This window comes from Perognathus longimembris, chromosome 20 (genome assembly GCF_023159225.1).
Source record: "Perognathus longimembris pacificus isolate PPM17 chromosome 20, ASM2315922v1, whole genome shotgun sequence".
NCBI classification, from domain to species: Eukaryota; Metazoa; Chordata; class Mammalia; order Rodentia; family Heteromyidae; genus Perognathus; species Perognathus longimembris.
The window spans coordinates 22156322-22300500 of NC_063180.1; the positions used below are offsets into that span (position 1 = coordinate 22156322).

The window sequence follows — 144179 nt, forward strand, 5'->3', positions numbered from 1 at the left end:
GAGTTCAAACCCGGTCCCCTGCACACTCATTGTCAGTGACGCTGAGAGGCCCCGAGCACAATTCCAGCACAGCTTTTATAGACAAGTACAAGGAGCATGAGGAAGACCCCTGGTTACAAGTACATGATTGGTTGACATTTGCCCTAGTTTACTGGTCGCCTCAGGATTGGCCTGGGTCTTCCCGCTGAAGCATGGGTCAGATGGCCGTAACCCTGAGGGTGGGCCTCCAGGAGTGGTCACATAGCCATATTCCTGGAGCTGGCCGGTTCCTACCTCCTGGTCTGGGCTGGGGTCTGAGAGCTGACACTTAGTTATGTCCAACCTTGAGTGGGCTCCAGGCGCGGACAATTAATCACGTCCCGGTGCGAGATAGTGCCCAGATTCGTTTGGGGGTGGGGGGGCGTGTGGTTACAGAGAAGCTATAGGAAGACTGCTCGTATTTTTCCACTTCCCCATGGGTTAGCAAGCAAAGGTACAGAGACAAAATAGCTATTGGGGTATAATGGTCACAATTTTATTCTCTACGCTCTTCAGAACATGTTCACATTCACACATGCATACACACATACATATTCAAAAGATCTTAAAGAGCGCAAGATAAACATCGGCCGTACACTTTCCAGTGGCAAGAGGTATTTTTGCCAATCTTACTCCTGCAACACCTGAATTTTATGACAAAACTTTTAACTAATGATTTTAGCATTCTCCAGCCTCATTTTCTAGGGCTTGATAGTTTTAGAAAAACATTTTAGCACACCAAATAATTTTCTGCTGAAGAAGGCTGGGTGGGAGTCCCCCAGAGTTCTTTTTGTGGACACTCACACTCTGATTGTGAGCTGTCACCTGTACATCTTTCCTATGATCTAAACATAAATCCAGGGGGGTAGAGGGAGTCCGTCCCATTTCGTCCGTCACAGTCAGGAGATACAGAAAACAGAGAAGGACAGTCCAGACTAGTCCTATAACATTACAGGCAATTTTTCCTTTTCTGCAACACAATCTTTTCTAGTATCTGACTGGATTTGATTTGCATAACAACCAAAATCAGTTTTTACAGTATCCACTCAATCCTTTTCCACTTTCTGCTTCCAATCCCAACTCCTCACCCTTCTCTTCACTTTCCCCTCACATTCAAGCCAATATTCAATATTCCTTTCTATCAGTCTAGAGAACGTTTACCAGATCAGATTGGTTTAAAATATGCAACTCACAGTACTTATACTTAAAACAAAAGCAACACCATAAAATAAACAATAAACACCTAGGCCTTCTGCCATCGGGCTCTCCCAGTGGTTTGGGACCTGCTTGAGTTCTGAGGGGACCACTTCCCCCTCAGCCAGAGACAAGCAAATAACAAAACAAACACAAACACAAACCCAAATGTTACAAAAGAACTCGCTGCAAGGCGTGGATTGCTAACCGGAGACCAAAGGCAGTTGTGGACGAAGAATCCGTCAATCACAAATATGGGTGCCTTTAGAATGAGGCAATCCACTCAGAACCGGAGGGGAAGGGGATGTCTCCCACAGACCCCGTCGGCGGCCGTATAGTGCAGCTACCAGGACCCTTGGCCGACTTGAAAAAACCAGGCAACCAGAGTACTTGCTGCGCGGCATGGATTGCTAAGCGGAGACCAAAGGCAGTTGCGGACGGAAAATCTGTCAATCACAAATATGGGTGCCTTTAGAATGGGGCAATCCACTCAGAACCAGAGTACAGAATCTCACAGATTGGCAATGCCTTCCATTCACTTACCGGCAGGATTTTCACTGCCTCTTGATCAAGTGTCTGGGTGGGCTTGGGGGGTATCCCGGAGGAGCCCTCAATATTTTGCTCAAGTTCAGGACCCCAAGAAAAGACCACCAGAGACCAAGACTGATGTAAACAGCAAAGAGGCATTTATTGCAAGCTAGCTTGGTCCTCCGCACACACAGCAGCAACTGGTGACAAGAGGCCCCAAGTCAAAATCTAGCAGTCTTTTTATATCATGAAACAAACAACTCTTAAGCAATCTGGGGAAACTTCCACACAGTCAGACATATGTTTGATTAACAATACATCACACTAAGCAAGCAGAGGGAAATAGGCTAATCTTATCTATAGTTAACTTTGTTAGCAGAGGGCTATAGTTAACTCTGTTAGCAGAGGGCTATAGTTAAACTTTGTTAGCAGAGGGCTAAACTGCATTCCTAAAGTTAAGCTTCAATCTCTGTTATATCTAACACATACATCCTCTGTTTGAGACACTCAGCAGTTTTTCTCAAAAAGTGTTGTGTGCAGGCTTTCTGTGTAACCTCCTGATTTAGGGGAGAGCAAGCTTAGATTTTTAAGATGGAGTCACTTATGTCTTTTCACTTCCAGAACTTATCTTTCCTTTTATTTATTCATTCATTTTTGGCGCCCATGCTGAGGCTGGACATTGTTCTCCTACCATCCTCAGATCTCTGCCTCCTGAGTAGCTAGCAGGACAGGCCTGAGCCACCGGCAAACTGAAAGATCATTTTAAAAAACCTAAATAGGCCAAGCACTGGTGCTCATACCTGTATTCCTAGCTACTGAGGAGGCTGAGATCTGAGGATCACAGTTCAGAGCCAGCCTGAGCAGGAAAGTCCGTGAGCCTCTTCTGTCCAATGAATCACCAGAAAACCAGAAGTAGCACTGTGGGCTCAAGTGGCAGAGCACTAGCCTTGAGCTGAAGAGCTCAGGGACAGTGCCCAGGCCCAGAGTTCAAGCCGCAATGCTGACAAAAACAAAACCAAAAACAACCCAACCCTAAATAAATAAATTACATTAACACACCATTTTATGTGCAAAAGGAAAAATCTGGATGTGATTCTCCTATGAGCTCTGCGGCAGTCATCACAGGACATCACAAACACCTAATTCTGCCATAGACCCAACCCTACTGCGTTTCCCCAGTCCCTTCTCCTGTCCACTGGGCACACAGGAATCCCCGTGAACAGGCTGGCAAGAGCCTTGTCTCTGAAGGGAAGGAAAGGGATGAGCTCCTACACCATCCACAGATGGGAGGTTGGAAGGGGTGGAGGCACTGGCCAGGCCTTTGCCACACAGCTGTGTCCCATCCATTCACCTCATTTGGGGTAGGTCACGCATTCTTCACCATGAGCTGCACCTGGGCTGACTTTGTGACTTCAGGGCTGTAACCCATGAGAGGAAGGTCATGGCGGGCCTCTATGTGCTCCTGGCCCCAGGCCACTGTCACTGCCCCTGGGAAGGGTGGTACTAGAGTCTGAAGGGTCATCCTGCCTGGTGGAGCCAATCATTAACCTATTATTTTATTGCAAAACTAAGCTGATGATAAAGAAAAGTACAGTGTGATTGTCATCATGGTATTTTTATTAAGCAACTAGGAAATGGTTCCAGGGCCTTCTCTGCTCATCTGATTTTCAGTTCTGTTAGGTCCTCTCCCTGAGGGCTACATGCAGATGCCCCCACCTCATTAAGTCTCCAACCAGTTACCTGGGTAACCTGCAGACCTGGAGGCAGTTACCTCCCCTTTCCCTGAGGTGACATCCTAATCCACCTGGCCACACCCCTTGCCCCTGCCCTAGATATAAGGCGGGGCTGGGTGGGGGTCTCTCTCTCTCTCTCTCTCTCTCTCCCTTCTCTCCGGCCATGGATCATCTCGGCCACAGGCCAGCAGTTCGGTAATAAACGTTCTCTCCTGCCTGAATACCGCGTGGCGTTCTCCTTTACCGGCTACCTACTTTAAAAACCTAACAAGTTCATGGCAGGGAACCAAACTACAAGAGGAAATAGAAGGATGCAGGCTTGAGGGAAAGTTTTGTTTTTGTCTTTAATTTAGAAATCCTTTGTTTTGAGGATAGGTGTAGATCTCACAACACTTGCTAAAAGAAAGGGCTTGATTTCTGGCTCAACACCTTCAGTCCAATTCACTAATATCCCCCCAAAATCACTGCCAAGTTTCCTCAACTCATTTGTCTTTTGTTTTTTGCCAGGCCAGGGGTTTGAACTCGGAGCCTTGGTGTTATTTCTGAGCTTCATTTGTATCATAACACCACTTCTGGCTTTTCTGTGTATGTGATACTGAGGCACTGAACCCAGGGCTTCATGCATGCTAGATGAGCACTCTACCGAAAAGCCACATTCCCAGCCCCTCATCCATTTTAATTTTGGCTTCCTTTTTCCCTCAGGCTCTCTCTTTTCCAGGATCTCAGCCCTGATCCTCCAGGTCAGGAATCTCCATGGTTCCTCGGGCTCATGGGGCAGGGAGAGTTTCTCAGACTTCCTTTATCCTGACCTTGCAAGTTTGAACACCACCAAATATTTTTGGAACATCACTGAGATGGGGTGTGTGAGAGTGTGTGTGTACATGTGAATTGAGTGTGTGAGTTTGTGTTATGCCTAGACTTCTGGTCCCCAAAGACCAGCAAGGAACCGCTATTGATGCAGATGCACGAGGGAGTCTTTTTTTTTTTTTTTTGGCCAGTCCTGGGGCTTGGACTCAGGGCCTGAGCACTGTCCCTGGCTTCTTTTTGCTCAAGGCTAGCACTCTGCCACTTGAGCCACAGCGCCACTTCTGGCCATTTTCTGTATATGTGGTGCTGGGGAATCGAACCCAGAGCCTCATGTATATGAGGCAGGCACTCTTGCCACTAGGCCATATCCCCAGCCCTCGAGGGAGTCTTTATTGCAAGCTCGAGCCTGGACTCCCAACCATCACCAACCCAGCGGATCTGGATTGAGAGCCCTGACCCTCAGATAGGCAGGGTTTTTACTGTGACTACAACAGGGGCAGGGTATTTCCAACTTGGCAGATACTTGATTGGATGGCATTTAGCAAGCAAGTCTTGTCCTATTTCTATTGACTACCCTTTCAGTTATCTATTTTGGCTTTGATATCAGGAACTGGCCTCGATATCAGGAATTGACAACAGGTGGTCACATAGCACTGATGCAGGGGGTTAGTGCAGGGGGTAGAGAAAGTCACAAATGGATTAAGCAAGCCATTTACAGAAGCAGAATATTTTGGTCAGGCTGACCTAGTACCAACTTTATTTTAACAATTGTGACCATGTTTTCCCATTACCACTAAGCAAGCTTGAGTGGGCTAAAACAATCCAGTACTTAATCATAAGTATACCAACCCAACAGTTACCATGGCATTTCTACTACTATTATGGTTATTTCTATAGTCTATGACTATGATCATTTTTTACTGTCCATTACCATGGTTGTTACCCAGGTATAGAGGTGAACAAGTGCTCCCTACATTTTTAAATGTCAAACTATAACAAAGTAGTCTCACGGGTGGGGGTGCAGCCCTCTATCATGGAGTCATCACCAGAGTTTAACACTAAGACTTATATTTAGTTACTCCAGTTTTCAGGTCAGCCCTAACATATGTACCTGCCCCTGTGTGGCTGTTCACATCACATGAGCCCATTTCTATGAGGTTCAGGAGAAAACAAATCTAAGTAGCATGGCAGGGGGGAATTGTGTGCATTGGGCCTGGTGGAACAGGCGGGGGAGGACTGGACTTCTCTCTAGAGGAGAAAGTCTCCCGGTCTGACCTGACCATGAGCACCCAGATGTTAATTCACTGCAACAGCATTGAGGAAGGGCACAGGTGCCGGGTCGCATGACACGGAAACAACACAATCTCATGTTGCTTTATTATTATTTTTTTCCAGTCCTTGAGCTCAAACTCAGGGCCTGAGAGCCATCCTTGTGTTTCTGTGCTTAAGGTGAGCAGTCTACTGCATTAGCCATGGCTCCACTTCTGGCATTTTTGTTAGTTCATTTGGGATAAGAGTCTTCCAGGGCTGGGAATACAGCCTAGTGGTAGAGTGCTTGCCTAGCATACATGAAGCCCTGGGTTCGAGTCTTCAGCACCACATATATAGAAAAAGGCAGAAGTGGTGGTCTAGCTCAAGTGGTAGTGTGCTAGCCTTGAGCAAAAAGAAGACAGGGACATTGCGCAGGCCCTGAGTTCAAGCCCCAGGACTGGCAAAAAGGAAAAAAGAAAGACAGTTTCTGCATTCCTCCTTACCCTTAATATTATGTCCTTAAAAGGACTGCTCTTGTTGTCTCACAAGTTTTGCAAGTTCTGTTTTGGTTTAAATTAAGTTTCCAATATTTCATTGGCAAAGTAGGTTTGAAAAAAAAAGAAAAGCCCTCAAGCCTATTTCCTTCTCTTTTTTTTTTTTGTGCCAGTCCTGGGGCTTGGACTCAGGGCCTGAGCACTGTCCCTGGCTTCTTTTTGGTTAAGGCTAGCACTCTGCCATTTCACTTGCAGCTTTTTCTGTGTGTGGTGCTGAGGAATCAAACCCATGGCTTCGTGCATGCAAGGCAAGCACTCTACCATGAAGCTGCATTCCCAGCCCCAAGCCTATATTCTTCTATTTCCTCTTGTTCAGATTCCCTGCCATGAACCTAATATCAGATGAGGACAGATCACCCTTGAGTAATTTCACAGTTGCCCAATATAAATGACCCTGTGTTTTTCTTTATCATCAAATTAGTTTCATAATGAAATGGGAAAAGTTAATGATTGGCTTCCCCACCCAGGATGACAACCTGCACTTGGCCACCACCTCCCCAGTGGTAGTGCCAGTGGCCTGGGACCAACATCCAGGCACTCAGGGCTCTGCCATGACACAGGACTATGTATGGCATGACGGCCTTCCTTTCCCTGCTGTGGGTTACAATCCGAAGTCACAAAAGCAGCACATGGGAAGCTGGTGCTGAAGGATGAGGATGTCATCATGGTGACCTACTCCAAATCAGGTGAACAGTCAGGGTACTTACTGCATGGGCCAGGCCAGGCCTGTGTCCCAACTCCTTCCTGCTTTCCACTTGGGGATGGTGTAGTAGCTCAGTATTGGAAAACTGGGGCCCAAATGGTAGAGTGCCAGCCTACAGCACCAAAGCCCTGACTTCAAGCCCCAGGACTGGCACACAAACAGACAGATAGATAGATCTTTTTGAGGAGACTCCATCCTATATTAAAATGAAAAGAATGACTTCGAGGTTACTTTGAGAAAAAAGATGATTTGAAATTGAAGAATCATTGCAGTTGGCAACTGGAAAGCTTCTAATAAATAGAAGGAACTGACAGGCCAATCCTGGAATACAAGAAAAACATTGAAGGGATTTCAAGAAAAACTGAGAGGTAGATTAAAACCAAATATCCACAGAGAAATGACTGTGCAATCCAAAACAGTTTAAGAGAACAAAATTGAATAAAACTTAGTGTTGAAAATGCGGACAGCTCAGACCCATGCTCCACCGCTTTCAGGACATGAGACAAGGCTGTAGTGAGAAAAAAAAATTCTGATTGCTCTCACATACAAGACCCAGAACTGCCAAAGTCCTAGAGGAGATAAGAGGATTGTGTGGGCCAAGTCAGGTGGCAAGCAAATCAATATTCAGTTGTTGTGGACAGTACCTTTATAAGATGTCAAAATACTAGCATTGGGTGAGATACGATTGAAATAAACTTAACACTACTTATCCCCACCAGATGGTATGCTTGACAAAATTTGTATCATTAAGGTTTATGGTATGTAGATTGTACCATTATAATATATATGTATACATACATATATATGTTTGTATGGATGGATATATTCAGATAGAAATGGGTGGTCTTTGCTTTTCTCTCGGTCCCCAGGAACCCACTGGTTGATTGAGGTTTTCTGTCTGATTCACACCAAGGGGGATCCCAAGTGGATCCAATCTGGGACCTCATTTGTCTGGCTCCTCATGGATTGAGACTGTAAATGGATACAAATTATTAGTAGACAGAAAGGAACCCCCTCCCCCATCTCCTCCCACTTCCTGATCCAACTTGGGTGGGGGAGAGGAGCCTGGGAGCTGCTCCTGTGTTTCTGTGGTCGAGGCAGGCAACCCCATCACTTGAGCAGCAGCTTCACTTCTGGCCGTTGTGTTGGTTGATTGGAGATAAAGGTCTTCTGTCCTTCCCTCTGGGCTGGGATCAGATCACCATCCTCAGATCTCACCCTCCAGAGTAGCTGGGATTACAGTGTGAGACACTGGTGCCTGGATTCAAATACAGTTTTTACTCTTAAATTTTTAAGAAAAGCCAGCTCTCACACCTTTCACCTTCTATTTCCTCTTATAGTTCAAATTCCCTACCATGAACCCAATACCAGATGAGCACAGGTCAGCCCCCACAGTTGCCCAATAGAAATCACACTGTGTTTTTCTTTATCATCAAATTCGTGTCACAACAAAATGAACGAAGTTAATGATTGGCTTCACCATCCAGGACGACAACCCAGACTCTGCCACCACCTCGCCAGTGGCGGTGCCAGTGATCTGGGAACAGCAGCCAGGCACGCAGGGACTCTGCCATGGCACAGGACTACGTGTGGTATGCAGGCCTTCCTTTCCCTGCCGTGGGTTACAACTCTGAAGTCATAAAAGCAGCTCATGAGACGTTGGTGCTGAAGGATGAGGACATCCTCACGGTGACCTACCCCAAATCAGGTGAGCACACAGGGCGCCTACTGCATGGGACAGGACAGGCCTGTGCCCCCCTCTTCCTCCCACTTTCCAGGAAGGATAGTGCAGTCACTCATTGCTGAAGGACTGGCGCCCATATGGTAGACTGTTAACCGTGAGACCCAAAGCTCAGTGACTGTGCCCAAACCCCTGGACTGGAACCAAAAAATTAAATAAATAAAAGATTTAAGGAGCCTCCATCGTATATTACAACGTAAAGGGTGGCGTGGAGGTTACTTGCAGTAGAGACATGATTTCAAATTCATGGGCAGTGGCTGGCAACTGGAAAGTTTCCAGTAAATAGAAGGAACTTGCCGGCCAGTCCCAGAATGCAGGGAGTCCTGTGTGAGTGCCCACTGGGAGTGGAGGCAAGCACAGAGGATACACTACAACTGAAATGTTCTGGAAATTCAGAGGCAGGGATACACAGAAGTGATTTCAAGGACGGCTGAGAGGTGGATTAAACCCAAATGTCCACAGAGAAATGGACACATAATTCAAAATACATTAAGAGATCAAAATGGAATATTACTCAGTGTTGAGAATGCAGACAACTCTGACCCATGCACCACCATTTTCAGGACATTTTGCCATTTGAAGTACATGAGACAAGACCATAGTAAAAAAAAATAATAATAATTGTGTGCACTAACATACAAAGCCCAGAACTTCCCCAAGTCCTAGAGGAGATAAAAAGACTGTGGAGGTCAATCCAGGTGGCAAGCAAATCAATATTCATTTGTTGTGAACAGTATAGAATTATGAGATGGCAAGATACTTGCTTTGAGTGAGCTATGATTGATATGAACATAAGACTACTTATCCCCACCAGATTGTATGGTACTGACACCGTTTCTATCATTACAATGTATGGTGTGTATATTTAATTATGGTGTGTGTGTGTGTGTGTGTACTGTATATTCAGATAGAAATGGGGGCCTTTGCTTTTCTCTCTGTCCCCAGGAACCCACTGGATGATTGAGGTTCTCTGTCTGATTCACACTAAGGGGGATCCCAAGTGGATCCGATCTGAGGTCTTATTTGACCGCGCCCCTTGGATCGAGACTGAACGTGGATACCAATTAACCATAGACAGGAAGGAGGGCCCCCGCCTCCTCACCTCTCACCTTCCCATCCACCTCTTCCCCAAATCTTTCTTTTCCTCCAAGGCCAAGGTCAGTACACAGTGCTCAATAACTATTCCAGGCTGGGAATGTGGCCTAGCATGCATGAAGCACAAAAACAGAAAAAGCCAAAAGTGGCACTGGGGCTTAAGTGGTAGAGTGCTAGCCTTGAGCAAAAGGAAAGCTCAGGGACAGGGCCTACGCCAGGATTTCCAGTCCTGGGGACTGGAATAAATAAATATTCCATCAATGCCTTTTAATCTTAAAACTTTATATAGCCATTCTCATTCTGTAGTCACAGTGGGGCTTGAAACTCTCCTTCATGAGGTGAGAGGGTCCTCAGACCAAACCAGAGTGCGTGCTGTGGATCATGCCGGATAATCCCTGTCAGATGAACTGAATGCACTAAAACATGAACAAAACTTATTTTAAGCCAATACCCATGGCTCATGCCTGTCATCCCAGCTAAACAGGAGGCTGAGATCTGAGGATGCAGGTGGGAAGCCAGCCCACGCAGGAAAGGCCGGCCAGCTCTCATCTCCAGTGAACCACCAAAATAGCTAGAAGTGGAGCTATGGCTCAACTGGTAGAGTGGCAGACTTGGGCACAAAAACTCATGTCAACACCCAGGCCCTGAGTTCAAGCACCAGGACTGGAAGAGAAAGACAGAGAGAGAGAGAGAGAAATTAGACTGTGTTTTTTTAGTGTCATGTGACCTGGTGCTTGTACCCTGACTCTGAATGCAGGTTCCGTGAATAAACACCCGGGTCTTCCCAGCCAGATTAGACCCAGAGCATTTGTCCTCCAGAGAGAGGTCCAGCTTCCCCTGCCCAGCCCGCACTAGCCCTGTGCAATCCCTACCTACATTTGCTTGCTCCCAAGGAATGGACTCCTGTCCATAGGAATGGGCTCCTGTGGTATGAATTCTTTGTTGCTGTATTATTTCATCCTCCCATCTCCCACCTTCAATGACCTTTTGGGTTTTGTTCTTATGCCACTCCTGGGGCTTGAATTAAGGGCCTGGGTGCTGTCCCTGGGCTTTTGTTCTCAAAACTGTCCTGACCACTTTCAGCCACAGGTCCCCTTGTGGTTTTCAGGTAATTGAAGAGTCTCCTGATCTCTTCTGCCTATGCTGACCTGGTGGATCCTCTGACCTCAGCCTCCTGAATTACAGGCATGAGCCACCACTGCTCAGCCCCTTCAATGATTATTCCACAACAACTTATAAGCAACTGCTCTCCTGTGCTGTGTAGATGATTAATATCCCGGATGCATTTAGGCAATACATTGTCTTTCCATCATTTTATTCCTGGCAAGGTAATTCATTTAGAGGAACTCAGAAATGTATTTGAGGAACAGATGCACAACCAGGAGACCCATCGACACTTTGATGTTTGAGGGAAATGTTATAGAATTGATCTGAGCAGAGATCAACATCAGGAATGTGAGAAATGTGAGAAATGTGTTTTGATTTTTGTTTGTTTGATTCTTTCCTTTCTCCCTCTCAGGTGATCTATGTCATCAGAAATCCTAATGATGTTCTCATATCTGGTTATTATTTCTGGGGTTTAACAAAGCTGGCTAAGGAAACAGAGTCACTGGAGCAATATTTTGAGTGGTTCATGCAAGGACATGGTGAGTGGGCTGTGAAGTGAGCAGACAAGAATGTCAACATCTTCTAACGCCTTGTGCAACCGTCTGCCCACCCCACCCCAGGGTTTATCTTTAAATTTCACCATCTGTGAGTTCAATGTGCTTCATCTTAGAATTCATATTTGCTCAGCACAACACAAAAAACATACCCTTCACTCAGTCTTGCCTCATGACAGAAGTTTCCTGGGGTGATTGAGCCCCTGGAGCTTGCAGGCTGGGAAAGAGTAAGCTGCTCACTGGCTTCCCAGACAACGAAATTCCACATGACCACTACTTTTAAAAATTCTGTTTTGCTGTCCATTTCAGAGTTTCTCACTTAAAGTTGAGACCTCCATGTTTCTAGTGAGGCAGAACTCCTGTAATTCTGTCATTTCTCCATGGTTCTGTCAGGGTTCCATGGCCTGACTTGGGAATGAAAGGGGGGGGGGGTGGGCACAGGGCTGCACATCTGTGCTTTATTTACCTGATTCTTGCGTGGTCCCGGCCCTGTGATGTTAGCTTCAGTAGAGGTGCTTGAATGGTTTCTCCCCTAACCCAACATCTCTTACTAATCAAGACTATAGCCTGGTGCAGGTGGCTGGCTCTTGCCTGTGATCTCAGCTACTCAGGAGGCTGAGATCTAAGGATCACATTTGGAAGCCAACCCAGGCAAGGAAACCCGTGAGTTTCTCATCTCCAAGTAACCAAGGTGCCAGAAGTGTAGGTGTGGCCCAAGTTGCAGATCTCCAGCCTTGAGCATAAGAATTCAGTGAGAATGCCCAGGGCTTGCCTTCAAGCCCAGAAGTCACACACACACACACACACACACACACACACACACTCACACTCATCAGTTTGACTCTTATCTACAAAGAGTGAACTGCCAAAATCAGATATCGAATAGAATTTAACAAAGTCTTACAGTGTTTTCAAGTAGAATAAACCAAGCCAGTGCCCCCTGCAGACTGACCTGTTTGGTGTCTTGGGCAGGGTTGGGGAGGTGCCTCGTGTGCCAAGTGTCAATGCTTTGACCTTGCACTTGGACTTACGCTCAGTTGTGGAAATTGTGGATTTGGGGCAACTTGGCATGGAAGGCACTAGGCTTGAGTTATGTGAGGGCCTGCTGGGCTCCTTGTCCCAGTCAGGGGAGTTGGTGTTGCTTTGGGGGAGGGTGTCACTCACCTCAGATGGGGCCAAAATTGCTACAAAAACAAGACAAAAGTGTTGCTTGGGAAGCCACATCTGGGTACCACAGTCCTCTCTCTGGTTCCCATCGCCATGATGCCTTCCACCTCACCTCTCCTCACTGCAGAAATCCACCTTACCAGCTGGCAAGGAGGAAATGGTGTGATAGAAGGGCCTAGGGAATAATTACACTGATTTTCCATAGCAAACTTGGCAGCTATTTCAACAAGTCATAAATTTGAGATTATAAATAGGACCAGGATTTATTCCTCAGTTACACTCTAGTAAAGTTGACAGAGACGAATGTGATCAGTGCCATGACCCCAGGGCAGATGGGTAATGGTGGGGTCTATTCATTCTGCTCTGCTGTTCCCCCTGCAGTGCCATACGGATCGTGGTTTGATCACGTCCGAGGCTGGGTGTCCCTGCGGGAAAAGGAGAACGTGCTGATCCTCAGTTATGAGGAGATGAAAAAGGTAATGAATGATGTTACACACAAGACCCCTCATTGTGGCCCCCTCACCCCTCCTTCCATCTCTCCTTCTCACCACCCCTCTTCCACTACCCTCCCCCAGTCTCTAGCCCACCTCCTCTTTCAACTTCCTATGTCATTCCTTCTTGCATTCCACTTATCTTCCTTTTCTTTTTCGTTTTTTGTTCTGAGATGGACTCTCTTTTCTGTTTGTTTGTGTGGGGTATTTTGTTTGTTTGTTTTTAACCCAGCTCTGGCAGGCTTTATTAATGGAAAATTACACACTGTTTCCTTTTCTCCTGTTGGCTCTGGCATGCTTCTAATGATATCAGGATCACTTGGATCCGTGGTAGGCAGTGTGCATACGCTGTAGTCCTTCCCACATGCTGTGTCCAGTTTAGTATCAGTGCCACTGTAGTGAGGGACAGCAGTTGGGGCCAACATAGCATAGTATTCTATTTCAGATTTCCTCAGGCTGGGCAGTTGTCAAGGATGACCAATTTCCCTTTGCCCTGTCTGATTATATTCAGCGTCTGCTTATACCCCAGCCTGTTCTTCCCACTTTTCATAACAAGCTGGAGTCTAGAGTTGATCGACTCCAGAGACTTTTTCCATCTTCTTGGTGGCCACCATCTTTCTGCCTTAGGTGCGGGAGGGCTCCCAAACCAAAGCAGCTGACAAGATGGCTGGGTGGAGAGAAAGGTGAGGTGGAATCTTGAACTTAATGCTTGATGCTTTGCTGTTTGGCTGGCTCTCTACCCTCTGAGCCAAGACTCCAACCCTGCACTCCACTCATCCTTTCTCCTGCCATTTCCTTCTGCTATCTTCCCTTTGCTTCTCTTTACCTGCTCCATGTTATCTCCTTTTCATACCCATGGCCCCCTGTTTTCCTCGCCTTAGGAACCGAGGAACACGATAGAGAAGATCTGCAGTTTTCTGGGGAAGGTACTGGAGCCGGCAGAGCTGGACTTGGTCCTAGAGAACAGTTCCTTCCAGGCGATGAAGGAGAACAAGATGTCCAATCTCAGCCATATGCCGGAGGAGCTTATTCCAGCTGACATCAAACTCATCAGGAAAGGTATGGGAGCACTGTGGGGAAGGAGGTGCCTGAGGCCAAGGAAGGCAATGGGTGCTATTCCTTGGGGTCCTGGCCTTGGATCAGCCAAGGGAAGGCTGGCTGCTCACTTCTGGCTTGTGGGTTGTTGTTTTTTTTTTTTTAAGTAGATTTCGTAAGTGGAGCTGTGGCTCAAGTGGTAGAGCACCAGCCTTGAGCAGAGGAAAGTCAGGGGCAGCGCCTAGGCACCGAGTTCAAGGCCCAGAACTGGAACCATGAATAAAATACTATATTTCTCTACAGAAGTGTTAAATAGGTCCCCAATAGCAGAAAGAGTCCACCCTGGAGTGTCTTGTTGTCTATCAGAGGGTGGCAGAGAGAATATATTTTCTGTGTGGTGGCCAAAAGCACAGAAAAGAGAGAAAAGGCCTCAAAATTAGCAACCTTGAATCTGTGCCAGGTACAGTTGATGGGATGCCATAGGACCTGCTGACCACAACTCTGAGAATCTGTTTTTCCCTCTTAGTGGGTCCTCAGCTCCCCCCAAATCCGTCCCAGCCTTGCCCCCTTCTGCACCCTCTGACGACCCCATGCGGCACACTGTGCCAGGCACCTGAGTGTGCACAGTGATCCAGGCAGCAGTGCTGGGTAATGGGGCTCGAGGTGCTCAATACTGATTGGACCTCGTCACCAGTTCATAGTTGGCTCTAACCCCGTGACACAGGGGATATTTTTTATCTCCGTACACAGCATCATCTTTGATGGTTTTGTTTTTGCTTCCTCAGACCACAGGTGGTCCCAGTCAATTTTTTTTTGTTTTTTCCCAGTCCTGGGGCTTGAACTCAGGGCCTGAGCACTGTCCCTGGCTTCTTTTTGCTCAAGGCTAGCACTCTACCACTTGAGCCACAGCACCACTTCTCTCTTTTTCTATATATGTGGTGCTGAGGAATCGAACCCAGGGCTTCAGATATACGAGGCGAACACTTTACCACTAGGCCATATTCCCAGCCCCTTCAATTTTTAAAAAGCGTAAGTTCAGGCAACCACGGCCCCACACATGTGGGGGAACACACACACACTCGCACACTCACACACATACACACTTAGTTCTCTATTACATAAGAATGCTACTGCACACAGGCAGACATTGAGGCACTGGAGTCATCTGAGACCCAGCTTGACCTTCCTAATCCCCACACATCTGTGGCAGGAAACAACGCCCCTGGTGGCAGAGGCAAGAACTTCAGAGGAGACCACTGGACGTGGAGCCAAGGTTGCTGTGGAGTCCATCTCCCAGGGGGAGACTGTGGCTTCACTCCCAGGGCAGGCAGAAGATAGAGGGAATGCCAGGGCATGGAGCCTTAGAGCCCTGGGCCCTTCTGATGTCAGCATTTCTTCCTGGCCTCCAGGTGTTCCGGGGGACTGGAAGAACCACTTCACCCCAGCCCAGACCCAAGCCTTCAAGAAAACCTTCCAGGAGAAGATGGCGGGACTTCCTGCAGAGCTCTTCCCATGGGACTAAGTCCAGACTTCTCCTGTACAGAGGGTTAGCAAGGACATGAGTCAGGTTATGAGTACATTTGCTATCCTGTATCTTGCCTTCCCTAGCTCTCTCCATCACTCCCTCTCATCTCCACCCACAAGTTGCATAGTTCATTTCATGCATGTCCAGTGATCTCCACTGCTTCACTTATTCACTTCCCCCTGTTTTGCCTAGATTTCTGGTCCCCAAAGACCACCAAAGAGCCTATTCTGATCCAAACGCACAAGAGTCTTTAGTACAAGCTGGAACCTGGACTCTCAACCATCACCAATGCAGCCGATCTGTATTGAAAGCCCTGACCCTCAATAGACAGGGTTTGTTTTTTTTATTGTGATTACAACAGGGGCAGGGTATTTCCAACTTGGCAAATACTTGATTGGATGGCATTTAGCAAGCAAGTCGTGTCCTATTTCTATTGGCTCTCTACCCTTTCAGTTATGTATTTTGGCTTTGATAACGAGAAGTGGCCTCCATATCAGGAACTGACAACAGGTAGTTATGTAGCACTGATGCAGGGGGTTAATGCAGGGGGTAGAGCAAGTCACAAATGGGTTAAGCAAACTGTTTACAGAAGCAGAATATTGCGGTCTGGCTGACTTAGTACCAACTTTACTTTAATAATTGCCACCATGTTTTCCCATTACCACTAAGCAAGCATGCGCAGGCTAAAACAATCCAGTACTCATTCATAAGTAAACCAACACAACATTTACCATGGCATTTTTCCTACTATTATGGTTATTTCTATAGTTTATGACTATGATCTTTTTTTTTTTTACTGTTTGTTACCATGGTTGCTACCTAGGTACAGAGGGGAACCAGGGCTTCCTATATTTTTAAATGTCAAACTACAAGAAAGTAGTCTCACGGGTCGGGGTGCATCCCTCTAGCATGGAGTCATCACGAGGGTTTAGGAGCTGTTATAATTTTAACACTAAAACTCATATTTAGTCACTCAGGTTCTCAGGTTAGCCCTTACTCCCCCACCCTCTTATACATACACACAAATACCCCAACCATAAGGTAAAGATGATAGAATAATCAGCAAATAAAATTTTAATATAAAAACATTGCAAGGGATCTCTTGTTTCCATGTATTAAAGTTTATTTCCATGGGTCTTTTATTCTATGTAAATGTAAAGAGCACATAGTCGTTGTGCCTTTGTGTTTCTCTCCTAAGAGTATACTCTTTTGGTCTCACTGTGTGAATCTAGAATCCTGTATATTTTATCATATTCTACGGTTTTTTAGATCTATTTTTTTTGCAGGTCCTGGGACTTGGGACTCTGGCCCTGAGCACTGCCTCTGGCTTCTTTTTGCTCAAGGTTATCACTTTACAGTTGAGCCACAGCATCCCTTTGGGCTTTTTCTGTGTATGTGGTGCTGAGGAATTGAACCCAGGGCTTTGTGCATGCTAGGCAAGCATTCTACCACTAAGCTACATTCCCAGCCTGTTTTTTAGATCAATATCCACATATGGGACAAACCATGAGCCCTTAGTGTCTCTTAGTGTGGTTTTCTTCAGTTAACAAGCTTTGTTCTACTTCCATCCTTTTCTCTGCAAATGACATAACTTTATTCTATCAAGAAGCTATGTAAAATTCCACTGTGTGTAGGTACCACATTTTTGGGATCCACTCATGTACTTTGGGCCACCTGGGCTATTTTCTTATCTTGGCTATTGTGAATAGTGCAGCAGTGAACACAGATGTGCAGGTGCCTTTATAATATCCATCGTAGTAATGTTTTGGGTAGATGCTCAGGAATGGTATGGCTTGGTCTTAGGTAAGATGTATGTTTAGTTTGTGAGGGTTTTAATGGCATGTTTTTATACTTACATGATACATTTTAATGTAATGGCTACATTGATCAAGCATAACAGAAACAATAAAAAAAACCCTAAGAACTAAAACATACATCATATACTTATAATTGCATAAATATACAAATCTGTATATATGTGTTTTATGTGTAAAAATCTTATAAAAATCAAAATAACAGAGGTTTGCTTGTTTTCAGTAAATAGGTAAAGCACGCTTTAAGCTTCAGTCTCTGAGTAGCTGGAGGTACAGACATGAGCCCCCAGTCCCCAGCTGGTTTTTCCTTCTCATAGGAATTAGAACTTCCCTTACCTATCAACCTGTAACCCCTGTATACATCACTTTGACAATCAATCAATCAATCAATCAATAAATAAATATATATATATATATATATATATATGAATTAGAACTGTCTGTATAGGCTGTAAAATCCAAGTTCAATTTTGTTAGGAATGAATGGTGGAAGATATCATTGCTGAGCCTTCTAGAAGGTCTGGAATCACTTTCCTCTCTCCCCTGTCAAAGACTCACCATCAGCAGGGCTTTGGAAAGTCAAGTCCAAACTTGCTATTATCCACCTTCCAGAATGAATCTGAAAGAAGAATACTGGCTCTAACTGCCACGAGCTTGGCAATACGGTGCATGATAGGCAATCGGGTGTAACTAGAGACATCTTGGCCTCCTGATGATGGAGGTGAAGTCCCACTCCCAGGCAGTGGGCATGTCTGAATCCCTAGAGGCATGAGGGAAGACGTAGACAATAGGTTACTGTATTTGCCAGGCCTATGCCCGGAATTTGCAATACTTCTTGAACTCTCAAGCTCCCTGTGACCCTGTCACAAGATCATGGCAATATTCTGGACCCAACTGTGGGAACCTGTAAATGCAGAGCCATGAGGTCTGCCAAAGAGAATTGGAATGCCATTCCCTCACTCTCAGGAAGCTGAGAGTGGCCCAAGAAAGATCAATGTCTCCTAGCATTACAGACTCCATGGCTTCCACCCTATGTGTGAGGTTATCTCCATCCAAATTTCCCCAGGCCTAGGAGCCAGGCCAGGACCTATTCAAATCCTGATTGTTGGCTGCTCAACTTTGCCTTTTGTTGGTAAGAAAGTCACTAATCGTACAATTCTTCACCCCCCTACCTCCCACTCTGGTGTTGGTAACTTCTAACAGGCTGCTATCTTGTATTCTGCACTTACTCATTCTGTTTTCTAAAGAATTGTTACCAGGATGTAATATGGATCCTTGTTGTCTGCATTATTATTCTTTATTCTTTAGACATCCCTATGGGGGAAGGAGCCAAAGTTCTACTTGTACCCTCCTCCAGTGTATATGGGATCATTTTAAATTGGGATTTTCAGATGCCCATGGGATAAAAGTTTCTAAAAGGATACTCACCTACCTTGTGGTTGGCTGGCCAAGCCAAGGCTCCTTTGACCCCCAAGTTAACCTTGGTAGTATGGAATTTGGTATGTAATGAGCTCTGCCTTTAAAGTGGGTGACACAGGTGGGCCATGTGATACCTTAGGGGTTTAGTTTCACGTGACCCCTCTCTCTTCCCCCAAGTCTACTCCTCCTCCATCCAGAAAGTATTCAGAGATCAATTCACATACGAATGCTCCTTGCTAGCAAATGTTATCTCTTCCCAGGCACTGGGGACTGAAGCCCATCTAAGAAGTAATTGACAGTCCATCAATATGCTCATGTGCTTTGCTAGCAATGTTTGCAAGGTCTTGGTTATCTGTAAGAGTAAGAGATTCTGTATGTTGGATGGCAATAGGATTAGTTTCTGAGGATCAGATTTTTTTACTTACACTGACCACATGGTTCTATAGTGCTATGAGCAAAAAGTATCTCTTGTTGCTGGAGTTCCAGAATACTCATTGTCAATATTCATTTTTAAAACTTAAGAGAAGTTTTTTTAAGACCTTTGTGCACAAGTGTGTGTGTGCATGCATGTTTGTTTGTGTATATATGTGTAAATTTGTTCAAAATAATCTGGTATTTCATACCAAAAAAATGATCAGCACAGTGCAAAAAAAGGTAAATATGTCGACTGAAACTATTTGAGTATTAACCATCTTTTCAAAGGATAATTACGCTGCATTAATATTAACTTTTCTAAAGATTTACCAATGGTCAGCTTAAATGCAAATTAAAGCAAAAGGAGGCTGAGAATATGGCTTAATGGCAGATTGCTTGTCTAGGTTGCTTGAAACCCTGATTTTGGGTCCTCAGTACCTAATAAACAGAAAAGGCTGGAAGTGGTGCTGTGGCTCACATGGTAGAGTGCTAGCCTTGAGCAAAAAGAAAATTAAGGACAGTGTCCAAACCCTGATTTCAAGACCCAGGACAGGCAAAAGAGTAAATAAATAAAAATAGCAACAGGAATGTAAAGCAAAGGAAGTTAGTAAAGAAAGACATTGGCAAGGAGATTAAAAATGGCTTCCTCTGGGGGGGAAAATGGGAAATACTAACTTTCCTAAATGGTTTCTTCAAAGTGGAGAAAGGGGGAAATTAAGACTACCAATATTCACTTAAGTATTTGTTTATGTTGAGGTCTTTCCAATGAATACCTTTTAACTTAACTCAAACACTATAGTTTTGCTCACTCTTTTTTTTTTTTTTTTTCCAGTCCTGGAGCTTGGACTCAGGGCCTGAACACTGTTCCTGGCTTCTTTTTGCTCAAGGCTAGCACTCTGCCACTTGAGCCACGGCGCCACTTCTGGCCATTTTCTGTATATGTGGTGCTGGGGAATCGAACCCAGGGCTTCATGTATACGAGGCAAGCATTCTTGCCACTAGGCTATACTCCCAGCTCCATAGTTTGGCTCTCTGAAGTGTCTGTTTCCCAGGGATGTAAGATGTCTTCAACCCAGCATCATTTTCCTGCATTCTTCCTTGTAATCACAAAGGTTCAACTTAGTTGCAGTAGTTTTGATCATAATTAGTATCCTGAAATGCTACACGAAGCCAAAAATGATCTCCATCATTTAATCCATTGCTGTTTCAACACTCCTTGTTGCTTCAAAGGAAAATAAAGGGGATTTTTTTTTGGCAAATACTCATTTGATTTGTTCTCCCCCCTCTAATGGGGGATGTGGCCAACTGGGAAACATCATCCTAGCAACAAGCAAAATGACAACCAGTCAGGCGCTGGTGGCTCATCTCTCTACTCCTACCTATTCAGAAGGCTGAGATTTGAAGATTGCGGTTCAAAACCGGGCAGGCAGAAAATCCCCGCGAGACCCTATCTCCGACTAACCACTCAAAAATAGGGAGTGGTGCTGTGGCTCAAGTGATAGAGTGCTACCGTTGAGGAACAGAGCTCAGGGCAGAACCTAGGGCCAAAGTTCAAGCCCAAGGACTACCCCTCCCCTCAACAAAAAGCCAGCTGGAGCATTATTTGAGTAAGTAGAAGACACTCCTAGTACAAAGCTGGTCCTGGCTGCAGGGGATCCTTCAGAGGCAGTTGGAAGAAACTGCTGATAAGAGAGCATGGGATAGGGTCCTGTATGGATCTGCTGGCTGGCGCTCTGCCTTTCAAAAGTAATTAGCACCCAGAGGTCATGGGAAAACAGTTTGTAAGCATGCCTATGTAATGGACATAATTGTCTACTTTGTAACTGGGCAGAAATGTATACCCTTGCCTACTAATCACTTGTTATCATGGATAGTAAAATGCTAGGGTTGTGAAATGGGGGATAATTAAAAATTAACAAAAATCCCAGCCCCCCTGTGTCTGCTCCAGGCCCAACTGATAGCAATTTTTTGGTCTGCCTCCAGACACATGAATTGATCTGGTCATGAAAGGAGGGTAAGGCTGGAGTGTTAGTAAATCAGAGCACTCTTGTGGACACCTGGCCCTTTGGCCTACTACTCCTCACACACTGACATAAAGAGGTCTTAATGAATATCTGCAGGTTCCGGGCATGCTTTCTTGGTGTTACATGCAGATATTTTTAAAAGGTTTGTCCCCAATAGGGCATGAGCCTTCACAGGCCACTGTGAGGCGTTGTGGAGTTACCGAAGATCAGGTTCCCCACTCAGACAGGAAAATGCTTTTGCACACAGGAGTGCTAAACTGACTGCCCTACTGTAGCCCAGGACAAATCTGTGCATTTGTAAAAAGTTAAATGCTGAACATCACTCTGCTCTTAGCTTCTTTCAGCTCTTTCCCTAACAGCTTATCTTTGTGGTAATTATCTGTGGGTGATATTGATTTTTTTGTTCCCTATATAAGTTCTGTGGCTTATTATTCTCCATAATTTCTCATGTGGCTTTCTTTCCAGTTTGGGGTAAAAAAAAAATTGGTCTTAAAGACATCTGATGCTGGCAATCCAATGACTCCATTTCCCATGTCACCCATTGGTAAGATAGGACAAGACATCAGGTCTCTGGCTGGACAGAGAAATACCTAACTTGAAGCAAACGCAAAAGATAGATCTTCCCATCAACTCTCCTTTGAGGAACCAAAGTCATTTGTTGGAAAAGTCAGGAAGTGTAGATTAAAATAGGCACAGGCAAACAGTGATGAGCAGTACAGACACTCTTGAGTTTGAAGACTGCACTCATGAGACATGGTCTCCAGCCAAAGCCTTCTAGGTCTGTCCAGGACACCCAAACCTCCTAGGAGGAGATCTGGTTACCAAGAGCTGCCGCCCTGGTACATTGGGCCTCAGAACAAGGATTCTTTGAAAGGAAATTGTGCAGATACTACCAGTGCCTGAGAAGCTGCCTCAACACCAGTGTAGCCTCTAAGTATTTGACTGTTCCAGGCCCAGCCTGCCATCCAAGCCAACTCCACTCAGAGGAAGCAACTAGAAGAGCCTGGGAGATGGCAGTGAGGGCAGGCCCCCATCTTAGGTGAACTTAATAATGCTTCTGTGTGTCAGTCTGCAGAACTTACAGGCAAATCAGCAGGAGGTGCAGAAATCAGCTGGGAGACACTGCCCCTGCCCAGTTTGGGTCCAGCCCATCCCTTCCAACCTGGAGAGCCCATTTGGGTTCAGAAGTTTATCAAAATGGCCACCCTGTCACCTGGAAGGGACCCTAGATCACCATCTTGATCATTCCCGCCTTGGTAAGAGCTGGCAGGATCCTTGCTTGGCTCCACCACATGGGGCTGAAACCTGCTGATGTGTGAGAGTTATGTGGCTTAGAGGTAGAGTGATTTCCTTGCATACCTGAATCCTGAGGTTCCATTCCTCACTACCACACAACCAGAAAAGGCTGGAAGTGGCGCTGTATTGATTTGCTTGCCACGTGCCTGGCCATCACAGTCCTCTTATCTCCTCCAGGACTTTGGCCATTCTGGGCATTGCCTGTGAGGGCAATCACACACATTTTTTTAAAAAGGGTTTTGTAGTTGTTGTTTCCTCACTGCATGGCCACTGCAAGACATGGCCACTGCACTTGGCTTTCCAATGCCCTGCAGATGGAGAGCCGTTGACAGCAGAGGGAGGAAAGCTGTCGAAGACCTTCAAGAAGGTTCAACAACATCATCTTCCACCATTCATTCCTAACTCAACTGAGCCTGGGGATGATGACATTTTCACAGCCTCTACAGTAAGACAGTTCTTCTAACTCCTCGAGAGAGAAAACAACCTATAGGCGCCAGTGGCTCACAACTGCCATCCCAACTACTCAGGAGGCTGAGATCTGAGGATTGTGGTTCAAAGACAGTCCAGGCAGGAATGGAACTGAAAATCTTATCTCCATTGACCCACCAGGAAACCGGAGTGGTGCTGTGGCTCCAAATGGGAGAGTGCTATCCTTGAGTGGAAAAGACCTCAGAGGCAGCACCCAGGCCCTGAGATCAAGCTCCGCCATTAAAAACCACCACAACAAAAAGAAGCAGGAACAAGATACTGGGACAAGCTCCTTTCTACATCCTGTGAGCATTGCAGGATTTACACCCTGGTCCGTACCCCACAAGACATTTTCACCCTACCTGCAGGTGAGCTTCAGAGAAGGAGGAGGGGGGAGAGGAGGAGAAAGAGGAGGGGGAGGACAAGGAGAGGAGTGGAGGAGGAGGAGTGGGAGGAAGAGGATGAGAGGGAGATGGAGGAGGGAATTGTGGTGCACGTCCACCCTTGGGAGGAGGTCCTAATGTTGTGACACAAGGAAACCAGCCACCCCTATGGAACAAGGACCTGGCCACTTCACAGGACAGGGACTCCTGTGTGCACGTTGCCTAGGGAGAAGTTCAAAAGTACAACGTCAACAATGGGTATCTGGACCCCTCTGCCTTTTGGAGGAACTTGCACTTGCCTGGTGAGCTGTATGGGGGCATCCACAGGTGCTCCCACAGTACCGCCATCCCTGAGGAGACTGCACAGACAACAGGAGGAGGCTTTCCTTGTCTTTCTTGGTCTCCTGTTTGTGCTGTCACCTGCCTCTTTGGGCCTGTCACCACCTCCCAGTCATATGCAGGTGCTAAGGCCACCTGACTCAGTTTCCCCACCTCCAGTCACATTCCCATTCCCTTCTCCCACCTCCAATCCTCAGCCTCCAGGGAACTTGTCATCTCTCACACACCCTCATCTTCTCCCTGGATCCATTCCACTCCCAAGGGCAAGCTGAGTCACTGAGGCCTCTGGGTCACCTGGTCTCCCTTGAGGCGCCATTACACCACCGCCAATGCCTGTGTGGGCCATGCAGCCCTCCACAGCTCACACAGTGGATTTTTTTGGGTTTTGTGCATTTTTTTATTTGTTTGTTGATTTGTTTGTTGACAGTCCTGGGGATTGGGACTCAGGGCCTGAGCCCTGTTCCTGATTTGCTTTTGTTTAACACTAGCATTCTATGCCCTGGAGCCACAGCACCACCTCAGGCTTTTTCTGTGTATGTGGTGCTGAAGAATTGAACTCACAGCTTCATGCATGCTAGGCAAGCACTCTACCGCTAAGCCACATTCCCAGACCTCACAAGGTGCTTTGACATGAAGAATAAAGAGATCCTCGTAATCAAGCAAACTTTTATTTTGCAGGTGTTTATTTCTTAACCCCATCGCCTGCTTCCACCGCTTCCAGTTCAAAGGAGTCCAAAGTGGGAAACACTGGAATTAAGTGAGGGTTTCTTCTGTAAGGGCTAACCTGAGAAACTGAGTGACTAAATATAAGTTTTAGTGTTAAAATTATAACAGCTTCTAAACCCTGATGATGACTCCATGATAGAAGGCTGCACCCCAACCCGTGAGACTAGTTTCTTGTAGTTTGACATTTAAAAAAATAAGGAGCCCTTTTCCCGCTCTGTACCTAGGTATTAACCATGGACAAAGACAGTAAAAAAAAAAATGATCACAATCATAGACTATATAAATACCCATAATAGTAGTAGAAATACCATGGTAACTGTCGGGTTGGTTTACTTCTGATTGAGTAATGGATTGTTTTAGCCTGCTCAAGATTGCCTAGTGGTAATGGGAACACATGGTGGCAATTGTTAAAATAAAGTTGGTACTAGGTTGGCCTGGGCTGGGGTAAAGTGGTTCCTCCAGTCCCCAGTAATGCCTGGAGGCCGTGGAGAAATGCTGACATCAGACAGGGCCAGGGCAACTGGCTCCATGCCCAATGCTCTCCTCGGAAATTCTGCCCTCTGCCACCATGGGTGATTTCTTTCCCCAGGTATGCAAGACACAGGAAGCTCAGACCTGGGGCCTCAGAAGTACCCAGTGCCCTCAATGTCTGTGAGCACACAATGCCTTTTCTCTATAATACAGGGTTAAAGGTGAGTATTTATGTGATAGTTATTATATAATAGAGTTAGATATGCATGCGTGCACAAGTGTGTGGATTTACATTGTGTCCATGTGTATTTTATAGAGTTTTTAGTTAATAGAGTTGAATGTGTCTTTCCATGTGTGCATGTGTGTGTGTTTTTGTGTGTGCAGGTGCCTCTGGTAGAGTACTACAAGAGTTAAATGTGTGTGCCTCTGGGAACATGTGTGCATGTGTGTGCAAGTGTGTGCCCATACCAGATCTTGAACTCAGGGGCTGGTTGTGAACAGGGAGTTATTTCTCCTCAAGCCTAGTGTTCTTCCTTGAGCCATGGCTCCATTTTCTGTGTGTTTTGGTGGTTAACTGAACAGGAATCTCATGGATTTTCCTGTCTGGACAGGCTTTGAAGTGGGATTCTCAGATCTCAGTTTCCTGGGTGGCTAGTTTACAGGCCTGAGCCATGGACACCCAGCTGGAATTAGTATTTTGTTTTGGTTTCACCTCTAATTACTATCACATTACTCATTTCCTTGTTTGTCCATTGATCTTTTAGTTGTGGGCCTTGGACTCAGGGCCTTGACTCTGAATTTCAGTTTCTTCTGCTGAAAATTGGCCCTATACCACTTGAGCCACAGCTCTGTTGCCAATCTATTTTTTGTTGACAAGCTGGGAGTGACCAGTCATGCTCTCCTTGGCCGATCCTTGGCCTGGAGCCTGTGGTTGGCACACTGGACTAGCCTATCCAGGCCTCTGGCACCTCCACATGGTGTATCCATACCTTTCCTGGTGATTTTGAAGTCGTTGAGAACAAGCTCCTTAGACACACTACTAAAATTGGACATCTTGTTCTCCTTCATCGCCTGGAAGGAACTATTTTCCAGGACCAAGTAGAACTCTCCCGGTTCTAGGGCCTTTCCCAGAAACCGGCAGATCTTCTCTACTGACTTTCTTGGGTCCTAATGGGAGAAAAACAGGTTCCCAGGTAGGAGAGGGAGACATCAGGGAGTGGGTTTCAGTTGGAGGGGGCAGGAGGGGAAGGGAAGACAGCAGAGGATATGGCAGGGGAAAGAATGAGTGGAATGTAGGGTTGGAGTTGTGACTCAGTGGGTAGAACGCCAGCCATAGAACAAAGCATCAGGAACTGAGTTCAAGATTCCATCTCCAAAAACAATTAAAAATGAAGAAAAGGAGGATGAGTAGAATACAGGAAGGAAAGACATGATGGAGACATTTGACCAAGAAGGTGGGACGGACATTTAGAGTGTGTGTGTGTGTTTGTGTACTAGGGGAGAGGGAGAAGATGGGGAGATGGAGGAAGGGGTCAGGGGGTCAGTGGTGGGTTGGGGATCATGGAAAATCATTCATTACCTTACTCATCTCCTCATAACAGAGCACCAGCACATTCTCCTTTTCCCTCAATGACAGCCAGCCTCGGACGTGATCAAACCACGACCTGTACGGCACTGCAGGGGACACCAGGGCAGCAAATAAAGTCTCTCCTTTCCCCATCTGCCCTGTGTCCTTAGCACTGATCACTTTGGTCCCTTTTAACTTCACCAAGGTGAACTGAGTAATGAATCCTGTCTCTCTATAGCCTGAAAGGGAGAGCCCTCTGGAGGCAGGACATGGTTTTCCAAACTCTATTTTTTCCTCTTGAGCAAGCTTTGCCCCACGTGGGGCAAGTCACCCAAAGGGAGCAGCAACTCCTCTGACCTGGGCAGTGAGTACTCAGGCTGAGTGCCCTCCATGCCAAGTTGGTCCATATCCATAATTTCCACAACTGAGCAGAACTCCATATACATGAATAACTGCCAGGGCATCATGGGGGCAGTGACTTCAAATCCCTCCAGGGCCTGGGCTATAAAGCCATCAGACCTGGGTGGTGACCCCATGACACCGGCTCAGTCCCCATGGAGTCACTGTGTCCTCCTTCTCTCCTCCCCTCTCTGGGCACTGAGGTACAGGACATGGCTTTCTGAACAATCTGGTTTTCTTTTCTCTTTTGGAGCAACCCGTGTAAGCAGGTCACCAAAGGCAGCAGCAACTCCTCTCCCCTGAGCAGCAAGTGCCTCAGGCCTTCACATAGCTCACGCTGAGGGCACTCCATGGGAAGTTGGCCCAAGTCCATAATATCCACAACTGAGCACAAGTGCAAGATCTCACCTTTCACAGTTGGCACACGAGGCGCCTCCCCATCCTTGCCCAGGACACCACGCAAGTCAGTCTGCAGGGGCACTGCTGTGGTTCCTTCTACATGAAAACACTGGCAGACATACTGTTCAAACATACTGTTCAAGATGGGCACAGCTGGCTCACGTCTGTCATTCTAGCTAATCAGGAGGCTGAGATCTGAAGATGGTGGTTCAAAGCCAGCCTAGGCAGGAAAGTTACTGAGACCTAATCTCCAACTAACCACCAGAAAACCGGAAGTGTTGCTGTGGCTCAAGTGGAAGAGACCTATGATTGAGTTCTAGAGGTTTAGGGCAGTGACCAGTCCCAGAGTTCAGGCCCATAACTGACCAAAAGAAAAAATAATACTACACAATGTCTAATTTTAAACAATCAACTTTGTAGATCACAGTCAAACTGAGGTATGCTACTTCTGGACTCAAACTCAGGACCTGGTCACTGTGCCTGAGAGTGCAGGCACTCTCCCACTTGAGCCACAAATTCACTTCCTGCCTTATGATGATTAAGTGGAGACCAGAGTCTCCTGGAACTTTCTGCCTGAGTTGGCTTCCACCAGTGATCTCAGCTCTCAGCCTCCTGAGTAGCTGAGCTGACAGCCATGAGCAGCAGCATGACACTGTAGTCCTGAGTGGGAGGAGATACTGGATTAGGGGAGAAACTTCATCAAACAGCTCTGCTGTTTGTGAAGCTAAAGCCAAGAGCCTGAACCTCCAGATGGTGAGGTAAATAAAGCACACTTGTGGGTCCCCATCCTCCATACCCAACTCAAGCCATGGAAACCTAACAGAACCACAGAGAAATGACAAAATTACAAGGACAATGAATGACCCACAAATTGTGCTTGATTGCAAACATAGCGATCCCAAACTCAAGTGAGAAAAACAGACAGCACAAGAAAACGGAAAGAATAAAAATACATAGGAAAGGTAGAATCTGGTCATTTGGGAAGCCAGTGATACGCTGTCAGTCAACAGCTGGGAGGAGAACTCACAAGAGGGGGCCGGGTCTTCCCCAGGTATGGAGCGCCAGGGGCTCAAAACCCCAGGGGAACTTCCATCATGGGCAAAGTGTGGTGTTGCCTTTAGCAAAGGTGAATTCTAGGGGGAGCAAAACTGGACTCACAGATGTGAGATTTAAAGAAAAAACCTGGAGCGAGGGGTCACAAAAGGCACTGAAAGATGCTACGCACTCACCGTGTCCTCGCAAGAACCATTCAAAATATTGTTCCAGCGACTCTGGCTTCTTAGCCAGATTTGTAGAACCCCAGAAATAATAACCAGATATAAGAACATCCTTAGGATTTCTGATGACAGAAATCAACTGAAAGAGAGAAAGGAGAAAATTAAACAAGCATCATTCCCCTAAATTCTCACATTCCTGTTGGTCAGAGAAGTTCTAGAAAATTTCTCCCAGACATCAGGTTACCTATGGGTCATTTGGTTGTGCATTAGTTTGTCAAATCCTTTTCAGGGTTTCTAAATAAAATCGCTTTGCCAGGAGTATAGCAATGGAAAGTCAATGCAAGGCCTAGAAGCATCTGGGAAATTAATCGTCAGAGCACAGGAGAGCAGATGCTAGTTAGCATTTGCGGGCCTCAGATTTATGACTCAGTGTAAAATTCACTGATGGTGCTGGGCGTGGTGGCTCATGCCTGTAATCCCAGCTCCTCTGGAGGTTGAGATCTGAGGACCCAAGTTTGAAGTTAGCCCAGGCAAAACAGACCATGAAATGCCTATCTCCAATTAACTACCTGAAAAGCAGAAGTGGAGTTCTGGCTCGAAGTGCAGGAGTGACAGCTTTGAGTACAGAAGCTCAGGGACAGCACCTAGGCCTGAGTTCAAACCCCAGGAATGGCAGAAAACAAAACAAGAAAAGAAAACAAAAAAAGACCACTGAGGGTGGGAGATGAAATAGCACTGCAACAGAGTTCACAGCAAAGGACCCCATTTCTGTGATGTCCAGGTGCATTCTAGGTAGGATGGCACTGGGTAAAGGTTTCCCATGGGCCTGCTGTGTTGGGCCAGGAACCAGGATGGCTCTCTGGAGGAGAAAGGCTCCAGCGCTGATCTGCCCTGAGCACCTGGGGTTTAATCACTGCACCAGGTGCCAGGTCCCATGACACTGAAACAATGCAATCTCATTTTATTCTTTTCACTTTATTTTCTTTGTTTGCCAGTCTGGGAGCTTGAACTCAGGGCCCAGGCTGTCCCCTGTTTCTGTGCTCAGGCTAGTCCTCTACCACTGGAGACACATATCACCTGTGGGTTGTTTGTTTTCTGGGGTTTATTGGAGATAAGAGTCTCTTGGCCTTTGCTGCCTGTGCTGGCCTCAAACCTTGATCCTCAGATCTCAGTCTCCTATTTAGTGGGGATGACAGGCACGAGCCATGGGTATTGGCTTAAGATACAATCAGGATTTTTTGGGAGTTCTGGGGCTTGAGCTCAAGTCTTGAGCTGTCCTTGGCTTCTTTTAGCTGAAGGCTAACATTCTACTCCTTGAGCCACAGCACCACTTCTGGCTTTTTCAGTATATGTGGCCCTGAGGAATGGAACCCAGGCCTTCATGCATGCTAGGCAAGCACTCTACCTCTATGCCACATTCCCAGCCCTAAAATACAGTTTTCTTCCTGGTTTAGTGCATCCAGTTCATCTGTCAGGGATTATGTGGCCATGAGCCCCATCCTTGACACTGGTTTGGTTGAGGACCCTCTCCTCATGAAGGAGAGCCTCAGGCCCCACCGTGACTACAGAAGGAGAATGCCAGCTCTCCTGCCTACATATATTTTCATAAGGCATTGATGGAGTATTTATTAAACACTGTGTACTGACCTTGGCCTTGGAGATGAAGAAAGACTTGGGAAAGAGTTGGATAGGGAGGTGGGAGGAGATGGGGGGGGCCTCCTTCCTGTTCACTATTGTTGTGTTTCCACTTTCAGTCTGTATCCACGGAGAGAGATTATATGTGATCACAGATCGCACCCACTTGGGATCCCCCGTGGTGAGAATCAGACAGAGAATCTCAATCAACCAATGGATTCCTAGGGACAGAGAGAAAAGCAAAGGTCACTGATTTCTATCTGAGTATATAATACAATATTATATATGTATCTAATCTCTCCACACACACACAAACACCCCATTATGGTAAAATATACATGCCTTACACCTTACTGATAGAAACTCTGTGGAGCACACAATCTGGTGGGGATAAGTAGTGTTGAGTTTATTTCAATCATAGCTCACCCGTGCCAGTGTTTTGACATCTGATAAATCTTCACTGTCCACAACACCTGAATATTGGATTGAGAGCCGCTTCCCCTGCCTCCCACCAGCCTCTTATCTCCTCTAGGACTTGGCAGTTCTGGGCCTTGCATGTGGGTGCCGTTGTACACAATGTCTTGTTGTCACTGCAGGCTTGTCTCAGGTGCTTCAAATAGCAAAATGCGGGGAAAATAACAAGAGCATAGCTCTCTGAGTTGTCTGCATTTTCAACACTGAGTAATATTCCATCTTGATTTCTCAGTCTGTTTTGGATTAGGCAGCCATTTCTCTGTGGATATTTGGGTGTAGTCCACCTGGTGGTAGTTCCTGACATCATTTCAGTGTGTCTCCTGGGGTCTGCAGTTCAGCACATTGCACTTCCAGTATGTCCTTGGTGCCTGCTCCCCCTCCCAGCGCCCCTTCACACTTGATCCCCTGAACTCCCCAAACTTCCACTTCCCAACCATGGCCCTAATGATATTGCTATTTGAAATCATTCCTCTTCTCCAAGTAACCTCGAGTCATCCTTCTCATTTTAGTATACCTTGGAGCACCTTTAAAACAAAAAATAATGTAGCCCCTAGTCCTGGAGCTTGACCAGGGCCTGGGCACCATCCCTGAGAGTTTGGGTTCAAGGCTGTGGCTCTGCCCCAGAGGCCATAGGTCCACAGTATGGAGCAGGTGGGAAGCAGTTGGGATTGGGGAACACAGGCCCTGCCATTGCTCCGGAGTCCCGGCCCCGAATGCTCACCTGATTTGGGGTAGGCCACCAACATGATGTCCTCATCCTTCACCACAAACTTCTCCTGGGATGCTTTTATGGTTTCAGATTTGTAATCTACAGCAGGAAAGGCAATTCCATCATACCACACATAGTCATGTGCCATGGTTGAGCCCTCCTTGTCCAGCACTTGTTTCCCAGCCACTGATGAGGTAGGGGCAGAGTCTGTGCTATCTCCTAGGTGGTGAAGGCAATCATAACTCTTTGATTTCAGGTAAAACTAATTTCAAAATAAAGAGAAACAACAACTGTGATTGTCCTTGGGGATTATTATTGAGCAATTGTGCAATCATTCAAAGTGCCATCTGTGCTCACCTGATTTTCAGTTCCTGGCATGGAAACTGAACTACAAGTTTGAGTACAGTGCCTGCCCTGGGGTGAAGCCACCATCACCCCTGGGAGATGGACTCCATAGGAGCATAGATCTAAAAGGCACTAGGATATGACAAATTACATAGGATTCTAGATACTCACAATCAGTGAGACCAAAAGAGGATAGCCTCGGGAGAGAATCACAAAGGTGCAATATCCAAGCACCTCTTCATATTTATGGAAAACAATGCATATGTTTATAAGTAAACAAAGTACTTTTTTCTTGATTTGATTTTTCTTTTTCTGATGACTCTGTTTTCTTTACTTTATATAAGGTATATTCATTTGCACATGAGTTGTAAGGTGGGAAGGGCACAGAATCAGAGGAAAGGAGATGAAAAGTGCAGCAGTGTAGGGCAGTGGGCATTGATTAAAGGGAGTAGGTAACTTGAGGGTGGACATGAGATGGAGGGAAGGGGAAGGGGTCAGGGAACAGAAGACACTATGGGAAAGGAAATGCACTTATTACCTAAGGTATGTTAATGAAACCCTGATCTATATCACCCTTAAAACATTAAATTACAAAACAATGAATCTGGATATGATTCTTCTATGATTCCTCAGCATTCACCATCTGTCACTCATCCCATGCCCCACAGGCAATCACAAACATGCAAACCTCACTTAGGCCCAATGCTATTGTGTGTCTCCAATGCCTTCACTACACAATGTGCACACGCGCACACACGGAAAGGGCTGGGAAGATCCTGTTCTCTGAAGGGAAAGAAAGAGACAATCTCCATGGGGGAGGCTGGAGTTAGTGGGAACACGGGTCTGGCCTTTCCCCCACAGCCGTGCCCCTGTCTGCTCACCTGACTTGGGGTAGGTCACCGTGATGATGTCCTCGTCCTTCACCACAAACTGCTCATTGGCTGCTCTGATGTTTTCAGGTTTGTAAAGCATTGGAGGGAAAGGAATGCCTGCATACCACAGATAGTCCTCTGCCATGGCGAAGCCCTGCATGTCTGGCTTTTGGTCCCAGATCACTGTCACTGTCACAGGGCAGGTGGGGGCAGAGACTGAGTTTTTTTATTGTGGGCAGTGAAGGCAATCATTAACTTTCTACATTTCAGTGTAAAACAAATTGCTTGACTAAAACAAAAAATACCCCAAAAACCCAATGTGATGGTCCTTGGCAATTGGGCATTTGTGAAATCATTCTAAGGTGTTCTCTGCTCATCTGGTTTTCAGTTCATGACAGGAATTAAGAATTACAAGAGGAAATACAAGGGAGTAGGCATGAGAGCAGGATTAATTTCTATTTGAAATTCACAAAATACTTAATTTGGAGACTAGGTGTAGCCATCACAAAATAGCTAAGAGTGCGGGTTGGACTTCTGGCTCAAAGGACTAAGTTCAAACCACTAGTAGCACCGAAAAATCATTGACACATATTCTCAATGCGTTTTTCTTCTGACTTCCTGTTTGCACCAGGGTCTGTCTTCACTCCAGGATCTGGGCCATGATCCTCTGTGTCATGGATCTGCAAGTCTCCTCAGCCTCCTGGGGGCAAGGAGAATTTCCAAGGCTTCCTTTGTTCTGACCTTGCAGATTTGGGAAAGAACAAATACTTCTCCAATATCAGTGGGATTGTGTGTGTGTGTGTGTGTGTGTGTGTGTGTGTGTGTGTGTGTGTGTGTGTTTGCCTCTCCTGGGGCTTGAACTCAGGCCCTGGCTGCTGTCTCTGAACTGTTTTGCTGAAGGTGAGGGCTCTACCACTTTGGGCCACAGCACTATTTCTGCTTTGCTGGTGGTGGTGAATTGTTCCTAAGTGTTCTGGACTTTCTTCCCTGGGTTAGCTTCAAACCTCGACCCTCAGATTTCAGACTTATGAGTAGCAAGGATGACATGCATGAGCCACTGACTCCTGGCTTTAAGAATTGTTAATAGCTTTATGGTGCAGTTGAAAAATTTCCTCTGTGGTGATTTGTATCAGGGAAGTGATCAAATGAGAATCATGAAAATTTGACCCATGGGACTGAAGTGACAGGTATATGTCCTGACCTCCAGGGCACAAGTCTTTGTTGCTATAGACACAGGGACACATTTGGACTTGGTCCCATGGACACAGGTCTGGAGGAAGTACTACCATCATCTTCCAGAATATTTTCTTGATAAGGTTGTTTGGGGATGGAGTGAAATGTTCTTCCATTTCCTAGTGATTCTTTTTATTTATTTATTTATTCAATTTTTATTTATTTATTTATTTTTCTTTCAAAATTTTCTTATCAAACTGATGTACAGAAAGGTTACAGTTTCATACGTTAGGCATTGGATACATTTCTTGTACTGTTTGTTACCTTGTCCCTCATGCCACCCTCCCTCCTTTCCTTCCCTTTTCCCTTCTTCCCCAACCCCGGAGGTGTTCAGTACACTTACATCAAACAGTTTTGCAAGTATTGCTTTTGTAGTTGTTTGTCTTTTTTACCCTGTGTCTGTCAAATTTGGTATTCCCGTTCAATTTCTTATTTCCAATACCAGTATACTCGGTTTCCAATATACTCAGATAAGATTACAGAGATAGTGTAGGTACAACCACAGGAAGGTGATACAAGAACATCATCAATAATAGAAGCTACAGATATACTTGGGACGTTGAAAGTAGTTACAACTGTGATATAACAATTGTCTCCATAACATGGAGTTCATTTCACTTATCATCATCTTATGTGTTCATAAGGGTATAGCTACTGGGCCTTGTGATGCTCTGCTATGACTTGCCTAAACCTGTGCTAATTATTCCCAATAAGGGAGACCATAGAGTCCATGTTTCTTTGGGTCTGGCTCAATTCACTTAGTATAATTTTTTCATAGTCCTTCCATTTCCTTACAAATGGGACAATGTCATTCTTTCTGATAGAGGCATAAAATTCCATTGTGTATATGTACCACATTTTCCTGATCCATTCATCTACTGAGGGGCATCTGGGTTGGTTCCAGATCCTCGCTATGACAAATTGTGCTGCGATGAACATTGTTGTGCTGGTGGCATTACTGTGTTTTGTTTGTGGTCTTTGGATAGATACCCAAAAGTGGGGCTGCTGGGTCATAGGGGAGTTCTATATTTAGCCTTCTGAGGAATCTCCATACTACTTACCAGAGTGGCTGAACCAGATTACATTCCCACCAACAATGAAGTAGGGTTCCTTTTTGGCCACATCCCCTCAACAATTGTTATTGTTAGTTTTCTTGATATATGACATTCTTACTGGGGTGAGATGGAATCTCAATGTTCTTTTGATTAGCATTTCTTTAAAGCCAGTGATGTAGAGCATTTTTTCATATGTCTCTTGGCCATTCTCATTTCCTCATCAGAGAAGTCTCTTTGTAAGTCTTTAGCCCACTTGATGAGGGGGCTATTGGTTCTTTGCGGTTTTGTTTTGGAAGAAGGTAATTTTTTTAGTTCTGCATATATTTTAGATATGAGGCCTTTGTCTGTTGAATGTCCAGTAAAGATCTTCTCCCAGTCTGTGGGCTTTCTGTTTATCTTGAGAGCTATGTCCTTTGCCGTGCAGAAGCTCTGCATTTTGATGCAGTCCCATTTGTCCAACCTTTCTTTGATTTGTAGCCTTTCTGGGTCATTGTTAAGGAAGTTCCGTCCAGTGCCAAGGAGCCGAAGTGTTTCTCCTACTCCTTCCTTTAGTGTTTTCAGGGTGTCTGTTTTGATTTCGAGGTCTTTAATCCATTTGGAATGGATTTTGGTGCAGGGTGATATATAAGGATCTAGTTTTAGTTTGTTGCATGTGTTGAGCCAGTTTTGCCAGCACCATTTGTTAAAGAGGATATCTTTCTTCCAAACTATTGTTTTAGCTCCTTTATCAAAGATTATGTAGGTGTAGTTCAGTGAGTTCATTTCTGGGTCTTCAATTCTGTTCCATTGGTCCTCAGGCCTGTTCCGGTGCCAATACCAAGCTGTTTTTATTACTATAGCTTTATAATACCGCTTGAAGTTGGGAATTGTAATTCCTCCAGCACTGTTCTTTCTGCTTAGGATTGTTTTTGCTATTCTAGGTCTTTTATTGTTCCATATGAATTTCTGGATTGCTTCCTCTAGTTCCTTAAAAAATGGTGTTGGGATATTAATGGGTATTGCATTGAATTTGTAGATAGCCTTTGGCAATATTGCCATTTTGATTATATTAATCCTCCCAATCCAGGAGCATTGGAGGTTTTTGCATTTCCTTAGTTCTGACATAATTTCATTTTTCAAGCTTTTAAAGTTCTCCTCAAAGAGGAGTTTCACTTCTTTAGTTAAGGTTAGTCCTAGGTATTTTATGCTTTTGAGGGCTATTGCAAAAGGAGTTGCTTTCCTTATTTCCGCCTCGGTCTTCGGGTCGTTAGCATAGAGAAAGGCCATTGATTTTTGAAGGTTTATTTTATATCCTGCAACTTTGCCAAAGTTTTGGATCAGCTCTAGTAGCTTGGGGGTAGAGTCTATGGGATTCTTTAGGTATAGGATCATGTCATCTGCGAAGAGAGAAAGTTTAACTTCATCTTTTCCTATTTGGATCCCCTTTATATTTTCTTCTTGCCTGATTGCTCTGGCTAGGAATTCTAGTACTATGTTGAAGAGCAGGGGAGAGAGTGGACATCCCTGCCTTGTTCCTGATTTTAAAGGGAATGGCTTTAGTTTTTCACCATTTAGAGTTATGCTTGCTGTTGGTTTGTCATAAACTGCCTTGATTATATTCAGGAATGTTCCCTGGAACCCCAGTTTTTCCAGGGCTTTTAGCATGAATGGGTGCTGGATTTTATCGAACGCTTTTTCCACATCCAGAGATAAAACCATGTGGTTCTTTACCTTGCTCCGGTTGATGTGGTGGATTACATTAATTGACTTGCGTATATTAAACCAACTTTGCATCCCTGGGATGAATCCAGTTTGATCGTGGTGTATGATTTTTTTGATGACCTGTTGAAGTCGATTGGCCAGAATTTTGTTGAGAATTTTTGCGTCTATGTTCATCAGGGAAATCGGTCTATAGTCCTGTTTCTGTGATGAGTAGCTGCCTAGTTTTGGGATGAGGGTTATACTGGCTTCATAGAATGAGTCTGGTAGTGAACGTTCTCTTTCAATTTCATTGAAGAGTTTGAGAAATATTGGTGTGAGTTCTGTTTTGAAGGCCTTGTAGAATTCTGCACTGAATCCGTCTGGACCTGGGCTTTTCTTGGATGGGAGATCATTTATTGCCGTTTCTATTTCAATACTGGATATGGGTCTGTTTAGAAGGTTTAAATCTTCATGTCTAAGTTTGGGGGATATGAATTTTTTCTAGGAAATCATCCATTTCTTCCAAGTTCTCGAATTTGTTGGCATAAAGGTTTGCAAAATAGTCCCTTATTATTTTCTGAATTTCGGTTATTTCTGTGGTGATGTTACCTGTTTCATCTCTTATCTTGTTTATTTGAGTGTGCTGCCTTCGTTTTTTGGTCAGGTTTTCCAGGGGTCTGTCTATCTTGTTGATTTTTTCAAAGAACCAACTCTTTGTTTTGTTGATTCTTTCGATGTTTTCTTTTGTCTCTAATTGATTTAATTCTGATTTGATTTTAATTATTTGCTTCTGTCTATTGACTTGGGGTTTGGCTTGTTGTTCTCTCTGAAGGAAATTAAGGTGCTTCCTTAAGTTATTGAGTTGCTGTTTCTCCAGTTTGTTGGTGCATGCACTCAGAGATATAAATTTTCCTCTGAGTACTGCCTTTGCTGTGTCCCAAAGGAGCTGGTACTTTGTGTCCTCAACTTGGTTGAATTCCATAAACATTTGAATTTCCGATTTAATTTCTTCAGTGACCCACTGTTGGTTCAGCAGTGTGTTGTTTAGTCTCCATGAATTGTAGGATTTTCTGTGGTGGCTGTTTGAGTTGAGCTCTAATTTTATTCCATTGTGGTCTGAGAGAATGCAGGGAATGGTTTTGATACTTCTGAATTTGTACAGATTTTCTTTGTGCCCTAAGATGTGATCTGTTTTGGAGAATGTTCCATGTGCTGCGGAGAAGAATGTGTATTCTGTTGTTGCTGGGTGGAATATTCTGTAGATATCGGTTAAGGCTAGTTGGTCTATGCAATTTTTAAGATCTGTGGTTTCTTTGTTCAGTTTTTGGCGTGTTGATCTGTCCAGAGGTGATAGTGGAGTGTTAAATCCCCACCGATCAATGTGTTTGGGTCTATGAGTGTTTTTAGAGTCAGTAGTGTTTGTTTGATGAAGTTGGGTGCTCCTGCATTTGGTGTGTAGATATTTAGAATGGTTATATCTTCCTGTAGGAGAGATCCCTTTACTAGTATGTAGTAACCTTCTTTGTCTCTTCTTACCTTTTTTAATTTGAAGTCAATTTTGTCTGATACTAGGATTGCAACTCCAGCCTGCTTATGGGGGGCCATTTGCTTGATAGATTTGATTCCAGCATTTCACTTTTAGAAGATGTTTACTTTTGCTGCATAGATGTGTCTCTTGGAGGCAGCAGAAAGTTGGGTCTTGGTTTTTGATCCAACTTATGAGCCCATGTCGTTTGATTGGAGAATTAAGTCCATTAATGTTGAGAGTTAGGATTGAGAGATGATCATTTGTTGCTTTCATTATCACTATCTTGTTTAAAGCTGTGTCTTCCCATTTCTTGATCTGATGTTTACTATTTAGGGTTCATTTCTCTGTCTGTATTGGGATCTTGTTTATTTTCCCTGTATAGTACATCTTTGAAGATTTTCTGTAAAGCTGGTTTGGTGGAGATATATTGTTTCAGTTTTTCCTTACTGTGGAAGACTTTTATTTGACCTTCGGCTATGAATGAGAGTTTGGCCGGGTATAGAATTCTTGGTTGGTAGTTATTTTTATTTAGTGTTTGGTATACTTCATTCCATGATCTCCTTGCTTTCATGCTCTCTGCTGAGAAGTCTGGGGTAATTCTGATTGCTTTTCCTTTATATGTGATTGTTTTCTTCTCCCTAACAGCTTTAAGGATTCTTTCCTTGCACTCTACTGATCTTGTTTTGATCACAATGTGTCGATGGGATGTCCTATTCTGGTCTGGTCGGTTTGGGGTTCTAAATGCTTCTTGTATCTGTATAGGCCTTTCCTTCTGGATATTTATGAAGTTCTCAGCTAATATTCTGTTAAATAGGTTGCCTATGCCATTAACCTCTTTCTCCAAGTTTTCCTCAATACCTATTATCCTTAAATTGGGCTTCCTGATTGTGTCTTGAATCACCTGTAGCGATCTGTCTTGTTGATTGCACTGTATTTGTATTGATTTTTTATCTTTTTCCATAGAATCTAAGGAATCTTCAGCTCCTGAAATTTGATCCTCTGCTTCAGTTAGTCTAGACTGTAGGCTAGCTACTTGATTTCGAATCTCTTTTCCTTCTGACTGGGCTTTCCTGATGATTTCCATGTCATTTCTTAGGTCTTGTATGGGCTTCTTTTACTTCATTAACTTAATTACTTTGGTTTTGAGTGTTGTCTCTCAAATCTTTAAGCTGGGTAGCTATCTTTTCATTTGACTCTTGAAGTTCATTTATCTTTCTATTTGTGGATGCCATGAAATTCTCCATTAATTTTTGTTTTGCCTCCTCACACTCTAGAATAATTGACTGAAGAGATTCAAACTTTTCATTTATCATGTTTATCAGTAGACTTTGTAGAGCATTTTGGGGGTTCTCTTCTATGTCTTTGATTGACTGCTCTGCTTCCTGGTTGGCTTGAGTGGGGGATAAGACTTCATTGTTTGCCATCATTCTTGTGTTCCTTCTGCCCATTTGAATTGGGAATGCCAGTCTACCAGCACCTGTGAGCACCGTTTAAGACCCAAAGCAGCCCTTACCAAGAACTGTTGTGTAAATCTTACAAGTTCACAATTATATACAGATACCCTGTATACCTGTCTATAAAATTAGATTTGGTGCTGGGGATATGGCCTAGTGGCAAGAGAGCTTGCCTCGTATACATGAGGCCCTGGGTTCGATTCCCCAGCACCACATACACAGAAAACGGCCAGAAGTGGCTCTGTGGCTCAAGTGGCAGAGTGCTAGCCTTGAGCAAAAAGAAGCCAGGGACAGTGCTCAGGCCCTGAGTCCAAGCCCCTGGACTGGCAAAGAAAAATAAATAAATAAAATAAAATAAAATTAGATTTGGTGTTCCTAAAGAATACAATTTCAATATAACAACCAATCCTGGGCCCTGTATTCAGTAGTTACTTATTTACTGTTACAGCCCTATAAGCAATTCTTGTTTTATATGAAGTTCTTTTAGGACTGGCTTTCTCTATGAACCCCTTTGATTCACTCGGATTAAGCTGGGATACCCTCTATCCAATAACCAGGAGTCAATGGAAACTGGAGGTCCAGGCAGTAAGTCAGGAGGGTAAGTTGGAGGTAGTAAAGAGAATAGAGTCAAATGTATTGGGGAGGGGGGGTGGTGATTTTGGTTTAGTTTCAGTGACATGGAAATGTGGAGAAGAGTAGAATCAGTAGAAAGAACAAGGTTAAAAGGATAGACAATGGAGAGTTAGCAGAAAAGAGTGGAGGTGTTATTCATAGGAAAGTAATTTTTAAAGAAAGAGAATGCAAAGAGAGAAATAAAGTAAAAATAGTGGAAGACAGATGCACAAAACAGAGAGAAATTATTTAAAAAATAAAAAACATAAAAAGGAAAAAACCCAGAAAAGGAACAACCCAAACAAACAGAAAAGAAAAAAACTTGATAAAACAAACAGGTAAAAATAAAAAAAAATGAAAAAAAAAAACCCATGACGTTTCAGAAGTGAAAAAAAATTTTTTTTTTAAAGTTTAAAAAATGTTTGAAGAGAAAAAAAAATGGAGTCCTCCTTGTTTGGGTGGTCTTTCCCCAGTCTCTGGTTTCCTTGCAATGGTCTGCAGTCTATTTTCCTGATTGGCTGGGTTTAAATTGATTTCAGTTTGCAGGTGGTGGTTCTGTTCTGACCCTTCTCCCCTGTTGGTGCAATCCTGGGTCTCTGTGGTTTGCACAGCTTGCAGATAGGCCTTGGGCGTCCTCTGTAGATGGGGACTTGAGCAGTCTCGGGGACTTGAGCAGTCTCGGGAACCATGGCTCCTCTGTCTGCTGTGGGGCCACTGCCTTTAACACCTGGCTTTGAATAGGCTGTGGACCCAGCAGGGCGGGGCGCCTCTGGCCTGTTTTACCCGGTTGAGAGTTGCTTGCCTGGGGGAGGCTCCTCCCTCCTGGGTGGGGCGGCCTCGTTGGCGGAGGTGGCTATGGAATGCAGCTCCGTTTCGGGCTGGGAATTGGGCTTCCTCTGTGACGGGACCGTTTAACTGTCTCAGGAACTGTTTGTTCCCCCGTCTGGTGTTTCCATGCCACGGGGAGCTGCTCGTCGCTTTTGCTTTAAATTTATAAATTCCGGTGAGCAGGACGGGGCACCTCTGTCTAAGCCGAGGCCCAGGACACGCCTCCCGCCTGGGCAGGGGGCGTTCTTCTGGGTGGAGCTGGCTCTCACTGGTCGGACCCTCTTGCCCTTTTCAAAGATGGCTCCTTTGACCTCGCTTTCCCCAGGCCCGCTTTAGTTCCAATCTGGTCTGACCCTATGCCAGTGGCAAAGATGGCGCTTTGCTCTGGTGGTGGGGGAAGGGCTGCCTTCCAGAAGCTGCTCTGTGGGCGCGAGTGAGAATATCTTTCGTGGGGTACTCACCCTTTCTCTGCGATTTCAGGTCGTCCGTGCTCAGCCGCCGTCTGGAGTATTTCTCCCTGGACTACACTGTGTGCTTTAGCTGCATGGAGTGTGGGTTGCTGTGCTGGGTGCTGTGCCGCTGCCGGCACTGGCCTGACAGAGGGACGCTGCCCAGAGCTCAAATCTGTGTTTTCAGATGAGCAAAGTCAATTTTTCCTTCCTGGCCAGAATCCCTGTACTGTTAGAACTTACTCTGGCTGTCTTTCTGGGAGTAAAAGTTTCTATGGGGTGAGAAAACTGTGATGTCAGAGGGAGCTCAGCTAGTGCTCTGCAGCTCCTCTGCTGTCTTCCCGGAAGTCCCATGGCTCTCCTATTGACAAGTAAAACAGCAGAAGTGGAGCTGTGCCTCAAGTGGCAGAGCACCATTCCAGTTCAACTCATTGCACACATACACATACATGCACAGGCACACACGTGCACACGCACTGCTAGATCATTCCTCCCTCTGAGCTCCAGTGTCCATGGCATGTGCATGGTTTGGCCAGCACAGGGAGAAGCTCCCTGAGCCTTCCTGCCCTGGCTGAACTCTCTGTTTCTCCATGACCTCCAGGCATGGTGGGGGACTGGAAGAACCACCTCACCATAGCCCATGCTGAAGCCTTCAACAAAATATTCCGGGAGAAGCTGGTAGGATTTCCTCCAGAGCTGCTTCCATGTGACTAAGGCGCAGACTTACTTCTATGTCTGTGGGGACAAAGACTGGTGCCCCCTGAGGTCAGGGCATATCTGTCACCTGATTGTGATTTGCAGAATTTTCATGGGGTACATTTATCCCTTCCCTGGTAAGAATCTCTGTTTCACCACTCTTCCATTTATAGAGTCCAAGATACTAATAAATCTTACAAAGCCAGGAGCCAATGACTCCTGCTTCGCATAGTAGCTACTCAGAATGCTGAGATCTAAGGGTCCAAGTTCACAGCCAAGAAAGCCAGGAGATTCCGTGAGTTTTTTATTTCCAAAAACTTGGCAAAACACCTGGAATTTGACCTGTGACTCAAGTAGTAGACTACCAGCTTTTGATAAATAAGCTAAGTATCGCACCTATTTCCTGAGATTAAGCCCCAGGACTCTCTCATACTCCCCCCGCCTCTCTCTCTCTCTTGCTCTCTCTCTCTGACACACACACACACACATTCACACACACACTCTCGATCCCACTGATGTGTGATATCACAGGACATATTTGGTGTTTCTCCACCATGCCCAGGTCAGGAAAAGAAAGGAAGTCTGACAAAGTCTTCCTTCCTTCAGGAACTGAGGAGACATGGAGATTCATAACATGGAAGATCATCCTGAGATCCTTCAGCAGAAAAAAATCCTGGGAGAAACAGGAAATCAGAAGAAAGATGCATTGAGGGCTCTTGGCAATGATTTTTGGGTGATATGAGTGGATTGAACATATAGTCTTGAACCAGAAGTCCAGCCTCTCTCTCTGGTATTTTTGTGGCATCAACACCTATTGTCAAAGTTAAGTACTTGTAAATTTTGAAAAAAATGGATGGAACTTGGCCTCCAGCTTATTTCCTCTTGTAGTTCAGGTTCCAGTCCATCAACAGAAAATCACATGAACACAGATCGCCTTTTGAATGATTTCACAGTTGCCAAATAAAAGTCCCTGTTGAAAATCACAGTCTTCTGTGTTTTTAATCATATTATTTCCACAAGATGATAAAACTTTTCAAACAGGCAGTACACTGATAATTCATTCCTTAGCACAGGGATTGCATTAGTTACAATTATAGTCAAAAAGTAAATTCACTACTTTTTGATACTTTTTAACCCCAATTTGGGGCTGTTTAAAATGTTTAATACACCCTAAGGGGCAGTTTCAGAAATACCAATTACATTACCCATTTCACCATCAGGTTGTCAGCGTCCTTCTGAAAGGAAAATGAGAGAAGACCAAGATGATCCACCTGACCCATCCTCCAGGATGAGCACATATACCCATCCCACTCCTTAGGGTTAGATGAACTGCCTTTGTGCCAGCTTACACTCTTCCACCTGGTGTGGGTCCCCTCCCCCCTCTGCCCTAAGCCTGTTTCTCCATGCATGGACCTGTTGAGCTGCACTTTTTTGACAGTTTTCCTCTCAGACCCACCACTCCATGCTAAAATAGGCTCACAGGCCCATTATAAAGTTCCTATGTCTTTTGTCCCTTTGTTTTTTCTGATTGAGGCAAAATCAAAAGCAATTCCATACAAACAAACAGGAAAATGTATTTAAAAATGATAAATAAACCATTATATCAAAAGTTTTTATACTTATCCTCAACTTTTTTTTTTCCAGTCCTGGGCCTTGGACTCAGGGCCCAAGCACTGTCCTTGGCTTCTTTTTGCTCAAGGCTAGCTCTCTGCCACTTGAGCCACAGCAGCACTTCTGGCCATTTTCCATATATGTGGTGCTGGGGAATTGAATCCAGGGCTTCATGTATATGAGGCAAGCACTCTTGCCAGTAGGCCATGTTTCTCGCTCCTCAAGCCACAACAAAAAGGAAAAAAAAACAGCTGAAAAAACTGGACAAACACTAACAAGAGCAATAATAGAACAAAGACCTGATAGCCACCATGTATTTACACACAAAGACTTGTCAAAAAAAGTCCGAAGATAGACTTGAGTCAATTACACAGGGCCAGTGAAGTCTACCAAGCCCTAGGACACTGGATGGATAGTCCCATCCTGTGCCCCACCATGTTCTCCACAGCAGGGTGTTCCAAACTTTCTTCCAGAGGTTTCCATGAACAGGTGACTTCTTATGATGGAAAAACCATATGGGTTGGGAGACTTGGGGCCTCAACAGCATCAGGGAAGATAGAAGTGCCCTTCCTAGGACCTTCTTGGAATGTTCTAGTATCTCCCCTAGGAATCAACTTGGTCTATCTCCTTGATGCCCAACCACCTGCCAAGACAAGACCTGAGGTCCAGTTCTGGTCTCCTGGGATCTTGCCAGAGCCTCCAAAATGTTTTGCCAAGGAGCATCAGGAGAGATCACATGGACAGAGTACAGCCATTAGGAAGTCGTTATTAGCTGGCTGGCAACTACACCTGGGTTTGGGGACATTCATCCCCCCCCCCCCACACACACACAACAAGTACAGTACCAAACCTGACCTCATGGCCCTTTCTGAACCAGAAAACTTACCTCCTTGACTGCTCAGGGGAGGAAGTCCCTAATGGTTCTTTTTGTGCAGGCACAAGCCAAGCATGAAGTTATAGAAGTTAAAACAAGGCTATAAGCAAGCATTGAGCAAGGGCAACATGACCCATTTTCATGACTGTCTCTATGGTGGCTACCAAGTGACCATAAATGACACAGTGGACAATAGATACATGTACTGTTCCATGTTAAAGCATAAGAAACTAGTTTCATGGGTCAAGGTGCAGTCTTTTCTTTAAGATGGAACCACAAAAGTCAAATGATGTTATAGAGGCACATGCCTGATCACAAAGCCAAGGTATTCTGTTTCAGCTTGATCTCCTCTATCAAAGGATATTCTTCAGTGATTTTAGGGCTAAACAACACCAACTCCATCATTGAGTTCACTCAGATTCTGGTAGAGACCTTGGATGACCAAGTGCCATGGGCTCACACCCACAATCCCAGCTACTCAGGAAGCTGAAATCTTTTTTTTTTTTTTTTTTGCCAGTCCTGGGCCTTGGACTCAGGGCCTGAGCACCGTCCCTGGCTTCTTTTTGCTCAAGGCTAGCACTCTGCCACTTGAGCCACAGCGCCACTTCTGGCCATTTTCTATATATGTGGTGCTGGGGAATCGAACCCAGGGCCTCATGTATATGAGGCAAGCACTCTTGCCACTAGGCCATATTCCCAGCCCAGGAAGCTGAGATCTTAAGACAAGTTCAAAGCCAGCACAGGCAGGAAAAGGAAGTGAGCTTCCTAATGTCTACTTCACATGCAATGGTAGACTGCCAGCTTGAGGCTAAAAGCTCAGTCCCAACATCCAAGCTCAGACCTGGCACATTCGCATGCATCCATGTGAGTGCGCCTGCACACACACACACACACACACACACACACACACACACACACACATGCCTATTTCTCAGCAATTCTTCCCTCTGAGCTCCAGTGGCCTTGGTGGGGAAAGGACAGCAAGCAGGGAGCTGAACCTCTTGTACACTGGGCCTGGTCCAGTCTCAGCATTTCTCTACAGCCTCCAAGCATCAGTGGGAAATGGAAGAAGACTTCACTCCATCCCAGAACAACACTATCAAGAAAATATTCCAGGAGAAGATGGCAGTACTTCTTCCAGAGATGTTCCAGTGGGACTAAGTCCAGACTTATCCCTGTGTCTAAGGGGATAAACACTTGCCCCCAACTCCCCACCCCCACTGCCCACCAAGGTCAGGACATAAATCTCTCACTTGTTTCCAATGCTTAACATTTTCACACTGCACATTTGATCACTTGCCTGATACAAGTCACCATGAAAGGAATCTTTCAATTATAGCATTCAGCTATGAACAACTCTTACATAATCTGAAGCCGGTGGCTCATGCATGTCATCCTAGGTGCTCACGACCCTGAGATCTGAAGACTGAGGTGTGAAGCCAACAGTGGCAGGAAACGCTATGAGATTTGTGACCAATTAACCCCCAGCTAAGTGGAAGTGGTAATGTGAATACAAATGGTAGAGACCTAGCCTTGAGCAAAAATGTGTAGAGACAGCACCCAGGACCAGAGTTCAAGCCCCAGGATTGGCATGCTTGCGCGTGCGCACACACACACACACACACACACACATTGATGTTACAAAGGTATTTGTTGTTTCTCCAATCTGCAAGCTCAGAACAAGCAAAGGAAGCCTGAGAAACTCTCCCTGCCCACGGGAGACTGAGGAGACATGGAGATTCACGACGCACAGGACTGTGGCCCAGATCCTGGAGTGAAGAGAAAAACCGGGACAAACAGAGGAAGTCAGAAGAAAAATGCACTGAGGACATGTGGCAATGATTTTTGGGTGATATTAGTGGATTGAACTTAGGATTTTAGCCAGAAGTCTAGCCCACACTCTTGGCCATATTTGTGATCTCTACATCTAGTCTCCAAATTAGGTATTTATGAATTTCAAATAAATATTAATCCTGCTCTCAAGCCTACTTCCTTGTATTTCCTCTTGTAGTCCTTGATTCCTGCCATGAACTGAAAATGGGATGAGCACCAAACATCCTTGAATAATTTCACAGTTGCCCAATACTCAGTGTTGATCACATTGCATTTTTCTTTATCATCAAATTTGTTTCGCAACAAAATGAAAAATATTAATGATTGCCTTCACTTCCCAGAATGAAAACCCCACACTCAGCTACCATCTCCCCTGTGACAGTGACAGTGGTGTGGGCTCCAGGACCACCAGGCATGCAAGGCTCTATGGCAGAGGACTATCTGTGGTATGCAGGCATTCCTTTCCCAGCCACGCTTTACAAAACTGAAGACATCAAAGCAGCCCATGAGCAGTTTGTGGTGAAGGACAAGGACATCATCACGGTGACCTACCCCAAGTCAGGTGAGCAGACGGGGCACAGCTGTGGGGGAAAGGCCAGGCCTGTGACCTACTCCCTCCAGCCTCCCCCATGGAGATTGTCATCGCTCCTGTCTTTCTTTCCCTTCAGAGAAGAAGATTTCCCCAGCCCTTTCCACATGGATTCTTATGTGCATTGTGTGGTGAAGGCATTGGAGACACACAGTAGCATTGGGCCTAAGGCAGAATTGGGTGTTTGTGATTGCCCAAGGGAAAGGGTGTGTGATGGATGGTGAATGTAGAGAGTTCAGGCATGAATCACAACCAATATTTTTCTTTTTTTTTTTTGCCAGTCCTGGGCCTTGGACTCAGGGCCTGAGCACTGTCCCTGGCTTCTTTTTTTTGCTCAAGGCTAGCACTCTGCCACATGAGCCACAGCGCCACTTCTGGCCATTTTCCATATATGTGGTGCTGGGGAATCAAACCCAGGGCTTCATGTATAGGAGGCAAGCACTCTTGCCACTAGGCCATATTCCCAGGCCTTGTTTTCTAATTTGCTTTACTGTTTGGAGGGTGATATATGTCATGGCTTCACTGGGGTTCCTTTCCCTGCAATTCTCTGCCAGTATTTGTGGTTGTTTGAATTAAAAAATGTTGGCCACTCTAAGTGGGGTAAGGTGGTATCTCAGGGTTTATTGTTGTTTTGTTTTTGCCAGTCCTAGGCCGTGAACTAAGGGTCTGAGTACTGTTCCTGGCTTCTTTTTGCTCAAGGCTAGCACTCTGCCACTTGAGCCACAGCGCCACTTCTGGCCATTTTCTGTATATGTGGTGCTGAGGAATCAAACCCAGGGCCTCATGTATACGAGGCGAGCACTCTTGCCACTAGGCCATATTCCCAGCCCCTCAAGGTTGTTTTGGTTTGCATTTCCTTTATTGCCAGAGATGAGAAGCATTTCCTCATGTGTTTCTTTGCCATTCTTACCTCTTCTTTTAAGAAGTATCCTCTACCTCCCTTGCCCATTAAGCAACCGGTATATTGCCTTAGGAGGGGTTAATTTCTTGGGCTCTTTCTATATACAGGATGTTAGGCTTTTAAAATACTGCTGGTAAAGATATTTTTCCAATTGGTTGGATATCTTTATACTTTAGGAACTATATCTTAGCTGTGGAGATACTGTTTGTTTCTATGTCAGTTTTTTTTCTGTTTAAATATAAATTTTGGTTTTCTTGTAGATGATTTACTGAAATTTTTAAAAATGATCTTTCAGTGCTGGGAATGTGGCTTAGTAGTTGAGTGCTTGCCTATCATGCATGAAGCCCTCGGTTAGATTCCTCAGTACCACATACACAGAAAAAGCTGGAAGTGGGTGCTGTGGCTCAAGTGGTAGATTGCAAGCCTTGAGCAAAAAAGAAGCACTGGACTGTGCTCAGGCCCTGACTCTAAGACCAGGGACTATAAAAAGCAAACAAGGTCTTTCAAATTGGGCTTGATAGCTCATGCCTGAAGGAGGCTAAGATATGAGGAAGGCAGTTTGAAGTCAGCCTGGGGAAGAAAGGCCATGAGACTCCTGTCTCCAATTAACTCCTAGAACACTGGAGGTAGAGCTGTGTCAAAAAGTGATAGAGATAGCCTTTAGCAAAAGAACTCAGGGACAGAGCCCAGGCCATGAGTTCAGCCTCCACAACCAACAGAATAAAAACATATTTTCAGCAGTTGTACCAATGGATTTCAATGCCACATTGCCCATTTACCAGGGTGAGGCGTCTTGATCAATGTCCGCACCGCCATATAAATTTAGGGAGAACTTTTACAGATTATCAGCACAAGTGTCTATCCCAACACAGTTGAGGTGTTTTTTTGTTTGGCCTGTATTTAATAATGGAGTTAAATTGGACGCCGGCATATGAAACCTCCTGGCTTTCACTATCCATGCATTTGGGGAAAGCTTTTTATTCTGGTATTTCAATTTTCTCAATATGTTTAAAATTCTCTTTCTAAAACTCATGGATATCTTTTGGATACATTCTTTTTATTTATTTCATGCTAAACATTTAGGAATATAATTTTTCAATTATATATTACTCTGGGAGGCATTTCTGGGATTTGAATTCAGAACCTTGTACCACTTGGATTACTTACTCAACTTGCTGTCAACCACTTAGGCCATATCATGAGCACTTTTCTGTTGATATAATTTGATTGTCATTAAGTTGTTGTACGGAAGGCTTACCGTTTCAAAAGTCAGGCAATACATTTGTTTAGAGGACGCTCCCAGGCCCTGAGTTCAGGATTTAGGATTGCCAATAAAAGAGAACAATGTTCTTTCTGGGTAGTTTTTGGGAACTGGAAGGCTCCAGTAAATACAAGGAACTGGCAGAATAGGCCTGTACTCCAGGGGTAGCATATGATGGAGCTCTGGGACCCGGTGGGGGGTGAGCACCGACCACATCCTGCTAGCGCATTGTGCTGAACATCAGGAGCCAGAGGGATTTCAGGAACAGTTAAGAGGTGGATTAAATCCACACATCCACCAGCAACCTGTGCATAATCTGAATAGTCCATAAGACGTAAATGGGATATTGCGCTGGTTCTCAGTGCAGAACACTCATTCCCATGCTAAAGGGCATTGTACCATTTGGAGCACAGGAGGTTGGGCTGTTGGGAAATCACACACGGTGTATGATTTGCACCATATTCAAAGCACACAGCTGCCACAGTCCCAGAAGGAGGTAAGAATATTGTGTTGGCATGGAAGCAGACAGGGGCAACTACGCACGTGAGAACAGAGAGATTTACAGATGTAAAAATATTGTGGTGGGCCAAGCACTGGTGGCTCATGCTTGACATCCTGACTACTCAGGAATCTGAGGCTGGAGGATTGCGGTTCAAGGACAGACTTGACAGAAAAGTGTGTGAGACTAATCTCCACAATCAAGAAGGGGTCAAAGGAAGTGGAGTGGTGTTGTGAGTCAAGTGGTAGACCACCAACCTGCAGCAGAAAATCTCAGGGACAGCTCCATGGCTTGAAGTTCAAGCACTAAGAGTCTCTCAATCTCTCTCTCTTTCTCTCTGTCTCTCTCTCTCTCACACACATGCACACACACACACAAACACAAACACATACACAAATACTGACCTTGCATGACCAAAGATTGTATAGTAGGCAAAGTAATGATAGAAGTGAGTGACCTTCTCCTTTCCTTCTGTCTCCAGGAACCAACTGGATGATTGAGATTCCTTGTCTCATTCTCAGCAAGGGGGATACGGAGTGGATCCACTCTGTGCCCATCTGGGAAAGATCCCCATGGATCGAATTGGAATGGGGATCCAAAATAATAAGAGACATGAAGGAGGGCCCCCGCCTGCTCACCTCCAACCTCCCCATCCAACTCTTCCCCAAGTCTTTCATCACTTACAAAGCCAAGGTAAGGGAGATCTGAATGTCAAAGTTCAAACCCAGCTCAGGCAAGAAAGTCCACAAGATTCTTATCCCCTAGCAACCACCAAAGAAATGGAATTGGAGTGTGGCTCGAAGTGGCAGAGTCCTAGCCATCAGCAAAATAAAACCAGGGACAGTGCTCACACCTGGAGTTCAATCCCAGTGACTGACAAAAAAAAAATGATATCAAAGGTGAGGAAAAAAGTCAGAAAACAGTGGCTCACACCTGTCACCCTAGTTACTTAAGAGGCTGCTGAGTCTAAAGAACAGAGTTCAAAGGGAACCTGTGGAGAAAAGTCTGAAAGACTCCACTGAGCAAATACCACATTGCAAGTGGAGCTTGGAATCAAGTGATACAGCACTACTTTGAGTGAAAAAAGCTCATGGATGCTCCCAGGCCGTGAGTTCAAGCCCTAGTCTGGTACCCACGCACACACACAAACATACACACAGAGACACACAATTCGTGTTCTAAATAAGACCGTGAGCAGATTGTTGATCTTTCCATATACTCCCCATTGTGTACAACTTGTCTGAAGAGGGGTCAAGGCCTCACATGGGGGAGAGATGGTAATAATGATTTTTGTTTTTGCTGTTTTGTCCCTTTAAGGTGATCTACATCATCAGAAATCCAAAGGATGTCCTTGTGTCTGGATATTATTTCTATCGTCAATCAAAGATCATGATTAACATAGTAGCTACTCAGAATGATGTGATTTGACGGTCCATGTTCACAGCCAAGTGAGACAGGAGAGTCAGTGAGTCATTTATCTCCAATAAATCAGCAAAACAACTGGAAGTTGAACTGTAGCTTACGTAGTAGACTGCCAGCTTTTTGCTAAAGAAGCTAAGTACAGCACCTAATTCCTGAGATTAAGCCTCAGAACACTCTCTCTCTCACACACACACACACGCGCGTGCACACACACACACACACACTCCATCCCAGTGATGAGTGATATCACAGGACATATTTGGTGTTTCTCCACCATGCCCAGGTCAGGATAAGAAAGAATGTCTCACAAAATCTTCCTGCCCCTAGGCGTCTGAGGAGACATGAGATCAATAACATGGAAGATCATCCTGAGATCCTTGAGCAGAGAGAAATCATGGGAAACACAGGAAATCAGAAGAAACATGCATTGAGGGCTCTTGGCAATGATTTTTGGGTGATATGAGTGGATTGAACATATTACCTTGAGGCAGAAGTCCAGCTTCTCTCTCTGGTATTTTAGTGACATCAACACCTATTGTCAAAGTTAAGTACCTGTAAATTTTGAAAAAAAAATTAATGGAACTTGGTATCCAGCTTATTTCCTCTTGTAGTTCAGGTTCCGGTCCATCAACAGAAAATCACATGAACACAGATCGCCTTTCGAATGATTTCACAGTTGCCAAATAAAAAGTCCCTGGTGAAAATCACACTCTATTGTGTTTTTAATCATATTATTTCCACAACAACATGATAAAGCTTTGTAAACAGGCAGCATACTTAGTAATTTATTCCTTAGCACAAGGATTACATTAGCTTCAATTTTAGTCAAAAAGTTAATTGACCGCTTTAAAAAATTTAACCCCATTTTAGAGGTTTTAAAAATGTTTAATATATCTAAGTGGCAGTTTCAGAAATACCAATTATATTACCCATTTCACCATCAGGTTGTCAGTGTCCTTCTGAAAGGAAAATGAGACAGGGCCAAGATGAAATGAGACAGGACCTGACCCATCCTACAGGATGAGCACATATACCCATCCGACTCCTTAGGGTTAGGTGAACTGCCTTTGTGCCAGCTTACTCTCTTCCACCTGGTGTGGGTCCCTCCCATTTCCCAGGCCTGTTTCTCCATGTATGGACTTTCTGAGCTGCACTTCTGGCAGATCACCCCTGAGCCTCACCCTGAAATTGGCCCACAGGCCCATCATACGTTTTCTATATCCTTTGTCGATTTTTTTCAGATTGAGGCAAAATCAAAAGCAATTCCAAACAAACTGGCAGGATAATGTGTTTAAAAGTGATAAATAAACCATTATACCTAACATTTTTGTACTTAGCTCCAAATTGATAAAGTGGAAGGAAATGCTCCCCAAGTTTTCAATAGTTCACATTTTTTGAGGTCATATAAACCTTTATTATCATGAAAAAGCTTCATGTATTAGAATGTCAGATTTTCGTATAGTATGCTGACCGTTTTTATCTTCAACATGTTTACAGACACTTAGATACATACATTTTGGTGCACAAAGTTCTTAAAGCATGCCAAAATGAATTGTCCATATATTTTCTGCAAATTATTGTGGGTGGAGTTTTTTTTTGCCTGTCTTACCTTTGCAGATGACCATGACTTAGGACAAAACTTTCCTAACAAATTAACAAATCACCTTAGCATTTCACAAGTGCCACTTACATTTACAGGGATTGCTTGTTAGCCAGGCACATTAGTGGAAGGCCAGAGAACCTTTTCAATGCCTTCTGTTGGAGGAAGGAATGGGGTTGTCTGAAGTTGACCTTTGCTCACTGAGCTGGCGCCCAATGTGGGGCACAGGAAAGCGCAGGTTTAGAAGTGAAGCAATCGGTGAGCCAAGTCAAGCGAGTTCCGAGAAGTAAGGGTATCCCCGGAGAGGACGTGGCAATCTCAAAGTCAGTGGGATGATCCGGCACTCTGGGTGCTGAGATTTATGCTCCAAAGCATCGAACTAGACATTTCAGACTTCCAGGCCACAAGGATTTGGGAGGCCCTGACACGCGCCGCCCCTTGGCTGGCAGATGCCAATCTCTTTAGCCAGGCTACTTGGGACCGCATAGAGCAGGAAGTGGAAAGGAGGGAATTCAACTTGGGAGAGGAGCGCCCTCTCGTAGTCTTCCCAATCCTCTCAGCCCTTAAGGCTTGCTTTGCCGCAGGCCCCCTAAGGGGGAGCATGTGGGCCCAGGAAGGATCTGCAGGGGAACATCTTGGATGGCGGGGAAACAGCCCTCCCGCTGCCCAGGAGGAGGGAGGCTCAAGGCCTCACTTTGATGAGCCCATAGATGAGCCTTGGCCCGATCCCCCGGGTCCTGAGCCAAGCACCTCGGCCCCGGCCCCGGGACACGTGGCGGACAAGCAAGGTGGGGGGCGACGTCCACCGTCTTGTCACCCCTCCCCCACCGGAGGCTCCCCTCCATCTTGTGCAGACCTGAGAAGGCCTGCTGAGCCACCCATTCGCAGCTGCGGCTCATGCTCACCATGCATGGGCTTCCCAATAAATGTTAACTCGGGACACATTAGGCCAGCCCGGTGGTACCCCTGGGAAACCCAGGATCTTAAAGAAATTAGAAAGGCAGTTCCCGAGGATGGACCTAATTCTCCCTGGGCCGAGACCCTCCTCCATGGCCTGGCTTATTGACTTTGCATCACACAATATTGGAGGAGTTTAGCTAAGGCTGTACTTCCTAGCCCACTGTACCTAAAGTGGTGTGCTTTTTTTAGCGACCAGTGACATGCTCAGGCTGAGAGAAATCAAGCTGATCCCCCAGTCCCCATAACTTTTGAAATGTTGTCAGGGTCCAGTAATCAGTACTCTACAAGCCTCCAGCAGGCTGCTCTTCCTGCCCCCTATCAAGAGCAGTTGTGAGCCCTGGGATTGGCGGCATGGAAAAAGTTAAGGGAGGGCCTCTTGGAGCCCCCGATACCAGGAATTACTCAAAGGACTATGGAGGACCTTGCCACCTTTATCGACAGGGTGGAACGGAGCCTCCAGGGGAAGTTCCCTCCTGGGCCACTGCAGGACCAGCTTGCTAAGATCTTGGTGTGGGAGAGAATGACCACAGACCACAAACTAGCCTGTGCAGGAATGAAGGATAGATCTATGGAAAGGTGGATAGTTGCCAGCAAGGATGTCAGTACTCAGGCCCACCAGACACAGTCTCTGACAGCTTCACTTACCGAGGCATCCACCCTTGCCTCTACCAGAGGGGCAAACAAAGGGGTCTGTTATGGGTGTGGCTGCCAGGGCCACTTTAGGAGGGAGTGTCCTACAGGCCGCGTAAGACCTGGTGCCTCACAAGGACAACCCTCAGGCCAGGCCAATGGGCTACCTAGAACACCTTACCCCCAGTGCAAGAAGGGATTTCATTGACGAAAGGATTGCAGGTCCAGATTTGATGTTGAGGGAAAGCCTTTAAGCTGGTAGTGGGGTGCTCTCCAGCCCCGTCACCCAAAGAAGGTGACCAGCCTAGGGCCCACTGGACAGTCCCAATAGTCCCAGGAGTTAGGCCAAAAATGGAAGTCTTTATAGCAGAGAAAAGGTTCCGATGCTTGATTGACACCAGAGCAGACCGGACTATATTAAGAAAAGAGAAAGTTCCCTCATGATGGAAGCTGATCCCTGGGGCCTCCGTTGTTGGGGGTGGGGGGGTGATACTAGGTCTGAAGAAACCAGGGACTGGCTTGCCTGGAGGGATGTAGATGGTAGTTAGGGAGAAGTATGCCCCCTGGTGGCGTCTGGCCTAACAGCTAATCTGCTAGGACAGGATATTTTGGGGGAAGCTGAGGCCTTAATCACTACAGGTCATGGCCTGTCAGGTGACCCTAGCAACTATTAGGGAGTGCCTCCTTCTGAGGCCTCGGGTCAGGGGGCTCCCATTCCTCCTATGAGGCCTCACCCCCAATCCTAGAGGCCACTGTTTCTACCATCCCTGCCATTCGATGGCTTCCAGGCCCCCTGGTGTGGGTGGAACAGTGGTCACTCTCCCTAAACAAAATAGAAAGATTAAAGGAAATAATATCAGAACAACTAGCCCTAGGACATATTAGACCCTCGTTAAGTCCTTGGAACAGTCCTGTATTTGTTATACAAAAGGCTACAGGTAAATGGAGAATGTTACAGGACCTAAGAAAAATTAATGAGCGGATGATTCCTGCAAGCACCCATTTACAAGGGCTGCCGTGGATCCCCTCCATTCCTCGGGATCTGACTCTTATTGTAACAGACATCAAGAATTGCTTCTTTTGCATTCCTCTTAACCCACAGGACTGTGAGAAGTTTGCCTTCTCCGTCTCCTCAGTTAACTACCAGGGGCCTGACCAAAGATATGAGTGGGTGGTACTACATCAGGGCATGGCTAACAGTCCAGCCTTCTGTCAACATTATGTGTCACAGGTCCTCCAACCCCTTTAGAGCCAATCAGATATTATTTCATATGTCTATATGGATGACATCATTATTGGGGCTACAGACGCTCCTACAAAGGGGAGAATTGCACATATCCAATGACAAGGTTCAGATCCTACCTCCCTGTAAGGTTTTGGGGGCCGAGCTTAGGCTAGACTCTGTTTGCCCCCGGAAGGGCGGTCCTAGATAGCCCCACCTGCCTTCTGGCCCTGGGGTCACGTGTGGCTATTACACTGAACTGGAAAGGGGGTTCTAGTTGGCCCCGCCTCCCAGCCTTGGGACCATGTGTAGCCAAGATGGCGCCTGGTGGTGAACCTGGAGGCGGTCCTGTGGGATGTGACGTAGAATTAGGCCGCCTCTTAGGATTGGTCCCTCGGCCCTCCATCCTTGACAGACAGCTCAGGCATCCCTCAGTCCCTAGCTAGGTACGCCTACACACCTCCCCTTCCTGGCACTTTAAAGGGTGAAGCTCCTCCCAAATAAAGCAAGATTGTGCTCTCCCGAGTTGTCTGATTGTCTTCCGGCAAAAGGGGGGCTGGGTGCAGGTGGTTCGTTGACCTTTCACCTTCTCGTGGCCCACCTTGGTCGGGGCACGCTTCCCCGCCTCTCCCGCTGGCCAGTAGAGCGCTGGGGGTGAAGGACCCCGACAAATATAGTGTTGGAATCCCTAGCCATAGCAATAAAGCAAGAAAGGGGCATAAAAGGGATCCACATTGTTAAAAAAGAAATCAAACTATCCCTATTTGCAGACAACATGATCTTATACGTGAAGGGCCCAAAAACCTAAGCCCCCAAACTCCTAGAACTAATAAACCATTTTGGCAAAGTAGCAGGTTACAAAATCAATCCACAAAAATCAGCAGCCTTTCTGTATATCAGCAATATACAAGCAGAAAAGGAAGTTATGGAACCACTAACATTTTTAATAGCTAAAAAAAGAATAAAATACCTAGGGATTATCCTAACCAAAGATGTGAATGACCTATTTAATGAGAACTATAAAAAATCTAAAAAGAGAAATCAAAGAGGACACTAAGAAATGGAAAGACCTCCCAGGCTCATGGGTAGACAGAACAATACAGTGAAAAATGGCCATATTGCCCAAATGTCATACAAATTCAATGCAATCCCCATCAAGGTCCCAGCTACATTCTTCACTGAAATAGAGAAAACAACCCATAAATTCATATGGAGCAACAAAAGACCTAGAGTAGCCAAAGCAATTCTAGGCAAAAGAAGCAGTGCAGGAGGTATCATAATACCAGACTTCAAGCTTTATTATAGAGCCATCATAACAAAAACAGCTTGGTACTGGCATAAAAACAGACCTGAAGATCAATGGAATAGGATAGAAGACCTGGAAATAAATCTGCATACTTACAGTCAGCTGATATTTGACAAAGGAGCCAAAGACATACAATGGAAAAAACATAACCTCTTCAACTACTGGTGCTGGGAAAACTGGGCAGCCACATGCAGAAAACTCAAAGTGGACCCTGGCCTATCATCATGAACCAAGATAAACTCAAAATGGATTAAAGACCTCAACATCCGACCCGAAAACCTGAAACTACTGTAGGACAGAGTAGGAGGGACACTAGAACTTATAACATAGGCAGGAACTTCCTGAACAGAGTCCCAGGGCACAACAGATAGGGGAGATATTCAACAAATGGGACTACTACAAAATAAAAAGTTTCTTCACAGCTGAAGACATAGCCACTAAACTAGAATGACAGCCAGCCATATGGGAAAAGATTTTCAGAAGCAAAGCAGCAATAGCCTAATATCCATCATCTATAGAGAACTCAAGAAACTAACCCCCTCAAAACCCAGTAAACCAATTATTAAATGGGCAATGGAGCTAAAGAGAGACTTCACAGGAGAAGAAATAGAAAGGGCAAAGAAACATATGAGGAAATGTTCAACATCCCTTGCAGTAAAGGAAATGCAAATAAAAACAACCCTGAGATACCACCTCACCACAGTTAGAATGGCCTATACTCTGAACTCAGGCAACAACAAATGCTAGAGGAGATGTGGAGAAAGAAAAACCCTCTCTACTGCTGGTGGGAGTGTAAACTAGTACAACCACTCTGGAGAATAGCATGGAGGTTCCTCAAAAAACTCAGCATAGACATACCTTATGACCCAGCCATACCACTCCTAGGCATCTATCCTGAACAACAGGATCCAGGATACCACAAAGACGCCTGCACATCCATATTTATCACTGCACAATTCACAATAGCCAAAATATGGAAACAACCCATTAGAGATTAATGGATCCAAAAAAATGTGGTACCTGTGCACAATGGAATACTACACAGCAATTAGAAATAATAAAATAATGGTATTCACAGGGAAGTGGTCAGATCTTGAACCAATAATGTTGAGCAAGACAAGCCTAGAACACAGAGAACAAAGGCTCATGGTCTTGTTGATATGTGGGTGTTGGGGTCGGGGAGGGTGCAGAGACCAGTAGAGATCGTGTCTGTAAAATAACAAACTTTTCAAATGGTATTTCCACATGTTTTGGTCAGCGACTTTACATCATGTCTCTAAAGTGAAACAATTACTAAAGAAACATAAAAAGGCCTAGGATAGACCTATCAGAGGATCACAATAGCTCAACAGCTATTTACATATGATTATATAAGATGGGGCTAAGCAAAATGAACTCCAATAAATGGAAACAGGAGGATTTTATTGTTGTCATTATATTGAATGTACTAGGTGAATTTCCTTTGGCATACCTCCTGTGGTCACTGTATATGCTTTTGGTACACTAGATATTGTATATATGTTTTTCTAAGCTAGAGAAGGGAAAGAAAAATGAGGGAGGGTGTAAAAGATATGACAAGAAATGTACTCACGACCTTATTATGTAACTGTAACCCCTCTGTACATCACCTTGACAGTAATTTTTTTAAGTCCAGAAAAAGGCTTGAGTCAATTACACAGGGCCAGTGAAGTCTACCAAGGCCCCAGGACACTGGATGGATAGTCCCATCCTGTGCTCCACCATGTGCTTCACAACAGGACATCCCAAACTTTACTCCAGAGGTCTCCATGAACAGGTGACTTCTTATGATGGAAAAGTCATTTGTGGTGGTGTTGGACCTGGATAACTGCAACCGTAGTCAGGACACAGGGGATGCATGTGAGTGGATCAATGCACACTTTATTTCAGGAGGTCCAGGGTTTATATATGGTTAGAAATCAACTTACAACTTCCAGGGTAAAAGTTAATACAGCATGATATCCATCTCAAATAAAAAAATTGAGGATGATACTACTGGGAGGAAGGAAACTAATACAAAAGTTTACCTACTACAAAAGGTGGCTACTTCAAAGAGTGTTTACTATTAAGGGCTGAGCTACATCAAAGATTGTTGACAGAGGAGTAAACCAGTCAAGGCAAAACTTTACCACCTAGCTACTTTTTTCTTTAAGATTTTGACCAAGACTCTACTAACTGTGAAGAGACTTTCCTACTTACTGTGAAGAGATTTTCCCTAATGGCAGCTGGTCAAGCAAGTCTCCCAAGGGAGCCTTGGTACAGGGAAAGGAGAGATTCTCATAACAGAGTGGTTTTCTTTGGCCAGCAAACACAGCAGACCCTGAACGGAGATGTTTCCCCATAGGCCTATTAGTTTGCTAATAAGGCATCAGAACTTCTGTGCCCAGGCTAAGTTTTCCACTGGGCAGAGAAGCTATTCTCCCACAGGGTGGGAGACCTGGGGCCTCTAGAGCAACTGGGAGGAGAGAAGTGTTGTTCCTGAAACCATGGAATGTTCTAAGTGGTATCTGCCCTAGGAATCAACTTGGTCTATCTCCCTGGCACTCAACTGCCTGCCAAGACAAACTGATGTCCTGAAATCTTGCTTGGGCCTCTAAATGCTCTGCTGAAGACCACAGGAGAGATCACATGGACAGAGTGCAGTCATTAGAAAGTCATTATGAGCTGACGGGGACTACACCTGGGTTTGGGGATATGCGCCCCCCCCCTCCAGCCACAGGTATAGTATATCATGGTCCTTTTTGAGGCAGAAAACCCACCTCAGGTTGCTCAGGTGTGGAAAGTCCCTAACAGTTCTTTTCTGCAGTTGCAGGCCAAGCATGAAGTTACAGGAGCTAAAACAAGGCTGGAAGAAAGCATGGAGAAGGGGCAACATGACCCATTTTCATGATTATCTCTATGATTGTTACCTAGCTACCAGAAATGATTCAATGGAAAATAGACACATTATCATTACATGCTAAACCATAAGGAACTAGTTTCATGGGTGAGGGTTCAAGTCTTTTAAGTCAGAATCACAAAAGTGAAATGGAGTCACAAAAGCAAATCCCTGATCACAGAGCCAAGTTGTTCTGTTTCAGCTTGGTCTCCTTTATCAAAGGATATTCCTCAGTGATGTTAGGACTAAACAACACCTAATCCATCACTGAATTCACTCAGATTCTGGTAGAGTTCTTGACTTCCCATGTGCCATGGGCTCACACCCACAATCCCAGCTCCTCAGGAAGCTGAGATCTAAAGACCAATTACCAATCTAGCACATGCAGGAAAAGGAAGTAAGCCTCTTAATTCTAATTCACCATGAAGTGGTAGACAGCAACCTTGAAATTATTCAATCCCCACATCCAGGAGCAGTATTGGCACACATACAAACACAGACAGACACACACACACACACACACACACACACAGACACACACGTTACACAGCACTTCTACTGTCTGACCTCCACTGACCATGGCAGGAAAGGGCAGGGAGTAGGGGGCTGTGTCCTTTGTACACAGGGCCTCATCTGATTTCAGCATTTCTCTACAGCCTCCAAGAATCACTGGGAAATGGAAGACCACTTCACTCCATCCCAGAACAACACCATCAAGAAAATATTCCAGGAGATGTTGGCAATGTTTCCTCCAGACCTGTGTCCATGGGACCAAGTCTAGGTGTATCCCTCTGTCTATGGAGACAAAGACTTAGGCCCTGGAGGTCAGGACATAAATCTGTCACTTGAGTCCCATGGTTGAAATTTTCACCCGGCTCACTTGATCACTTGCCTGATACAAATCACCCCGGAGGGAATCTTCCAATTGCAGCATCCAGCTGTTAACAGCTCTTACAAAGTCAGGAGCATGTGGTTTATCCATCCCAGCTACTCAGAAGCCTGAGATCTGAGGATAGAGGTCTGAAGCAAACCCAGGCAAGAAAGCCCATGACACCTAGGAACAAGCCAGAAGTAGTGCTGTGTCTCAACATGGTAGAGCCCTAGCCTTCAGCAAAAAAGTACAGGTGTTTCACCCAGACCCCAAGTTCAAACCCCAGGAATGGCGCACACACACACACACACACACACACACACACACACACACACCATCCCACTGATATTACTGAAGTAATTGTTGTTCCTAAATTCTGCAAGGTCAGAACAAAGGAAGCCTAAGAAACTCTCCTTGCCCCCAGGAGCCTGAGGAGACATGGAGATCCATGACAGAGAGGACCATGGCCCAGATCCTGGAGTGAAGACAGACCCTGGGGCAAAAAGGAAGTCAGAAGAAAAATGCATTGAGGACAAGTGTCAATGAGTTTTTGGTGGTACTAGTGGTTAGAACTTAGGACTTTGAGCGAGAAGTCCACCCTGTGCTCTTTGCCACTTTTGTGATAGCTACAGCTATTCTCCAAATTAAGTATTTGTGAATTTCATATAAAAAATATTCCTGCTCTGAAACCTCCTTCCTTGTATTTCCTCTTGTAGTTCTTAATGCCTGCCATGAACTGAAAATCAGATGAGCACAGAATGTCTTCGAATGATTTCAGTTGCCAAATTTCCAGTGATGATCACAGTAGGTTTATTTTTTAAATAGAAAATGTGTTTCACACTAAAATGTAGAAAGTTAATGATTGCCTTCACCAACCACAATGAACAACTCAGACTCAGCCCCTGTCTGCCCCATGACGATGACAGTGATCTGGGACCAAGAGCCAGACATGCAGGGCTCCGAGATGGCAGAGGGCTTTCTGTGGTATGCAGGCATTCCTTTCACTGACACGCTTTACAAATCTGAAATAATCAAAGCAATCCATGAGCAGTTTGTGATGAAAGATGAGGACATCATCATAGTGACCTACCCCAAGTCAGGTGAGCAGACAGGGGCAAGGCTGTGAGGGAAAGGCCAGGCCTGTGGCCCCACTCCCTCCAGCCTTCCCTATGGAGATTGTGTAGTCCCTCATTTCTTTCTTTCCCTTCAGAGAAGAGGATCTCCCCAGCCCTTTTCACATGGATTCTCTGTGCATTGTGAGGTGAAGGCATTGGAGAAACACAGAAGCCTTAGGCCTAAGGCAGGATTGGGTATTTGATTGCCTGTGGGGAACGGGGGTGAGTGACAGATGATGAATGCTGAAGAGCTCATAGAAGAATCACATCCAGGATTTTTGTTTTGTAATTGACTTTATTATTTTAGAGGTGATATACATCCGGGTTTCACTTATATACCTCAGGCAATAAGTGCATTTCCTTTCATGTAGTGTCTTCTGTTCCAGGCTTCCCTCCCCTTCCAACCATCTCTTGTCCACCCACAAGTTGCCTACTCCCTTTAATCAATGCCCAGTGCCCTCCACTGTTGTACTTTTTCACCCTCTTTCCTCTGATTCTATGCCCTTCCCACCCTACTACTCATGTGCATATGAATATACCTTACATAAAGTTAAGAATACAAAGTCATCAGAAAAGAAAAACCAAATCAAGAAAAATGTCCTTAGTTTACATATATATGGAGTTCATTTCAGTAAATGTGTTATTTTACATAAATATGAAGAGGTACTTGGGTATTGTACCTTTGTGATTCTCTCCTGAGACTATCTTCTTTTGGTCTAGAAATCTATATAATTTGTCATATCCTAGTGCCTTTTAGATCTAATTTCCACATGTCTTAAGAATACTTGCTGGGCTGGGGATATAGCCTAGTGGCAAGAGTGCCTGCCTCGGATACACGAGGCCCTAGGTTCGATTCCCCAGCACCACATATACAGAAAAAACGGTCAGAAGCGGCGCTGTGGCTCACGTGGCAGAGTGCTAGCCTTGAGCGGGAAGAAGCCAGGGACAGTGCTCAGGCCCTGAGTCCAAGGCCCAGGACTGGCCAAAAAAAAAAAAAAAAAAGAATACTTGCTGACTGTCACTCTATTTGTGTCTTACCTGACTTAACATGAGTTGTTCTAGTTCTATCCATTTTCCTGTGAATAACATATTGGTGAGCTTTATGTAATGTATATTTTCCCTTCAAGTTTTCTTATAAAATTCAGATAGAAATGAATGACCTTCTCCTTTCCTTCTGTCTCCAGGAACCAACTGGATGATTGAGATTCTGTGTCTCATTCTCAACAAGGGGGATCCAGAGTGGATCCGCTCTGTGCCCATCTGGGGAAGATCCCCATGGATCAAATTGGAATGGGGATCTAGAAGAATAAGAGACATGAAGGAGGCCCCTGCCTGCTCACCTCCCACCTCCCCATCCAACTCTTCCCCAAGTCTTTCCTCATTTCCAAAGCCAAGGTAAGGGAGATCTGAACGTCAAAGTTCAAAACCACTCAGGTAAGAAAGTCCACAAAATTCTTTTCCCCCAGCAACCACCAAAGAACTAGAATTGGAATGAGGCTCAAAGTGGCCATCAACAAAACAAAATCAGGGACAGTGCCCACACTTGTATTTCAATCCCAATGACTGACAAATAATAATAAAATAAAATAAAAGGTGAAGAAATAAGTCAGACAACAGTGTCTCACACCTGTCACCCTAGTTACTTATGAAGCTGAGGTCTAAAGAACAGAGTTCAAAGGCAACCTGGGCAGAAAAGTCTGAGAGACTCCATTGAACCAATATCACACTACAAATAGAGCTGGGAATCAAGGGGTATAGCACTGATTTGAGTGAAAAAACCTCATGGATGTTCCCAGGCCATGACTTCAAGCCATTAGACTGGTATGCACACACACACACACACACACACACACACACTCACAATTTGTGTTCTAAATAAAACCTTGATCAGATTGTAGATCTTTCCATATACTTCCTATCATGTACAACTTGGCTGAAGAGAGGTCAAGGCCTCACATGTGGGAAAGACGGTAATGATTTTTGTTTTTGCTGTTTTGTCCCTTTACGGTGATCTACGTCATCAGGAATCCAAAGGATGTCCTTGTGTCCGGATATTATTTCTATCATCACTCAAAGCTCATGAAGAATCCAGAGTCCCTGCAACAGTATTATGAATGGTTCATCCAAGGCAATGGTGAGTGGGTTGTGAAGTGAGCTGTATGTAAACACTGTGACACTGTGTGTGTGTGTGTGTGTGTGTGTGTGTGTGTGTGTGTGTGTGTTTTCTGGGGCTTGAATGCTAGACCTTGTCACTTCTAGTTTCTTTAACTCAAGGTTTTGGCTAAACCACGTTAGCTACACCACCACCTCTATCTTTTTAGGGATTAGAGTATCATGGTACTTTTTTTTCTGAGGTGGCTCTGAATCATGACACCCACATTGCAGCCTCCTGAGCAGCCTGAATGGCAGGAATGAGCCACTGATGCCCCGATATGACATACATATTTGTCGGTGAGTTTTAGCTTCCCGTGCTTTCCTGTCCTGCAGGAGAGACAGGAAAACAGGTCCTACCCGGACGGGCCAGGAAGAGAAAATGGCCGACGAACTGCCACCCCAGCCCCCCTTTTGTCGGAGGACACACAGATAGTTTGGGAGCCAGTCAGTGCTAAGACTCATTTAATGGCGGCAATGAGCTGTTCTTTTAAATGGATTGGAGGGCGGTGGAAGGGGAGGGGCACGTGCACCTACATAGTGGCTCACACTCGGTCTGAGGCTGAGAAAAGAGGCGGGGCCAGCTAGAACAGCCTCATAATGATGCAAGGCATCTGGGCGGGCATGCCCCACATCTCCCCCTTTTTGTTTTTTATTAATAGAGGAGGGGTACCAGGCTGGGAGTATGGGCGGAAGTTGTCTCTTCTGGAACTACTTCCTGCTGAAAAGTGGCAAAGTAGTCAGGGGTTCCTGATTCGTCATTTGGCCTGGTACTGTCCAATTTGGTTGGTAAAAGTACTCATTAATTCCATGAGAATGGTTATCAGGGTCAATGGGTGTCATGGTCTCCTCTAGCTACTTCCTGCAGCTTGGGCACTTCAAGGAGTCCCTGGGGCTGGGGCCTTCAGGTTTCAGGTCTGTGCTGGGCACAGCAGTGTAGTAAGAGGATGGCCTTGAACTGCAAGTTCCCAGGTGGCGACCTCGGTGAGGGATGTTATCCTGTTAAAAGATACTTTTGAAAAGGTCAGGCAAAAGACTGACAAGTTCACAGAACCAGTTAACATGAGTGACATGGGAAAGCACACCCTTGGCATATGCCAGAAAAGTTCCATTTTGAACATAAACCCAATTGTGGCCCATTATAAGGAAGGAAGAGTAACTGAACTGGGGACAGGAAGGAAATGTATAGGGATAGTGGACTGGTTGGGAGTAACCAGTCAGAGGCTATATAGATATATATACAAATAGCAAGTAACAAGGCAAAAATGCAAGTTTCTGTCCAGATGGAAAATGGACAGGTATGGACATTAGGTGGGTAAACAACTATTCCTCTAGGAGGGTAAACAACTATTCCTCTTGATCTCCCGGCTCTGATTAATTTTGAAAGGGCGAGACAAAGTGACCCCATTTAGGATGTGACATCATCCTCCTCTTACTCCTCTCCATGATCCTTGTTCCCGGAACTGGCTGAGTCCCATGGATCTAGGTGCTTGTTGCTGGGATGGCATTCACGGGGTTTGAACTCAGGGCCTGGGCACTGTCCCTGAGCACTTCTGCTCGATGCTAGTGCTCTGTCACTTGAGCCACGGTGCCACTTTCAACATTTCACTGGTTCTCTTGAGCCAAGCTTCCAGTCTGGCTCTTTGCTGGTTAGTTGGGAGATGGAGTTTTAGAGGGAGTTGGTTTTTTTTTTTTTTCTTTTTCTGTCTGGGTTGGCTTCGAACTGCAATCTGAGGAATTTTAACCATAAAAGCCCTTTTTATTTACAATTGAAGCAACAAGGATAACAATAGGAATAGAGCTTACCTGTAACCTGTTAAGAATTGACCAACACTTAGAGAACAGCAGACTGAATGAGATCCATGTGCCATCAAATCATATCATTTAACCTTACTGGAAGGTGGAAGAGAACACAAATGAATAACAATCAAGAGGGCAAAGGGTGAGGATAATGTGAAAGTCTCAGCTTCAGTGGATCCAAAGTGGCTGTGTCTTTCATCCTGGATCAGCAGGCTTCATTCGTCATGTGTGATGGAGGCAGGCAGGAGAGATGGGTTGGATCTGGGCAAGGCTGTAGTAGCATCTCTCAGAGTCCCCTGGATAGATTGTCACACCTCCTGCTGGGTTGCCTGCAAAATTCTACACAGACTGGTTAAAGACATTTGAAATCTCCCAGTATTTCCTGGTTGTTTACTGAGTACTCTGGCTTTTGTAGGCTGATGCTCTACTGGTTTAAGCAGGATGACAACTTTAAACAGATTTTAGAAGGCTTGGGCCTTTAACCATCTTCCTAGTCACAAAATCCACACAGACCAAAGGCCAACCAAGTCTGCTCTCTGCAGCAGCCATGACAGTTTTTGAGACATGGAGAGGGAAGACCAATGCTACCCCAAGGCAACCTTGTGGCCACCAAACTAACTCTGATGCTTTTAATCTGGAGTAACTCTGTTATGATAGGACTGTTATGAACCCAACTCTAATCTTGGGATGGGGTGGGGCAGAGCCAGGGCAGGAGCACTCTGGGCCTGTCAAAATCTTCACAGGACACCTAGATTCCCTGAGCAGTTTTTTATGAACGAGAGAGAGAATAAGGAATCAGTGACACCAGGCAGTTTGGGAGCAGATTGTGGAGGCAGCTTCATGAACCACCACAGTCCACACAGCTAGCACACATGTAGACCTGTATCCTATTAAGCAAAATATTAATCCTGAAGAGTTTATGAGAGCGCAGGAGAGAAAAATGGAGAAGCAAAATCTTAGTCTATACCAAAGAATTGTCAGGATCAGATGTACATTTGACTTTTAGCATAGATAGACATAAAAAATAACACACTGATTTTACACCATTGTATACCACATGCTGCATATTTGAACCATTTGGAGTTTTTGTTAGACACATTTGCTTGCACACAAACATGATCAGTTTGGGTTTAAAACCTGGGTTTTTGGGGGGGGGGGTTGGCTTGGAGTCTGGTGATAAGTCAGGATGCCTCTAGGCTGTTTACTGTGACTCCAACTATAGGCTGCAAGGATCCGTTTAACAAAACTTAAGCAAGTTAAAATAGTTTAAAAGGCAAGTGATTTTTAAACCATGGCGCTAGTTTTTACATGTCTTACCCACAGACAGACACACATACAGATAGTTGTGCACAAGCTTTGGGTGTGCTTAGAAAAAATTTTCTTTTTCTGAATTGGCCATGTAAGTCTCCTGGAATTCCAGTGGCAAAATGATATTATTTTGCCCATAAGTTAGAACCACGTGGTCAGTTAGAAAACAAAAAACTTTTCCTAGGAAACAAAAATTTTCACAGATTATCTGGCAAGGAAATGAAGAAGTCACATTTTGAAAAACCAGTTCAGCTCCAGTGGGGAGCTGAAGTGGGATGCTATGACCAGAGAAGGTCCAGGAGATGGGAGACAGGACACGAACAGAACAGACACGTGGCACGGCTTAATGGTGGTGGAGCTAGTCAGAGCCTTAGCAGGCTCACAGCAAGACACCTTCATTGCAAGGCCACAGTTACCGAGTTCAAAAGGGGGGGGCAGGGTTATTGGGAGCCTCAAGTCCCTGCCCAGCCTTGAGGAATTTGGCACGCACATACCCTGGGGGATGGGTGGGCTCTACCATGTGCTCAACGCTAGAGAAAGTTTAGGATTTAGCAAAACAAGCAGAATTTAACTGAATCTACAACTTAGCAAACATCAACAATATCTGAAAGCCTTTTTTTGTCTCTTTCAAAGCAGATTAGCCAACAGATGTTAAGTAAATAAGTCCTTTTCCTCCTGGGCAGCCAGGGGGCTGTCTCCCCCTACTCCAAGACATTTTTCACCAAATGCTTCCCAGGCTCTTTAATTCTGCCTCAGAAGCGATCCTCTCCCGGGTCCACAAAACATGGTGGGAAGCCTTCGCCTCTGGTGGAGGAGGGGTGGTGAGGGGACGATGAGTGTCCCGGGGCCGAGATGCTTGGCCCAGGACCCAGGGGATGAGACCAAGGCAGGTGTAAGGGCCCATCGGAATGAGGCTTTGAGGGTAAAAGGGGATCCTGCCCCACCTGGGAGTCTTTGCCAAGCTCACAGAGGTGTCCCAAGTTACAGGGACCAGAAGCAGGTCCCCTCACTGTAGGGAACCGGGTGGGATTTCCAGAAAAGCAAGAAACTCAGAGAAAGCAAGGGGCCAAGAGCTGTCTCATGGAGCTGAACAGTGCCCAGGTTTCCCCCAAGCCTGAGGGAAGCCCCCAGGGCAGAGGACGTGAGAGGCCCGAGCTCAGACTGGCGGTGAGATGAAGCCCAAGGCCAGAGCAGCAGCACAGGGAGGCCCCAGTCCGACAGGCAGTGAGGAGAAGCTTGAGCCAGGATCAGCGATGAGGGGAGGCCCGAACCCACGACCAGTGAGGAGAGGCCCGAATCCGGCCCTGCAGAGTAGGTAGGCCAGAGTAGCTGGAGCACCACACCAGCAGAGGGGAGAGGCCTGTGGAGCAGAGGACTGAGGAGAGTTGAGGCCCAAGGTGGGCCAAGGTCAGTGGAGAGCTATGACCCGTAGAGAGCCATGACCCATGGAGACCGCAGCAGTCCATGGAGAAGAACAGGCCTGCAAAGAGGCCTTTGGAAAAGAGAAGCCTATTGAAAGCAAGAAAGAATAAACACCCCCTTGGAGGCTGCAAATGCTCCTAGTTCTGGGGTAGCCAGGAGCAGAGAAGTGCAGACTAATAAAACTCATTTGTCACCTTTACCTATGCCTCAATGGAGTTTCTCGCTCATGAGGCCACAACAAAAACAAAAAACAGCTGAAAAATCTGGACAAACACTAACAAGAGCAATAACAGAACAAAGACCTGACAGCCACCATGTATTTACACACAAAGATCTGTCAAAAAAGTTCAAAGAAAGGCTTGAGTCAATTACACAGGGCCAGTGAAGTCTACCAAGGCCTAGGACACCAGATGGATAGTCCCATCCTGTGCTCCACCTTGTGCTCCACAACATGGTGTTCCAAACGTTACTCCAGAGGTCTCCATGAACAGGTGACTTCTTATGATGGAAAAACCATTTGGGTTGGGGGACTTGGGGCCTCAACAGCATCAGGGAAGATAGAAGTGTACTTCCTTGGACCATGGAATGTGCTAAATGGCATCTCCCCTAGGAACCAACTAGGTATATCTCCTTGGTGCCCAACCACCTGCCATGACAACCTGAGGTCCAGGTCTTGTCTCCTGGGATCTCACTGGAGCCTCCAAAATGTTTGGCTAAGACCACAAGAGAGATCACATGGACAGAGTGCTGTCATTAGAAAGTCGTTATTAGCTGGCTCGCAACTACACCTGGGTTTTGGGACATTCACACCCCCCCCCCCCCCAGACACACAACAAGTACAGTACCAAAACTAACCTCATGGCCCTTTTTGAAACAGAAAACCTACCTCCTTGACTGCTCAGGGGAGGAAGTCCCTAATGGTTCTTTTCATGCAGGTACAAGTCAAGCATGAAGTTATAGAAGTTAAAACAAGGCTGTAAGCAAGCATTGGGCAAGGGCAACATGACCCATTTTCATGACTGTCTCTATGGTGGCTACCAAGTGACCATAAATGACACAGTGGACAATAGATACATATACTTACATGTCAAACCATAAGAAACTAGTTTCACGGGTCAGGGTGCAGTCACTTGTTTAAGATGGAACCACAAAAGTCAAATGGAGTTATAGAGGCACATGCCTGATCACAGAGCCAAGGTATTCTGTTTCAGCTTGATCTCCTCTATCAAAGAATATTCCTCAGTGATATTAGGGCTAAATAACACCTAATCCATCTTAGAATTCACTCAAAATCTGGTAGAGCTCTTGGATGGCCATGTGCCATGGACTCACACCCACAATCCCAGCTACTCAGGAAGCTGAGATCTGAAGATCAAGTACCAGTCCAGCACAGGCAGGAAAAGGAAGTGAGGCTGCTAATCTCTAATTCACCATGAGGTGGTAGACAGCAACCTTGAAACAAAGCTCAATCCCAACATCCAGGCACACACACACACACACACACACACACACACACACACACACACACACGTTACATAACACTGCTTCTGTCTGACCTCACTGACCATAGTAGGGAAAGGACAGGGAGTAGGTGGCTGTGTCCTTTGTACATTTGGCCTCATCTGATTTCAGCATTTCTCTACAGCTTTCAAGAATCACTGGGAAAGAGATTTCCAGGAAGACGGCGGAAGAGGAGCAGCAGAGCCCTAGCTGAGATCCCTCTGAAATCTCAGTTTTCTCACCCCATAGAAAATTTTACTCCTAGAAAGACAGCCAGAGTAAGTTCTAACAGTACAGGGATTCTGGCCAGGAAGGAAAAATCGACTTAGCTCATCTGAAAACACAGATTTGAGCTCCGGGGGGCATCCTGCCGCCACGCCAGTGCCGGCACCGGAACAGCGCCCAGCACAGCAACCTGCACTCCGCACAGCTAAAGCACACAGCGTAGACCAGGGAGAAATCCTCCAGACGGCGGCTGAGCACAGACGACCTGAAATCGCAGAGAAAGCGTGAGTGCCCCACGAAAGATATTCTCACTCGCGCCCACAGAGCAGATTCTGGAAGGCAGCCCTACCCCCACCGCCAGAGCAAAGCGCCATCTTTGCCACTGGCATAGGGTCAGACCAGATTGGAACTAAAGCGGGCCTGGGGAAAGCGAGGTCAAAAGAGCCATCTTTGAAAAGGGCAAGAGGGACCGACCAGTGAGAGCCAGCTCCACCCAGGAGAACGCCCCCTGCCCTGGCGGGAGGCGTGTCCTGGGCCTTGGCTTAGCCAGAGGTGCCCCGTCCTGCCCACCGGAATTTATAAATTTAAAGCAAAAGCGGCGAGCAGCTCCCAGCGGCACAGAAACACCAGATGGGGGAACAAATAGTTCCTGAGACAGATAAACGGTCCCATCACAGAGGAAGCCCAATTCCCAGCCCAAAACGGAGCTGCATTCCATAGCCACCTCCGCCAAGGAGGCCGCCACACCCAGGCAAGCAACTCTCACCCGGGTAAAACAGGCCAGAGGCGCCCCGCCCTGCTGGGTCCACAGCCTATTCAAAGCCAGGTGTTAAAGGCAGCGGCCCCACAGCAGACAGAGGAGCCACGGTTCCCGAGACTGCTCAAGTCCCCGAGACTGCTCAAGTCCCCATCTACAGAGGACGCCCAAGGCCTATCTGCAAGCTGTGCAAACCACAGAGACCCAGGATTGCACCAACAGGGGAGAAGGGTCAGAACAGAACCACCACCTGCAAACTGAAATCAATTCAGACCCAGCCAATCAGGAAAATAGACTGCAGACCATTGCAAGGAAACCAGAGACTGGGGAAAGACCACCCAAACAAGGAGGACTCCATTTTTTTTTCCTCTTCAAACATTTTTTAAACTTTAAAAAAAAAATTATTTTTTCACTTCTGAAACGTCGTGGGGTTTTTTTTGTTTTTTTTGTTTGTTTGTTTGTTTTTTTCCTATTTTTACCTGTTTGTTTTATCAAGTTTTTTTCTTTTCTGTTTGTTTGGGTTGTTCCTTTTCTGGGTTTTTTCCTTTTTATGTTTTTTATTTTTTAAATAATTTCTCTCTGTTTTGTGCATCTGTCTTCCACTATTTTTACTTTATTTCTCTCTTTGCTTTCTCTTTCTTTAAAAATTACTTTCCTATGAATAACACCTCCACTCTTTTCTGCTAACTCTCCATTGTCTATCCTTTTAACCTTGTTCTTTCTACTGATTCTACTCTTCTCCACATTTCCACGTCACTGAAACTAAACCAAAATCACCACCCCCCCTCCCCAATACATTTGCCTCTATTCTCTTTACTACCTCCAACTTACCCTCCTGACTTACTGCCTGGACCTCCAGTTTCCATTGACTCCTGGTTATTGGATGGAGGGTATCCCAGCTTCATCCGAGTGAAACAAAGGGGTTCATAGAGAAAGCCAGTCCTAAAAGAACTTAATATAAAACAAGAATTGCTTATAGGGTTGTAACAGTAAATAAGTAACTACGGAATACAGGGCCCAGGATTGGTTGTTATATTGAAATTGTATTCTTTAGGAACACCAAATCTAATTTTATTTTATTTTATTTATTTATTTTTCTTTGCCAGTCCAGGGGCTTGGACTCAGGGCCTGAGCACTGTCCCTGGCTTCTTCTTGCTCAAGGCTAGCACTCTGCCACTTGAGCCACAGAGCCACTTCTGGCCGTTTTCTGTGTATGTGGTGCTGGGGAATCGAACCCAGGGCCTCATGTATACGAGGCAAGCTCTCTTGCCACTAGGCCATATCCCCAGCACCAAATCTAATTTTATAGACAGGTATACAGGGTATCTGTATATAATTGTGAACTTGTAAGATTTACACAACAGTTCTTGGTAAGGGCTGCTTTGGGTCTTAAACGGTGCTCACAGGTGCTGGTAGACTGGCATTCCCAATTCAAATGGGCAGAAGGAACACAAGAATGATGGCAAACAATGAAGTCTTATCCCCCACTCAAGCCAACCAGGAAGCAGAGCAGTCAATCAAAGACATAGAAGAGAACCCCCAAAATGCTCTACAAAGTCTACTGATAAACATGATAAATGAAAAGTTTGAATCTCTTCAGTCAATTATTCTAGAGTGTGAGGAGGCAAAACAAAAATTAATGGAGAATTTCATGGCATCCACAAATAGAAAGATAAATGAACTTCAAGAGTCAAATGAAAAGATAGCTACCCAGCTTAAAGATTTGAGAGACAACACTCAAAACCAAAGTAATGAAGTTAATGAAGTAAAGAAGTCCATACAAGACCTAAGAAATGACATGGAAATCATCAGGAAAGCCCAGTCAGAAGGAAAAGAGATTTGAAATCAAGTAGCTAGCCTACAGTCTAGACTAACTGAAGCAGAGGATCAAATTTCAGGAGCTGAAGATTCCTTAGATTCTATGGAAAAAGATAAAAAATCAATACAAATACAGTGCAATCAACAAGACAGATCGCTACAGGTGATTCAAGACACAATCAGGAAGCCCAATTTAAGGATAATAGGTATTGAGGAAAACTTGGAGAAAGAGGTTAATGGCATAGGCAACCTATTTAACAGAATATTAGCTGAGAACTTCCTAAATATCCAGAAGGAAAGGCCTATACAGATACAAGAAGCATTTAGAACCCCAAACCGACCAGACCAGAATAGGACATCCCATCGACACATTGTGATCAAAACAAGATCAGTAGAGTACAAGGAAAGAATCCTTAAAGCTGTTAGGGAGAAGAAAACAATCACATATAAAGGAAAAGCAATCAGAATTACCCCAGACTTCTCAGCAGAGACCATGAAAGCAAGGAGATCATGGAATGAAGTATACCAAACACTAAATAAAAATAACTACCAACCAAGAATTCTATACCCGGCCAAACTCTCATTCATAGCCGAAGGTCAAATAAAAGTCTTCCACAGTAAGGAAAAACTGAAACAATATATCTCCACCAAACCAGCTTTACAGAAAATCTTCAAAGATGTACTATACAGGGAAAATAAACAAGATCCCAATACAGACAGAGAAATGAACCCTAAATAGTAAACATCAGATCAAGAAATGGGAAGACACAGCTTTAAACAAGATAGTGATAATGAAAGCAACAAATGATCATCTCTCAATCCTAACTCTCAACATTAATGGACTTAATTCTCCAATCAAATGACATGGGCTCATAAGTTGGATCAAAAACCAAGACCCATCTTTCTGCTGCCTCCAAGAGACACATCTATCCAGCAAAAGTAAACATCTTCTAAAAGTGAAATGCTGGAATCAAATCTATCAAGCAAATGGCCCCCATAAGCAGGCTGGAGTTGCAATCCTAGTATCAGACAAAATTGACTTCAAATTAAAAAAGGTAAGAAGAGACAAAGAAGGTTACTACATACTAGTAAAGGGATCTCTCCTACAGGAAGATATAACCATTCTAAATATCTACACACCAAATGCAGGAGCACCCAACTTCATCAAACAAACACTACTGACTCTCAAAACACTCATAGACCCAAACACATTGATCGTTGGGGATTTAACACTCCACTATCACCTCTGGACAGATCAACATGCCAAAAACTGAACAAAGAAACCACAGATCTTAAAAATTGCATAGACCAACTAGACTTAACCGATATCCCTGCCGGGCCAGCCGGCAGGGGAACAGAAATCCTGACTGAGGGGCGGCAGGGATACGGAAAAGGAAAAATAAGGCAAGAGAAAAAAGACAAGAGACAAAGATGGGGTACGGGAGGTCTGCAGCCGTAAGGTTGAACCTCAAGACTGCAGCCAAGTTTATTCTTAACTTCCAGCTTATATGCAGTTTTGGAACCAGGGAATAGCATAGGGTAGTTAAAATTTAAGAACACACAGGGGCTTTGAAGTTGGCAAACATTTGATTACGGTAAACACAGGAAAAGGCAGATTAACATAGGAATCTACTCTGGCGGACATAGCAAGGTGCAGACAATGGCAAAGCAATTCCGGATACTGCCCGTGAGCAAAGTTCCTTGCATCTGGTACATCTTAGTGATAACAGCACAGCCAGTGGTAAGGATGAATCTAGCTGCTAGTTTGGCTCCCGACATTCTGGCGACATCAGCACGGCCAGAGGTCAGGATGAGCTTAGTTGCTAGCTCAGCTCCCGACAGATTTCTACAGAATATTCCACCCAGCAACAACAGAATACACATTCTTCTCCGCAGCACATGGAACATTCTCCAAAACAGATCACATCTTAGGGCACAAAGAAAATCTGTACAAATTCAGAAGTATCAAAACCATTCCCTGCATTCTCTCAGACCACAATGGAATAAAATTAGAGCTCAACTCAAACAGCCACCACAGAAAATCCTACAATTCATGGAGACTAAACAACACACTGCTGAACCAACAGTGGGTCACTGAAGAAATTAAATCGGAAATTCAAATGTTTATGGAATTCAACCAAGTTGAGGACACAAAGTACCAGCTCCTTTGGGACACAGCAAAGGCAGTACTCAGAGGAAAATTTATATCTCTGAGTGCATGCACCAACAAACTGGAGAAACAGCAACTCAATAACTTAAGGAAGCACCTTAATTTCCTTCAGAGAGAACAACAAGCCAAACCCCAAGTCAATAGACAGAAGCAAATAATTAAAATCAAATCAGAATTAAATCAATTAGAGACGAAAAAAAAAACATCGAAAGAATCAACAAAACAAAGAGTTGGTTCTTTGAAAAAATCAACAAGATAGACAGACCCCTGGCAAACCTGACCAAAAACCGAAGGCAGCACACTCAAATAAACAAGATAAGAGATGAAACAGGTAACATCACCACAGAAATAACCGAAATTCAGAAAATAATAAGGGACTATTTTGCAAACCTTTATGCCAACAAATTCGAGAACTTGGAAGAAATGGATGATTTCCTAGAAAAAATTCATATCCCCAAACTTAGACATGAAGATTTAAACCTTCTAAACAGACCCATATCCAGTATTGAAATAGAAACGGCAATAAATGATCTCCCATCCAAGAAAAGCCCAGGTCCAGATGGATTCACTGCAGAATTCTACAAGGCCTTCAAAACAGAACTCACACCAATATTTCTCAAACTCTTCAATGAAATTGAAAGAGAACGTTCACTACCAGACTCATTCTATGAAGCCAGTATAACCCTCATCCCAAAACCAGGCAGCTACTCATCACAGAAACAGGACTATAGACCAATTTCCCTGATGAACATAGACACAAAAATTCTCAACAAAATTCTGGCCAATCGACTTCAACAGGTCATCAAAAAAATCATACACCACGATCAAACTGGATTCATCCCAGGGATGCAAAGTTGGTTTAATATACGCAAGTCAATTAATGTAATCCACCACATCAACCGGAGCAAGGTAAAGAACCACATGGTTTTATCTCTGGATGTGGAAAAAGCGTTCGATAAAATCCAGCACCCATTCATGCTAAAAGCCCTGGAAAAACTGGGGTTCCAGGGAACATTCCTGAATATAATCAAGCAGTTTATGACAAACCAACAGCAAGCATAACTCTAAATGGTGAAAAACTAAAGCCATTCCCTTTAAAATCAGGAACAAGGCAGGGATGTCCACTCTCTCCCCTGCTCTTCAACATAGTACTAGAATTCCTAGCCAGAGCAATCAGGCAAGAAGAAAATATAAAGGGGATCCAAATAGGAAAAGATGAAGTTAAACTTTCTCTCTTCGCAGATGACATGATCCTATACCTAAAGAATCCCATAGACTCTACCCCCAAGCTACTAGAGCTGATCCAAAACTTTGGCAAAGTTGCAGGATATAAAATAAACCTTCAAAAATCAATGGCCTTTCCCTATGCTAACGACCTGAAGACCGAGGCGGAAATAAGGAAAGCAACTACTTTTGCAATAGCCCTCAAAAGCATAAAATACCTAGGACTAACCTTAACTAAAGAAGTGAAACTCCTCTTTGAGGAGAACTTTAAAAGCTTGAAAAATGAAATTATGTCAGAACTAAGGAAATGCAAAAACCTCCAATGCTCCTGGATTGGGAGGATTAATATAATCAAAATGGCAATATTGCCAAAGGCTATCTACAAATTCAATGCAATACCCATTAATATCCCAACACCATTTTTTAAGGAACTAGAGGAAGCAATCCAGAAATTCATATGGAACAATAAAAGACCTAGAATAGCAAAAACAATCCTAAGCAGAAAGAACAGTGATGGAGGAATTACAATTCCCAACTTCAAGAGGTATTATAAAGCTATAGTAATAAAAACAGCTTGGTATTGGCACCGGAACAGGCCTGAAAACCAATGGAACAGAATTGAAGACCCAGAAATAAATCCACAGAACTACGCCTACTTAATCTTTGATAAAGGAGCTAAAACAATAGTTTGGAAGAAAGATATCCTCTTTAACAAATGGTGCTGGCTTCTATTATTGATGATGTTCTTGTATCACCTTCCTGTGGTTGTACCTACACTATCTCTGTAATCTTATCTGAGTATATTGGAAATCATGTATACTGGTATTAGAAGTAGGAAATTGAAAGGGAATACCAAAATTGAGAGACACAGGGTAAAAAAACACAAACAACTACAAAAGCAATACTTGCAAAACTGTTTGGTGTAAGTGAACTGAACACCTCGGGGGGGGGGGGGGAGGGAAAGTGGGAGGAGGGAGGGGGGTATGAGGGACAAGGTAACAAACAGCACAATGCCTAACATACAAAAATGTAACCTCTCTGTACATCAGTTTAATAATAAAAATTTGAAAAAAAATAGGAGAGCCATAAGAATCTCACACACTTTTCCTGCCTGGGCTGGTTTTGAAACATGGTCTTCAGATGGCAAGTTCCTGAGTGACAGGGTTTGAGATAGGAGCAACAAACACCAGGCTAGCAAAGATCTTTACCAGAATTTCAGTGAATTCAATGATGAATTTCGTGGTTGTTCAGCCCAAAACTCTGAGGTATTCCATTGACATAGGGTATCAAACTGAAGGCAGAATACCAGGGTTGGGGGACTTGGGAGGTGCATTAGAACAGGCAATGAAGAAACAGGAAAGCAGAAAGAATTAATGTGGAATAGGAGAAAAATAAAATCAAGAAAGACTGGACAATGATGAGGATAACCAAACTACGGAAAACAGGCTTAGCATAAAGATGGTATTTCAATGCAATCCTGAAACCTTCAATTCACACAGGAACCACAGGGATATCTGCAGATAAAAGAGACATAGGTTATAGTTTTCTGACTGGATTCTAAAGCCTTAGCAAATAAAATATAGATCAAACAATAAATATAACTGTAAAAACCTAAACAGTCTCTTTAGGCCAAGCTAAAACCCAAAGTAACAACAAAATAAAAACCATTGTGGATCGAGAGAGACTCTTCACCTGCTCTTCAGGAAATGCAGGGCGATTATGCCAAATGTACAAAGAACTGAGAGCTGTGCAGCCAAAGGAGAAACCTCTCAATGACGAGATAGGCAATGGAGTGAAAAAGCCATTCTGAGATGAAAAAATCACAGTGTCTAATTCATACATAAAGCCTGCCAGGAGCTGGTGGCACACCACAGGGAACCTAGCTACTCTAATGGCTGAGGTTGGAGGATGAAAGTTTGAAGTTACCTCAGGGCAGGAAAGTTTATGAAACTCTGATCTCTAATGAACCAACTAAAACCAGAAGAAGAGTTGTGTTGGAAGGTCTAGAGCACCAGCCATGAGTAAAAACTTAAAAATAACAAGCTCAGAAACAGATTCTAGGCCCGTGTTCAAGCTGCAGGTTAAGAACATATTGAAAATAGCCTAGTACTGACACCTCTCACCTGTAGTAATAGCTATTCAAGCTGCTGTCATCTGAAGATGGAGATACAAAGCCACCCCAGAAGGGAAGATCCATGAGACTCTTATCACCAGTGATCCACCAGAAACCAATGTAGGGCTGTGGCTCAAGTGGTAGAGTGGTAACTTTAGAGTAAAAGCTCAAGGAGAGTGCCCAAACTCAACAACTGACAGGAAAAGAAATCATAACATCATATTCATGAGGCAAGGTTCTGTCTAGATTTCCCTTTTTGGTGTCTGACAGATCTTTAAACCACAGCAATCTATAACTCTCCTTGTCATTTTGATGCCAGCAGGAAAGTAACTCCTTCCCCATCATGCTGAAAGTGGACTTCTTGTTTTCCTTCATGGCCCGGAAGGAGCTGTTCTCCAGGACCAAGTCTAGCTCTTTGGGCTCCAGGTTCTTCCCCAGGAACTGGCAGATGTTCTTCACAGTGCGCTTCGTGTCCTGCAAGAAGGAAAAGCAGGAGAAGGAGAACATGGAGCAGCTATCAGAAGGAGGGAGTAGTGGAGGCAGCACAAGAAGGGACAGGCAGCCAAGCACAATGACAGACTCGTGTGACAGAGCTGGAAGCAGGGAGGGAGGAAGGGATGGAAGGGGAACGGACGGAGGACCAGAGGATTTAATCACACAGGTGAGGACCTGGATGTCATTTTATGGTTAGCATTAACACAACCAGGGCACAGAGCCTGGAGGTTACCAGAAGTAGAGAAAGGCATTTGGACAATTCTCAAGTGTGAATTTAACAATATTAAGGCAAAGATTAATACAACAGGTACCCTGGTGACCCACAGCTAATTTTTGAACAAGACAGATTTCTTCAATGTCTTTGTATGTCTGGGAGAGGTGTGTGTCTGTGAGTGGGTGAGTGTGTCTGTTATGTGGTTGAACTCAGGGTCAGGGTGCTGTCCCTGAGCCTTTGTGCCCAAGTCTTGCACTCTTCCACTTGAGTTCCACTCTGGCTTTTTGGAGGTCAATTGAAGAGAAGACTCTTATGGACTTTCCTGTCCCGGATTGAATTTGAAACTGGGTCTTCAGATTTCAGCCGCCTGAATGTCTAGGATTGTGAAATATGACAGGTGGAGTGATGTCTATGAGAACAGATGTTAGTCAGGGTTAGGGGGCAGTGGAGTACGTGGAAAATGGATGGTTACCTTCTTGAGGGCCTCGTAACTGAGCACCAGTATGTTCTCCCTCTCTTGCATAGAAATCCAGCCCAGGACATGTGCATACCAAGAACTATGTGACACTGCAAGTTGGGAGAACATGTCATAAATAATGCACTCTTGGATGACTAAATTGGGTCTATGTTTTCCACCCTTTGCCCTTGTCCACATCAGCTTCTTTGAGGCATAAGTGACAAAAATCACGTGCATATTCACAGGTTAAAGTATCACAATTAGGCCAGGTGCTGGTGGCTGATGCCTGTAATAATATGTCCTTAGGAGGCTGAGATCTGAGGTTCTTTCTACCAAGCCAGCCTGAGCAGGAAATTCTCTGAGACTCGAATCTCTAATAATGTACTCAAATATGCTAGAAGTGTTGTTGTGGCTGAAGTGTTATAGGGCTCACCTTGAGCAACAAACACTCAGAGATAGACCCTAGGCCCCGTGATCAAGCCCCTGTACCGGCCACATACATACATACATGTAAATGAAATATATATATTTCTTAATCTTATATGTTTATGTAAAGTATATATTGCATTTATATTTGAGCATATATAAATAAAATAAATATCAAATAGATATGATATATAATATATCCTATATAAAATATAGGATATATTATATACTATATAGTGTATAAAATAGTACTAGTATAAAATATATGAGTTATAAATATTTGTGTATGCTTATATATACTATATATAATATTATATATAGTATACCTATACTACATATGGTATATATAGTGTAACACATATGATATATTGTATATGTCTAATATATTTCACATATATGTACTTGGGATATGTATGCCATCTCGGGGCATCAGTGTCTCATTGCCGCCATTCAGGCTGTTCAGGAGGCTGCAATGTGGGCATCATGATTCAGAGCCACCTCAGAAAGAAAAGTACCATGACACTCTTAACTCTAATTAATCCCTAAAAAGATAGAAGTGGTGGTGTGGCTAATGTGGTTGAGCCAAAACCTTGAGTTAAGGAAACTCGAAGAGGGGATGTGGCCAAAAGAGAACCCTACTTCATGGTTGGTGGGAATGTAAAGTGGTTCAGCCACTCTGGCAAGTGGTATGGACATTCCTCAGAAGGCTAAACATAGAGATCCCCTATGACCCAGCAGCCCCACTTTTGGGCATCTACCCAAAAGACCACAAACAAGAACACACTAAAGCCACCAGCACAACCATGTTCATCACAGCACTATTTGTCATGGCTAAAATATGGAACCAACCCAGATACCCCTCAGTAGATGAATGGATCAGGAAAATGTGGCACATATACACAATGGAATTTTATGCCTCTATGAGAAATATTGACATTGCCCCATTCATAAGGAAATGGAAGGACTTGGAAAAAATTATACTAAGTGAAGTGAGCCAGACCCAAAGAAACATGGATTCTATGGTCTCCCTCATAGGGAATAATTAGCACAGGTTTAGGCTGTCACAGCAGAGGATCACAAGAGCCTAATAGCTATGTCCCTATGAATGCATAAGATGATGCTAAGTGAAATGAACTCCATGTTATAGAAACAAGTGATATATCACTGTTGTAATTACTTCCAACATGCCATGTGAAACCGTAGCTGCTATTGTTGATGATCCTCTTGTATCCCATTCCTATGGTTGTGCCTGCACTATCACTGTATCTTATCTGAGTACATTGGAAACTGTCTATAATGGTATTAGAATTAGGAAAGTGAAAGGGAATACTAAAATCGAGAGACACCGGATAAAAAGCAAATGACAACAAAAGCAATGCTTGCAAAACTGTTTGGTGTAAACCAACTGAACAACTCATAGGGGAGAAGGAAAAAGGGAAGGGGGAGGGGGGAAAAAGGGAGGAAGTAACAAACAGTACAAGAAATGGATCCAATGCCTAACATACAAAACTGTAACCTCTCTGTGTATCACTTTGATAATAAATAAGAAAAAAAAAAGAAACTAGAAGTGGCAAGGTCTAGCATTCAAGCCCCAGGACACATACACACACACACACACACACACACACACACACACACACACACACACACACACAGTGTTTACATACAGCTCACTTCACAACCCACTCACCATTGCCTTGGATGAAACATTCATTCACAATACTGCTGCAGTGACTCTGGATTCTTCATGAGCTTTGAGTGATGATAGAAATAATATCCGGACACAAGGACATCCTTTGGATTCCTGATGATATAGATCACCTTAAAGGGACAAAGCAGTAAAAACAAAAATCATTATTAACATCTTTCCCACATGTGAGGCCTTGACCTCTCTTCTGCCAAGTCATTCATGATGGGAAGTATATGGAAAGATCAAAAATTGACTCAAAGTCTTACTTAGAATATGAAGAGTGTGTGTGTGTGAGTGTGTGAGTGCGTGTGTGTGTGTGTATAACAGTCCCAGGGCTTGAAGTCATGACGTGGGAACATCCATGAGCTTTTTCACTCAAATTAGTGGTGTATCACTTGATTCCTAGCTCACTTCCAGTGTGATATTTGTTCTCATAAAGTTCACCAATATGTCATTCACGGGGAAATGGATAGAACTAGAACAAATCATGTTAGGTCAGGTAAACCACAATTAGAGTGACAAACAACATATGTTTTTATGACATGTGGAAATTAGATCTAAAAGACACTGGGATATGACAAATTACATAGATTTCTATACCAAAAGATGATAGCCCCCAGAGTTGCAATAGCCAAGCACCACTTCGTATTTGTGTAAAATAATACATATACTGAAATGAACTGAAATCACAAGCACATCTGTGGGAGTGTTTGGAAGGGCACAGAATCAGAGGAAAAAGAATGAAAAAGTGCAGCAGTGGGGGGCACTGGGCATTGATTAAAGGAAGTAGGCAACTTGTAGGTGGACATGAAATGGAGGGAAGGAGAGGGAAGCAGGGAACAGAAGATACAACATGAAATGAAATGCACTTATTACCTGAGGTATATAAATGAAACCCTGATGTATATCACCTCTAAATAATAAAGTCAATTAGAAAACAAAAAACCTGGATGTGATTCTTCTATGAGCTCCTCAGCATTCACCATCTGTCACTCACCCCCTTACCCACAGATAATCAAAAACCCAATCCTGCCTTAGGCCTAAGGCTTCTGTGTTTCTCCAATGCCTTCACCTCACAATGCACATAGAATCCATGTGGAAAGGGCTGGGGAGAGCCTCTTCTCTGAAGGGAAAGAAAGAAATGAGGGACTACACAATCTCCATAGGGAAGCCTGGAGGGAGTAGGGCCACAGGCCTGGCCTTTCCCCCACAGCCGTGCCCCTGTCTGCTCACCTGACTTGAGGTAGGTCACTGTGATGATGTCCTTGTCCTTCACCCCAAACTGCTCATGGGCTGCTTTGATTACTTCAGTTTTATAAACGATCTGCTCAAGGACTTACTTAGAACCTGAATTGTGTGTGTGTGTGGCATCCGCGCATAGCAATCCCAGGGCTTGAAGTCATGGCCTGGGAACAGCCATTAACTTTTTTCATTCAAATTAGTGCTGTATCACTTGATTCCCAGCTCGACTCCCAGTGTAATGTTTGTTCAGACTTTTATTTCCAGGTTGCCTTTGAACTGTGTTCTTTAGAGCTCAGCCTCTGAAGTAACTAGGGTGAAAGGTGTGAGCCACTGTTGTCTGACTTATTTCCTCACCTTTGATTTCATTTTATTTTATTTTTTTTGTCAGTTACTGGTATTGGACTCCAGGTGTGGACAATGTCCCCGATTTTGTTTTGTTGATGGCTAGGGCTCTGCCCCTTTGAACCACATTCTAATTCCAGTTTTTTGGTGGTTGCTAAAAGCTAAGAATCTGGTAGCCTTTCTTGCCCGAGCTAGCTTTGAATTATGACCTTCAGATCTCACTGACCTTGGCCTTAGAAGTGAAGAAAGACTTGGGGAAGTGTTGGATGCGGAGGTGGGAGGTGAGCAGGCGGGGCCCTCCTTCATGTCTCTTATTCTTGTAGATCCCCATTCCATTTTGGTCCATGGGGATCTTTCCCAGATGGGCACAGAGCGGATCCACTCCGGATCCCCGTTGCTGAGAATGAGACACAGAATCTCATTCAGCCAGTTGTTTCCTGGAGACACAAGGAAATGTGCAGATCACTCATGTCTATCTGAATTATATAAAAAACTTGATGGTAAAATATACATCACATAAAGTTCACCAATATGTTATTTACGAGGAAATGAATAGAACTAGAACAAATCATGTTAGGTCTGGTAGAGTGACAAACAGCATATGTTCTTATGTCATGTGGAAATTAGATCTAAAAGCCACTGGGATATGACAAATTACATATATTTCTAAACCAAAGGAGGATAGCCCCTGGAGAGAATCACAAAGTTGCAATAGCCAAGCACCTCTTCATACTGTGTAAAATAATACATATACTGAAATGAACTGAAAAGATGGAAACCAAGGACTTTTTTAATTTCATTTTTCATTTTCTGATAACTCTGTATTCTTTAGTTTATAAGCGGTATATTCACAAGCACATCTGTGGGAGTGTTTGGAAGGGCACAGAATCAGAGGAAAAAGAATGAAAAAGTGCAGCAGTGGAGGGCACTGGGCATTGATTGAAGGGAGTAGGGAATTTGTGGGTATACATGAAATCGAGGGAAGGGGAGGGAAGCAGGGAACAGAAGACATAACATGAAATGAAATGCACTTATTACCTGAGGTATATAAATGAAACCCTGATGTATATCACCTCTAAAATAATAAAGTCAATTAGAAAACAAAAAACCTGGATGTGATTCTTCTATGAGCTCTTCAGCATTCACCATCTGTCACTCACCCCCTTCCCCACAGACAATCAAAAACCCAATCCTGCCTTAGGCCTAAGGCTTCTGTGTTTCTCCAATGCCTTCACCTCACAATGCACATAGAATCCATGTGGAAAGGGCTGGGGAGAGCCTCTTCTCTGAAGGGAAAGAATGAAATGAGGGACTACACAATCTCCATAGGGAAGCCTGGAGGGAGTAGGGCCACAGGCCTGGCCTTTCCCCCACAGCCGTGCCCCTGTCTGCTCACCTGACTTGGGGTAGATCACTGTGATGATGTCCTTGTCCTTCACCACAAACTACTCATGGGCTGCTTTGATTATTTCAGTTTTATAAAGCATGGCAGGGATAGGAATGCCTGCATACCACAGATAGTCCTCTGCCATGGCGGAGCCCTGCATGTCTGGCTCTTGGTCCCAGTTCACTGTCACTATTATGGGGTAGATGGTGGCTGAGTCTGAGTTGTTCATTGGGAGTGGTGAAGGCAATCATTAACTTTCTACATTTCAGTGTGAAACACACTTTTTCCATAAAAAATATACCCAATGTTCTGACTGTGACAGGGAATTCCCAACTGAAATCATTCGATGACATTCTGTGCTCATCTGATTTTCAGTTCATGGCAGGCATTAAGAACTACAAGAGGAAATACAAGGAAATTGATTGAGAACAGGATTAATATTTGTGTAATGGGGAGGCCAGATCTGCCCAGTGCCATTAATAGCTGTGGAGGGACTTCAGGTTGACTCCAGCTCAGATTAGAGCAGAAGCCAACTCCATCTCCACTAAGCCCTCCCCCACCCTATTCAGGGAAGCTCCCTTTACTATGTAGATTGACTACCTGAGGCCTGGGAGCTTCAAGGGAACCAGTGTCCTCCTCTTTATTATGATAAGTTATGTAGATTAACCACCTGAGGCCTGGGAGCTTCAAGGGAACAGGCTGTGAGTAGGCATATCCGCCTGCATCATGTGAGCCCCGCCAAATCCATGCTTCAATTCCAACTAGAATGATAGGTTAGTTCAAATGAATATTATGAGACAGACTGTAACTCTATTGGCCACCTGCGTGCGGCCTAGCATGCTCTGTAAGTGTTGTATCTTCATTGGTCACCTGCGTGTGACAAGTTTGTCTGTGATGTTTGCCTTATAACCAGGCTGGAAGGCCACACGGGGGCGGTCCCAGCTCCCAAGTCTGGGCTGCCCAGGTGTGCACAAGCCCAGCTCCCGAGTCTGGGCTGCACACGTGCGGGCGGGCCCAGCTCCCGAGTCTGGGCCCTGATCCTGCACAGGTGGTTGGCAGTTTCGGCTCCCGAGTCCGGGCTGCGACCAAGGCCGGTCGGTTCACTTTTTGTTCACTTTTTACTTCCCCAATAAAACTGTCTTTTTGTCACCTTGTAGCCGGAGACTGTGTGGTGGACTCTTGGGGGAACCAGGAATCCCCTCCCTTGGGGGGAACCCTGTTTCATTGTAGCGAACCCCCACTCTACTTCAATTTGTTTGAAATTCACAAATACTTAATTTGGAGAATAGCTGTAGAGATCACAAAAATAGCAAAGAGTGCGGGTTGGACTTCTGGCTCAAAGTCCTAAGTTCAATTCATAGTATCACCCAAAAATCACTGCCATGTGTCCTCAATGCATTTTTCTTCTGACTTCCTTTTTGCCCCAGGGTCTGTCTTCACTCTAGGATCTGGGCCATGGTCCTCTGTCTCATGGATCTCCATGTCTCTCCTCAAGCTCCTGGGAGCAAGGAGAGTTTCCTTTGCTTCCTTTGTTCTGACCTTGCAGATTTGAGAAATAACAAATACATCTGTAACATCAGTGGGATGGTGTGTGTGTGTGTGTGTGTGTGTGTGTGTGTGTGTGTGTGTGCCAGTCTGACTTGTTGGTCCTAAGTGTCATTGGCTTTCTTGCCTGGATTGGCTTCAAACTTCTATCCTCAGATATGACTTCTGAATAGCTGGGATGACATGCATGAGCCACTGGTTCCTGACTTTGTAAGAGCTGTTAATAGCGGGATGGTGTAGCTGGAAAATTCCCTCAGGGGTGATTTGTATCAGGCAAATGATCAAATGAGCAGCATGAAAATTTCAACCATGGAACTCAAGTGACAGATTTATGTCCTGATCTCTAGGGCACAAGCCTTTGTCTCCATAGGCACAGGGTTACACCAAGACTTGGTCCCATGGACACAGGTCTGGATAAACACTGCCAACATCTCCTGGAATATTTTCTTTATGGTGTTGTTCTGGATGGAGGGAAATGTTCTTCCATTTCCCAGTGATTCTTGGAGGCTGTAGAGAAATGCTAAAATCAGATGAGGCCCAATGTCCAAAGGACACAGCCCCCTACTCCCTGTCCTTTCCCTGCCATGGTCAGTGGATCTCAGAGAGAAGCAGTGCTGGGTAACATGCGTGTGAGTGTGTGTGTGTGTGTGTGTGTGTTTGTATGTGTGCCAGTACTGCTCCTGGATGTGGGGATTGAGCTTTTGAAAAGGGCCTAGGTGACTCCATCTTAAAAATCTAAGCTTGCTCTCCCCTAAATCAGGAGGTTACATAGAAAGCATGCACAAAACATTTTTTGAGAAAAACTGCTGAATGTCTCAAATGGAGGGTGTACGTGTTAGATATAAACAGAGATTGAAGTTTAACTTTAGGAATGCAGTTTAGCCCTCTGCTAACAAAGTTTTACTATAGCCTTCTGCTAACAGATTAACTATGGCCCTCTGCTAACAAAGCTAACTATAGATAAGATTAGCCTATTTCCCTCTGCTTGCTTAGTGTGATGCATAACACTTTGAGTTTCAAGGTTGCTGTCTCCCATTTGCTGGTGAATTAGACACTAGGAGGCTCACTTCCTTTTCCTGCCTGTGCTGGATTGGGATTTGATTTTTAGATCTCAGCTTCCTGAGGAGCGGGGATTGCAGGTGTGACCCCATGGCACTTGGCCATCCAGATCTCTACCGGAATGTGAGTGAATTCAATGATGCATTTGGTGTTGTTTAGCCCTAAAATGACTGAGGAATATCTTTTGATAGAGGAGACCAAGCTGAAACAGAACACCTTGGCTCTGTGATCAGGGATTTGCTTTTGTGACTCCATTTCACTTTTGTGATTCTGACTTAAAGACCTGTACCCTCAACCGTGAAACTATTCCCTTATGGTTTAGCATGTAATGATAATGTATCTATTTTTCACTGAATGATTTCTGGTAGCTAGGTAACAATCATAGAGATAATCATGAAAATGGTCATGTTGCCCCTTCTCCCTGCTTGCTTACAGCCTTGTTTTAGCTCCTGTAACTTCATCCTTGGCTTGCACCTGCAGAAAAGAACTGTTAGGGACTTTCCACACCTGAGCCACCAGAGGTGGGTTTTCTGCTTCAAAAAGGGCCATGATATACTATACTTGTGGCTGGGGGGGGGGGCAGATGTCCCCAAACCCAGGTGTAGTCCCCAGTCAGCTCATAACGACTTTCTAATGACTGCACTCTGTCCATGTGATTTCTTTCGATGGTCTTCAGCAGAACATTTTGAAGGGCCCAGCGAAGTCCCCAGGAGACAAGCAATGGACCTCAGGTCCTCTTGCAGGTGGCTGGGCACCAGGGATAAAGACCTAGTGGATTCCTAGGGTAGATGCCACCTAGAACATTCCATAGTTCCAGGAACAACACTTCTCTCCTCCCAGCTGCTCTAGAGGGCCCAGGTCTCCCACCCCAAATGACTTTTCCATCATAAGAAGTCACCTGTTCATGGAGATTTCTGGAGAAAAGTTTGGAACGTCCTGTTGTGGAGCACATGGTGGAACACAGGATGGGACTATCCATCCAGTGTCCTGGGGCCTTGGTAGATTTCACTGGCCCTGTGTAATTGACTCAAGCTTTTTTCTGGACTTAAAAAAATTACTGTCAAGGTGATGTACAGAGGGGTTACAGTTACATAATAAGGTCGTGAGTACATTTCTTGTCATATCTTTTACACCCTCCCTCATTTTTCTTTCCCTTCTCTAGCTTAGAAAAACATATATACAATATCTAGTGTACCAAAAGCATATACAGTGACCACAGGAGGTATGCCAAAGGAAATTCACCTAGTACATTCAATATAATGACAACAATAAAATCCTCCTGTTTCCATTTATTGGAGTTCATTTTGCTTAGCCCCATCTTATATAATCATATGTAAATAGCCTTTTTTTTTTTTTTTTTTGGCCAGTCCTGGGCCTTGGACTCAGGGCCTGAGCACTGTCCCTGGCTTCCTTTTGCTCAAGGCTAGCACTCTGCCACTTGAGCCACAGCGCCACTTCTGGACGTTTTCTGTATATGTGGTGCTGGGGAATCAAGCCCAGGGTCTCATGTATACGAGACAAGCTCTCTTGCCACTAGGCCATATCCCCAGCCCCTTTCTGGACTTTTTTGACTAAAGTCTTGTTGTGTAAATACATGGTGACCATCAAGTGTTTGTTCTATTATTGCTCTTGTTAGTGTTTGTCCACTTAGTATCAGTTGTTTCTTTTTGTTGTGGCCTGAGGAGTGAGTAAATCCACCGAGGCAGGGTTAAAGGTAACAAATGATCTATTAGTCAGACTGCAACTGCCCTGCTCCTGGCTACCCCAGAACTAGGAGCAGTTGCAGCCTCCAAGAGGGTATCTTCCTTTCTTCCTTGCCATAGGCTTCTCCTTTCCGCAGGCCTCTTTCCCTCCACAGGCCTCTCGGCTGTCCTCATGGCTCTTATGAGTCTCTCCACGGGCCTCCTCACTGCAGGCTTGTCCTTCTGCCACCCCGGAGCTCCTGCCGCTCAGGCCTACATTCTCTGCAGGCCTGATTTCAGGACACTCCTCGCTACTGGTCTTGGGGGTGAGTGTTCTGGTCCCTGCAATGCATGGCTGGATCCCCTTTTAGGCTCTGCAGTGGCGTGGATCTCAGGTTTGGTCTTTCTATTTTCTGGTCATGGTGCTGCCCCTGAGCTGTTTCCGCTCAAGCTGCTGCTCTAAGATTTGAGGTACAGGGCCACTTCCTGTGGCCGTTGTTTTAAAACCCCTTGAACATGTGTGATTTCCTTCCATGGGAAAAGAGAAACCAAAGGGGCCACCAGGATGGCCAGCTCCCCAGGAGAGGAGGAGGTCATGTATGGAAAGAGGAGGTGGCCATGTGTGGAAAGGCCAACCTGGCCCTGGAGGAGGTTTTGGTGCCCTGAGTGTGCGAAGCCCTACCTCAGCATGCTTTATCTGCCCTCATTGGGAATCTTAATTTGTTGGTATAAAAATTAGTACCAATTTAAATGGATCCTTGTTTTCTATATGTTGGTTCTTCATTTGGACATCTCTGGTGAAATCAAGCTTTCAGCCTCCCGCTGGGCCAGGTCACAAGCCTGTTTTTCCCTCCTGTGTGGTAGCAGTTGTAGTCAGTGGACACAGATGAGACGTTTGTTTTTTCTAGCAATCTGTCTGAGGCTGCAGCCTGCTTGGTGAGCAAAGGTCAGCTTCAGGGAACCCCCTTCCTTCCACAGAAAGAAGGCATTGAAAAGGTTCACTGGTGTGCCACTAATGTGCCTGGAAACCAAGCAATCCCTGGAAAAGTGAGTGGGGCTTGTGAAATGCTAGGGTGATTTATTAATTTGTTAGGAAAGTTTTATCCTAAGTCATGGTCATCTGCAAAGGTAAGACTGGTAACAAACTCCACCCACAATAATTTGCAGAAAATATATGGACAATATTCATTTTGGCATGCTTTAAGAACTTTGTGCACCAAAATGTATGTGTCTAAGTGTGTGTAAACATGTTGAAGATAAAAACTGTCAGCACATGGGGCTGGGGATACGGCCTAGTGGCAAGAGCGCTTGCCTCATATACATGAGGCCCTGGGTTCAATTCCCCAGCACCACATATACAGAAAATGGCCAGAAGTGGCGCTGTGGCTCAAGCAGCAGAGTGCTAGCCTTGAGCAAAAAGAAGCCAGGGACAGTGCTCAGACCCTGAGTCCAAGCCCCAGGACTGGCCAAAAAAAAACAAAAAAAACTGTCAGCACACTATAGGAAAGTCTGGTATTTTAATACATGAAATTTTTCATGAAATTAAGGTTTATGTGATTTACAAAAATGCAAATCTCTTAAAGGATTGGGATATATTTCCTTCCACTGTTAAAATATGGAGCTAAGTATAAAAAAGTTGGGTATAATGGTTTATGTATCACTTTTAAACACATTATCCTGCCTGTTTGTTTGGAATTGCTTTTTATTTGCCTCAACCAGAAAAAAAGGGACAAAGGATATAGAAACCTTATAATGGGCCTGTGGGCCAATTTCAGGGTGGGGTTGTGGGATGAGGGGTGATCTGCCAAAAGTGCAGCTCAACAGGACCATGCATGGAGAAACAGGCCTGGGGAGTGGGACCCACACCTGGTGGGAGAGGGTAAGCTGGCACAAAGGCAGTTCATCTAACCCTAAGGAGTCGGATGGGTATATGTGCTTCTTCTGTAGGATGGGCCAGGTGGATCATCTTGGTCCTGTCTCATTTTCCTTTCACAAGGATGCTGACACCTGGTGGTAAAATGGGGAATTGGTATTTCTAAAATTTCTAAGATGCTATAGGATGGGGTTGAAAAATTTAAAAAGCAGTCTTTACTTTTTGACTGTAATTGTAACTAAGGTAATCTTTATGCTAAGGAATAAATTATAAAGTGTGCTGCCTGTTGAAAAAGCTTTATTAGTGTGTTGTGAAAATAATTTGATTAAAAACATAATAGAGTGTGATTTTCACTAGGGACTTTTTATTTGGCAACAGTGAAATCATTTGAAAGGCGGTCTGTGTTCATGTGATTTTCTGTTGATGGACCGGAACCTGAACTACAAGAGGAAATAAGCTGGAGACCAAGTTCCATTAATTTTTTTCAAAATTTGCAAGTACTTAATTTTGACAATAGTGTTGATGTCACAAAAATACCAGAGAGAGAGGCTGGATTTCTGGCTCAAAGTCTGATGTTCAATCAACTCATATCACCCAAAAATCATTGCCAAGAGTACTCAATGCATTTTTCTTCTGATTTCCTGTTTCTCCCATGATTTATTTCTGCTCAAGGAGCTCAGCTATGATCTTCCATGTTATTGATCTCCATGTCTTCTCAGACGCCTAGGGGCAGGAAGATTTTGTGAGACTTTCTTTCTTTCTTTCGTATCATGACCTGGGTATGGTGGAGAAACACCAAATACTTCCTGTGATATCACTCATCACTGGGATGGTGTGTGTGTGTGTGTGTGTTAGAGAGAGAGAGGAACAGAGACAGAGAGACAGAGAGAGACAGAGAGAGAGTTCTGAGGCTTAATCTCAGGAAATAGGTGCTGTACTTAGCTTCTTTAGCAAAAAGATGGCAGTCTACTACAAAAGCTACAGTTCAACTTCCAGTTGTTTTGCTGATTTTTTGGAGATAAAAGACTCACTGACTCTCCTGTCTTTCTTGGCTGTGACCATGGATCCTCAAATCACAGCTTTCTGAGTAGCTACCATGCTAAGCATAAGCCACTGGCTCCTGGTTTTGTAAGATTTGTTAATATCTGGGATGCTATAAATGGAAGAATAGTGCCATAGTGAATCTTATCAGGCAAGGGATCAAACATACCCCATGAACATTCTACACATCAGAATCAAGTGACAGATATTCCCTGAACTCAGGGGGCACCAGTCTTTGTTCCCACAGACATAGAGGTAAGTCTGTACCTTAGTCACATGGAAGCAGCTCTGGAGGAAATCCTGCCATCTTCTCCCGGAATATTTTGTCGAAGGCTTCAGCCTGGGCTATGGTGAGGTGGTTCTTCCAGTCCCCCACCATGCCTGGAGGTCATGAAGAAACAGAGAGTTCAGCCAGGGCAGGAAGGCTCAGGGAGCTGTCTCCTTGTGCTGGCCAAGCCATGCACATGCCATGGACACTGGAGCTCAGAGGGAGGAATGATCTAGCAGTGTGTGTGCTTGTGCATGTATGTGTATGTGTGTGTGTGTATGTGTGTGCAATGAGTTGACCTGGACCGGTGCTCTGCCACTTGAGTCACAGCTCCACTTGTGGTGTTTTACTGGTTAATAGTAGAGATATAAGAGTCTCACAGACTTTTCCTGCCTAGGCTGGTTTTGAAACATGGTCTTCAGATTGCAAGTTCCTGAATGACAGGGTTTGAGGTAGAGGCAACAAATGCCAGGCCAGCAAAGATCTTTACCAGAATTTCAGTGAATTCAATGATAAATCTGGTGGTTGTTCAGCACTAGAACTCTGAGTTAATCCATTGACAGTATCAAACTGAAGGCAGAATACCAGGGTTGGGGGACTCGGGAGGTGCATTAGAACAGGCAATAAAGAAACAAGAAAGCAGAAAGAATTAATGTGGAATAGGAGAAAAATAAAAGCAAAAAAGACAGGGCCATGATGAGGATACCCAAACTAGGAAAAACAGGCTTAGCATAAAGATGGTATTTCAATGCAATCCTGAAACCGTCAATTCACACAGGAACCACAGGGATATCTGCAGATAATAGAGACGTAGATGGTAATTTTCTGCCTGGACTCTAAGCCTCAGCCAATAAAAAATAGAACAAACAATGAATGTAAGTGTAAAAACAAAAAAAATCTCTTTAGGCCAACTAAAACCCAAAGCAACAACAAAATAAAAACAAATGTGGATCAGGAGAGAATCTTCACCTGCCCTTCAGGAAATTCAGGGCGATTATGCCAAATGTACAAAGAGCTGAGAGCTGTGCAGCCAAAGGAGAAACCTTTCAATGACGAGATAGGCAATGGAATGAAAAAGCCACTCTGAGATGAAGAAATCACAGTGTCTAATGCATACATAAAGCCTGCCAGGAGCTGGTGGCCCACAACAGGGAGCCTGGCTACTCTAATGGCTGAGGTTGGAGGATGAAAGTTTGAAGTTACCTCAGGGCAGGAAAGTTCATGAAATTCTGATCTCTGATGAGGCAACAAAAAGCCAGAAAAGGACTTGTGTTGAAAGGTCTAGAGCACCAGCCATGAGTAAAAACTTAAAAATAAAAAGCTCAGAAACAGAGTCTAGGCCCGTGTTCGAGCTCCAGGACTAACAACACATTGAAAATGTCCTCCTAGTGCTGACACCTCTCATCTGTAGTAATAGCTACTCAAGATGCTGTTATCTGAAGATGGAGATTCAAAGCCACCCCAGAAGGGAAGATCCATGAGAGTCTTACCACCAGTGATCCACCAGACACCAATGTGGGGCTGTGGCTCAAGTGGTGGAGTGCTACCCTGGAGAATAAAGCTCAGGGCAAGTGCCTAGACCCCAATTTCAGGCTCAACAATTGACAAAAAATCATCAAGCCATATTCATGAGGCAAAGATCTGTCAAGATTTCCCTCCCTGGTGTCTGACAGATCTTTAAACCACAGCAATCTATACCTCTCCTTGTCATTTCGACGCCAGCAGGAAAGTAACTCCTGTCCATTAAGCTGAAATTAGACATCTTGTTTTCCTTCATGGCCTGGAAGGAGCTGTTCTCCAGGACCAAGTCCAGCTCTTGAGGTTCCAACTTCTTCCCCAGGAACTGGCAGATCCTTTTCACAGTGCTCCTGGTGTCCTGCAAGAAGAAAAGCAGCAGAAGGAGAACACAGAGTGGCCCTCAGAAGGAGGGAGTAGTAGATGCAGCACAAGAAGGAACAGGTAGCCAAGAGCAATGACAGACTCACTTGTGTGACAGAGGTTGAGCTGGGTGCAGGGATGGAGGAAGGGATGGAGGGGGAAAAAAACAAGGATGGGAAGGATTAATCCAAGAACTATTTTATGGTTAGTTGCAGCACAACCAGAACACAGAGCCTGGAGGTGTACCAGAAGCAGAGAAAGGCATTTGGACAATTCTCAAGTGATAATTTGACAATTGTCAAGAAGAAGATCAATACAACAGGTACTATGGTGACTCAGAGCTAAATTCTGAACAATACAGATTTCTTTAATGTCTCTGTATGTCTGTGAGGGGGTGAGTGTGTCAGTTACATGGTTGAACTCAGGGTCAGGGTGCTGTCCCTGACCCTTTGTGCTCAAGGCTTGCATTTTTCCACTTGAGTTCCACTCTGTCTCCTTGGAGGTTAATTGGAGAGAAGAGTCCTATGGACTTTCCTACCCCAGCTGGCTTTGAACCTAGGTCTTCAGATCTCAGCCGCCTGAATGTCTAGGATTGTGAAATATGACAAGTGGAGTGAGGTCTATGAGAACGGATGTTAGCCAGGGTTAGGAGGCAGTGGTGCAGTGGGGTACGTGGAAAATGGATGGTTACCTTCTTGAGGGCCTCGTAACTGAGCACCAGTACGTTCTCCCTCTCTCGCATAGACATCCAGCCCAGGACGTGTGCAAACCAAGACCCATATTGCACTGCAGAATGAGGTGAGAAGGGATAAATAGTCAACTCCTGGATGTCCTGATGTGGTCTGTGACCTCTAACCATTTACCCTCATCCACATCAGCTTCCTCCAGGCCTAAGTGACAAAAATCGTGTGCATATTCACAAGTTAAAGTATCACATTTAGGCCAGGTGCTAGTGGCTTCTGCCTACAATGCTACGTCCTTCGGAGCCTGAGATCTGAGGATCTTTCTACCAAGCCAGCCTGGGCAGGAAATTCTCTGAGACTCTAATCTCTAATAACGTACTCAAATATGCTAGAAGTGTTGTGTGGCTGGTGTTAGAAAGCTCACCTTGAGCAACAGAAGCTCAGAGTTAGCGCCTAGGCCCTGTGATCAAGCCCCTCTACTGGCTGCATACATACATGCATGTATATGAATTATATATATATATATTTCTTATTTTTATATGTTCATGTAAAACATATATTGCATATACATTTGAGCATGTACATAAATAACATAAATATCAAATAGATACAATATATAGTATATCCTAAATTTTATATAATATATTTTATACTATATATTATATAATATAGTACTTATATAAATTATGTATGAATGATAAATATTTGTGTGTGCTTATATATACAATATTATATATAGTATACCTATACTACATATGGTATACATAGTGTAACTCATATGATATGTTGTATATGTCTAATATATTTCACATATATGTACTTAGGATATGTATGTCATATCTTGGCTTCAGTGGCTCATTCCCACCATTCAGGCTGCTCAGGAGGCTGCAATGTGGGCGTCATGATTCAGAGCCACCTCAGAAAGAAAAGTACCATGACACTATTATCCCTAATTAATCCCTAAAAAGATTGAAGTGGTGGTGTGGCTAATGTGGTTGGACCAAACCTTGAGTTAAGGAATAGAAGTGACAAGGTCTAGCATTCAAGCCCAAGAACACACACACACACACTCACACACACTCACACACACACACACGGTGTTTAAATGCACCTCACTTCACAACCCACTCACCATTGCCTTGGATGAACCATTCATAATACTGCTGCAGTGACTCTGGATGCTTCATGATCTTTGATTGACTATAGAAATAATATCCGGAAACAAGGACATCCTTTGGATTCCTGATGACGTAGATCAACTTAAAGGGACAAAGCGGCAAAAACAAAAATCATTATTACCATCTTTCCCACATGTGAGGCCTTGACCTCTCTTTAGCCAAGTCGTACACTATGGGAAGTACCTGGAAAGATCAACGATCTGCTCAATGTCTTATTTAGAATATGAATTGTATGTCTCTATGTGTGTGTGTGTGTGCACGTGCGCACACACGTGGGTACCAGACCGAGGCTTGAATTCACTGCCTGGGAACATCCATGAGCTTTTTTCACTCAGAATAGTGCTATATCACTTGATTCCCTACTCCACTTGTTGTGTGATATTTGTTCATTGGAGTCTCTCAGACTCTTCTTCCCAAGATGCCTTTGAACTTTGTTCTTCAGATCTCAGCCTCTTAAGTAACTAGGGTGAAAGGTGTGAGCCACTGTTGTCTGACTTTTTTCTTCACCTTTGATTTAGTTTTTTTTGTCAGTCACTGGGATAGAACTGCAGGTGTAGGTACTGTCAATGATTTTGTTTTGTTGATGGCTAGGGCTCTGTCATGTTGAGCCACATTCCAATTCTCGTTCTTTGGTGGTTGCTAGGGGATAAGAATCTTGTGGACTTTCTTGCCTGAGCTGGGTTTGAACTTTGACGTTCAGATCTCCCTTACCTTGGCCTTGGAAGTGAAGAAAGACTTGGGAAAGAGTTGGATGGGGAGGTGGGAGGTGAGCTGGCGGGGGCCCTCCTTCATGTCTCTTATTCTTCTAGATCCCCATTCCATTTCGATCCATGGGAATCTATCCCAGATGGGCACAGAGCGGATCCACTCCGGATCCCCCTTGTTGAGAATGAGACACAGAATCTCAATCATCCAGTGGGTTCCTGGAAACAGACAGAAAGGAGAAGGTCACTCATTTCTATCATTACCTTGTCTACTATACAATCTTTGGTCATGCAAGGTCAGTATTTGTGTGTGTGTGTGTGTGTGTGTGTGTGTGTGTGTGTAGGAGAAAGAATGAGAGAGAGAGGAAGAGAGAGAGAGAGAGAGAGAGCAAGATCGATTGAGAGACTCCTAGTGCTTGAACTTCAAACCATGGAGCTGTCCCTGAGATTTTCTGCTGCAGGTTGGTGCTCTACCATTTGACTCACAACACCACTTCCTTCTTTCCCTTGTTGATTGGAGGTGAGTCTCACACACTTTTCTGCCAAGTCTGTCCTTGAACCACAATCCTCCAGCCTCGGGCTAATGAGTAGTCAGCATGTCAAGCATGAGCCACCAGTGCCTGGCCCACCACAATATTTTTACATCTGTAAATCTCGCTGTTCTCACGTGTGTAGTTGCCCGTCTGCTTCCATGCCAACACAATATTCTTACCTCCTTCTGGGACTGTGTCAGCTGTGTGCTTTGAATATGGTGCAAATCATACACCGTGTGTCTTTTCCCAACAGCCCAACCTCCTGTGCTCCAAATGGTACAATGTCGTTTAGCATGGGTCTGAGTGTTCTGCGCTGAGAACCAGCTCAATATCCCATTTACGTCTTACGGACTATTCAGATAATGCAGCTGTTGTCAGTGGATGTGTGAATCTAATCCACCTCTTAACTGTTCCTGAAATCCCTCTGGCTCCTGATGTGCAGCACATTGCGATAGCAGGATGTGGCCTGTGCTCACCACCCACCCTGTCCCAAAGCTCCTTCACACGCTACCCTGGAGTACAGGCCTATTCTGCCAGTTCCTTGTATTTACTGGAGCCTTCCAGTTCCCCAACACTACCCAGAAAGAACATTTTCATCTTTTATTGGCAATCCTGAATCCTGAACTCAGGGCCTGGGAGCTTTCTCAAAACAAATGTACTCACTGCCTGACTTATGAAATGGCAAGCCTTCCGTACAACAACTTAATGACAATCAAATTATATCAATAGAAAATTGCTGATGATATGGCCTAAATGGTTGAGAGCAAGTTGAGTAAGCCAAGTGGTACAAGGTTCTGCGTTCAAATCCCAGAACTACTACCCAGAGTAATAAGTAATTGAAAAATTATATTCCTAAATGTTTAGCATGACTAAATAAAAAAAAGAATGTAACTGAAAGATATCCATGAGTTCTAGAAAGAGAACTTTAAACATATTGAGAAAATTGAAATACCAGAATAAAGAGCTTTCCCCCAAGTGCATGGATAGTGAAAGCCAGGAGGTTTCCAATTTAGCTCCATTATTAAACACAGGCCAAACAAAAAAACACCTCAACTGTGTTGGGATAGGCACCTGTGCTGATAGTCTGTAAGACTTGTTCCAAAATTTATGTGGCAGTGGTGCCATTGATCAAGACGCCTTACCCTGGTAAATGGGCAATGTGTTACTGAAATCCATTGGTACAACTGCTGAAAATATGTTTTTACTCTCTTGGTTGTGGGGCCTGAACTTGGGGTCTGGGCATTGTCCCTGAGTTCTTTTGCTAAAGGCTATCTCTATCACTTTGTGCCACAGCTCCATCTCCAGTGTTCTGGGGGTTAATTAGAGATAGGACTCTCATGGCCTTTCTTCCCCAAGCTGGCTTCAAGCTGCCATCCTCATATCTTAGCCTCCTTCAGGCATGAGCTATTGAGCCCACTTTGAAAGACCTTGTTTGTTTTTTATAGTCCCTAGTCTTGGAGTCAGGGCCCAAGCACTGTCCTCTTTTCTTTTTTGCTCAAGGATAGCACTCTACCACTTGAGCCACAGCACCCACTTCCAGCTTTTTCTGTGTATATAGTGCTGAGGAATCTAACCGAGGGCTTCATGCATGCTAGGCAAGCACTCTACCACTAAGCCACATTCCCAGCACTGGAAGATCATTTTTAAAAATGTCATTAAATCATCTACAAGAAAACCAAAATTTATATTTAAAAGGAAAAATATTGACATTGAAACAAACAGTATCTGCACAGCTAAGGATATAGTTCCTAAAGTATAAAGATATCCAACCAATTGGGAAAAGATTTTACCAGCAATATATCAAAGGCCTAACATCCTGTATATAGAAAGAGCCCAAGAAATTAACCTCTCCTAAGGCAATATACCAATTGCTTAGTGGGCAAGGGAGGTAAGAGGACATTTCTTAGAAGAAGAGGTAAGAATGGCAAAGAAACACATGAGGAAATGCTTCTCATCCCTGGCAATAAAGGAAATGCAAATCAAAACAACCCTGAGATATCACCTTACCCCAGTTAGGCTGGCCATCATTTTTTGAATTCAAACAACCAAAAACCTGCCGGAGAATTGGGGGGAAAGGAACCCCAGTGAAGCCATGACATGTATCACCCCCCAAACAGTAAAACAAATTAGAAAACAAAAAGAAAAATACTGGTTTTGATTCATGCCTGAGCTCTCCACATTTACCCTCCATCACGCACCCCTTCCCTTGGGCAATCACAAACACCCAATCCTGCCTTAGGCCCAATGCTACTGTGTATCTCCAATGCCTTCACCCCACAATGCACATAGGAATCCACGTGGAAAGGGCTGGGGAGATCCTCTTCTCTGAAGGGAAAGAAAGACAGGAGCGACGACAGTCTACATGGGGGAGGCTGGAGGGAGTGGGGCCACAGGCCTGGCCTTTCCCCCACAGCTGTGCCCCTGTCTGCTCACCTGACTTGGGGTAGGTCACCGTGATGATGTCCTCATCTTTCACCACAAACTTCTCATGGGCTGCTTTGATGCCTTCAGTTTTGTAAAGTGTGGCTGGGAAAGGAATACCTGCATACCACAGATAGTCCTCTGCCATGGCGGAGCCTTGCGTGCCTGGTGGGCCTGGGGCCCACACCACTGTCACTGTCACAGGGAAGGTGGTAGCCGAGTGTGGGGTTTTCATTCTGGATGGTGAAGGCAATCATTAATATAATATTTTTCATTTTGTTGCGAAACAAATTTGATGATAAAGAAAAATACAGTGTGATCCTTACTGAGTATTGGGCAACTGTGAAATTATTCAAGGATGTTTGTGCTCATCTCATTTTCAGTTCATGGCAGGAATCAAGGACTACAAGAGGAAACACAAGGAAGTAGGCTTGAGAGCAGGATTAATTTTTGTTTGAAATTCATAAATACTTAATTTGGAGCGTAGGTGTAGAGATCAAAAGTATGGGCTAGACGTCTAGCTCAAAATCCTAAATTCAATCCACTAATATCACCCAAAAATCATTGCTACATGTCCTCAGTGCATTTTTCTTCTGACTTCCTCTGTTTGTCCTGGGGTTTCTCTTCACTCCAGGATTTGGGCCATGGTGCTGTGTGTAGTGAATCTCCACATCTCCTCAGTCTATTGTGGGCAGGGAGAGTTTCTCAGGCTTCCTTTCTTCTGAGCTTGCAGATTGGAGAAACAACAGATACCTTTTAACATCAATGAGTATGTGTGTGTGTGTGTGTGTGTGTGTGTGTGTGTGTGTGCAGGCACACCCACGTGTGTGCATACTTTTTTGCCAGTTCTAAGTTTGGATGTTGGGACTTAGCTTTTAGCCTCAAGCTGGCAGTCTACCATTGCTGGTGAATTAGACATTAGGAGGCTCACTTCCTTTTCCTGCCTGTGCTGGCTTTGTACTTGTCTTAAGATCTCAGCTTCCTGAGTAGCTGGGATTGTGGGTGTGAGCCCATGGCACTTAGCTATCCAAGGTCTCTACCAGAATCTGAGTGAATTCAATGATGGATTTGATGTTTAGCCCTAAAATCACTGAAGAATATCCTTTGATAGAGATCAAGCTGAAACAGAACACCTTGGCTCTGTGATCAGGCATGTGCCTCCATAACATCATTTGACTTTTGTGAGTCCATCTTAAAGGAAGGACTGCACCCTGACCCATGAAAGTAGTTTCTTTTAGTTTGACATGTAAGTTTATGTATCTATTGTCCACTGTGTCATTTATGGTCACTTGGTAGCCACCATAGAGACAGTCATGAAAATGGGTGATGTTGTGTGGGGCACGCCCTGCATTATTAAGAGGCAATCAGCTGGCCCCGCCTATTTTCCCATCTCTGGGGCTGTGTGGCTGTTATGCCAGAACTGGGAAGGGGTGGTTAGCCCTGCCTGCCTTCCAGGTTCCTTGGAACCGGAAAGGCGGTTCTAGCTGGCCCCACTTCCCAGCCTTGGGACCACGTGTAGCCAAGATGGCACCTGGTAGTGAACCCAGAGGCGGTCCTGTGGGCTGTGACATAGAATTAGGCTGCTTCACACCCTTGATGGACAGCTCAGGCCGCCCCTCATAACCCTAGCTAGGTGCGCTACACCCCTCCCCTTCCTGCCGCTCTGTGACCCTTTTAAGAGTGACTCCTCCCTGAATAAACAGATTGCAAGACCTTTTGAAGGGGGGAATGAAGAGTTAGGGTGAACCCCATTTTCAGGCAGCCCCTGTTTTGTTGTCTGTTTAAACTATGAGCAAACCCAGGGCAAGCTTATTAGGGACCAGCCAGTCAAGAGCTCTAACAGCCGCCCCTAGAATGCCTCGAACCCTGAGCCAATCAGATTTGTACCCATAATCTTGCTTGCTTAAACACCTGATTGCTGTAACTTTGTCTTTTGCTTTTATAAGCTCTGTGTAATCGCAGCTCGAGGCTGCTTCTGTTGTGCCAAGTTGCAAGACCACCACCAAAAAGACCACCGAGACTCAGACATTTCCAAAATGCAAAAGCAAGGCAAGGCTTTATTTAAGCGAGCTGCAACTTGGGCCTTGTCCTACCCACTGACACAGCGGAGGTTAGGAGGGAGCCCCGAGCTGTGATTACACAGGGCTTATAAAGGCAAAGAACAAGGTTACAACAATCAGGTGTGCAAGCAAGATTAGGACACAGGTACAAATCTGATTGGCTCAGGGTTTAATTCTAAAATGGGGTTCACGTGTCTGGCACTTCATTTCCCCCTTTTTCTTTTTGGTACCTTGGGAGCCAATCATGGCTCCATCCTGCCCATTTCAATGGCTTGCATGTCTAGGGGATGATATAGAGGTAAGGCATGGGCCAGTAGGGCCCAATGTAGTAACCAAAGGGCCTGTCACCATTTCTTACAAGAATAGTCTCTGTACCTCTGTTTTGCATGTCTCTAGTTTATCCTGCCTCATCTTCCCAAAAACAACTCTGGTCCCTTGATTTTAAAGGGGAGCTGATGGGTGAAGATCATCCATCTTCTGTAACTTCTTCAGGCTGACTCAGGGGCGTAGACCTTACCTAGCCAGGAACCTATAACCTTAGTCTCAGCTATGCTCTAAGGGTCGGGTGGCTATACCCGTATTCCTGAGCAAGCCCAAAACTACCTAAGATAAGGGGGTCACCTCACTTTGAAGTGAGCTGCCAAAATAACATCAACACTAGCCAGGGTAGTAAGGAAAGAAGGCAAAAAGAAAATTATAACAATATTCAGTCTAACTTTCTTTTCTTGAGGCGAAGGCAAAGCGGCTGAGTTGGGTGCTTGGAGACCTCCCATGTTCCATCACGGTAGTTGTCATCCAGGGCAAAGGGGTCAGCTGGCCTGGCGTGGAAGCAATGAACCCAAGTGGCGATGCCGTCTAGGGTCCCTTCCACCGTGGTCCTAAGGATTTCAGTCCCCTGGTCTGAATAAATGGGGGGGGGCAGGGACAGAAGCAGAATCATATAATGCCTTAAGTTGGGGTCACATTCTTGTACACGAGCTGCAAATAATCGAGTTTACACAAAAATTCAGCATTATCCAAATCAGCAAGCAATTCAGTCTGAAGGCTAGGGATAATGGGCGGGGGGTACCCGTACATTATTTCAAAAGGAGTAAAGCCAAGCTGATAGGGAGAATTTCTTACTCTAAGCAGAGCAAAAGGAAGGAGTGACACCCAGTCTGCGCCAGTCTCTAAGGCCAGTTTAGTTAAGGTTTCTTTTAGAGTCTGATTCATTCTCTTTACCTGTCCTGAACTCTGGGGTCTATAAGCACAATGCAATTTCCAATCCGTCCCCAGTGCTGCAGCTATTCCCTGACTTACTTTTGAGACGAAAGCCTGTCCATTGTCTGACCCAATGGTGGATGGGAAGCCATACCTGGGTAGGATTTCTTCCAGGATCTTCTTTGCCACTACATTCACAGTCTCATGCTTTGTTGGATAGGCTTCAACCCATCCTGAAAAGGTGTCTACAAAAACTAGCAAATATTTGTAATTTCTGTGAAATCTACTTCCCAATACACGCCTGGCCTATTCCCACAGAGGCGAGCTCCTTTAGTAATCTGTTGATTGGGGGCATTGGCAAGCTGACAGGTCTTGCAATTTTTAACAATATACCTTTGCAGGCCTTTAACAGATCTCAATAAGGACACAATCTCAGGTCTACAAGCTTTCTTTACTAAACAGATGTATGAGCTTAAAATTCTCACTGCCAGTCAGGGCTTTGAGTAAATGCGGGGGGTGAGATTTCAATCTATCCTCTCATTTGACAAACTTACCCTTACTAACTACTATCACAGATTACTGGCAAATTCCTGCCCAGTAGACAGACATGGGCATTGGAAAGGCATGCTTATGAACTATTCTTCTAGGACTTCCCGGCTTTAACTTTTGAAAGGCCAACAGTCGTGACTGTAGGATCTGACACCATCTCTGCCATCCAAGCAGTGGCTTACTGCCTTTGGATGCTCCATCACTTTTGTCCCAGGAGGAGTGACTTTCCACTGGACTTGGACTCAGGGCCTGAGTGCTGTCCCTCAGCTCTCCAGCTCAAGACTAGCACCCTACCACTTTGAGCTCCACACAACTCCGTTCCCAGCACTCTGCTGGCTGATTAGAGAAAAGTCTCTCACAGGGACCTTTCTTTGCCCGGGCTGGCTTTGAACCGCAGATTCAGATCAATGAGTCTTATAAGGGGCCACTTTACTCCAATTAGAAGCAACAAGGTGGTCCACACAGAAGTAGTTTTTAAGCATGCTCTCTTACCTGAAACTTATTAAGGGTCAGTATTAGATCTTGACAAACTTGTAGGAATCACCTGTGCTTCTCTGTGGGCCTGCTGGAAACTGTTACAAAAAACCTACAAAGAAGCTGGAATGACAATTAAACATTTTGGTAGCCATAATTCTCCTTTTCTCACTTTGCAATAATTACTTAGGACAATTTTACTTCCAAATTTCTTATCTAGAAATGTATTCTTGATTTCCAAAGCCTTTTTAACACTAACACAACACTTTAGCTTTTATCTGCATTGGAAAAACTGAAGCTCACAGGCAATCTGAAACCAGGTGCCGCCTTTTGCTTACGGGCTGCTTGTTTCAAAAGAGCCTCTTTTTTTTTTTTTTTTCTTCAGTCCCAGTTACTGCATGGCATGAAGACCTTTGAATTTAAACTTAGTTTTGCATCATACTGCAGTCTCGAACATGTTCACACTCACACATGCACACACACATATATTTTCAAAAGATCTTAAAGCGCGCTGAATAAGCATCGGCCGTACATTTTAAGACAAAAACCTTTAACAAATGATTTTAGCATTCTCCAGCCTCATTTTCCAGGGCTTGATAGCTTTAGTAAAACATTTTAGCGCACCAAACAATTTTCTGCTTAAGAAGGCTGGGTGGGGGTCCCCCAGAGTTCTTTTTTTTTGCGGACATTCTCACTGATTGACTGATTGTGGGCTGTCACCTGCACATCCCTCCAGTGAGCCAAAGTCAAGTCCAGGGGAGTGGAAGGAATGTTCCCCATCATCCGTTTGTCAGTCAGGCACAGTGCAAGAAAGAAACACACAAAAATGAGCTATCTCCTTAACCTCCCTCCAGTGAGCTAGGATCAAGTCTAGGGGGCTAGATGGAGGTCCTCAAGATAGAACGTTATCCATAGCTCTGATCAGATGTTCAGTCCAAAAGGCTACAAAAAACAAACAATTAATACAAAAGGAGGAAAACACACAGGCCTAAGAAAAGCTACGAGTTGGAGATCTCCCAAGCTGGCCCACAACCTCCTACAAGGGTGCAGAAGGAGTGGACCCGAGTTGGCCCACAACCTCCTGCAATGGTGCAGAAGGAGTGGACCCGAGTTGGCCCACAACCTCCTGCAAGGGTGCAGAAGGAGTGGACCCGAGTTACGAGTTGGAGATCTCCCAAGTTGGCCCACAACCTCCTGCAAGGGTACAGGAGGAGTGGACTCAAGTTGGCCCACAACCTCCTGCCAGATAAGCAGAAGGAGCAGACCCAAGTACAAGGTGGGCGGGTTGAGTCTCGTTTAGGAGGCCCTCCTGGTCAGTTCCGGCCAAAAACCAAACTGACTCGCGCCCTACAAGTATAAGCAAAAGCAAAACAGACAAACAGACAAACAAATTACAGGACAAGACAAATGAACAGCGCTGTTTTCTTACCTTCGGAGTCTGGGATCTCGGGGTCTCTGGGGCTATCCTGGAAGAAACCCCAAATGTTGTGCCAAGTTGCAAGACCACCCCCAAGAAGACCACCGAGATTCAGACACTCCGAAATGCAAAAGCAAGGCAAGGCTTTATTTAACGAGCTGCCAACTCGGGCCTCGTCCTACCCACCGACACAGCGGAGGTTAGGAGGGAGCCCCGAGCTGTGATTACACAGGGCTTATAAAGGCAAAGAACAAGGTTACAACAATCAGGTGTGCAAGGAAGATTAGAACACAGGTACAAATCTGATTGGCTCAGGGTTCGATTCTAAAATGGGGTTCACGTGGTGGGGCCTGACTTCAAAGTCTGTCACCTCACTTCCTAACCTCCGCTGTGTTGGTGGGTAGGACAAGGCCCGGGCTGTGGCCCCACTTGAATAAAGTCTTGCCTTGCTATTGCATTTCAGAATGTCTGAGTCTCGGTGGTCTTCTTGGTGGTGGTTTCACGACTTAGCATAACACTTTCTCCAGGGCTGTCTGAGTGTCCTCTGGTGAAGGGGGCCTGGGTGCAGGCGGTTCGCCGAGGGCGAGGGACCCCGGCATCTGGCACCCAAACATGGGGCACAAGGAAGTGCAGGTTTAGAAACTACCAGCGAGCTGAGTCAAGTGAGTCCCGAAAGGTAAGGGTATCCCCGGAAAGGATGGGGCAATCTCAAAGTCAGGGGGGTGATCTGGCCCTCCGGGTGCTAAGATTTACCCTCCAAAACACTGGACAGGACATTTCAGACTCCCAGGCCATAAAGTTGTGGGAGACCCTGACGCACGCCGCCCCTTGGCTGGCCGATGCCAATCCCCTTACCTGAGATACGTGGGATCGGGTAGAGAAGGAAGTGGAAAGTAGGGAATTCAACTTGGGTGAGGAGCTCCCTCCCAGTAGTCTTCCCAATTCTCCGGGCCCTTAAGGCCTGCTTTTCCCCAGGCTCACTAAGGGAGAGCATCTGGGCCCAGCAAGGATCTGCGGGGGAATGTCTTGGATGGTAGGGAAACAGCCTTCCCTCTGCCCAGGAGGAGAGGGGCTCAACGCCATAGATGAGCCTGGCCTGATCCCCTGGATCCCGGGCCAAGCGCCTCGGCCCAGGGACATGTGGCAGATGAGCGAGGTGGGGGGGGTGGCCTCCGCCACCTTGTCACCCCTCCTCCCTGGAGGCGGAGGCTTCCCACCATCTTGCGCGACCCTGGAGAGGATAGACCTGGGGACAGTAAAGGCCCTTTTAAGACACTCACTCCTCCCGCTTCTGAGGTGGCCTTAAAGAGCATGGGAAACATTTGCTGAGGAATGTCTTGGATGGAGGGGAGACAGCCCCCTGGCTGCCCAGGAGGAGAAGGGCTTATTTGCTTAACATCTGCTTTGAAAGAGACAAAGAAAGGTTTTCTGTTCTTTTGTGGATGTTTGCTAAGTTTGGAGATTCAGTTAAATTCTGCTTGTTTGGCTAAATCCCAAGTTTTCTCTAGCATTGAGCACATGGTGGACAATAGAATTGGTTGGAGGTGGAGCCCACCCATCCTCCAGGTGATGGGCATGCCAAATTCCTCAAGGCTGGGCAGGGACTTGGAGACTCTGGCTCCCAATAACCCTGCCCCCCACCCTGAACTCTGGAACTGTGGCCTTATTTGCTTAAATCTTTGTTTGCTGAAAAAGTATTTTGCTTTCTAACTGACCATGTGGTTCTAAAATATGGGCAAAATAATATCATTTTGCCACTGGAATTCCAGGAAACTCACATGGCCAATTAAAAAAAAAAGAGGTTTTTTTCTGGGCGCACCCAACGCTTGTGCACAACTGTCTGTCTGTCTGTCTGTTGGTAAAACATGTAAAGACTGGCATCATGGTTTCAAAATTACTTGCTTTTGACTACTATTTTAACTTGCTTCTAAGTCTGATGTTAAACTGATCCTTGCATCCTGTGGGTGGAGTCACAGTGAACAGCCTGGAGGCAATCCTGACTCATCACCAGACTCCAAGCCAAAAAAGGATTTTACTTCTCCATTTTTCTCTCCTGTGCTCTCATAAACTTTATAGGATCATGCCCCAGCCCGCGGGGTTTTGTCAACAGGAGCCCGAGGGGGAATTGACCTGAATGAGAGACAAACGAGACACAAGGAAGGAGACCAAGACAGGATTCTGATCAAGGTCTCTAATTTTATTTTTGCACGGCAGCTTATATAGTAATCAGCAAAGGGTAACTCACGTAGACAGGGTCGTTAGGTTGCTAGGTTACAAAATCGTGGGATGCTCTTTCCTGGGACAGGGACTGGGGTAGAAAGTTCACAGGTTGTTCATCAAAGCCAGACAGGGTGTTAGGCTTAACAGGCAAGGTTGTAAAAGCACCAAATGTTCTTATCAGTTAAGTTTTATAGTTTCTTTATGTTATGACATGACAGCCAGACCCAGATGTCCTTATCAGTTAAGTTTTATAGTTTCTATATGTTATAACATGGCAGTCATTTGGCTTCCGGCAGGATCAAGGGACCAGAATCATTTTGGAACAAGTGCTCAAATGTGGCTACTGACCTCTACTTTCCTGACCCAGGATTAATATTTTGCTTTATAGGATGTAGGTCAACATGTGTGCTAGCTGTGTGGACTGTGGCGGTTCGTAAAGGTGCCTCCAAGCCATGGTCTAAGGAAGGGCACTTCTATCTTCCCTGATGCTGTTGAGGCCCCAAGTCTCCCGACCCAAATGGTTTTTCCATCTTAAGAAGTCACCTGTTCATGGAGACCTCTGGAGGAAAGTTTGGAACACCCTGTTGTGGAGCACATGGTGGAGCACAGGATGGGACTATCCATCCAGTGTCCTAGGCCTTGGTAGACTTCACTGGCCCTCTGTAATTGACTCAAGCCTTTTTCTGGACTTTTTGTTGACAAGTCTTTATGTCTAAATACATGGTGGCTATCAGGTCTTTGTTCTATTATTGCTCTTGTTAGTGTTTGTCCAGTTTTTTGGGGGGGGCTGTTTTTTTTTCTTTTTGTTGTAGCCTGAGGAGCGAGAAACTCCATTGAGGCACAGGTATAGGTGACAAATGAGTTTTATTAGTCAGTCTGCAACTGCCCTGCTCCTGGCTACCCCAGAACTAGGAGCAGTTGCAGCCTCCAAGGGGACATTCATTCTTTCTTGCTTTCCACAGGCTTCTCCTTTCCGCAGGCATCTTTTTCTCCAGGGGAAACCTGGGCACTGTCCTTGCTTTCCCTATGTTTCTCGCTTTTCTGGAAATTCTGCCCTCATATCCACCCTCCTCAACCCCCCCACCCCCCTGCAGTCAGCAGTGGTGTTTTTGGTCTCTGCAACATGGGGCACGATTCCCTTGAAAGCTCTGTGAGCTTGGCAATGAGAGGACATGGGGCAGGATTTCTGCCTCAGGGTATCACATTTGCTCTTTTTATTTTTTGACCCTGATGCTTGAATACAGGGCCTGGCCCCTGGCCTTGATCTTTTTTTTCTCAAGGCTGCTGCTCTAAGACTTCAGCTACAGCACCACTTCCTGGGTCAGTTGTTTTAAAACCCCTTCAATGTGTGTGATTTCCTTCCATGGGAAAATTAAAAACAAAGGGGTCACCAGTATAGCTGGCTCACAGCAAGGAGGAGATCACGTATGGAACGAGGAGGCAGCCATGTGTGGAAAGGAAGGGGTGCCCATGTATGGAAAGAGGAGGTGCTGTCTGAGGCTGCAGCCTGCTCAGTGAGAAAGGTCAACTTCAGACAACCCCATTCCTTCCTCCAACAGAAGGCATTGAAAAGGTTCTCTGGTCTTCCACTAATGTGCCTGGCTAACAAGCAAGCCATGGAAATGTGAGTGGGGCTTGCGAAATGCTAAGGTGATTTATTAATTTGTTAGGAAAGTTTTGTCCTAAGTCACGGTCATCTACAAAAGTAAGATTGGCAAAAACGTCCACCCACAGTAATTTCCACAATATATATGGACAATTTTCATTTTTGCATGCTTTAAGAACTTTGTGGACAAAAATGTATGTATCTAAGTGTGTGTAAACATCTTGAAGAAAAAAACTGTCAGCATACTGTAAGAAAATCTGGTCTTTTAATACATGAAGTTCTTTCATGATAGTAAAGGTTTACGTGACGTACAAAAATGTAAATATTTTAAAGGCTTGTGATATATTTCCCTCCACTGTTAAAAGTTGGGGATAGGGGCTGGGAAAATGGCCTAGCGGCAAGAGTGCTTGCCTTGTATACATGAAGCCCTGGGTTCGATTCCCAAGCACCACATATATAGAAAACGGCCAGAAATGGCGCTGTGGCTCAAGTGGCAGAGTGCAAGCCTTGAGCAAAAAGAAGCCAGGGACTGTGTTCAGTCCCTGAGTACAAGCACCAGAACTGGCAAAAAAAAGTTTCAAAAAGTAGTGAATTTACTTTTTGACTATAATTGTGACTAATGCAATCCCTGTGCTAAGGAATAAATTATCAGTGTACTACTTGTTTAAAAAGTGTTATCATCTTGTGGCAATAATATGATTAAAAATACAATAGACTGTGATTTTCAACAGGAACTTTTTATTTGGCAACTGTGAAATCCTTTGAAAGGCTATCTGTGTTCATGTGATTATCTGTTGATGGAAAGGAACCTGAACTACAAGAGGAAATAAGCTGGAGGCCAAGTTCCATCCATTTTTTTTCAAAATTTACAAGTACTTAACTTTGACAATAGGTGTTGATGTCACAAAAATACCAGAGAGAGAGGCTGGACTTCTGGCTCAAGACTATATGTTCAATCCACTCATATCACCCAAAAATCATTGCCAAGAGCCCTCAATGCATCTTTCTTCTGATTTCCTGTTTCTCCCAGGATTTGACTCTGCTCAAGGATCTCAGGATGATCTTCCATGTTATGAATCTCCATGTCTCCTGAGTTCCTGAAGGAAGGAAGACTTTGTCAGACTTCCTTTCTTTTCCTGACCTGGGCATGGTGGAGAAACACGAAATATTTCCTGTGATATCACTCTTCAATGGGATGGAGAGAGAGAGAGAGAGAGAGAGAGAGAGAGAGAGAGAGAGAGAGAGAGAGAGAGAGAGAGTTTCCCGGGGCTTAATATAAGGAAATAGGTGTTTTACTTAGCTTATTTGTTAAAAGCTGGCAGTCTACTACTTGAGCCACAAGTCACCTTCCAGGTGTTTTGCCGATTTATTGGAGATAAAAAACTCACTGACTCTCCTGTCATTCTTGGCTGTGTACAAGTACCCTCAGATCTGATAAGACGTTAAGTATGAGTCCCTGGCTCCAGGCATTGTAATATTTGTTAATATCTGGGATGCTATAAATGGAAGAGTAGTGCCATAGTGATTCGTATCAGGCAAGGGGTCAAATGTACCCCATAAACATTCTAACTATCAGAATCAAGTGACAGCTATACCCTGACATCAGGGGGCACCAGTCTTTGTCCCCACAGACATAGAGGTAAGTCTGTACCTATTCACATGGAAGCAGTTCTGGAGGAAATCCTGCCAACTTCTGGAATATTTTGTCGAAGGCTTCAGCCTGGCCTATGGTGAGGTGGTTCTTCCAGTCCCCCACCATGCCTGGAGGTCATGGAGAAACAGAGAGATCAGCCAGGGCAGAAAGGGTCAGCATGCTGTCTCCTTGTGCTGGCCAAGACATGCACCTGCCATCAATACAACAGGTACCATGGTGACCCACAGCTAATTTTTGAACAAGACAGATTTCTTTAATACCTTTGTATGTCTGTGAGTGGGAGAGTGTGTCCGTTATATGGTTGAACTGAGGGTCAGGGTGCTGTCCCTGAGTCTTTGTGCCCAAGTCTTGAACTCTTCCACTTGAGTTCCACTCTGGCTCTTTGGAGGTCAATTGAAGAGAAGAGTCTTATGGAGTTTCCTGTCCCGGATTGAATTGAACCTGGGTCTTCAGATCTCAGCCTCCTGAATGTCTGGGATTGTGAAATATGACAGGTGGAGTGAGGTTTATAAGAACGGATGTTAGCCAGGGTTAGGGAGCAGTTGTGCAGTGGGGTATGTGGAAAATGGATGGTTACCTTCTTGAGCACCTGGTAACTGAGCACCAGCACATTCTCCCTCTCTCGCATAGACATCCAGCCCAGAATGTGTGCAAACCAAGAACCACGTGACACTGCATGTTGGCACAAGGCACAAATAATGCACTCTTCAATGACCAAATGGAGTGTATGTTTTCCACCCTTTGCCCTTGTCCACATCAGCTTCCTCGAGGCATAAGTGACAAAAATCACGTGCATATTCACAGGTTAAAGTATCACAGTTAGGCCAGGTGCTGGTGGCTCACGTCTGTAATCCTAGCTCTTTAGGAGCCTAAGATCTGAGGATCTTTCTTCCACAACAGCCCGAGCAGGAAATTCCCCGAGACGCGAATCTCCAATAAAGTACTAAAAAATGCTAGAAGTGTTGTTTTGGCTGAAGTGTTCATGGGCTCACCTTGAGCAACGAACACTCAGAGATAGACCCTAGGCCCCGTGATCAAGCCCCTGTACCAGCCAAATATATACATACATGTAAATGAATTATATATATATTTCTTATTCTTATGTGTTTATTTAAAACATATATTACATGTATATTTGAGCATATATGAATAACATATAAATATCAAAAAGATACGATATGTAATATATCCTATATTTTATATATTATATATTATACACTATATAGTGTATAAAATATTACTTGTACAAAATATATGAGTTATAAATATTTGTGTATGCTTATATATACTACATACAATATTATGTATAGTATACCTATACTACATATGGTATATATAGTGTAACACATATGATATATTGTATATGTCTAATATATTTCACATATATGTACTTGGGATATGTATGCCATCTCGGGGCATCAGTGTCTCATTGCCGCCATTCAGGCTGTTCAGGAGGCTGCAATATGGGCATCATGATTCAGAGCCACCTCAGAAAGAAAAGTACCATGACACTCTTATCTCTAGTTAATCCCTAAGAAGATAGAAGTGGTGATGTGGCTAATGTGGTTGAGCCAAAACCTTGAGTTAAGGAAACTCGAAGAGGGGATGTGGCTAAAAGGGAACCCTACTTCATGGTTGGTGGGAATGTAAACTGGTTCAGCCACTCTGGCAAGTGGTATGGACATTCCTCAGAAGGCTAAACATAGAGCTCCCCTATGACCCAGCAGCCCCACTTTTGGGCATCTACCAAAAGACCACAAACAAGAACACACTAAAGCCACCAGCACAACCATGTTCATCGCAGCACTATTTGTCATGGCTAAAATATGGAACCAACCCAGATACCCCTCAGTAGATGAATGGATCAGGAAAATGTGGCACATATACACAATGGAATTTTATGCCTCTATGAGAAATAATGACATTGCCCCATTCATAAGGAAATGGAAGGACTTGGAAAAAATTATACTAAGTGAAGTGAGCCAGACCCAAAGAAACATGGATCCTATGGTCTCCCTCATAGGGAATAATTAGCACAGGTTTAGGCTATTCACAGCACAGGATCACAAGAGCCTAATAGCTATGTCCCTATGAATGCATAAGATGATGCTAAGTGAAATGAACTCCGTGTTATAGAAACAAGTGATATATCACTGTTGTAATTACTTTCAACATGCCATGTGAAACTGTAGCTGCTATTGTTGATGATCTCTTGTATCCCCTTCCTATGGTTGTGCCTGCACTATCACTGTATCTTATCTGAGTACATTGGAAACTGTCTATAATGGTATTAGAATTAGAAAAGTGAAAGGGAATACTAAAATCGAGAGACATGGGATAAAAAGCAAATGACAACAAAAACAATGCTTGCAAAACTGTTTGGTGTAAACCAACTGAACAACTCATAGGGGAGAGGGAAGAAGGTGGGGGGAGGGGGGAAAGAGACACACACACACAGTGTTTACATACAGCTCACTTCACAACCCACTCACCATTGCCTTGAGTGAACCATTCATAATACTGCTGCAGTGACTCTGGATTCTTCATGATCTTTGAGTGATGATAGAAATATTATCCAGACACAAGGACATCCTTTGGATTCCTGATGACATAGATCACCTTAAAGGGACAAAGCAGCAAAAACAAAAATCATTATTACCATTTTTCCTACATGTGAGGCCTTGGCCTCTGTTCAGCCAAGTCTTACACGATGGGAAGTAGATGGAAAGATCAACAATTGGCTCAAAGTCTTACTTAGAATATGAAGAGTGTGTGTGTGTGTGTGTGTGTGTGTGTGTGTGTGTGTGTATACCAGTTCCAGGGCTTGAAGTCATGGCCTGGGAACATCCATGAGCTTTTTCACTCAAATTAGTGGTGTATCACTTGATTCCCAGCTCGACTTCCAGTGTGATATTTGTTCTCATAAAGTTCACCAATATGTCATTCACGGGGAAATGGATAGAACTAGAACAAATCATTTTAGGTCAGGTAAACCACGATGAGAGTGACAAACAGCATATGTTCTTATGTCATGTGGAAATTAGATCTAAAAGCCACTGCGATATGACAAATTACATAGATTTCTATACCAAAAGATGATAGCCCCCAGAGAAAATCACAGTTGCAATAGCCAAGCACCTCTTCGTATTTGTGTAAAATAATACATATACTGACATGAACTGAAAAGATAGAAACCAAGGACTTTTTAAATTTCATTTTTCATTTTCTGATAACTCTGTATTCTTTAGTTTATAAGCGGTATATTCACAAGCACATCTGTGGGAGTGTTTGGAAGGGCACAGAATCAGAGGAAAAAGAATGAAAATTTGCAGCGGTGGAGGACACTGGGCATTGATTAAAGGGAGTAGGCAACTTGTGGGTAGACATGAAATGGAGGGAAGGGGAGGGAAGCAGGGAACAGAAGACACAACATGAAAGGAAATGCACTTATTATCGGAGGTATATACATGAAAACCTGATATATATCACCTCTAAAATAATAAATTCAATTACAAAACAAAAAAAACTGGATGTGATTCTTCCATGAGCTCTTCAGCATTCACCATCTGTCACTCACCCCTTTCCCCACAGGCAATCAAAAAATCAATCCTGCATTAGGCCTAATGTTTGTGTTTCTCCAATGCCTTCACCTCACAGTGTACATAGAATCCATGTGGAAAGGGCTGGGGAGAGCCTCTTCTCTGAAGGGAAATAAAGAAATGAGGGACTACACAATCTCCTTAGGGAAGAGTGGAGGGATTGGGGCCATAGGCCTGGCCATTCCCATAAAGCTGTGCCCCTGTCTGCTCACCTTGGGGTAGGTCACTGTGATGATGTCCTCGTCCTTCACCACAAACTGCTCTGCGGCTTCTTTGATTTTTTCAGTTTTATAAAGCATGGCAGGGAATGGAATGCCTGCATACCACAGATAGTCCTCTCCCAAGGCGGAGCCCTGCATGTCTGGCTCTTTGTCCCAGATCACTGTCACTGTCACAGGGCAAGTGATGGCTGAATCTGAGTTGTTCATTTTGGGTGGTGAAGGCAATCATTAACTTTCTACACTTCAGTGTGAAACAAATTTTTTGAATAAAAAAATACCCAATGTGGGGGGCTGGGGATATGGCCTAGTGGCAAGAGTGCTTGCCTCGTATACATGAGGCCCTGGGTTCAATTACCCAGCACCACATATACAGAAAACGGCCAGAAGTGGCATTGTGGCTCAAGTGGCAGAGTGCTACCCTTGAGCAAAAGGAAGCCAGGGACAGTGCCCAGGCCCTGAGTCCAAGGCCCAGGACTGGCCAAAAATAATAATAATAATAATAATAATAATAATAAATACCCAATGTGATCACCATTTGTATTGCCAACTGAAATCATTTCGTGGCATTCTGGGCTCATCTGATTTTCAGTTCATGGCCGGAATTAAGAACTACAAGAGGAAATACAAAGAAGTAGGCTTGACAGAAGGATTAATTTATATTTGAAATTCACAAATACTTAATTTGGAGAATAGGTGTACAGATCACAAATATGGCAAAGAGCACCAGATGGATTTCTGGCTCAAAGCCTCACTGCAATCGACTAGTACCACAGAAAAATCATTGCCACATGTCCTCAATGCATTTTTCCTCTGACTTCCTGTTTGCCCCAGGGTCTGTCTTCACCCCAGGATTTGGGCCATGGTTCTCTGTGTCATGGATCTGCACATCTCCTCAGCCTCCTGGGGGCAAGGAGAGTTTCTCAGGCTTCCTTTGGTCTGACCTTGCAGAGGTTTGAAACAAGAAATACTTCTCTAACATCAGTGGGATGGTGTGTGTGTGTGTGTGTGTGTGTGTGTGTGTGTGTGTGTGTGTGTGTGTGCGCCAGTCCTGGGGTTTGAACTCAGGCCCTGGGTGCTGTCCCTGAACTTTTTTGCCAATGGCTAGGGCTCTACCACTTTGAAACAGAGCACTACTTCAGGTTTGCTGGTGGTGGTGAATTGTTCCTAAGTGGTCTGGACTTTCTTGTCTGGGTTAGCTTCAAACCTCGACCCTCAGATTTCAGACTTCTGAGTAGCTAGGATGACATGCATGAGCCACTGGCTCCTGGCTTTAAGAATTGTTAATAGCTGGATAGTGCAGTTGGAAAATTTCCTCCGTGGTGATTTGTATGAGGAAAGTGATCAAAAGAGCAGCGTGAAAATTCAACCATGGACTCAAGTGACAGATTTATGTCCTCACCTCCAGGACACAAGTCTCTTCTCCAGAGACAAAAGGACACACCTAGACTTGCTCCCATGGATAGAGGTCTGGAGGAAGTACTGTCATCTTCTCCTGGAATATTTTCTTGATGGTGTTGTTCTGGGATGGAGTGAAATGTCCTTCCATTTCCCAGTGATACTTGGAGGATGTAGAGAAATGCTGAAATCAGATGAGGCCCCGTGTACAAAGGGTCCAGCCCCCAACTCCCTGTCCTTTCCCTGCCATGGTCAGTAGAGGTCAGACAGAAAAAGTGCTGTGTAACCAGTGTGTGTGTGTGTGTGTGTGTGTGTGTGTGTGTGTGTGTGTGTGTGTGTGTTTGTCTGGATGTTGGGATTGAGCTCTTAGTTTCAAGGTTGCTGTCTCCCATTTCCTGGTGAATTAGACATTAGGAGCCTCACTTCCTTTTCCTGCCTTGCTGGATTGGTACTTGATCTTTAGATATCAGCTTGCTGAGGAGCTGGGATTTCAGGTGTGAGCCCATGGCACTTGGCCATCCAGATCTATACCAGAATCTGAGTGAATTCAGTGATGGGTTTGGTGTTGTTTAGCCCTTAAATCACTGAGCAATATCCTTTGATAGAGGAGACCAAATTCAAGACAAAACACCAAGACAAAACACCATGGCTATGTGATCAGGGATTTGCTTCTGTGACTCTACTTCACTTCTGAGATTCTGTGTTAAAGAAAGGAGTGCACCCTGATCCATGAAACTAGCTCCTTATGGTTCCACATTTAATGATATATGTATCTCTTTTCCATTGAATAGTTTATGGTCTCTAGGCAGCAATCAGGGAGACAATCATGAAAATGGTTCATGATGCCCCTGTTCCATGCTTGCTTACAGCCTTGTTTTAACTTCTGTAACTTCATGCTTAGCTTGTGCCTGCATGAATAGAAACCCCCCTGAGCAGTCAAGTAGGTGGGTTTTCTGCTTCATAAGGTCAGCTTTGGTACTGTGCTTGTTGGGATGGGGCACTGGCAAATGTCCCCAAACCCAGGTGTAGTTGCCAGCCCTCTGATAAAGACTTTCTAAAGACTGCACTCTGTCCATGTGATCTCTCCTGGTGGTCTTCAGGAGAACATTTTGGAGGCCCAAGTGAGATCCCCAGAAGACAAGACCTGGATCTCAGGTTGCCTTGGCAGGCGGCTGAAAACCAGGAAGGATAGACAAAGGAGAGCTACCACCTAGAACATTCCATGGCCCCTAGGAATGACCCTTCTCTCCTCCCAGCTGCTCTAGAGGCCCCAAGTCCCCCACTCCAAATGGTTTTCCATCATAAGAATTCACCTGTTCATGGAGACCTGTGGAGGAAAGTTTGTCTAGGGCTCCCTCTTGTGGACACCTTTGTGGAGCACAGGATGAGGATGACCATCCACTGTCCTAGGGCTGTGGTAGACAGCACTGGCCCTTTGCAATGGACTCAAGCCTTGTTCAGGACAATTTTTGAATTGAGTATTCTTGTTTAAATGTGTGGTGGCCACTGCGTGTTCATTCTATTATTGTTGTGTGTGTGTGTGTGTGTGTGTGTGTGTGTGTGTGTGTGTGTGTGTGTTTGGCCACTGCATGTTCTATTATTGTTTTTTTTGAGTGTGTGTTTGTCAACTTTTTTTTTCTGGTCCTGGTGCTTGAACTCAGGGCCTGTGAGCTGTCCCTGAACTCTTTTGCTCAAGGCTACCTCTCTACCACTTGAGGTACAGTGCCACTTCCAGTGTCAGTTGTTTAAAAACTCCTGTAAGGTGTGTGATTTCCTTCCATGGGAAAAGAGAAACGAAAGGGGTCCCCAGTGTGGCTGGCTCCCCAGGAGGATGTGGCTACATATGGGGAGGCAAGATGGGCCCTGGAAGAGGTTTTGGTACAATGAGCGTGAGAAGCCCTAACTCATCATGCTTTGTTTTCTGCCTTCATAGGGGTCTTATTTTGTTGTTGTAAGAATTTGTATCAGTTTAAAATGTGCATCCTGGTCTCCTGAGTCTTGATTCTTCATGTGGGCATCTCTAGGGAAACCAAGGTTTCAGCCTCCCGCTGGGCCAGGTAACAAGCCTGCTTTTCCCTCCTGTGTGGCAGCAGTGTAGTCAGTGTGCACAGGTGAGGCGTTTGGTTTTTCTAGCAATCTGGCTGAGGCTGCAGCCTACTCAGTGAGCAAAGGTCAGCATCAGAGAACCCCCTTCCTTCCTCCAACAGAAGGCATTGAAAATGTTCTCTGGTGTGCCACTAATGTGCCTGGCTAACAAGCAATCCCTGGAAAAGTGAGTGGGTCATGTGATATGCTAGGGTGATTTATTAATTTATTAGGAAAGTTTTGTCCTAAGTCATGGTCATCTGCAATGGTACAACTGGCAAAAATGTCCACCCACAATAATTTCCAGAAAATATATAGACAATATTCATTTTTGCATGCTTTAAGAACTTTGTGCACAAAACTGTATGTATTTAAGTATGTGTGAACATGTTGAAGATAAGAACTGTGAGTATACAATAACAAAATCTGGTATTCTAATGCCTAAAATTGTTTAGACTTTCATCAAGAGTAATCTGACTTAACAAAATGTAAATCTTTCAAAGATTTAGGATTTATTTCCCTCCACCATTAAAATTTGGGGCAAAAATTAAGAAAATTAGGGTGCAAATATTTTTCAATCGTGATTAAACACATTGCCTGTCATGCCTGTTTGTTTGGAACTGCTTTTGATTTTATCTCTGATGAAGCTAAGGGAAAAAGGACATGGGAACCTTAGGTTGGGCCTGTTGGTCTATTTTGGGGGGGGGTGAGGGGTGATCTGACAAAAAGCACAACTCAACAGGTCCCCCCATGTTAAAACAGGCCCTAGTGGGGCCCACACATGGTGAAAGAGAGGAAGCTGGCACAAAGGCAGTTCATCCAGCCCTAATGAATCGCAAGGGTATATATGGTCATTCTGTGGGATTGGTGAGGTGGCCCTTCCTTGTTCTGTCTCATTTTCCTTACAGAAGGATATTGAAAACCTAATGGGAAAATGGGTCATGTAATGGATATATCTAAAACTGGCCCTACAGATGAATTAAAACTTTTGAAAGCTTTAAAAAGTAATAACGTTAAGAATTTTAGAAAGAAACCCTGTTGGTTTACTTTTTGACTACTAGTGTAACTAATGTAAACCTCATGTTAAGGAGTAAGTTATCAAGTGTGCTGCTTGTTTGAAAAGTATTTACCACTAAAGGGGCAAAAATATGAGATCCAGCTGTGTTCCTCACCAGCTGTAATCACACAAGTGTGAAAAGCGTGTCCTCACGCCTCTGGTAGAGAGTGCCACACCAGGGCCGAGCCCTGTGTCCTGGCTCTTGGTCTCAAGCAATGACCCTGTGGAGGGTGTGCCAGAGTGTGACTCTTCATCCTGGGTGTGGAAACCAGTCGTTAAAGTTTCTCACTTCATTGTGAACGTAATTCAGTGCTTAAAACACACACACACACTCACACACGCATGCATGATACATGAAGCCCTGGGCTCAAATCCTCAGCACCACATATATAGAAAAGGCAGAAGTGGCGCTGTGGCTCAAGTGGTAGAGTGCTAGCCTTGAGCAAAAAGAAGCCAGGAACAATGGTCAGGTCCCGAGTTCAAGCGCAGGACTGACAAAAACAAAACAAAACAAAACAAAAAAACACACAGACACACACACACACACACACAATGTGAGTGTCATCAGGGTTTTTGTTGTTGTTGTTAGGGAAATGTGAAATCATTGAAAGGGTGTGATCTGTGCTCAGAGTGATCTGATTTTCAGTTCATGGCACGGAACCAGCACTACAAGAGAAAATAAGCTGGAGAACAAATTTATTAATTTTTTAAAAATTTACAAATACTTAATTTTGACAATAGCTGTTAATATCACAAAAGTAGCAAGGAGAGAGGCGAGACTTGTGCCGCAAAGCCTTAGGTTCAACCCACCATAATCACCCAAAAATCAGTGCCAAGAGCCCTTGATAGATTTTACTTTTGATTTCCCATGTTTCTTGTAGGATTTCTCTCCGCTCCAGCCACGGTCTTCCATGTTATGAAACTCCATGTCTCCTCAGGTTCCTGGGGGCAGAAAGACTTTCTCAGGCTTCCTTACTTTGTGCTGACCTGGGCCTGGTGGAGAAACACCAAGCACTTCCTGTGACATCAGTCATCACTGGGATAGTGTGTGTGTGTGTGTGTGTGTGTGTGTGTGTGTGTGTGTATGTTCTAGGACTTACACTCAGGAAATAGGTGCAGTACTTAGCTTTGTTGGCTCAAAGCTGGCAGTCTATTACATGAGCCACAATTCTACTTCCAGCTGTTGTGATGATTCTTTGGAGATAAGAGACTCACTGACTCTTCTGTCTTTCTTGGCTGTGAACATGGATCCTTGGATCTCAGCATTCTGAGTAGCTACCATGTTAAGCATGAGCACTGACTCCTGGATTTGTAAAATTTGTTAATATCTGGGGTGCTATAAATGGAAGAGATTCTTATCAGGCAAGGGATCAAATGTACCCCCATGAACATTCTAACCATCAGAATCAAGTGACAGATATGCCCTCACCTCAGGGGGCACCAGTCTTTGTCCCCACAGACATAGAGGTAAGTCTGTACCTTAGTCACATGGAAGCAGCTCCGGAGGAAATCCTGCCATCTTCTCCTGGAATATTTTGTCGAAGGCTTCAGCCTGGGCTAGGGTGAGGTGGTTCTTCCAGTTGCCCACCATGCCTGGAGGTCATGGAGAAGTAAAGAGATCAGCCAGGGCAGGAAGGCTCAGGGAGCTGTCTCCCTGTGCTGGCCAAGCCATGCACCTGCCATGGACACTGGAGCTCAGCGGGAGGAATGATCTAGAAGTGTTTGTGTGCACATGTGTGCTTGTGCATGCATGTGTGTGTGTGTGCAAAGAGTTGACCTGGACTGGTGCTCTGCCACTTGAGTTACAACTCCACTTCTGGTGTTTTACTGGTAAATATTAGAGATATAATAGTCTCATAGACTTTTCCTGCATAGGCTGGTTTTAAACCTTCATCTTCAGATCACAAATTCCCAAGTGACAGGGTTTGAGGTAGGAGCAACAAATGCCAGGGCAGCAAAGATCTTTACCAGAATTTCAGTGAATTCAATGATGAATTTGGTGGCTGTTCATCCCTAAAACTCTGAGGAAATCCATTGACAAGAGGTTATCAAACTGAAGGCAGAATACCAGGGTTCTGGTTCCAGGGTGTACATTAGAAGAGGCAATGAAGAAACCAGATAGCAGAAAGAAGTAAAGTTGAATAGGGTAAAATAAAAACAAAAATGGCAAACAAATGAATATAACTACTCAAGCGGCTGAAATCTGAAGATCAAGGTTCAAAGCTACCCCAGAAAGGAAGGTCCATGAGACTCTTATCACCAATGATCCACCAGAAGCTAATGTGAGGCTGTGACTCAAGTGGTAGAGTGCTAACCAGGACAGAAAAAGCTCAGGGTGAGTGCCCAGACCCCAATTTCAAGCTCAACAACTGACAGGAAGAAAAATCATAAAGCCATATTCATGATGTAAGGCTCTGTCTAGATTTCCCTTCTGGCTCTCTGACAAATCTTGAAACCACAGCAATCTATACTCTCCTTATCATTTTGACACTGGCAGGAATGTAATTCCTATTCATCATGCTGTAATTGGACATCTTGTTTTCCTTCATGGCCTGGAAGAAGCTGTTCTCCAGGACCATGTCCAGCTCTTCAGGCTCCAGCTTCTTCCCAAGGAACTGGCAGATCTTCTCCACAGTGCTCCCCGTGTCCTGCAAGAAGGAAAAGCAGCAGAAGGAGAATACAGTGTGGCTCTCAGAAGGAGGGAGCAGTGGAGGCAGCACAAGAAGGAACAGGCAGCCAAGAGCAATGACAGACTGGTGTGACAGAGACTGAGCTGGGTTCAGGGAGGGAGGAAGGGATGGAGGGGGAAAGGCAAGAGGGCCGTTAGGATTTAGTCCAAGCACTGAGCACCTAGATTCCATTTTTTGGATAATGGAACCACAACCAGAGTACAGAGCCTGGAGGATTACCAGACCTTGAGAAAGGTTTTTGGACAATTTTCAAGTGATAATTTGGCAGTATTAAAAGGTTGATCAATACAACAGGTACCACAGTGTCGTACAGGTGATTTCTGAACAAGGCTTTAAAGTCTTTGTATGTCTGTGTGGGTATGAGTGAGTGTGTCAGTTGTGTTGGGTACTTTCTCTAAGCCATTGTGCTCAAGTCTAGCACTCTTCCCCTAGAGTTCCACTCTGGCTCTTTGGAGGTCAATTAGAGAGAAGAGTCTTATGGGCTTTCCTGCCCCGGCTGGATTTGAACTTGGATGTTCAGATCTCACCTTCCTGAATGTCTAGGATTGTGAAATATGACAGATGGAGTGAAGTCTATGAGGACGGATGTTAGTCAGGGTTAGGAGGCATTGGTGCAGTGGGGTAAGTGGAAAATGGATGGTTACCTTCTTGAGGGCCTCGTAACTGAGCACCATCATGTTCTCCTCTCTCGCATAGACATCCAGCCCCGGACGTGTGCAAACCAAGACCCATATCCCACTGCAGGGTGAGGTGACAAGGAATAAATAATCCACTCCTGGATGTCCAACTGTGGACCACATTCTCCACCCATTTCCCCTTGTCCCCATCAGCTTCCTTCAGTGCCGGGAGCCAAAATAGCTGTCAGAATGTAACTTAAAGAAACTATAAAACTTAACTGATAAGGAAATCTGGCACCAGGTTGTCATGCTCTAACAATAAGACACTATAAGACTTAGCTGATAAGAATGTTTGATGCTTTTACAACCTTGCCTGTTAATCCTAACACCTTGTCTAGCATTAATTAACAACCTTGTGAACTTACCCAGTCCCTGTCCTGAGAAAGAGCATCCCACGGTTCTGTAACCTAGCAACCTAATGACCCTGTCTACGTGAGTTACCCTTTGCTGATTACTATATAAGCTGCCCTGCAAAAATAAAATTTGGGACCTTGATCAGAACCCTGTCTTGGTCTCCCTCCTTGTGTAAGGTTTGTCTCTCATTCAGGTCAATTCCACCTCTGGCTCTGGTTGACACAACCCCGCAGGCTGGGGCACTTCAGGCCTAAGTGACAAAACTGTTGTGCACATTCACAGGTTAAATTATCACATTTAAGCCAAGTGACAATGGTTCGGACTTGTATTCCTAGATCCTTAGGAGGCTGAGATCTGAGGATCTGGGTTCAAGGCCAGCCCAAGCAAGAAATTCCATGAGACTCTTATCTCCAGTGAAGTAGAAAAATGCCATAAGTATTTGTGGCTCCAGTGTTACATGGCTCACCTTGAGCAAAAGAAGCTCAGAGATAGTGCCTAGGCCCTGTAATCAAGCCCCTGTACCGGCAATATACAGATATATGTATATACGTGTGAATTATATATATTTCCTATGTTTATATGTAATATATTTCATATATATTTGAATTGATATTTATGTGCAAATTATATATCATGAATATGAAATGCATATGATATATGATAAATTTGATATATTATATCCTATATATTAGATATACTCTATCATATATTATATACTGCTTGTTATATAAAAGATATATTTATATATTACATATTTGTATATACTTATATGTATTAAATATACCGTGTAACATGTTATATCGTATATTATATATAGCATATATACTATATATAGTTTATATATGTGGTATTATATATGATATGTTTCATATGTCACATATATTTCATATACACATGTTTAAGATATATATATATAATCTGAGCATCAGTGGCTCATTTCTGCCATTCAGGCTACTCAGGAGGCTGGAATGTGGGCGTCATGATTCAAAGTCACCTGAGAAAGAGAAGTACCATGACACTCTTATATCTAATTCCTCAAAAGATGGAAGCAGTGGTGTGGCTAATGTGGTAGAGCCAAAACCTTGAGTGAAAAGGGAAATTGTCAAGGCCCAGTGTTCAAACCCCAGGACTAGCATACATACACACATGCACAGACACATACACACACATACACACACACACACAGTGTTCCCATACATCTCACTTCACAACCCACTCTCCATTGTCTTAGATGAACCATTCATAAAACTGCTGCAGTGACTCTGGATTCTTCATGAACTTTGATTGGCAAGTGAAATAATGTCTAGACACAAGGACATCCATTGGATTCCTGATGACGTAGATCACCTTAAAGGGACAAAGCAGCAAAAACAAAAATCACTATCATTTTTCCCATATGTGAGGCCTTGATTTCTCTTCAGCCAAGTCCTACACGATGGGAAGTATATGGAGAGATCAACAATCTGCTCAATGTCTTACTTACAACACTAATTGTGTGTGTGTGTGTGTGTGTGTGTGTGTGTGTGTGTGTGCTAATCCCAGGGCTTGAACTCACAGCCTGGGACCATCCATGATCTTTTTTTACTCAAAGATATTGCTGTACCCCTTGATTCCCAGCTCCACTTCCAGTGTGATATTTGTTCAGTGGAGTCTCTCAGACTATTCTGCCCAGGTTGCCTTTGAACTATGTTCTTTAGACCTCAGCCTCTTAAGTAACTAGGGTGACAGGTGTGAGCCACTGTTATCTGACTTATTTCTTCACCTTTGGTTTCATTTTATTATATTTTTGTCAGTCATTGGGATTGAACTCCAGGTGTGGGCACTATCCCTGGTTTTGTTTTGTTGAAGGCAAGGGCTCTGCCACTTTGAGCTACACTCAACTTCCAGTCCTTTAGTGGTTGCTAGGAGATAAGAACATTATGGCCTTTCTTGCCTGGCTTGCTTTGAACTACAACCTTCAGATCTCCCATAACTTGGCCTTGGAAGTGAGGAAAGACTTGGGGAAGAGTTGGATGGGGAGGTGGGAGGAGAGCAGGCGGGGGCCCTCCTTCATGTCTCTTGTTATTTTGGATCCTAGTTCAGACTCAACTGAGGGGGATCTTTCCCAGATGGGCACAGAGTGGATCCACTCCAGATCCCCCTTGTTTAGAATGAGACACAGAATCTCAATCATCCAGTTGGAGACAGAAGGAAAGGTGAAGGTCACTCATTTCTATCTGAATTATATTTAAAAAACAACAACATGATGTAACCTCACTAATATGCCAATCCCAGGGAAATGGATAGAACTAGAACAAATCATGTGAAGTCAGGTAAGCCATGATTAGAGAGAAAAACAGAACATGTTCTTATGACATGTGGAAATAAGATCTAAATGGCACTAGGATATGACAAATTGCATAGAATTGTAGATACCAACAATCAGTGAGACCAAAAGAGGATAGCCTCAGGAGAGAATCACAAAGGTGCAATACCCAAGCACCTCTTCATATTTATGTAAAATAATACATATACTGAAATGAACTTCATAGATATGTAAACTAAGGACTTTTTTATTTGGGTTTTTTTCTGGTAACTCTGTTTTCTTAACTTTATACAAGGTATATTCATATGCACATGAGTTGTAGGGTAGGAAAGGCACAGAATCAGAGGATAGAGGATGAAAAAGTGCAGCAGTGGAGGGCAGTGGGCATTGATTACAGGGAGTAGGCAACTTGTGGGTGGGCATGAGATGGAGGGAAGGTGAGGGAAGCAGGGAACAGAAGACACGACATGAAAGGAAATGCACTTATTACCTGAGGTATGTAAATGACACCCTGATGTAAATCACCTCTAAAATAATAAAGTCAATTACAAAACAAAAAACCTGGATGTGATTCTTCTATGAGCTCCTCACCATCTGTCACTCACCCCTTTCCCCACAGGCAATCAAATACCCAATCCTGCCTTAGGCCTAATGCTTCTGTGTTTCTCCAATGCCTTCACCGCACAATGCACATAGAATCCATGTGGAAAGGGCTGGGAAGATCCTCTTCTCTGAAGGGAAAGAAAGACATGAGCAACGGAACAATCTACACAGGGAGACTGGAGGGAGTGGGGCCACAGCCTGGCCTTTCCCCCACAGCCGTGCCCCTGTCTGCTCACCTGGTCTGGGGTAGGTCACCGTGATGACATCCTTGTCCTTCACCACAAACTGCTGATGGGCTGCTTTGATTATTTCAGTTTTGCAAAACTTGGCAGGGAAAGTAATACCTGCATATCACAATAGTCCTCTGCCATGGCAGAGCCCTGCATGTCTGGCTCTTGGTCCCAGATCACTGTCACTGTCAGGGGGCAGTTGGTGGCCGAGTCTGAGTTTTACATTGTGGATGGTGAAGGCAATCATCAACTTTCTACATTTCAGTGTGAAACAAATTTTTTGGTTAAAATAAAAACCTAATGTGATGGTCCATTGGAAATGGGCAAGTGTGAAATCATTCTAAGGTATTCTCTGCTCATCTGATTTTCAGTTCATGGCAGGGATTAAGAATTACAAGAGAGGGCTGGGGATATAGCCTAGTGGCAAGAGTGCCTGCCTCGGATACACGAGGCCCTAGGTTCGATTCCCCAGCACCACATATACAGAAAACGGCCAGAAGCGGCGCTGTGGCTCAAGTGGCAGAGTGCTAGCCTTGAGCGGGAAGAAGCCAGGGACAGTGCTCAGGCCCTGAGTCCAAGGCCCAGGACTGGCCAAAAAAAAAAAAACAACAACAAGAATTACAAGAGAAAATACAAGGAAGTTGGCTTGAGAGTGGGATTAATTTATATTTGAAATTCACAAATACTTAATTTGGGGAACAGGTATAGAGATCACAAAAATGGCATAGAGCACAGGATGCTGAATTCACTATCACCCTAAAATCATTGCATGCTTTCTCAGTGCATTTTTCTTCTGACTTCCTGTTTGCCCCAGGGTCTGTCTTCACTCCAGGATCTCAGCCCTGATCCTCTGTGTCCTGGATCTTCACATCTCCTCAGGCTCCTGGGGGCAGGGAGCGTTTCTGTAGAATGCATAGCTTCTACCTTTAAAAACCCTGCCCTGTGGTGGCTCATTGCTGTTCTTTACCGTCCCGATGGTGGAGAGCAGACTCTGTGCAAAGCTAAATAAAGACTCCTGGCCCGACTGACTGCATGCTGGCAACTTTCTTGTCATGGGTGTGAGTCCTGGGTGGCCAGGATACTGCAGATTCGCCCAGAAATAATGTCTGGACACAAAGACACCCTTCAGATTCCTGATGATTTAGATCACCTTGAAGGGTGAAAGGAGAAAATTTTAAAAAATCATTACTATCTTTCCCATACACGAGTTCTGGATCTCTCCCCAGCCAAGTTCTACATGATAGAATGAATATCAAAAGATTAATCAATCTTCTCAAAGCCATATTAAAAACACTAATTTATTGTTTGTTTATGACAACCCTGGGGCTTGTATTCAGCTTGGGTAGCTCAAGGTTAGCCCTCTACTAGTTTGAGCCACAGTGCCAAATCTGGTTTTCTAGGGTTCATTGGAGATAAGAGTCTCACAGACTTTCCTGCCTGGGATGGCTTTGAACCATGATCCTCAGATCTCCTCCTGAGTAGCTGTGATTACAGGCACAAGCCACTGGCACTGGCAGGACACTCATTTTTAAGTGCATTTAACAGTTCCTGTGAAGGAATACGTGACATCTGTGGAATATTTAATGGACTGGCATGAGGTTTCTGTGCCTTTCTGTAGAAAGCCTCAATAGGCGAATGGAAAAACACAGTCAGGTATCGTCACATGCATGGTTGACACTGTGGAGGAACCACAGGGACATGGCCTTTAGTGACAGAGGCTCAGGACAAAGTGCTCACATCTAAAGCCAGGAAGCATTGAAGCTAAGCTGGGGTTGCACCCAGAAGTGCCTGCTGGGCACAAGCTGGGACCTCTCTCCAGGGAAACAAACTCCTCTGCTCATTGTTAACCACAGGATATGCATAGCAGTGTATTCACTACACCTGATTTCAAAGCCAGCACTCCTAGATGAAAGACACAGTGACCTTGAATTGCCCTTGAGATGGCAGTCACCGCAAGATTGCTTGGCATTTGGACACCAGAGTCTGACTCTTCATTTGGGGTATTATTCTAGAACTTACCTTTCTTGTTTGTTTGTTTGTTTTTTGGCCAGTCCTGGGCCTTGGACTCAGGGCCTGAGCACTGTCCCTGGCTTCTTTTTGCTCAAGGCTAGCACTCTGCCACTTGAGTCACAGCGCCACTTCTGGCCATTTTCTGTATATGTGGTGCTGGGGAATTGAACCCAGGGCCTCATGTATACGAGGCAAGCGCTCTTGCCACTAGGCCATATCCCCAGCTAGAACTTACCTTTCTTTTCATTTATTTGTTCATTCACTCACTTTTGGCACCAGTGCTATGTCAACGCATTGCTCCCCCTTACTTTTTCTAGTCCGGCCTGGCAACTGTATCACTGGAACCACAGCTCCCCTTCTTTCCTTTTTCTGCTGGCTCATCGGACATAAATGTCTTAAGGACCATGGTGCCTGGTTTATTAATTTACATTTGATGGAGTAAAGGTCAAAGAACATCCAGGCAAGTCGTTCTGTATAAGACGTACTTTGTAAGTTGTGGATGAGTTTAATGGTGGTTTTGAAGACTCTGGCATGCGGTTCATCTGCGAGGGCTCATCTGTACAGGTCCACATCTTGCGTCTCAGGACTCTCAGCTAATGAGCATGAACACCAAGGCCACAGTAAACTACAGAAGGCGAATGTAGCTCGGCCTGATAGCCAGGACTATAATTTTGAGAATTAAAAATAAAAGGCATTGATTGAGCCTGGCAACTTGTCTCACACCTGTCATTCTAGCTACTCTGAAGGCTGAGATATGAGTATTGTGGCTCAATGCCAGTCTGAGCATGGATTCTGTGAGACTCTTATCTCCAATTAACCACCACAAAGCTGGAAGGCGAGCAGTGGATGAAGTGGTAGAGATCTAGCTTTGAACAAAAAGCTCAGGAACAGCAAGGCACCACCTGCTCATACTTTTAACCCTAGCTACTTAGGAGGCTGAGCACTGAGGGTCAAAGATCATAGGCAGCCTAGGCAGGAAAGATTGTGAGACTCTTATCTCCAATTAACCACCAGAAAACCAAAAGTGGTGCTGTGGCTCAAGGTACACTAACCTTGAGCTGAACTGCTCAGAGACAGCACCCAGGCCCAGAGTTCAAGCCCCAGGAGTGATACACATACACCTCTGCCTTGGATGAACAATTCATAATGCTGCTACAGTAACTGTGGCTTCTTCATAAACTATGATTCACCCAAGAAATAATAGTCAGACACAAGGACATCCTTCAGAGTCTGATAACATAGATCACCTTGAAAGGAGAGAGGAGAAAAAACAAAACAGAACATTGCCTCGTTCCCACATGTGAAGTCTTGATCTCTCCTCAGCCAAGGTCTCCAAAATGTGATAACTATCAAAGGATCAACAATCTGCTCAATGTCTTAGTAGAATACAAATTTAATTTTGTTTGGTTGTGACAGTCCTGGGGCTTGAACTCACCCCCTGGGCACTAAACCTGAGCTTTTCTGCCCCAGGTTGGTGTTCTACCACCTGACCAACAGCTCCACTTCCTGCTTTATGGTGGTTAATTGGAGATAAGAGTCACAGATTTTCATGCTTGGGCTGGCTTTGAACCTAGCTACATCTTTAGATCACAGCCTCCTGAAGGGGGAAAGGAAAGAGGACTGGAAGGATTTAGTCCAAGCACTGAGCACCTGGATATCATTTTATGGGTAGTGGCACCACAACTAGAGTGCAGAGGGTGGCAATCTACAGTAAGGCTCTAATAGCTGGGCCCCGGGGGCTCATGCCTGTCATCCCAGCTACTTAGCAGGCTGAAATCTGACTCTTATCACCAATTAACCACCAGGAAATGGGAAGTGGAGCTGTGGCTCCAAATGGTAGATAGCTAGTCTTGAGCAGAAAAGGGCAGGATGAACACACAGGTTCTGAATTCTAGACCCATGACTAAAAATAAAAGAAAACATTTGGACAATTATCATGTGAAAATTTGGCAATAATCAAGAGGAAGATCAATACACCACGTAATACACTGTCCCACAGGTAATTTCTGAACCACACATATTTCTGTAATGTCTCTCTCTCTCTATCTCTCTCTATATATATCTATCTGTGTGTATGTGTGTGTTTGTGTATGTGTGTGTGTGTAGGTGTGCTGGTAGTGTGGGTGAATTCAGGGTCTAGGAGCTGTTCCTGAACCTATGTCCTCAAGATGACACTCTACCACTTGAGCCACAACTCTACTTTGGCTTTTGGAAATAAGAGTCTCATGGAGTTTCTGGCTGGGTGACTTTGAACTATGATCCTTGAGTCTCAGCCTTCTGAGTAAGTAGAAAGGGTGAGAGGCGTGAGCCATGGCACCTGACTAACTTATTCACTTTTGATGGAGTAAAGTTCAAAGAATGGACATGCAAGCAGTTTTGTATAAAGTATATTTATAAGTGCTGGTTAAGCTTAAATGGTGGTTTTAAAACACTCTGGCATCCAATTCATCTGTGAGGGCTCATCTGTACTCGTCCACATCTCGGATCTGAGGACTCTCAGCTAATGAGTGAGAACCTCAGGGCCATGGTGAAATGCTGAAGGCAAAGGCAGCTTGGCCTCATCTCCAGGACTATATGATGAGGATTCAAGATGAAAAATCATCGATTGAGTCGGTAGCTCAGACCTGTTAACCTAGCGCATCTACAGGATGAAATCTGAGGACTGTAATTCAAAACCACCTTGGGCAAGTAACTGTGGGAGACTCTTGCCTCCAATGAACCACCAAAGTGTAGAAGTTGAGCCAGTGGCTCAATGTGGTAGAGCACAATCCTTTCACTAACAAGCCCAGGGAAAGTGCCTAGGCCCTGAATTCCAGTCCTAGGATGGCACCAAAAATAAAATAAAATAAAATAAAAAAGCATTGATTGAACAATTATTGAGCATTGAGCCCTGACCTTGGCCTTGGACATGAGAAGCAGAGTTGGATGTGGAGGTCGGAGGAGAGCAGGCGGGGGCCCTCCTTCCTGTCTTTTATTATTTTGGGTCCATATTCATCCCAATCCACGGCGATCAAACCAGATGGGCTCAGAGCGGAACCACTCCGGATCCCCCTTGCTGAGAATGAGACACAGAATCTCAATCAGCCAGCTGGTTCTGGGAGACAGAAGGAAAGGTGAAGGTCAGTGAAGGTCACTCATTTCTATCTGAATTGCATAAAGACCATGATGGGAAAATACACATCAGATGAACATTACCAATACCAACTTTGTCTAGTGTATAATCTTTGGTCACACAAAGCCATTAATCGTGTGTGTGTGTGTGTGTGTGTGTGTGTGTGTGTGTGTGTGTGTTCATTCATTTATTGATGGTTCTAGGCAGACCCCACCCTGCCCCAGCCCTGGGCAGTACTTCCACACCAGGTCCTCATTGTATTCGAGGTCAGTGAGCACCACTTCCTCCTCGCCACCTCCCTGCACTCCCAGTTGATCACCCAGAAGGGAAAGGCATAGGGCGAGAAGTCTTCACGGGGTGGGGGTCTTAGCAGCACACATGAGTGGGCGTACACACACATATGCACATACGGACACACACATACACATGGACACCCATGCCCACATGATGCTCCATACTCCCAGTGCTCGTCACACACAATTCATGGGATTTGGGGCCTGGTCTATAAGTTCCTTGTGTTTACCAGAAGGTTTCCAGTTCCCTACTATGGCCAATGCTGTTTCTCTGATTGGAATCAGGCCTCTTTTCCATGTCGTCTCAAAGTCATCCTTTCTTCAAAAATATTTATTTTCTTTTTGGTGTAGTGTAGGGGCTAGACCTTGGGTCCTGGGCATTGTGCCTGAAGGCTTGTGCTCAAGGCTGGGGCTCTCCCCTTGGGCCACAGGCCTTCAATAATGAGTCAGTACATGTTCCTCCCACAGAAGGCCGGAGGGAGTGTGGCCACAGGCCTGACCTTCCCCACACAGCCTTAGCCTCCTCTGTTCACCTGACTTGGGGAAGGTTGCCATGATGCCATCCTCCACCTCCTTCAGCATGACTATCTCCAGAGCTGCTTTAGCGAATTCAAAGTTTAACCCAGGAGCAGAAAGGACAGTCCTAGTACCCACACATACTCCTGAGTCTTGGCAGAGCACCTGTGTGCCTGGTGCTTGGCCTCAGGCCTCTGCCACTCCCACTGGAAGGGGGGCAGTCTGGGGCGTCATCCTGGGTGGTGAAGGTAATTTTTAACTCTTTTCATTTCACTGTGAAACTAATTTGAGGATATGGGGGGAGGGGGAACACCCTGGTGTGATGGTCACAAAGGTATTTATATTGGGCAACTGTGAAATCATTTAACCTGTCCTCACCGAAAGCTCCAGCCCCGAAGACCACACAAGCACCAAGTCACATACAGCAAACTGGATTGTCAGCAAGCTGACAAGGATGCGCCTTCCTAGCTGGGTATAAGGCTTGTCTTTGTGAAAAGCAAGTATCTTTATAGCATGTAGCTAGGCTGGGCTTTACTGACTGCCACCATTGCAGTTGGGTCTGAGTGGGAGGCATTCCACCGCTGTGGCTGGAGGAGGTGGGGTACGGTGGTGGAAGTGACAACTGCACTCAGGTCTGGTCTGGTCACCTGATTTCAGGGCAAGGGCTGAGGACCTAAGTGGAAGGTTGTTAAGTCATAATGGAGAAGGACATACTAACATTCCCTCCTTTGTTGTGTACCAGGCCCAGGCACAAGGGTGATGGTCTTTTCTTCCGAAGCTCCTTCCTGCTGAAAATGGGCAAAATAATCAATATGGGTTTTTCCCTGAGTTGCTGTTCCACCATGTACCATCTGATAATCCTGACTAGTAAAAAGATAAATAATGGGGGGGAGGGGAAGATGTGGGAGCCTGTAAGATTTATCTTCCTCCTTGACTATGGAGTGCTCAGCTGGGTACATAGAGACCCAAAACTCCATAAGCACAGAATACATTGCACCTGTATCCACCAGAAATGAACTAGTCCTGCCTGCAAACATGGTGGTTACCCCGGACCCTTGTGTGGTGATGTGAGTGGTTGCGGTTGGCTGTCCAGGGCCTCTTCGGTCTTCTGGAGTCAGTTTCCGAAGACAGAAGGAAGGTGGTGAGGCCTTGCCAGATGGCTGCTGTCTGTGAGGTGACGATGGACAGCCCATGGTCCAGTGGGCCCACTCAAGCCACCTAGGGCCTAGCCCAGTTGGCCTTAGACAGGCTGTACATCTATGGCCATTGACGGACTCAGGGTCCAGTTTAGTGAACCAAAGAAGAGCCTGGTTTTGTCTGGCCCAAAAGGAAGATGGGTTTTCATTTTTGTCTTGCTTCACATTGGCCATTTAGCTGGAAACCAAGTTCCATTAATTTTTATCAAAATTTACAAGTACTTAATTTTGACAATAGGTGTTGACGTCACAAAAATAAAAGAGAGAGACAGGACTTATGGCTCAAGGCTCTATGTTCAATCCACTCATATCACCCAAAAATCATTGCCATGTACCTGCCATTGACACAGGAGCTCAGAGCAAGGAATGATCTAGAAGTGTGTGTATGCTTGTGTATGCTACGTGTATGCTTGTGGATGTATGTGTGTGTGTGTGTGTGTGCAATGAGTTGTCCTGGACTGGTGCTCTGCCACTTGAGTCACAGCTCCAATTCTGGTGTTGCACTGGTAAATAGTAGAGATATAAGAATCTCACAGACTTTTCCTGCCTGGGCTGGTTTTGAAGCATGCTCTTCAGATGGCAAGTTCCTGAGTGACTGGGTTTGAGGTAGGAGCAACAAACGCCAGGCCAGCAAAGATCTTTACCAGAATTTCAGTGAATTCAATGATGAATCTGGTGGTTGTTCAGCCCAAAACTCTGAGGTAATCCATTGACAGAGAGTATCAAACTGAAGGCAGAATACCAGGGTTAGTGGACTTGGGAGGTACATTAGAACAGGCAATGAAGAAACAGGAAAGCAGAAAGAATTAATGTGGAATAGGAAAAAAATAAAAGCAAAAAATACAGGGCCATTATGACAATACACAAACTAGGGGAAACAGGCTTAGCATAAAGATGGTATTTCAATGCAATCATGAAATCTGCAATTCACACAAGACCCACAGGGAAACCTGTAGATAATAGACATGCGTGTTAATTTTCTGCCTGGACTCTAAAGCTTCAGCCAATGAAAAATCGAACAAACAATGAATATAACTGTAAAAACCTAAAAAGTCTCTTTAGGCCAAACTAAAACCCAAAGGAACAACAAAATAAAAACAATTGTGGATCGGGAGAGAATCTTCACCTGAGTGTCAGGAAATGCAGGGCGATTATTCTGAACGTACTAAGAGCTGAGAGCTGTGCAGCCAAAGGAGAAACCTTTCAATAACGAGATCGGCAATGGAATCAAAAAGCCATTCTGAGATGAAGAAATCAGTGTCTAATGCATACATAAAGCCTGCCAGGAGCGACTCTAATGGCTGAGGTTGGAGGATGAAAGTTTGAAGTTACCTCAGGGCAGGAAGTTCATGAAACTCTGATCTCTAATGAGGCAACAGAAAGCCAAAGGAGGAGTTGTGTTGGAAGGGCTAGAGCACCAGCTAGTGCTGACACTTCTCACCTATCGTAATAGCTACTCAAGCTACTGTCATCTGAAGATGGAGATTCAAAGCCACCCCAGAAAGGTAGGTCCATGAGACTCTTGTAACCAATGATCGACCAGAAAAACAATATAAGGCTGTGGCTCAAGTGGTGGAGTCGTAACTTTGAGATTAAAAGCTCAGGGAGAGTTCCCAGACCTGGATTTCAAGCTCAACAACTGACAGGAAGAAAAAACATAAGGCCGATCGGAAGATGGCACCATCACAGTAGGGAGGCTAACCGACTCGCTCCAACTGAATAGCGAGCTGGGAACTCCAACACCCAACACCCCATCAAGAACCCAGCATAACCAGCAGCCAGAAGCAGTGGAGATAGGCAGGAAAACACAAAGGAGTAAAAAAGAAGAGCCGAAAACCTACACGGAGCCGGAGAATCTCTGGGGCACCCTCTCCCCACCAGCCGACCCTGGCCCAAACAGGGCCGGGCTGGGAAAGGGGAACCGGTCGATCAGCAGACAGGCTGCCGGGAGTGCAGAGTCCAGACAGCGGGACCCCACGGACTCTAGGGAGAGTGTGGACCAAGACATATGGCGACAGCGGCGATGAGAAGTTCGGGTCCACACTGAGATCGGATGGACGGTGGCTGGGGAACCCAGCGTGGCAGAAAGGGGGAGCCGGGGACGCCACCACGACACTTCCCCACCCCCTAAAGGACCAACGGCTGCGCGGGACACACACACAATCCAGGATCAGTGTGTCCCCCATTACCCCCCTTCTCCAATGGGAGACCCAACCCCTACAAAGAAGCTAGATCTCCCTCCCTCCCCCTCCCCACCCCGAGGGAACAAAGAACCCCCAAATCAGGCGGGAAGCTCCCATCAGGCGCTGGATAGTCAGTTTAGCAGAGGAAGGGCGGAGCAGCCCCAAGGCCACACAGGATCCTGAACTGGCCGAATCGGCCCTGCCCCCTTCCCAGCAGGGGCCGGGGGACGGCCGGCAGTGCAAGCTCCATCCGAGGCACCTCGACCTCGCGGACTCTTACAACTAAACTCACAGGCGCTGGTGGGCAATACCAGCACAGCAGGGACACCTGGGCCTGAAAACACAACCCCTTCACAGCGGAGGCGCAGCCTGAGAGCGCTAACCCACACCCGGACAGATGATCCCACTGGGCCCCACACATACCACCCCCACAACGGACTCGCGGGAGGGCGCAAACACAACCCAACAACCCGGGGCTTGCTCTGGGAGGCGTACCCTGCTAAAGTGGACAGGGCCACAGTGCCAGCGTGTGTTGTAGCGGGTGCACAGCGCACAGCGCACAGGAGGGCGAGGCCACAGCAGTAGCACCTGCTCTGGTTGACGCGCCTACACAGGAGGGAGGGCAGAGCTACAAACCAAACCGGAGAAGCCATCCACAGATCTCCAGATGTGCAAAACACAAACAAACATAACACAGTTCATGACAGAGCAAGCCAACTCACCAGCTCCAAAAAGCAGCACGACTGAAGAGGAGAAGGAGAATAAAAAAGCAAATGAGGCCATGTTAACAGGAATGATGGAAAGCATCAGAAATGAAATCAGAAAACAATTCCAGGAGTTTAGAGCAGAAATCTTGAAGGACACCAAGGAAGCCAAGAAAAGAAATGGAAGCAAAAATGGATACAATGCAAGCCTCCTTTAAAGAAATGGAAGCAAAAATGGATACAATGCAAGCCTCCTTTAAAGAAGATCTTAACATCCTGAGAATTGAAATGCATGAAAAAATAGATTTAAAATACAACTCTTTAAAGGAAGAAATTTCCACAATCAGAGCTGATCTGACAACCATAAATAGCTCTCTGACATCCATAAACTCCGCAATTGAATCCACAGCACAAAGAATTGACCATATGGAATCCAGAGTTTCTCACCTGGACGATGAAGCAGCTGACAACAACCAGAAAATGACCACACTCCAAGAAACGGTGAAGCTTAAGGGCAGACTAATCCAGGAACTAATGGACAAAGACAAGAGATACAATCTGTGCATAACTGGAATAGAAGAAGGAGCCGAATACCAGAGCATAGGGCTTCATCATGTTCTCAATAAAGTTATTGCAGAAAACTTCCCCAATCTCACAAGGGACCTCCATACAGATAACTGAAGCCTATAGGACACCTGGCAGGCCAGACCCCAGAAAAACCACCCCAAGGCACATAATATTCAAGACTTCAGACCTCAAGATTAAAGAGCAAATTCTGAATTCAGCCAAAGCAAAGAAAAAAAATTTCTACAATGGGAAGAGGATTCGAATAACAGCAGACCTCTCCACACAAACTTACCAAGCACGAAGTGAGTGGAAGAACACCATCCAAGTGAGGTGCCAGACTTTGAAGTCAGGCCCCACCACGTGAACCCCATTTTAGATTCGAACCCTGAGCCAATCAGATTTGTACCTGTGTTCTAATCTCGCTTGCACAGCTGATTGTTGTAACCTTGTTCTTTGCCTTTATAAGCCCTGTGTAATCACAGCTCGGGGCTCCCTCCTAACCTCCGCTGTGTCGGTGGGTAGGACGAGGCCCGAGTTGGCAGCTCGTTAAATAAAACCTTGCCTTGCTTTTGCATTTCGGAGTGTCTGAATCTCGGTGGTCTTCTTGGGGGTGGTCTTGCAACTTGGCACAACATTTGGGGTTACGTCCGGGATAGCCCCAGAGACCCCGAGATCCCAGACTCCGAAGGTAAGAAAACAGCGCTGTTCATTTGTCTTGTCCTGTAATTTGTCTGTTTGTCTGTTTTGCTTTTGCTTATACTTGTAGGGCGCGAGTCAGTTTGGTTTTTGGCCGGAACTGACCAGGAGGGCCTCCTAAACGAGACTCAACCCGCCCACCTTGTACTTGGGTCTACTCCTTCTGCTTATCTGGCAGGAGGTTGTGGACCAACTTGGGTCCACTCCTCCTGTACCCTGGCAGGAGGTTGTGGGCCAACGTGGGAGATCTCCAACGCGTAACTCGGGTCCACTCCTTCTGCACCCTTGCAGGAGGTTGTGGGCCAACTCGGGTCCACTCCTCCTTGCAGGAGGTTGTGGGCCAACTCGGGTCCATTCCTTCTGCACCTTTGTAGGAGGTTGTGGGCCAGCTTGGGAGATCTCCAACTCGTAGCTTTTCTTAGGCCTGTGTGTTTTCCTCCTTTTGTATTAATTGTTTTGTTTTTGTAGCCTTCTGGAAGAAATTTGGAAGTAAAATTGTCCTAAATAATTATTGCAAAGTGAGAAAAGGAGAATTATGGCTACCAAAATGTTTAATTGCTATTCCAGCTTCTTTGTAGGTTTTTTTGTAACAGTTTCCAGCAGGCCCACAGAGAAGCACAGGTAAGCTGATACATCTGTTTAGGAAAGAAAGCTTGTAGACCTGAGATTGTGTCCTTATTGAGATCTGTTAAAGGCCTGCAAAGGTATATTGTTAAAAATTGCAAGACCTGTCAGCTTGCCAATGCCCCCAATCAACAGATTACTAAAGGAGCTCGCCTCTGTGGGAATAGGCCAGGCGTGTATTGGGAAGTAGATTTCACAGAATATTTGCTAGTTTTTGTAGACACCTTTTCAGGATGGGTTGAAGCCTATCCAACAGAGACTAAGGTTATAGGTTCCTGGCTAGGTAAGGTCTACGCCCCTGAGTCAGCCTGAAGAAGTTACAGAAGATGGATGATCTTCACCCATCAGCCCCCCTTTAAAATCAAGGGACCAGAGTTGTTTTTGTGAAGATGAGGCAGGATAAACTAGAGACATGCAAAACAGAGGTACAGAGACTATTCTTGTAAGAAATGGTGACAGGCCCTTTGGTTACTACATTGGGCCCTACTGGCCCATGCCTTACCTCTATATCATCCCCTAGACATGCAAGCCATTGAAATGGACAGAATGGAGCCATGATTGGCTCCCAAGGTACCAAAAAGAAAAAGGGGGAAATGAGGTGCCAGACTTTGAAGTCAGGCCCCATCACGTGAACCCCATTTTAGAATCGAACCCTGAGCCAATCAGATTTGTACCTGTGTTCTAATCTTGCTTGCACAGCTGATTGTTGTAACCTTGTTCTTTGCCTTTATAAGCCCTGTGTAATCACAGCTCGGGGCTCCCTCCTAACCTCCGCTGTGTCGGTGGGTAGGACAAGGCCCGAGTTGGCAGCTCGTTAAATAAAGCCTTGCCTTGCTTTTGCATTTCGGAGTGTCTGAATCTCGGTGGTCTTCTTGGGGGTGGTCTTGCAACTTGGCACAACACAAGTACTTCAGGCTAACAACATGCAACCTCAGATCAAATATCCAGCAAAATTGGAGTTCACATTCAAAGGGAAAACCAGGTCTTTCCACACCAAAGAGGAGCTAAAGGAGTATGTGAATAAAAAACCAGCCCTACAGCAAATTCTAAGTGGAGAGCCCCACCCAAGAGAGATCATACAAGACACACAGACAGAAACAGAAAGAAACTACAATAGCCAAAGCCCAACAGAAAGAACAGCTCACTAAAGACAAGGAAAAAAAAAAAAGAGGAAAAAACAGCCCAACAAGAAAATGGAAGGAGAGAAAGCACTCTTATCTTTGATCTCTTTAAATATAAATGGTTTAAACTCTCCGATAAAGAGGAGCAGTCTGGCAGAATGGATCCACAAACAAAAAGTTGACATCTGCTGTCTACAAGAGACCCACCTTACAGCAAGAGACAAAAACACGCTCCGAATGAAAGGATGAAGCAAGATCTACCAAGCAAATGCACCCACCAAAAGGCAGGTGTAGCCATCCTGATCTCAGACAAGCTGGACTTTTCATTAAAATCAACTCAAAAAGACAAAGAAGGACACTACATTTTAATACAAGGAAAAGTCCAGAATCAAGACATCACGGTGATAAATGTATACTCACCGAACAAAAGAGGCCCTACATACGTCAAGCAAAGTCTCACAGACTTACAGAACAAGATAGACGCAAACACAATCATAGTGGGTGACTTTAATAGCCCACTCTGTCCAAGAGACAGATCCAACACCCAGAGGATCAGCAAGGGAGCTGAGGACCTAAGTAACACCATATCCTACATGGATCTGACAGACCTATACAAAATCTTCCACCCTACAAAGACCCAATACACCTTCTTCTCAGCAGCCCATGGATCACACTACAAAATCGGCCACGTCATAGCCCACACAAAGAACCTCAGCAAATACAAAAGTATTGTCGTCATCCCATGTATTATATCTGATCACAGTGGATTAAAGGTAACCCTCAATAACAAAGGATACCATAGAGGCTATACACACTCTTGGAGGCTAAACCCCACACTGCTATCCAACACTTGGGCCACAGACCAAATTAAAGATGAAATTAATGAATTCATAAACCACAATGACAATGAAAACACATCACAAAGAAACCTATGGGACACACTTAAGGCAGTACTGAGGGGCAAGATCATTGCCCTCAGCACTCACATTAAAAGAATGGAAGCAGAGCAGGTGAATAACCTCACGATGAAACTAAAACAACTGGAGAAACAAGAAATGACAGAATCTAAAACGACTAGGAGGAGAGAGATCACAAAGATTAAAGAAGAGATAAATCTGATTGAAAATAGAAAGACTATTCAACAAATAAATAAGACTAAAAGCTGGTTCTTTGAGAAAATAAATAAAATTGACAGACCCCTCACAAGACACACAAAAAGAAGAAGAGAAGAGACTCATATACATAAAATCAAGGACTGCACTGAAAAATTACAACAAGTACACATGATATTCAACCTATCATAAGGAGCTATTTCCAAAACCTCTACTCAGCAAAAAACAATAATTTTACATAAATGGATCAATTCTTAGAGAAATATAAACTGCCCAAACTGAACCAAGAAGAAATAAATGAACTAAATAAACTAATAACTTACAGTGAGATACAGGAGGTAATCAAGCACCTCCCAACAAAGAAAAGCCCAGGCCCAGATGGATTCACCAACAAATTCTACAAAACCTTTAGTGAGGAGCTAATACCAATATTCCTCAAACTCTTCCACAAAATAAAAACAGAGGGAGAAATCCCAAACTCATTCTACGAAGCTAATATCATACTCATTCCCAAACCAGGCAAAGACCCAACAAAAAAAGAGAACTACAGACCAATATCACTAATGAACACAGACGCAAAGCTCCTTAATAAAATATTAGCTAAAAGGATCCAGAAACTGATCAAGAAAATCATACATCATGACCAAGTAGGCTTCATCCCACAGGCACAAGGATGGTTCAACATCCGTAAATCAATCAACGTAATTCACCACATAAACAGATCTAAAATTAAGAATTACATTGTTATCTCAGTCGATGCTCAAAAAGCCTTTGACAAAATACAACATCCATACCTATTAAAAGCTTTGGAGAGAACAGGAATAGATGGAACATTCCTCAAAACAATAAAAGCCATATACAACAGACCAGCTTCTAATATCATATTAAAGGGAGAAAAACTTAAAGCATTCCCCCTAAACTCAGGAACAAGATAACGATGCCCATTCTCCCCACTTCTTTTCAACATAGTGCTGGAATCCCTAGCCATAGCGATAAGGCAAGAGGAGGACATCAAAGGGATCCACATCGGCAAGGAAGAAATCAAGCTATCCCTATTCGCAGACGACATGATCTTATATCTGAAGGACCCAAAAAACTCAGTACCCAAACTCCTACACCTAATAAACCAATTTGACAAAGTAGCAGGATACAAAATCAATCCACAAATGTCAGCAGCTTTTCTGTACATCAGCAATATACAAACAGAAAAGGAAATTATGGAAACAATTCCATTTACAGTAGCCAAAAAAAGAATAAAGTACCTAGGGATCAACTTAACCAAGGACGTGACGGACCTATTTAATAAATACTATAAAAATCTAATAAGGGAAATCAAAGAAGACAAAAGGAGATGGAAAGACCTCCCATGCTCATGGGTAGGCAGAATCAATATACTGAAAATGGCCATATTGCCCAAATTGTTATACAAATTCAATGCAATACCTATCAAAATCCCAGCCACATTCTTCACTGAAATAGAGAAACCAATCCATAAATTCATATGGAACAGCAAAAAACCTAGAATAGCTAAAGCAATTCTAGGCAGAAAAAAGCAGTGCAGGAGGTATCACAATACCAGACTTCAAGCTCTACTACAGGGCCATCATAATAAAAACAGCATGGTATTGGTATAAAAACAGACCTGAAGACCAATGGAGTAGAAATGAAGATCCAGAAATAAAACCGCACTCTTACAATCAGCTGATATTTGACAAAGGAGCTAAAGACATACAATGGAATAAACATAGCCTCTTCAACTACTGGTGCTGGGAGAACTGGGCAGCCATATGCAGAAAACTCAAAGTAGACCCAAGCCTATCACCATGCACCAAGATCAACTCAAAATGGATCAAGGACCTTAATATCAGACCTGAATCCTTGAAATTCCTGAAGGACAGAGTAGGAAAGACGCTAGAACTTATAGGCACAGGAAGGAACTTCCTGAATAGAGTCCCAGGGGCACAACAAATAGGGGAGAGACTCGACAAATAGGACTACTACAAATTAAAAAATTTCTGCACAGCTAAGGACATAGCCACCAAAATAGAAAGACAGCCAACGATATGGGAAAGGATATTTACCAGCACAGCAACAGACAAAGGCCTGATATCTGTCATCTACGGAGAACTCAAAAAACTAAGCCCCTCCAAGCCCAATAAACCAATTAGAAAATGGGCAAAGGAGCTAAAGAGAGACTTCACAAGAGAAGATATAAAAATGGCAAAGAAACACATGAGGAAATGCTCAACATCCCTGGTAGTAAAGGAAATGCAAATAAAAACAACCCTGAGATACCACCTCACCCCAGTTAGAATGGCCTATACTCTGAACTCAGGCAACAACAAATGCTGGAGGGGCTGCGGGGAAAGAGGAACCCTTCTCCATTGTTGGTGGGAGTGCAAATTAGTACAACCACTTTGGAGAACAGTGTGGAGGTTTCTCAAAAAGCTCAATATAGACCTACCCTATGACCCAGCCATACCACTCCTAGGCATCTATCCTAAACAGCAAATCCCAAGATATCAAAAAGACATTTGTACTTCCATGTTTATCGCTGTACAATTCACAATAGCCAAAATATGGAAACAACCCAGATGCCCCTCCACAGACGAATGGATCCAAAAAATATGGTACTTATACACAATGGAATACTACATAGCAATTAGGAATCGTGAAATATTGTTATTCGCAGGGAAATGGTCAGAACTTGAACAAATAATGTTGAGCGAGACAAGCCTAGAACACAGAAAACAAAGGGGCATGATCTCACTGATATATGACTGTTAAGAAAGGGAGACGGAGAGACAGTAGAGACCAAGTCTGTGAAACCAAAAACTGCTTGTCAAATAATATTCCCCACAGGATTGGGGCAGCAACCTAACAGTATGTAACTAAAACCAAACAAGTACTCAACATATAAAGGTCAAAAATTGACCTCTCAGGGGAATACAATAGCTCAAAAGCTATGTATGTACGTTCATATAAGACTACTGTCGACGTATTGTCTAATATCGACATCACATTTAAAGCCCTAGGCGAACTTTCTTGGGCGTGGCCACGTGGCTACTGTATATGTTCTTGATACATTGTATATTGTATATATGTCTACCTGACCTAGAGAAGGGATAGAAAAACAGGGCGTAAGATATCACAAGAAATGTACACACTGCCTTTCTATGTAACTTTCTATGTAACTTTCTATGTAACCCTTTCTTGCACAACACATTGTCAAAAAAATGGTGTTCAATTAATAAATAAATTAAATTTTTAAAAAAAAGAAAAAACATAAGGCCATATTCGTGAGGCAAGGTTCTGTGTAGATTTACCTTTTTGGTGTCTGAAAGCAATTTATACCGCTCCTTGTCTTTTCAACGCCAGCAGGAAAATAGCTCCTGTCCCTTAAGCGGTAATTAGACATCTTTTTTCTTTCATGGCCTGGAAGGAGCTGTTCTCCAAGACCAAGTCCAGCTCATTGGGCTCTAGGTTCTTCCCCAGGAACTGGAAGATCTTCTTCACAGTGCTCCTCATGTCCTGCAAGAAGGAAATGCAGTAGAAGGAGAACAAAGAGCGGCTCTCAGAAGGAGAGAGTAGTGAAGGTAGCACAAGAAGGGACAGGCAGCCACTAGCAATGACAGACTGGTGTGACAGAGGCTGAGCTGGGTGCAGGGAGGGAGGAAGGGATGGAAGGGGAAAGAAAGAGGACCAGAAGGTTTTAATTACACAGGTGAGCACTTGGATGTCATTTTATGGTTAGTAGCAACACAACCAGCGCACAGATCATGGAGGCTTACCAGAAGTAGAGAAAGGCATTTGGACAATTCTCAAGTGAGAATTTGACAATATTATGGTGAAGATCAATACAACAAGTACCATGGTGATCCACAGCTAATTTTTGAACAAGACAGACTTTAATGTCTTTGTATGTCTGTGAGGGGATGAGTGTGTCCATTATGTAGTTGAACTTGTGGTCAGGATGCTGTCCCTGAGCCTTTGTTCTCAATTCTTGCTCTCTGCTAAGTGTGTTCCACTCTGGCTCTTTGGAGGTCAATTGGAGAGAAGACTCTCATGGACTTTTCTGTCCTGGATTGAATTTGAACCTGAGTCTTCAGATCTCAGCCTCCTGAATGTCTAGGATTATGAAATATGACTGGTGGCGTGAGGTCTATGAGAACGGATATTAGCCAGGGTTAGGGGGCAGTGGTGCAATGGGATACGTGGAAAATGGATGGTTACCTTCTGGAGGGACTCATAACTGAGCACCAGCATGTTCTCCTTCTCTCGCATAGACATCCTTCCCAGGGAATATGCAAACAAAGATCCACGTGACACGTGGCAGTATGAGGTGACAAGGGATAAATAATACACTCTTGGATGACCAAATGGGGTCTATGTTTTCCACCCTTTTCCCCTCATCCACCTCAACTTCCTCCAGGCCTAAGTGACA

The 144179-nt window shown here is 44.7% G+C and overlaps 3 protein-coding genes, 1 long non-coding RNA gene and 4 pseudogenes across 4 annotated transcripts; 3 read left to right on the forward strand and 5 right to left on the reverse strand.

Moving 5' to 3' along the window:
- Positions 1-8334: 8334 nt before the first annotated feature.
- Positions 8335-42063, forward strand: LOC125368436 (sulfotransferase 2A1-like). The gene is made up of 7 exons (XM_048369406.1): positions 8335-8496; positions 9475-9686; positions 11144-11270; positions 12834-12928; positions 13825-14002; positions 15388-15500; positions 42029-42063. Exons 1-6 carry the CDS (start codon positions 8361-8363, stop codon positions 15498-15500), a joined length of 861 nt encoding a protein of 286 aa, XP_048225363.1. The 5' UTR covers positions 8335-8360; the 3' UTR covers positions 42029-42063.
- Positions 12972-13778, reverse strand: LOC125338887 (annotated as a pseudogene).
- Positions 42064-46753: 4690 nt separating the features above from the next.
- On the forward strand, positions 46754-51005 carry LOC125368085 (sulfotransferase 2A1-like). The gene is made up of 3 exons (XM_048368944.1): positions 46754-46889; positions 50059-50270; positions 50895-51005. Exons 1-3 carry the CDS (start codon positions 46754-46756, stop codon positions 51003-51005), a joined length of 459 nt encoding a protein of 152 aa, XP_048224901.1.
- Positions 51006-53520: 2515 nt separating this feature from the next.
- LOC125368446 lies at positions 53521-63649 on the reverse strand. Its single transcript, XR_007214235.1, has 3 exons — positions 63529-63649; positions 56729-56736; positions 53521-53532 (listed from the first exon to the last, which is right to left on the reverse strand). It is a non-coding gene; the product is annotated as an uncharacterized LOC125368446 (long non-coding RNA).
- LOC125368440 lies at positions 61449-63761 on the forward strand (annotated as a pseudogene).
- A 13704-nt stretch (positions 63762-77465) lies between these two features.
- LOC125368086 lies at positions 77466-84513 on the reverse strand (annotated as a pseudogene).
- A 6754-nt stretch (positions 84514-91267) lies between these two features.
- Positions 91268-99353, reverse strand: LOC125368435 (sulfotransferase 2A1-like). The gene is made up of 7 exons (XM_048369404.1): positions 99218-99353; positions 96259-96470; positions 95502-95628; positions 94378-94472; positions 93507-93684; positions 91788-91921; positions 91268-91278 (listed from the first exon to the last, which is right to left on the reverse strand). Exons 1-6 carry the CDS (start codon positions 99351-99353, stop codon positions 91809-91811), a joined length of 861 nt encoding a protein of 286 aa, XP_048225361.1. The 3' UTR covers positions 91268-91278; positions 91788-91808.
- A 10415-nt stretch (positions 99354-109768) lies between these two features.
- LOC125368087 lies at positions 109769-131598 on the reverse strand (annotated as a pseudogene).
- Between the last annotated feature and the right edge of the window lie 12581 nt (positions 131599-144179).

Coding starts and splice junctions, on each gene's coding strand:
- LOC125368436 (XM_048369406.1), top strand. CDS start 8,361: ATGGCACAGGACTACGTGTGGTATGCAGGCCTTCCTTTCCCTGCCGTG. Junction 8,497..9,474: donor GGTGACCTACCCCAAATCAG/GTGAGCACACAG, acceptor CTCTGTCCCCAG/GAACCCACTGGATGATTGAG. Junction 14,003..15,387: donor CATCAAACTCATCAGGAAAG/GTATGGGAGCAC, acceptor CCTGGCCTCCAG/GTGTTCCGGGGGACTGGAAG.
- LOC125368085 (XM_048368944.1), top strand. CDS start 46,754: ATGGCAGAGGACTATCTGTGGTATGCAGGCATTCCTTTCCCAGCCACG. Junction 46,890..50,058: donor GGTGACCTACCCCAAGTCAG/GTGAGCAGACGG, acceptor TTCTGTCTCCAG/GAACCAACTGGATGATTGAG. Junction 50,271..50,894: donor TCATCACTTACAAAGCCAAG/GTAAGGGAGATC, acceptor TGTCCCTTTAAG/GTGATCTACATCATCAGAAA.
- LOC125368435 (XM_048369404.1), bottom strand. CDS start 99,353: ATGGCAGAGGACTATCTGTGGTATGCAGGTATTCCTTTCCCAGCCACA. Junction 96,471..99,217: donor GGTGACCTACCCCAAGTCAG/GTGAGCAGACAG, acceptor GTCTGTTTCCAG/GAACCCACTGGATGATTGAG. Junction 93,685..94,377: donor GTTACGAGGCCCTCAAGAAG/GTAACCATCCAT, acceptor TTCTTCTTGCAG/GACACCAGGAGCACTGTGAA.